This window comes from Dama dama, chromosome 20, assembly GCF_033118175.1.
Source record: "Dama dama isolate Ldn47 chromosome 20, ASM3311817v1, whole genome shotgun sequence".
NCBI classification, from domain to species: domain Eukaryota; kingdom Metazoa; phylum Chordata; class Mammalia; order Artiodactyla; family Cervidae; genus Dama; species Dama dama.
Window position 1 is genome coordinate 88,723,150 of NC_083700.1, and position 142,157 is coordinate 88,865,306.

The window sequence follows — 142,157 nt, forward strand, 5'->3', positions numbered from 1 at the left end:
CTTGAGTAACCAGGGGCTCTACTGGATTTTTCTATGCACCTCTGTAAGCCCCAAACCCCATGCACATGACAGGTACTTCTTGCACAGATTTAAATTCCAGGGTCCCTGAAACAGGGACAATCTCTAACTGCCTTCCTATACCAGGGACCGTATGTAGGACACCCTCTGTGCCAGGCAATGGCCAGTCCCTCCCCTATGGACTCAGGAGTGGCCTGCAGCAACCCAGGCCAGCATGCCAGTCTTATCAATTTCAACTCCAGGTAGATAATCTATCTGGGATGGAAGGAAAATTCATGTTCCCTGGGCGGATCTAATCTGTTCCTGTCACTCACCCTTGCCTGAACTTCGTGACTCTCTGGAATAGGGCAGAAAGAAGGAAGGACCAACTAGGTGCCTCCTTTTATGCAGGGGAAGAAAACCTCCTCGTCTTCAGGAAAGCAAGGTCAAGCTGGGTCCAGATCCCTAGGTGCCCAACTCTCAGGCTGGAGCAGACAGGCAGCAGGTTGCTGGGGGGGAGGGCGGTGGTGGGCTCCATCTAACATCTGCTGCTGCCTCTTACTATGCTCAAAGGTCATTTTGGAGGTGGCAGGATTTTCTGCTTGACCTGTTAAGATCCTGGGGGAGAGAGAGGAGGAGGAGCACAGGAAGGTAGGCGGGGCCTCCAAAGCTGTCTTTTGGACATTCCAGGCCTGCAGGAGCTGTCCTGCCAGGGGAAGAATTAGGTGCTGCTAAGGCTCCTACCTCCCACCCAATCCCAGCTCTCAGAGCCTCAGGAGACACTACCCTTCAAGGGGTATTCTCCCCAGAGGGTCATCATGGCCAACAAGAAGGGGTGCTGGAAGTGGGCGATTGTCGGCGGGGTCAGTGCAGCTGTGGTGTTCGCCATCGCGATGGTCCTGGGCTTCTCGCTGCAGAAGCATACCGTCCTGCCAGGTAGGAGCACCCATCATGCCATCTGCTTGGCTCCCTCCATCCCTCACTCTTTGCCCCCAGAAGGTTCTGTCCCCATCGACAGCCCTGATGGCCTCCGCTCTCCTCCCTGTTGTTGTTCAGTTGCTAAGTCGTGTCCAACTCTTTGTGACGTGCATGGACTGCAGCACACCAGGCTTTCCTGTCCTTCGCCATCACCATGTCCATTGAGTCGGTGATGCCATCCAACCATCTCATCCTCTGTTGCCCCTTCTCTTCCTGCCCTCAACCTTTCCCAGCATCAGAATCTTTTGTAGTGAGTCAGCTCTTCTCATCAGGTGGCCAAAATATTGGAGTTTCACCTTCAGCATCAGTCCTTCCAATGAGTATTCAAGGTTGGTTTCCTTCAGGATTGACTTATCCTCCATCCATAGCTCTACTTGCCCCTCCCATCACCAACCCCACCAAGTTTTGATCTCCAACAAACAGTCTCATTAACTTTGTTTCCCTTCCTCCTTTACCAGGCTTCAGCTATCCTTCCATGCTCCCAGATGAACACTTCTTGTTGGAGGGTCACTCAGGCATCACACTCAGCAGACTGGGCTGAACTTACCCTCACCCCCCTGCGCCCTCTCCTGATGAAGGGTCCTCCATCTACATGAGGACCTGGGAGCAGCCTCCTCTCCTGCCTCATGCCTGTATCTTCAGTCCTGTGCCTCGAGGCTTCTTCCTTCCCATCCTCTTTCTCCATTCCCTGCTCACCCTAACCTCTCAGCTCCCCCTCTCCTGCTGGACCCCTGCCTCAGCCCGCCCCTTCCCACACAGTCTCTGCCGCCAGCCTGCTCTTGCCCATCCATTCTTGCCCTGACACTAAGGAGCACTTTCTAAACACAAACCTGTTTGCTATCTCCAGCATATACCCCACGTTTTTTTTTGCTGGAACCCAGGGAATACCAGACCACCTTACCTGCCTCCTGGGAAATCTGTATGCAGGTCAAGTAGCAACAGTTAGAACTGGACATGGAACAACAGACTGGTTCCAAATCAGGAAAGGAGTCCGTCAAGGCTGTATATTGTCACCCTGCTTATCTAACTTATATGCAGAGTACATCTTGTGAAATGCTGGGCTGGATGAAGCACAACCTGGAATCAAGATTGCCAGGAGAAATATCAATAACCTCAGACACACAGACGACACCACCCTTATGGCAGAAAGCCAAGAACTAAGGAGCCTCTTGATGAAAGTGAAAGAGGAGAGTAAAAAATTTGGCTTAAAACTCAACATTCAGAAAACTAAGATCATGGCATCTGGCCCCATCACTTCATGGCAAACAGATGCGGAAACAATGGAAACAGTGAGGGACTTTATTTCTTTGGGCTCCAAAATCACTGCAGATGGTGACTGTGGCCATAAAATTAAAAAATGCTTGCTCCTTGGAAGAAAAGCTATGACCAACTGAGACAGCATATTAAAAAGCAGAGACATTACTTTGCCAACAAAGGTCCGTCTAGTCAATGCTCTGGCTTTTCCAGTAGTCATGTATGGATGTGAGAGTTGGACTATAAGGAAAGCTGAGTGCCAAAGAATTGATGCTTTTGAACTGTGGTGTTGGAGAAGATTCTTTGATCTCCTTGGACTGCAAGGAGATCAAACCAGTCAATCCTAAAGCTCCAATACTTTGGGCACCTGATGTGAAGAAGTGACTCATTTGAAAAGACCCTTATGCTGGGAAAGATTGAAGGCAGGAAGAGAAGGGGACGACAGAGGATGAGATGGTTGGATGGCATCACCGATTTGATAGACATGAGTTTGAGCAAGTTCCAGGAGTTGGTGATGGACAAAGAAGCCTGGCATGCTGCAGTCCATGCGGTCTCAAAGAGTCAGACATGACTGAGCGACTGACTGAACTGAGGGTCACTTACGACTGGATCATAGGCCTCTTTCCCAATCTTGTCCTATTCCATTTCTCTGTATCTGTACCAAAGCAATGACCATTCTTTTATGCAACCACAAATTTCCTATGACCATACCTTTACTTATACTTTCTCTCTGTCTGGAATAACCTAGATCCCCTCTTTTGGTCAAATTTACACAGCCATCCTTCTAGGCCTCCCTTAAATGTTCCCTTATCAATGAACTTTCCAATGTCCCCAGGCTGGTCCAGAGCATCCTTGTGCTCAGGATCCCACATGTTTCTCTCTCACAGCACTGATGACTCTGGGGTACACTGTCTATGCTAGATGGCAGGCTGAACATGGCCCTAGGGCCCAGAGAGGGTTACTAGGATGTACAGACAAGATTCTTGGGCTGGGGCAAGAATTGATGCTAACAGCCTCCTTGTCCTTGATTCCAGACTGTGAACAAGATGGGACCTGCCGCTCTGATGCAGACATGCTGGACTACCTGCTGAGCTTGGGTCAGATCAGCCAAAGGGACGGCCTGCTCGTCACCTGGTACCACCGTGCCAACAGCCAGGAGCAGATGAAGGCTGCCCTCAGCAGTAAGTCCAGTTGCCAGGATGGCGCAGGCTGGGGCAGAGGTGGAGAAGATGCAGGGAGAGTGGAGGCAGGGCTAAGACAGCATTACCTATGAGGTAGCATTAGGATGGGTGTGGCCGCGTTCTTGCCATCATCCACTTGAGAAAGTGAGGGCTCACTGGTTATGTGACTGGCTCAGGTTGTAGGGAGATGTTTGGGCCCAAGGTCACATCTTGCTCTCCCTCCCAGGCCTTGCCAGGAGACAACTTGCCTGCTAAGGAGGCCTTTGCTCTCAAATCTGAGGAGCCAGAAAATGTGTTTGAGTTCTAGTACTACCAAAACGAGTGTAAAAGTCTGGGCGAGTTGTTTCAATATAACTCCTGAGCCTCCGATCCACAATGATGATGGCAACCAGTCAGCCACGCTGCCTGCGGGGACACACTCACTCAGTCATGCTGGGGCTCCTGGAACCACAAGCAGCCTGTTTTGTCAGTGCCGTCCCACAGAAGGAAAATGGGGGCTCAGAAAAGCTAAGTGACTTACCGAACTTCACACTAAGGTCACACTGTTTGCAAGTGGCTAAGCCAACATCGTGGGTTTCCATGGTGGTTCGGTGGTAAAGAATCCGCCTGCCAACGCAAGAGACGCAGGTTAACCTGGGAAATCCCACAGACAGAAGAGCCTGGTGGGCTACAGCCCATGGAGTACCAAGAGTCAGACAGGATTTAGTGACTAAACAATAATAGCAAGCCAGCATCGGAACCCCCAGGGGTTGGCCCCCATACTCTGAATCACTGCATTATGCCTGGCCCAGTTCAACAGAGACCACTTTTTCAGCACCGTGGGAAAGTGCGTTAAATCATGTTCATGAATGTGCTTGTTAATTCTAAAGCAGTGACTATTTGAGATGAAAAGAAGGGTCCCCACTTTGAGCATGCTTCAGAAGAGAGTTTCAGACTCAGTGGCTCTGGGGTGGGGCCTGAGAGTTTGCATCGCTAGTAAGTTTCCAGGTGGCGCTGATGTTGCTGACCCCGAGATCATACCTTGAGAACCACTGCTCTACCCAAACCCCTCAGTTTTAGAAAAGTGAGATCCTGAGTGGGAGAGGGTCTTGTCTAAGGTCACACAGTAGGTCTGAAGCAGAATAAGACCCAGGTTCAAGGCCTCTGACTCTTACCTCCTTCAGAGTCACCAGGGCCTGGGAGTAAGTGACTGGAAAAGGTTTGCTGAGTGAATGAATGAGTCCTTAGAAAAACTTCCTGGAGGAGGCAGGCTTGGTGGTCAGCAGAGGGGAGGGCATCGCAGGCTGGGTGGAGCCAGTTTGCTGCTGCTTCAGGACTAGGAGGCTAATGGTCAGTCTTGGGTGAGAAGGAGGAGAGAGAATTCCCTGGCAAGATGAGGACTCTTATCTGGGAGATAAGGCCTGAGGGAAGGCAAAGAGGCTCTGCCAGCTCCAGGCTCATCTCAGGTAAGTCCTGGGGCAGCAGAGAGGGATCAAGCCCCACCAAGTTGTGACCTTGGCCTAGAAGAAACCTAAGGGCCCCAACTAGGTGGTGCCCAACAGCTTGGAGCATGCAGAACAACCAGTCAGTACAGCCACAGGGGTGGGAAGGACCTGAGGCCTTCCACAGGTCTATGTGAGGAGGGTGGCTCCACAGCTCCTGAGGGATCCTGAGGGGAAGCAATGGTAGGCCAGAGTTAGGCTGGTGAAGTCACACCAGACATCTTAGTGGATGGGAGGGGCCAGAGCAAAGGCCTGGGAGGCAGACAGAAGTGGGCTCCAATTCTACATTTTACCATTTACCAAAGGAGTGGTTTGGGACAAGTGACTCCACCTATCTGCAGTTCAAACCACTTCCTCTGCCAAATGTGGACAGGTAGGATGAGGCCAGGGCACTTTTGGTCATGAAAGAGGTCATTATTAATAATTATGCTGAAACAACAGGAATACAGGAATACACCAGATTACCCCAAGCAAATAGGGACATGTGATCACCCTAGTTAAGTGAGTTGCTTGTTGAGAGCTGCAAGTGTTCAAGTCCTATTTTGGTCACCACAACTGTTAATGAAAAAGATGCACAATTTAAGAGTTATGAGTTAAGTTTTATCTGGAGCAAAATGAGAACTGCAGCCTGGGAGGCATCACCTCACATAGCTCTGAGAGACTGCTCCAAAGAGGTAGTGGGGGAAGGTCGACATAAAAGATTTGGTGAAGGGGGAATTCAGTGCAACCAAATGCTTACTTTACAAGAGGTTTTCTCCCAGTCACGAGGATCTGATGTCATCATGAAGGGATTTAGTGCTTTTATTGATATGAGGAGATGAAAGGATGGGGATCACAAAATCAGTTCCTAAAAATACCGACCTATCTAAAGATCTGTCAAACCAGGTTCCCTGGAGCACAGAGTAGCTCACTCCACCCTGAACTCCCTCAGCGGGTGTTGAAAGGTCACCAGCTGCAGCAGCACCAGGTTCAATCTCCACAGAAGCAGAGGGCAAATGCCCTTGTTCAGTCAACGTCAGTGCTCTTGGCAAGTGCCAATTTAGAGTTGACAGCGCCCCCTTGTGGCCATAAACCAGCCATACTTGGTGATAGTCTCCTCGCTAAGTCGTGTCCAACTCTTGCGACCCCATGGAGGGTAGCCTGCTAGGCTCCTCTCCTCTGTCCATGGGATTCTTTAGGCAGGAATACTGGAGAGTGGGTTGCCATTTCCTTCTCCAGGGGATCTTCCTGACCCAGAGTTGGAACCCAGGTCTCCTGCATTGCAAGCAGATTCTTTACTGACTGAGCTATGAGGAAACTTGGGAAGGCATTTCATGATCATTTTGTCCCATATCTAGGATGGCTCATTCCCAGTTCTGAAGGTTTTTGTTGATAGGCCACTCAATGCACTATTACTCGACTAGGTCTTAATAGTCAAAGATCTCTGGACACCTGTCTTCTACTTATGGTCCAAAAATGTAAGATTCCCTCTCGTATCTTCCCATATCTAGAGTTACACTATTATAATCATTGATCACATATCAAGCTACACATTTGATCAACTGCTTCAAGCTTAGTCAACATTATTTTCGTTGGAGGCTCAGTCATACACTTGGTAATACAAGAAACAATAATCTTGTAAAACAGGCAAAATACAAATAATACAACTAACAACATTAGCAGAATTATAAACAAATATTTCAGCCATGAGCCTCCTGCACCAAACCAGTTTCTTTTCTTTTTTTTTCCAAACCAGTTTTTTAAAAGATCATCAAGAACAGGGAATGGACCACTTAAGGCAGAAATCTGATTTTTCATGTGGTTCATCAAATGTGTTACCTTAAAGGATTCATCAGGTATGAAAACACAGCATTCAGTTTGAATTATGGCACAGGTACCTCCCTGAGATGCTGCAATGATGTCAACAGCTGTGGGTTTTGTAGTGCCACCTTTCTCATCGTTGAGACCTCAGAGTTCAATAGGCTAATAGCCTGGTTACTATCATTTGAAGTTTGTTGAGTGAAAGTTGTTAAGGCTTCAATATGATCAATTACACCCTCCAATCCCACTGAAGTCACAAAAAATAGCTGCTAAATGATCATACCAGTAGAATACAGATGTCTTGACTCATTGAGCTTGCATCAGTGTTAGATTGGCTTGAATTGGCTCTAACTTGTTATGTATATGACCTTGAGTTCATGGTAATCCCAGGCTACACCTTCCTATCCGTTCCAGATGCCAAGGCCATTAATTAGAACCACAAATCTACCGAGTTCCATATCAGTCACTCTCTCTAAGGGTAATAGTAGGCATAATTCATAAGGCACCCAGCCTAGTTTCATAATATTACTAGGTTGATTATTCTTAGAGGAGCTTTTAAACTTAAGTGACCATAGCTTGGTGTTAACCATATAGATCCATCCCATAATTATGTGAGTTTTCCTTTTAGTAGACAAGAGGTTACAATTTTTGATTGAGACTTAGCTTGCCATTCTAATTGGAGTTTGAGTAACCCTAAGAGAAAACCTAAATCTATGGCCAGGGTCAGAGCAGGTAGTATTAACTGGCTAGGTGAGAGGATCCCATTTAGTAATATCATGAATAGACAGAACAGGACTAAATTATTTTCTAAAATAAATTTGCTAAGCGCTATCCAGTCAGAGCCCTGGAGGGGAAAAATCCACCAAGGTAATCCAGAAGTATTAGACACAGGTAATTGGCCACAAACCCAACAGTTGGATTTAGTTTTAAACTAGCATAGAATCATGTCCATGATAGAAAACATTTAATTTATAGGCAAAGGTCCAAGAATTCAAGAAAACATTATAACTGATCATACGAATCAGGTCCAGCATCTTGGGCAAGCTGTCTACTTCTGGTGTCATTTTCGTTTTGTCCTAGCGTACTGCAGCTTCCTTTGGAAAAATAAAAAAAAAAGTCCTTCCATCCAGGTAGGAGACAGTTCCTTAAATTATGTCTTTTTCTGGTCTTGGTTGCAAGTCGTGAGGCATCTGATCTTCATTCAAAGACAGATTACTGAGATAAGCTTCAGAAACGAATTTAGAGTGTCCTTTAAAAATTCAGTTAAGTTTTACATTGTGGTGGTGGTTTAGTTGCTAAGTCGTGTCCAACTCTTGTGACCCCATGGACTGTAGCCCACCAGGCTCCTCTGCCCATGGGATTCTCCAGGCAAGAATACTGGAGTGAGTTGCCATTCTCTTCTCCAGGGGATCTTCCCGACCCAGGAAACAAACCCGGGTCTCCTGCATTGCAGACAGATTCTTTACCAACTGAGTTATGAAGGAAGCCCAAAATTTTACATTAATACAGCATAATAGCAAAGAACTACCAGGAAATGAGTCTTAGTAGATACAGACCTCCATTAACAAATTGGGATTTAACAATCATTGAAACATCTTTTTCTCCCTAAATTTACCCTTGTTTTTACCAAATATAACCAAATTAAGATTAGTTTATTTGTGAAATAGGTGTGGTATCGATAAATTTGGCCTGATGATTTATGTAACCATAATTGATCATAGGCTTTTTTGCTTTGCCGAAGCTTTTGTAGCATCTCAGACTGAACTTTTAAAATAAAACCTTTCAGAGCTAGGAAAGTCACACCAAAAGCTGATCACAGATTTCACCTTTTACTTAACAGATCTAGGTGGATTCCTCCCTTCTCAAGGTCTTCAAAATTCCTTGAGATTTCTGTAGCTGTTAGTGATATAGCTTTCCTAACTTATCTGATAAAGTTACTAGAAGCAGGGTTTCCAATTTCTGGAGGGGTCAGATAGAGAAAAAAGATAAATGTTTCAATTTGTTTCTAAAGTATAATTTTACCAAATTATTGTCATAACTAATTTGAAGGGAAGGTTTTTCTTACACCTGGAAAACACAGGTTCAAACCAGTAACTTTTCATATAGAAACCATAAAAGTTATTAGCATGTTCGCCAGTTCATTCAGTCCTTTTGCTAACCTTTGTGAAGTCACCAGGTTAGAATCCTTTAATTACTTACCCAGTTCAGAAACTTGTATTTATCCAAAAGTCTTTTTTATAAATCTTCCTGAAGAGGAAGCATTTTTGCAAAACTTGGTTAAGTGCTGTGACAACACTTTAAGATAGTAGCTAGAATTATGACTGATAACATTTACCAAGATATATCAGAACTTTAGGAACTCCATATAGTTTCTAATATATCTAAATTAGTAACATTTACCATACAATATAACCTGAGATTTATTACTCACTTAGTACTTCCCATGTGATTCTACACTCAATATGAATCTAGTGTAACATTTCTCTTTGGGATGTTTCAGGGGCCCTCTGAAGCATCCCAAAGTTAGCTAGACACCAAAAGTACATCACTAGAATTATTTAGGAAGTTTTGTCAACAAATATCAAAAAGGCTTAGAACATTCAGTCAGGTAGGATTATAGGTCACTGTGAAAAAATAACTATTCTATAATGAAGGATTTCAGAACAGATCATTTAAGAGATAAAGAAACTTAAATCTATTACCAAGGCAATTCAACATCTGAAGATAGAGAAAAGTCAAATTCAAGCTTTTGTACCAGCTTACTTTTAACTTCATTTAAAAGTAAACTTAATTAAATGTATTTTAAACTTAGTCCTAACCACGCACAAAATTCTTTTCTCAGGGTCTGCTTTCCACAAATCTTCTTATCACTTTCTGTACCCAATACTTTGTTCTCCCATTCTGAAACAGCCACCTGTAAGTCAGACCTACTTGCTTTTCCCTTCATAAAATGCAATTCCATTCCTCATAACTTCTTTGCTGAAAATACACATCCTACTTTCCTTAAGCAACCAAGAACTGACCTTTATATTAGCATTCTGTAGATCAGTGAGCATAAATACCAGTGATAATTTCCAAAAACCTTTTCTTTCTTAGAACATTTTAGGAAAGCACCAAACATTATTCATTAATAGTCCCAAATCTCTTGAGTTTTTCTGTAGGGGGAAATTAGTGTTCGGTGATAAATGCTTCAAAATCTTATTTTATTTGGAAATGACCTAGCTATTCAATAGACTCCCATCACTTAGTTTAGTATAGCCCTTAGAATTTCATGCTACCCCAATCTAGAGGGTATTTTAGACAGACATTCCTAAAGCATAATTATTCTTAATAGAGTTTATCTAAAAGTTCACCTTATTTACATTTTTTAGAAGTTTTTTCACTTGAGGAATTTTGCTTGCTGACAAAATTGTAACAGATATAATAATATTTAACTTACATTAAACCTAGACACAATGAAAATACTCTGCTTAATGTTAATGTTAGTGACTCTTAGAATTAGGTAGATTAACAAACAAACATTAATGCCAGGTATTTAATACTTGATATGCCAGCAAATTTGGAAAACTCAGCAGTGGCCACAGGACTAGAAAAGTTCAGTTTTCATTTCAATCCCAAAGAAAGACAATGCCAAAGAATGTTCAAACCACAACACAATTGCACTCATCTCACATGCTAGCAAAGTAATGCTCAGAAGTCTCCAAGCCAGGCTTCAACAATACGTGAACCATGAACTTCCAGATGTTCAAGTTGGATTTAGAAAAGTCAGAGGAACCAGAGATCAAATTGCCAACATCCATTGGATCACCAAAAAAGCAAGAGAGTTCCAGAAAAACATCTACTTCTGCTTTGTTGACTACACCAAAGCCTTTGACTGTGTGGATCACAACAAACTGGAAAATTCTTAAAGAGATGGGAATACCAGACCACCTGACCTGCCTCCTGAGAAATCTGTATGCAGGTCAAGAAGCAATAGTTAGAACTGGATATGGAACAACAAACTGGTTCCAAATCGGATAAGGAATATATCAAGGCTATATATTGTTACCCTGCTAATTTAACTTACTTGCAGAGTACATCTTGTGAAATGCCAGGCTGAATGAAGCACAAGCTGGAATCAAGATTGCTGGGAGGAATATCAATAACCTCAGATATGCAGACGATACCACCCTTGTGGCAGAGAGTGAAAAACTAAAGAGCCTCTTGATGAAAGTGAAAGAGGAGAGTGAAAAAGTTGGCTTAAAACTCAACATTCAGAAAACTAAGATCATGGCATCCGGTCCCATCACTTCATGGCAAATAAATGGGGAAACAGTGGAAACAGTGGCTGACTTTATTTTTTGGGCTTCAAAATCATTGCAGATGGTGACTGCAGCCATAAAATTAAAAGACACTTGCTCCTTGGAAGAAAAGCTATGACTAACTAGACAGCATATTAAAAAGCAGAGACATTACTTTGTCAACAAAGGTCCATCTAGTCAAAGCTATGGTTTTTCCAGTAGTCATGTATGAATGTGAGAGTTGGACTATAAAGAAAGCTGAGTGCCAGAAAATTGATGCTTTTGAACTGTGGTGTTGGAGAAGACTCTTGAGAGTTCCTTGGACTACAAGGAGATCCAACTAGTCAATCCTAAAGGAAATAAGTCCTGAATATTCACTGGAAGGACTGATGCTGAAGCTGAAACTCCAATACTTCGGCCACCTGATGCAAAGAACTGACTCATTGGAAAGACCCTGATACTGGGAAAGATTGAAGGCAGGAGGAGAAGGGGACAACAGAGGATGAGATGGTTGGATGGCATCACCGACTTGATGGACATGAGTTTGAGTGAGCTCCGGGAGTTGGTGATGGACAGGGAGGCCTGGTGTGCTGCAGTCCTTGGGGTCGAAAAGACTGAGCGACTGAATTGAACTGTACTGATTTAATATTGAATATTTCCCAGTTCACATGAACTTGAAATTCTTTTAGGTTGATTTATATTTTATTTAGAATTGCTTGATTTGTAAGCACTTACTTTTTTTTAAGTTATGACAAACCTAGACAGTGTATTGAAAAGCAGAGACATTACTCTGCTGTTAAAGGTTCTTATAGTCAGGGCTGTGGTCTTCCCAGTGGTCACATAGGCTTGTGAGAGCTGGACCATAAAGACGGCAGAGTGCCAAGGAATTGATGCCTTCAGACTGTGGTGCTGGAAAAGACTCCTGAGAGTCCCTTGGACAGCAAGGAGATCAAACCAGTCAATCGTAAGGGAAATCAACCCTGAATACTCACTGAACCATGGGGTCGCAAAGACTTGGACATGACTGAGGGACTGAAAAACAAAAATGGTTTTTCTAGTAGTCATGTATGGATATGAGAGTTGGATCATAAAGAAGGTCAAAAGCCAAAGAATTGATGCTTTTGAACTATGGTGTTGGAGAAGACTCTTGAGAGTCCCTTGGACTGCAAGGAGATCAAGCCAGTCAATCCTAAAGGAAATCAATCCTGAATATTCATTGGAAGGATGATGCTGAAGCTGAAGCTCCAAAACTTTGGCCACCTGATGTGAAGAGCCAACTCATTAGAAAAGACCCTGATGCTAGGAAAGACTGGAGGCAGGAGGAGAAGGGGACGACAGAAGACAAGATGGTTGGATGGCATCACTGACTCAATGGACATGAGTTTGAGCAAGCTTTGGGAGATGGTGAAGGACAGGGAAGCCTGGCATGCTGCAGTCCTTGGGGTTGCAAAGAGTCAGACACTAATGAGCAACTGAACAATAAGAGATAAGTTATCTAGAGAACTCTGGTCTCAGGGCATAGGAGGAGTTATTTCCTCAGGGCAAGAATTCTTAAAGAGAATTTAAAACATACCAATTTTGGAATATCGAAAGAGCCCCAGTTTGGCCATTTTAGGTTGAGAACTCTTTTAGTATAATTTCCCCAATTAACTAGGTCCTTGCAAATACCAGCTCCGTACATATTGTACGTGAATCTGGTGGAATGTTAGTCAAAGGTTGGCTTTCTGACACCCCTCTGTGTCTGAGATTCTGTTTCCCACTTTAAGCTGAATTTTTCAGGGATAAAAATCACCAGTGAAATTGTGTGGTGGGCCTGTGTGCTGTTTGTGAGCAGAACTCCTCCAGGAGTCACCTCAGAGTCATTTTAGCTCCTCTTATGTGCCTTAGATTTTCCCTCCAGCACTCTAAGATGGCTGCTCAGGTTGCTGAATGGCCAGTTCTTACGTGCGACCCCCAGATGAGCAAGCATTTTAATTAATAAGTGAGTTTCCCTATGGGACCACTGTGCCGTACGAGGACAAGGCCTTCACCACTCCCATAAATTTCTCAGTCACCTGAGAAAACCATAACTGGCCAGTAGAAGCCTTGAACCTTTTCTTCAGAGCGAAGCTCTCATATATTCTCACTTTTAGCCCAACAAATTCTATAAAGGCAGTCTAATTGAGGTAAAGTGTCAGATCAGTCTCTTACCTAACCACTCAGCCAAGACCACTCAGTTCCCTACAACGGAACAACCTGGCATCTTTCTGCTGAGCCCTGGGTATTCCTCAATTTTTTTTCAATCAAGGCCCTCTCTCTCCCCCAGGACCTTTTCACTGGATGAGTATTCTCTGACATCTTTCAGCCAGTCTTTCCACTGTGTGGAAATTTCTTGGTATTTTTCAGCTGAACCCCAGTCAGTGTCTAGATCATGAGTGGGTATACCCCGGATATTTCACTGGGACCCCCTCCAGTATCTTTCCAACTGGAAGTGGGCAGGTAACATGCTCCACAACCAAATAAAACTCAGAATCTCAACCAATACAGGAGATTTGAAAACCAGGAGCGGCTTACCCAAATTTGTCTGCACTCCCTGAGGAGGCAGATGGGCTCAAGGGGCCACTGCTGGTACCAAGGCTCTGGTCCCACGTGGAGTTCAGGCGAGGAGGGACGTCCACTCTGGGTCCTTTGTCAGTCATCATAATTGTCAGCTAAAAAAGATGCACAGCTTGAGAGTTGTGAGTTAAGTTTTATTTGGGGCAAAATGACAACTGCAGCCCAGAAAGCAGCACCTCAGATAACTCTGAGAGACTGCTCCAAAGAGGTAGTGGTGGAAGGTCAATATATAAAATTTTGTTGAAGGTGGAGTTCAGTGCTATCAAGTGCTTACTTTGCGAGGGGTTTTCTCCTAGTCACAAGGATCTCTTGTCATTGTGAAGGGATATAGTGCTTTTCTAGATATGTGAAAGTGTTAGTCATTCAGTAGTGTCCGACTCTTTGTAGCCCCTCGGACTGTAGCCCACCAGGCTTCTCTGTCCACGGGATTCTCCAGGCAAGAGCACTGGAGTGGGTTGCCATTCCCTTCTCTAGGGGATTTACCCAACCCAGGGATCAAACCCCGGTCTCTTGCATTGCAGGAGGATTCTTTATCACCCAAGCCACCAGGGAAGCATGTCAAATTCCCCTATATGCAAGGATTGGGAACATAAAATCTGTTCCTGAAAATATTTCCCTGATAGCTCAGCCGGTAAAGAATCCACCTGGAATGCGGGAGACCTGGGTTCAATCCATGGGTTGGAAAGCTCCCCTGGAGAAGGGAAAGACTACCCTCTCCAGTACTCTGGCCTGGAGAATTCCGTGGACTGTATAGTCCACGGAGTCGCAAAGAGTCGGACATGACTAGGAGACTTTCACTTCACTTCAAAGACTTGTCCTGCCAGCTTCCCTGCAGCAGAGTGCCTCGCTCCACATGAACTCCTTCAGGGGGTGTTGAAGGTCAACAGCTGAGCAGCACACTAGCAGTCTTGGGTTCAGGGTCTGCACACTCAGCCATGGCACCCCTCTGCAGGATGTGATGTGTAGAGCTCCTGGTATGTGAGGGAGAGGAGGGAGGGCCTGGGAACGTGCTGTGAGCCCCCTGTGGAGAGCAGCACTCTTCACCTGACTGCTCCTCTGAGGACCAGGGCTCCTATTGTGGAAGCAGGCACCTGCTCCTTTCCTCATCTCCTCTTCCCTCATTTCCCACCCCCCACCACTCCACCCCAAGTTGACTCCCAGATTCAGGATCTGGAAAGCCCCGAACAGGTGTGAATGGCCGTGCAGGAGGAAGCTGGATCCAGGAGCTGATCACAAGGAGGCAGATTAGGTCCATCCATCTTTAGTCCCCCTCACTGAGCATCGGCTGGGCCCGTGCTCTGCACCCAGCTTGAGAGGAGGTGTAGAAACGAGTGAGACGTGGTCCTGAGTTCAGGGGCTGCCAGCATCTCAAGGGAGGCAGCTGGTGCAGGCCAAGCAAGGCAGCAGCTTCAGACAGTCATCAGGACTGAGACCTGGGTTCCAGCCCTGGCTCCCTCCCAGTGTACCGCCGCCTTCCCCAGACCGGACCTGGCCCCTGTTAGAGACCCCTCAGCATCCATTCTCCTTAGCTACCCTCTTATCTGCCCAGCTACCTGCTTCAGGCCTGACTTTTCTGGGCCTTGCAGGGCCTCAAACCCCTCTGGATCCCTCTCTCAGCATTTCTGGGTAACCAAGTTAAGACAAGAAAACCATAGAAATAAAGGTTACCTTCATATAGCCCTTCACAGTTTACAACCTGTTTTTTTTTTTTTTTTTCAGTTCAGTTCATTTCAGTTGCTCAGTCGTGTTAGACTCTTTGCGACCCCATGGACTGCAGCATGACAGGCCTCCCTGTCCAACACCAATTCCCGGAATTTACCCAAACTCATATCCATTGAGTCGGTGATGCCATCCAACCATCTCATCCTCTGTCGTCCCCTTCTCCCCCTGTCTTCAATCTTTCCCAGCATCAGGGTCTTTTCAAGGTCTTCACATCAGGTGGCCAAAGTATTAGAGTTTCAGCTTCAACATCAGTCCTTTCAATGAACATTCCAATGAACATTCAGTGAAAAACAAGTTTTTTAAATTTTTATTTTTTAATATAACATAATTTATGTCCATGTGCTGTTAAAGCCCAGAGAGATTCATCCCTATCTTGCCAGTGAGGATACCAGGGAGTCCGGAGCACTGGGCCAGAGATATAAATGAGGATGAAATGAGACAGTGTAAAGTGCCTGAATCAGTGCTGGGGACAGCCTGGCACTCAGCTTCCTCTCCCTTCTGGAAATCCAGACACCTAGGCTTTAGAGAATTTTGCAAAAATCCTCTGCAACTTTGTGCAAGCTCTTTTACTTTTCTGGACCTGGGTTGGTTGAACTTAACTTTTTTCTCTTTTGGCTGCACTGTGAGGCCTGTGGGATCTTAGTTCCTCAACCAGGAATCAAACCTATGCCATCTGCACTGGGAAGACAGAGTCTTAGCCACTGGACTGCCAGGGAAGTCCCTGATCTCAGCTTTTTCTATCATTCATTTATTCAGTCTTTTCAGTTCAGTTCAGTTCAGTTCAGTCACTCAGTCATGTCCAACTCTTTACAACCCCATGAACCGCAGCACCCCAGGCCTCCCTGTCCATCACCAACTCCCGGAGTTTACCCAAACTCAGGTCCATCGAGTCGGTGATGCCATCCAACCATCTCATCCTCTGTCATTTCTTTCTCCTTCTGCCCCCAATCTCTCCCAGCATCAGGGCCTTTTCAAATGAGTCAGCTCTTCACATCAGGTGGCCAAAGTATTGGAGCTTCATCTTCAGCATCAGTCCTTCCAATGAACACCCAGGACTGATCTCCTTTAGGATGGACTGGTTGGATCTCCTTGCAGTCCAAGGGACTCTCAAGAGCCTTCTCCAACACCACAGTTCAAAAGCATCCATTCTTTGGCACTCAGCTTTCTTTATAATCCAACTCTCACATCCATACATGACTACTGGAAAAACCATAGCCTTGACTAGACGGAACTTTGTTGACAAAGTAATGCCTCTGCTTTTTAATATGCTGTATAGGTTGGTCATAACTTTCCTGCCAAGGAGTAAGTGTCTTTTACTTTCATGGCTGTAGTCACCATCTGCAGTGATTTTGGAGCCCCCAAAAAACAAAAGTCAGCCACTGTTTCCACTGTTTCCCCATTTATTTGCCATGAAGTGATGGGACCAGATGCCGTGATCTTAGTTTTCTGAATGTTGATTTTTAAGCCAACTTTTTCACTCTCCTCTTTCACTTTCATCAGGAGGCTCTTTAGTTCCTCTTCACTTTCTGCCATAAGGGTGGTGTCATCTGCATATCTGAGGTTATTGATATTTCTCCCAGCAATCTTGATTCCAGCTTGTGCTTCCTCCAGCCAAGCATTCCTCATGATGTACTCTTCATATAAGTTAAATAAGCAGGGTGACAATATACAGCCTTGACATACTCCTTTTCCTATTTGGAACCTGTCTGTTGTTCCATGTCCAGTTCTAATTGTTGCTTCCTGACCTGCAGAATGTGGTCCACTGGAGAAGGGAATGGCAAACCACTTCAATATTCTTGCCTTGAGAACCCCATGAACAGTATGAAAAGGCAAAAAGAGAGGACACTTAAAGAGGAACTCCCCAGGTCGGTAGGTGCCCAATATGCTACTGGAGATCAGTGGACAAATAACTTCAGAAAGAAGGAAGGGATGGAACCAAAGCAAAAACAACACCCAGTTGTGGATGTGACTGGTGATAGAAGCAAGATCCGATGCTGTAAAGAGCAACATTGCATAGGAACCTGGAATGTTAGGTCCATGAGTCAAGGCAAACTGGAAGTGGTCAAACAGGAGATGGCAAGAGTGAATGTAGACATTCTAGGAATCAGTGAACTAAAATGGACTGGAATGGGTGAATTTAACTCAGATGACCATTATATCTACTACTGTGGGCAGGAATCCCTTAGAAGAAATGGAGTAACCATCATAGTCAACAAGAGTCCAAAATGCAGTACTTGGATGCAATCTCAAAAATGACAGAATGATCTCTTTTCATTTCCAAGGCAAACCATTCAATATCATGGTAATCCAAGCCTATGCCGCAATCAGTAACACTGAAGAAGCTGAAGTTGAACGGTTCTATGAAGACCTACAAGACCTTATAGAACTAACACTCAAAAAAAGATGTCCTTTTCATTATAGGGGACTGGAATGCAAAAGTAGGAAGTCAAGAAACAACTGGAGTAACAGCAAATTTGGCCTTGGAGTATGGAATGAAGCAGGGCAAAGGCTAATAGAGTTTTGCCAAGAGAATGCACTGCTCATGGCAAACACCCTCTTCCAATAACACAAGAGAAGACTCTACACATGGACATTACCAGATGGCCGACACCAAAATCAGATTGATTATATTCTTTGTAGCCAAAGATGGAGAAGCTCTATACAGTCAGCAAAAACAAGATCAGGAATGGACTATGGCTCAGATTGTGAACTCCTTATAGCCAAAATCAGACTTAAATTGAAGAAAGTTGGGAAAACCACAAAACTATTCAGGTATGACCTAAATCAAATCCCTTACGATTACACAGTGGAAGTGAGAAATAGATTTAAGGGACTAGATCTGATAGACAGAGTACCTGATGAACTATGGACAGAGGTTCGTGACATTGTACAGAAGACAGGGATCAAGACCATCCCCAAGGAAAAAAAGAAGAAATTCAGTCTTTTACCATCCAACAAACATTTCTGAAGCTCCTTTCTTAGGCCTGGTACCACCTTAGCACTGGAAATCCAAATGATGGGCCGCATAGAGCTGGAGCCTGCTCCTAGCCCTCAGGCTCAGGAAGGATGGTGCTAAATGAGTAGTTAATGGGGGCTGAGTGCTCAAAGGATAAGCTGTCAGCCTGACTTTGACTGCGTGTGTGGTTTAGGGATGGCCTCCTTGATATTTTAAGCCAACACCCACAAATGAGCTGGAGGTGGCCTAGTAAAACTGTGGAGGGAAGAGTGTTGCCATGGCAACAGCCAGGTGTAGGAGCCCAGAGATGGGAGACAAGATATTTGAGCTTCGAGGCTCAAAGTGTGTTCTGTGGACCAGCAGTCTGGGCATCACTGGGGAGCTTGGTAGATGTCTTGGGCCCCACCCCAGATCTGCTGAGCAGAACTTGCATTAGGACAGTTCCTGGCTGGTTTGTGTGCACACTGATGTTGGAGAAACAGGAGTGGATGGAAGCTAGATATTGAGGGAGAGAGGGACTTGAGGTGAGATGGCAAAGTTTGCCAGGCCTGGTCCTACAGGACCTCACAGACTATGGGCAGGCATTCGGATTGGATTCTCAGGGCTAAGGGCAGGGCTGTTTTGATTTTTTAGCAGAAGTGACAGGGTCAGGTATGTAGAACACTCACTCTATCGACTATATGCTGAATGGACAAGGAGGGGAGCAGGGCTGCAAGTATAAAACAGAAGAGACCCCTCTGATGCCAACTGTCTTCGATGGAGCAGGCGCTCTTAGCAACCCCACCCACCCTCCACTTCACTCCTTGATCAGAGAGCCTGGCCTGCTCTTCCCAGTCTGCGTCTCATTCAAAGTCCTTGACTCCCTTCTGGGCCAAACTCTCCCAATGGGCATCACACGGCCAATGGAGGTGTTAACTGTGTACATTTAAAAGACAAAAATAACAATTCTCAGTACTGTATGGGTGCCTGGAGATGGACCAGCTTATGTATTTCTGGCAGGAGTATGAGTTAGATGAATTTTTCTAACAGTACTTTGATAATGTGGGCTCTAAAAATGACCCTGCAGACTTCCCTGGTGATACGGTGATTAAGAATCTACCTGCCAATGCAGGGGACATGGGTTCCATCCCCAGCTCAGGACTAAGCTGATGAGCCACACTGAGCCTGCGTGCTGGGACAACTGAAGCCCGTGCATCTAGGGCCTGTGCTCCACAACAAGAGACGCACTGCAGTGAGAAGCCCACACACAGCGATGGAGAGGAGCCCCTGCTTGCCACAACTAGAGAAAGCCCGCGCAGTGAAGAGCCAGAGCAACCAAAAATAATGAATTAATTTCTTTTTTCAAAAAAAGACCCAGCATGGCCCTGACTCAGATTCCTCAAGTCATGGTAAAAAAAAATAACCAGAAAGTCAGAATAAAATATACACCATTATCTGTTAGTAATAAAAATTCAGAGACTACTGAGTCTTCCTAAAAACTGAGCATCTCAGGAATGGCAGAGGAGTGGCTAACTGAAACGGGATGACTGCCCTCAATCAGGGCTTTTGCAGCTTTTTCCTTTTTTCATGAAACAGAAAAGACTGCGAAAATGTGTCCAAATCGAAAGAAAAAGATTAAAACTATAAATGCTGAGTGGTCTCAACTGTGGAAAAACTATGCATAGATAAAAAATAGAAGAAAATACATCAAAAAGTGAACTATGATGGAAATGTAGGTGAATATTTCCCTTTCTGCTTTTCTGTATGTTCCAAATACTCTATAATAATTGTGTAATACCTTGATGATGAGAAAAATTGCTTTAAAAAGTTTGTCTGTCCAATGCAACAGGTGACGTCATGGTCCTGGAGGCAGACATCACAATAGAAGGGCTCGGCACAGTCAACGAGACAGGAGTTCCCATCATGGCGCACCCCCCAGCCATCTACAGTGACAACACTCTGGAGCAGTGGCTGGATGCTGTGCTGGCCTCTTCCCAGAAGGGTAAGGACTTATCTCAGCCCCTCGCCAGCTGCCCACCCCTCTGGTCCTCAGGCCACATGTGCAGGGGTCCCTCTACTAGGAGACAAGTCCAATGACTATCAGGAGTTGCTCTTGCCTCAGCTTTCCACTCTAGAGACCTGGGCTCAGGGAAGATGGGTGAAACAAGGGATGTAAAAGTGCAGGGTAAGCTGCAAGGGCCAAACATAAGCATTCAGGCTCTGAATCCATGGAAATGGATACAACATGCTCAAAGCCAATTCCACCTTCCCCTCCCATGTCTTTGCCGGTTACAGTCAGAATCCAGGCATCACCCTAATGCCTCTCCCTCATCCCCTGCATCTACCCAGCTGCTGCTTCTGCCAATTCTAACCCTGAAGACTTCTCCCGACCCAGTCCCACTTACATCATCTTTCTCCTGGACCTCCTTCCTCACTGGCTTCTTGCCTCCAAACTCAGCCCCTACCTGGGTGAGCTTTCCAAAATGCTGTCATGTCACTCCCCTGCTTTAACCCTCCATGGCTCCCCATGTTGTCAACATATTATGATCTCCTTGGCCTGGCTTTCAAAATTCTTCTCTAATTCTTCAGCCTGACTTTGTGCTATTCAGGATCGGGTGGCTTAGGACCCTCTGAGCCTGCCTGTTCAAAAATCACAGTCTCTTTTTATCAGATGCTTGACAACATCTGCACCAGCCCGAAGTCCCAAGCCCTTAGCCATCATTTGCTTCCTCCCCTTGGGGATGAGGGATGGAAGATCACTCCTACATGGGCAAGCCCTTTCTCTCCAGGAGAGCTCCACCTGTTTGAAGCCTTCTTCACACCCACCCAGAATTCCATCCCTGTCTTCCCTCCCATCCCTGACACACACAGCATACCTGCTCTCTCTGTCCCAAGAAGTCATGTCTTCTGTTTCCTTCTTCCTTGAGCACAAGGGACCAATTTCCCAAGCCCTTGGCCCTCTCCCCACAGGCATCAAACTAGACTTCAAGAGCATCAAGGCTGTGGGCCCCTCCCTGGACCTGCTTCGGCGGCTGACAGAGGAGGGGAAAGTTCGAAGGCCTGTGTGGATCAATGCCGACATCCAGAAGGGTCCCAATGTGGGCATCTCAATAGAGATCAATGCCACACAGTGAGTGTTTGCCTCTCTGCTCCAGCTGTGTCCAGTCTGTTTCCTTCAACGTCTGGTACAGCAGGTGCTCAGGGGACCTGTGCTGAGTTTGCCTCCAGCCACACCAGGTCGTCTGACCTCTGAGCCTTCACACATGCTGTTCCCTCTGCCCTGAGTGCCCTTCCACCATTTCCTGGTGAACCAGCCATTACCTGCCCCAGAAACGTCCCTGACATCCAAGGCTGCTGAGGACCCTCCCTCACACTTTCTCCTAACAGTCCTGATTTCACTGGGCTCTCACTGTCAGATTATGGATTTGTGCCCTACTGGAGTGTTTATTCCTGGATGGCAAACAGTGACCAGGGCAACCCTTGGCCTGCTAGAAAAGTCTGAAGCACTAACTCCTTCCCCAGCCTCCCCCTCCCACTCCACAAACAACCCCCAGATCCCAACACTGCCAACAACAGCACTTACATAGCACCAGCTGCGTGTTGCACTCAAGTTTACAGAGGGCCACATGAAAGGAGAGAATATATTTGAGTTCATCTTCCCATAGAAATGCCAGGTTAGGAGCATTTTTTTTCCCATTTTGCAGATAAGAAAGCTGACAATAATTGAGGCTCAGTCTGTTGAATGTTTATTATCTGTCACACACACTGTTTTAAGTAGTCTAGTTGTAGAATACCATTTAACTCTTAGAATGATAATGAGGTAGGTACTATTATTTTCATTTTAGAAATACAGCATATCCTACTGAGGTTAAATGACCTGCCTAAGTCTAATAATTGGCAGAGAAAACATACAAAGCCAGGTCTTTCTGACTCTAACCTCCAGCTCTTCACTGTCCATCTCCATTCATCCATCCACCCATCCATCCATCTTTCCAACCAGTCAGCTAACAATCCATCCATCCAATATTTATCAAGTCCCAAACTGAGGTGCATTTGGTAAGCAGCAATTTGAAACTGTAGTCAGTGGCCCAAGATTAAAAAAAAAAAAAAAGGTTGATCTTCTTATAGTGAGGTTACTCAATAATCTGGGGAAGGGGAGAGGGTAACATTATTTGCCTATTAACATTTGTAAGAGTTCAAAATCTGAATGAAATTTTTAAATAATATCTGAAAGTTCAGAGACTCTCATAGCTGAAAAAGCCCAGATCCCACACCCAAGGCTTTGAATTGCATCTCCACATCCACATGAGGATGTTTGAGAAGCCCTGTCCTGCCTGAAAGGATGCCATTTTTAAGAATCAAAGAGGTTGGGTGAACTGTCCAAGATCATAAAGTCAAGATTCAAATCCAGGCCTCCCCAATTCCAAAGTCCATGCCCTAACATGGGACTTGAAGCAACTCGTAACCCACCCTGTTCTTCAGGACTGTACTCTAATATCTAGATGCGATAGACCCTGCCTCTTCCTAGAACTCTGATGAGAACCCAGGAGATGAGGAAGGGGCTCTAAAAGACCAGCATCTCTGATTCTCTGCAGGTTCCTGGCCTTGGTCCAGGAGAAGTATCCTGAGGCAACCCTGTCTCCAGGCTGGACCACTTTCTACCTGCCCCTTTTCCCAAATGTGACGTACACACGGGCCATGGTGGAGAAGATGCAGGAGCTGGTGGGAGCACTGCCACAGAAAGTGACCTTCCCTGTGCTGGCTGTCATGGCGAGGGCTGCCTGGCCCCACTTCAGCTGGCTGCTGGCCCAATCTGACAGGTGAGAACTCCCAGGCCCCTGCCCTGTCCCCCACTCCCTCCAAACCCACTCCCAGTCCTGATGCCCCAGCAAGATCCCAGATGCTGATGGTTAGAAGGGTCTTCATGATCATCTGGCCCAACCTCTTCTGGTGCTCACATCCTCTACAATATCCCTGCTTTCTGCTTGTGCACCTCTGGGACAGGCAGGTCACTATCACCTGATGCAGCCTTCCATTGGAAAGTATTGCTTTTTTATTATTATTATTTTCTGTTTATTTATTTTGACCGCACTGTATAGCATGCGGGATCTTAGTTCTCCAACCAGGGATAAACAGGCGTCCCCTGCAATGGAAGCACAGTCTTATCCACTGGACCACCAGGGAAGTTTTAGAAAGAGTTTATATTGAGACTCAATTTGCCTCCTACAGCCTGCTCCCTTGGGAACCACCTATTCCCTGAGGTTACACAAACTGCACCTAGAGACTCTGCCCCAGTAGCTCTGTGAGACTGAGGAAGCCCACTCTCCCCCTGGCTCTTCACTGCCCGCAGCGGCCCAGCACCACCTTTCTCAGACTTTCCCCACTGGAGGCCACTCCCTTTCCTCTTCATACCTGACCTCTAATCCACCCCCACCACTCCCAGCCCCATGCCCATCTCTTCTGTCCTTGTCTCTTTCCTAAGAGAGGACCCACAAATAGACACTCCAAGTGAAGAGGCAGGCCAGTCCATCTCTCCTCCTTCTCAGCCTCTGCTCTCGGTTACCCAAGGCCTCTGTGGCTTCTTCTGCCCCCAGGAAGGGGGTAGTGCCCACCACTCTCCCCCCAGCTCAGATTCACTTCTGAGCCTGGGAGAGGGGCTGAGGGCTGCTGGGCCCAGGCAGGCCCTAAGCTGACTCTCTGGACCCCAGGTACACCCTCACAATGTGGCAGTCCGCCTCGGACCCCGTGTCAGTGGACGACCTCCTCTACATCCGGGACAACACCGCCACCCACCAAGTCTACTATGACATCTTTGAGCCTTTCCTGTCGCAGTTCAAGCAGCTTGCCAGTAGGGAGGGGTCTGGGGAGGGTGGGAAAAGGTCTATGTTTATGCATGCTCAGTTGTGTCTGACTCTTTGCGATCCCATGGACTGTAGTCCACCAGGCTCCTCTGGCCATGGGATTTTCCAGGCAAGAATACTGGAGTGGGTTGCCATTTCCTCCTCCAGGGGAAAGAAAAGGTGGTTTGGTGGAGTGGATTCTGCCCACAAAAGCACTGAGCTAGGTGGGGCAGATCATTGGAAAGGGAAAATCCCATATGAGATAAGAGGAAAGAATCATTTGAAGCATGCATTGTATGCCAGACCTTGGGATGGAATGCGAAGCTCATAGATCTGAGAAGCAGGAATTCCATTTTACAGATAGATAAACTGAGGTTCAGAACAGTTATGTAATTTATACGAAGTCGTTCAGCTTGAACATGGCACAGCTCCTACTGGAAACAGCAAATTCCAAACCCCAGATGCTTCCCCTTGCAGTACTGTTCTCTGAGGGTTGCTCTAGCATTTCAGAGAACAGTTCCTCCACTGTACCTGCTAATCAGTGATGCTTGTTCCTTTGTCCAAAGCCCCTGTTCCCTCGACTCCAAACCTAGGAGAGCCTGCCATCAGGCCATCTCAAGGGGACCCATCAGACCCAACATTCCTGTTCTGGGAGCCATCTAGGTGAGGGGGAGGAATACCAGCTTTGGGGCCTGACTGACTTGGCTCCATCAGGCTTCAATCCCAGAAACCCTGCCCACTGGCTGTAGGACCTTGGGCAAGTCACCCAGCATCTACAAAACAGGGAACTCCAGCTCCCTGGAAGTTCACTGTGAGGCTTAGAGAGGACTCATGGTGTACAGAAGGCCTCGTGACTGGTGGCCTCTTCATCTTGGCAATCTGACCCACAGTGAATACTTCACGGAAGCAAAGCTACTACACCGGGGGCAGCCTGATCCCTGCTCTCCAGCACCCTGGGGACGAGGGTCTGAGCGTGGAGTGGCTGGTTCCTGACATCCAGGGCAATGGAAGCGCAGCAACAGTGCAGATCTCAGGTAAGGTCTGCGTCCAGCCCCTGTGCTACTAGCTCAACTGCAAGGGTTACCTCGGGGAAGCTACCTCAGGTCTCTGTTACCATAGCAACGTGGCAGCAAGGTAGAGGAGCAGTGTTGTCAAAGGTGCGGGGGCTCCTGGCATTCAAACTTGTGAGGCTTCAGTCACAAGAGAGGTGGGCACAGGCCCAGAGCTGAGCCAGCGGCTTATTGGGCCATTCTGATGAGCCCCAGGCACATCACAAAGTAGCCCTTCCACCTGGAACCCAGATCCAATCAGCAGACCCCATTACCTCCTGCTGTCCCTTCTAACTTCAGCAAGGGCCTCTGACACCCCATGATAACCCTAACGCCAGACACTGTTGCCTCCACTGCCTCTTCCAGACCAAGAAGGCATGATCCTGCTGGACGTGGGCCTCCAGAAGCCTGCAGCTGGAGACCCCGTGCCCATCGTCCGCACCCCAGATGGCCGTGCCCTGACGCTGGAGTCCTGCCTGCAGCAGCTGGCCACGCACCCCGGACGCTGGGGGGTCCACGTGCACATAGCAGAGCCCGCCGCCCTCCGGCCGTCCCTGGCCACGCTGGCCATCCTCTCCACCCTTGGCCGCCTGTCTAGGCCCGTGTGGGTCGGGGCCACAGTCTCCCACGGGAGTTTCATGGTCCCTGGCTACATGACTGGCAGGGAGTTGCTTACAGCTGTGGCCGAGGTGTTCCCCCACGTGACAGTGGCCCCAGGCTGGCCTGAGGAAGTGCTGGGCAGTGGCTACAGGGAACAGCTGCTCACAGATATGCTGGAGCTGTGCCAGGGCCTCTGGCAACCCGTGTCCTTCCAGCTGCAGGCTGGACCTCTGGGCCAGAGCCCCGCTGGAGTCGTGGCCCGCCTGCTGGCAGCCTCCCCCCGGGCCACGGTCACGGTGGAACACAGCCCTGGCCGGGGCCACGATGCATCTGTGCGGGCAGTGCTGCTGGCAGCCAGGGCCGTGGAGAAGACCCGAGTCTACTACAGGCTACCCCAGAGCTACCGCCAAGAATTGCAGGCAGATATTGGCAGACGCTGAGCACCCAGGGGTGCTGGCCCGGTGGACCCCAGCTTCCCACGGGGGAGGCAGGAAGGAATAAATGCCTCTGCTTCCTCAGTGCACTGCACGCATGTCCTTGGGGCAGGATGGAGTGGGAGTGGACGTGAGGTGGCCAGGGAGGATGCTTAAAGGGTCTGGAGGCTGGGGGCCCGGTCATTCTGGTTGTCCAAGAGGAACTGTTCACAAGCCTAGAAGATGGTGTAGAACTCAGAGGAGAGGTCGGTCACATTGGTGGTCATGTACTTGAGAAGGCTGGGGTGGCCTGGTTATAGTAGGACACTGCAGGACAGGGAGCCACAACCAGGGAGGGTGGGGAGGGGTGGGGGGGGCACCGAGTGAGCATGAGGCAGGGGGACGGCACCCTTGTTGCCTGCTAGGAAGGCAGCAAATACCAGTCAGCACCTGGGCCACACAGGACTGCGTTATTGGCAGGCGTGACCAGCTGGACTCCCCTGACCCCTCCTCTGGGTGCTGACAACCCTGGCTTCCCTCTGTCACCACACACTATACTCTCATCATGTGTCTCCCCTCTCAGCTGGGAGGCTGTCCCCGAACTGAGACCCAGAGTGGAGGTGACTTACCCATGGTCACATAGTTAATTGGGCCAGGTGCCTAACTCCAATTCCAGGCTCAGTCCCTTTCCTAGGGCTCAGAATATCCTTGACTCAGATACTCACCTATCACACGACCACAGTACCTCCCTTCCCATCCCCCACTCCTAGCTAAAAGCAGGGGCCCAGTGTAGGGGGATAGCTCAGCAGAAGGAGAAACCTCAGCGGCTCCTTCCCCACCCCCACCCCCCGGGACCCCCACCCTCACCAGCAGTGCTTGTCCCACTCAGGCCTCCGGTGGAGATCAGAGAGCAGCAGGAAGGCCTGGGCTGTGTCCACATGCACCAGCATCTCCATGTGGAAGGAGAGGAACTTGTCCTCCTCTAGAGTGTACAAGTGGACCTGCATGGGACAGAGGGCAGCCTCGTTCCCTCGTCTCCTCCTCAGACTATGCTGGGCACCCGGGCTGGAAGTCAGGGCCTCACTGATTGCTGTGTGTCTGTGAACAAGCGACTCAACCTCTCTGAGCCTCAGTGGCAGCCCCGTGAAAAACGGGAGATTCAGCGCAAAGTGGATAGTCTGAAGAAGCAGGGACTGCATGGATAAACACTAGTCAGATGGAATGGTACTCGGCATGAAAGGAGCACACACATCACTTCCCACAAGTGAATGCACTGTGCCTAAGGAAATTCGTCAAAGGTTACATACTGTATGACTCCCTTTACTGGACATTCTCAAATAGACCAAATGAAAGGCATAGGAAACTGGTTTGTGGTTTCCAGGGATTGGGGTGGGAAGAGGCTTGAACACAAAGGAGACAGAAAAATTGGGGTTATTATGGAAATGCTCGTATTTTGATTACTGTAGTGATGAGGTAACTTCATGTGTTTTCCACACTAGTAGGATTACACACTAAAAATGGGAAGTTTTACTGTATGTAAATTATACCTCAATTTTTTAAATGTTGAAAATTTTCTTTTAAAAAGAAAAAGATAAAGCAGCAGTAACTAATGCGGAACCAGAATGGATCCTGAGAGCCAGGCATCCAGCCAGCCACGGTGTCACTGTGGGGAGGTGACCCATCCCAGGACACAGGCAGAAGCGGCAGAGCTCAGCCCACCCTCAGCCCACCCCTGCCCCCAGCCCCCATCCGAGCCACGCCAGGCCTCGAGGGGACAGGTGGGCTTCTATAAGTGGGTTGGTTTCATGACTCACCCAGGGCCTCTTAGGGAATCCCCCTCTGACTTATGTGGGTCGAGAGGGTTTCACAGCTCACAGTCAACACCTCTGGCTGCTCAGAGGAGGAAGGAGAGCTGGGAGGGTGGGGTCTGCTACCTTGTTGCTCTCCGAGGACAGCACCCAATTGTCCTTGGCCACGAGCATCTTCAGGGAGGAGACATTGTTGTAGCTCAGGTACACCTGCACAGACACACAGCAGCCTCAGCACCCCCTTCCTCGGGGCTCCGTGCCAGGCCCACTCTGATGTGTGGAGAGGAAACTGCACGTGAAGGAAGGAGCCCTGGGCTTTGGGAAAGGAGGCCGGGCTGGGCCAGACTCCTCCTCCCCTTGGGGCCTCAGCTCTCTCCTGCCAAGCAGGGGGACACAGGAAAGCCCTTGGCTCACTGAGCCAGTCCTGACGCAGAGTATCCTGTCCCCTTTGGGCCTCCTGCAAGAAGGGAGGATTGGGGGTCCCAGACAGGTCTGAGGACTGTCCACACAGAGCAGAAGGCCTTACCTGGTTGCTAGGATCCCAGGGGACAGAGAGGGGCATCTCCGCCTGCTTACAGGACACGATGTACTTCCTGGGAGAGAGGGAAGATGACAAGCTTGGTCCCTCTGGGGCCCACCTCTTCTCAGCAAGCTTACTGTTTGCCAGGGTTCAATCCCTGGGTTGGGAAGATCCCCTGGAGGAGGAAGGCAACCCACTACAGTACTCTTGTCTGGAAAATCCCATGGATGGAGGGGTCTGGTAGGCTACAGTCCATGAGGTCGCAAAGAATCGGAGAGGACTGAGTGACTTCACTTTCTTTTCTTTTTTTCTAAAGAGTCAGAGAGGACTTATCAACTCAACAACAACAACAATTAGATATCACTGTATCATGCAATCAGTTTTTGTTTAGATTTAACCACTATCTCACAAATGAATATTTTGTCTGATCATGTAACTGAGCAGGACTCTACGGGGCTTTCCCGCGAAAGAATCACCTCCTCCTTTTCCTCCACCTTCTCTTGTTTATAGGAAAACTTTAGACTCCTAGGCATTCCTCAAGTTCCAAAGGGTAAATTTAATCAGAAAAGTGAGAAAATGTAGAAGCAAAGGAAAAGAGTCAAACAAGACAAAATAATAAGTTTAGCCATTAAACAAAGTCATAGACCTTTTGTTCCTCCTCAAGGGCTATAGATAACATCCTGAGCCATGTCCTTTGAGCTTTTTTGCAGAGAATGAAACCTCCACCAGGTGGAAGAAGTTAACTGTGTGCTGCCCACAAGCATGTAGACCCTAGTCCACTTGGAACCAGAAGGTTGGTGATGTTGACTCCCAATTACCTCACCATCAACGTATCAGAAGAATGTCTACCAGCTGATCACACACCCCACAACCTCCCTCCCTCCCTCCCTCCCTAACCCTGTCTTTAAAATCCTTTCCCTAAAGCCACTGGGAGTTTGGGTCTTCTAAGCACTAGCTGCCTAAAGCCCTTGCACTTTTAAGCACTAGCTGCCTAAAGTCCTTGCTTGATGCTGCACTTTCCTTCACCGCAACCAGTGTCAGGAGATTGGCTTTATTGCACACAAGGGGGCAAGTGGACCCAAGTTTGGTTCAGTAGTGATCATTTTTAAAATTCAATCACAGACCTTCCATCTGGGATCAATTTCCTTCTGCCTGAAGAATAGCCTTCATAAATTCCTCATAAGAATTTATTAGTGATGGGGCTTCCTGTGGTTGAGAGTCTGCCTGCCAATACAGGGGACTCGGGTTCGATCCCTGGTCCAGGAATATCCTGCATGCTGCGGAGCAACTAAACCTCTGCACACCAGCTCCTGAGCCTGCGCTCTAGAGCCTGAAAAGTGCAACTGCTGAGCCCAAGAGCTGCAGCTACTGAAGCCTGTGGGCCCTGGAGCCCCTGGAGCCCCTGCTCAGTGACAAGAGAAGAGCAGCCCGTGCACTGCAACAAAGAGCAGCCTCCACTCGCTGCAACTAGAGAAATCCTGTGTGCAGCAACAAAGTCCCAGAACAGCCAAAAATAAAATAAACAAATAAAATTTTTAGCAAATAATTTATTAGTGATACTCAGTTCTTGTTTACAAAAAAAATATTTTATCCTCATTCTTGAAAATACTGTCACTGCACGTAGGATTCCAGGGTGTCTGTTTTAGCACATCAAAGTGAATCTCCCACTGCCTTCTTGTTCCCATTGACATATCTAGTTCATTATTCCACTGGAATCATTTCCCAGTCTCATCTCCTACCATTTCCTTCTACAGTTTCTGCTTTGCCAGCACAGTGGTCTCCCCAAACTCACAGTAACATTTCTTACCTTTATGCCCTTTCTCAGGCTGTTCCTTCCATCCAGAATGTTTTTTTCCTCCCTTTCATCCCCATTTCATCTGCATGACTCCTACTTATCTGTCAAAACCCAGGGGTACCTTCTCTAGGAAGTCGTCCTTGAGCCCCTTCCCACAGCTCAGTAGGACTTTCTCTCTGCTCTTGTGGCATAGATCAGAACCGTATTACAGTGTGCTATAAATCTCCAGAAACTTGACTGTTTCCCTCTCTGCACTGAGAATGCTTTAAGAACGGAGACCATGACTTATTCATCTTTGCACACTAGGTACCCTAGGCCTGGTACTTTACCATACATAGTACTAAATATACTTGGCAAGTATTTCAATACTTCAGTAAGTATTTCCTGAAGAAATGTTTTACTCTCCCTTTGGCCTCCCAAACCTCACTCCTTGCCCTGTTCTTTAACACTTAATCTGTTCTCTGCCACCTCCTCTCCATTGAGGCTCTGCCTCTGAGGACATCGCTGAGTTAAAAGTCTTGTCCTCTACCTTCATTCTCTGCCTTCTCTGGAGCATCTGCTGTTTACAATGCTCGAAACTTAGGAATTCTCCTTCCTTGATCTCTGGAGCACTTCACTCTGCTTGTTCTCTGCCTGCCCCAGATTTTTTTTCTCTTGTGTTGTTTTCAGTGTCCCCATTCCCTAGCCAGCCCCACCAAAAAAAAAAAAACTCCTTACATCTGTGTCCCCTGGGATTCTGGGCTTGGGTCTCGCCTCTCTCACTTGGGACCTTGTCCATGCACCTTGCTTTAATTATGGTATCCATGCCCGGGGCTCCTGAATAAGTCAGGGTCCAAGGTGGAAAGCAAGAAACCACACTACGTATTTCTTCCCAACCCAGGGGTTGACCCGGGTCTCCTGCACTGCAAACAGATTCTTTACCATTCTTTACCAGGAGGGAAGCCTCATTTAAAACAGAGGAAGCAGGGACTTCCCTGGCAGTCCAGTGGTTAAGACGCTTCCATTGCAGGGGACACAGGTTCAATTCCTGGTCAGAAGCGAATCTCGCATGCCTTGCAGCCAAAAAAAAAATGTAAAAAAGAAAATAGTTTCATGATGATAGTGAGGAGCCAAATGGGCAAGATTCAGGGATATCAGAGTGGGAGTAGGAGCCTTTTATTGCTAGACACATTCCCTGAAGCAGAGGGAAAGAGATGACAAAACACACTGCCTGTCTGCCTCGCCCACCCTCTTACCCCAGCCAGTGCCTCCGATTGGCCGACGCAGCTGGAAGGCAGAGACAAGGGGGCAGGGTTTAACTCAGTGCAGGGCCAGGGAAGAGCCAGGAGTGGATCTGCAGATACCCTGGGCTGAGATTAACATAGCCCCATCCCTGTGCTTCCTGCCCCAGCATGTTCACCATCTACATACCCCACCTGAAACTCAGCACGTGTTAGTTAAATCTCCTTCCCACAAAACATGTTCCTCCTCCCAGCTTTCTTATTTCTATTAGTGGTCCCTGATTCTCCAAGAAACAGGCTGAAACCATCTAGAAAATCCTCTGACTTCTCCCTCCCTCTCTCCTTCCTCCATGTGGTGTCAGTTTCCAGGTCTAAAAGATTCTTAGATGAAAATACGCATATGTCCTCCCCTTTCCTCACACCCAATTCAGATCTCCTCTTCTCTCGCTTTTTTTTTTTTTCTTTTACTTTGCAGCATGTGGGCTTTCTCTAGGTGTGGCACACAGGTGTACTTGCCCCACAGCATGTGGGAGTTTAGTACCCAGACCAGGGATCAAACCTGTGTTCCCTGCATTGGGAGGTGGATTCGCAACCATTGGACCACCAGGGAAGTCCCTTGTCTGGCTTCTAACAAGAGCTTCTTCGTTGGGTTCCCTGCTTCCGTTAACCTTTTTCTGAGTCATCTACACCACAGCCTGCCCATCACCAGTGAATCAAATATGGCTTTTTCCACCCTGCAGCCTTGTTGCCCCACCACAGGCTCACTCAAACCTCATGACTTAACAGCCTTCTCCCAGTTCCCCTAGGGGGTCCTCTGCTCTCTCCTTCTGAGCCTTGGGTCATCCTGCCGGTTATCTGGAAAGGCACTTGCTCTTTGCCTCTCCCCCAGTGGAAACCCCACCCAACCCTGCAGCTCCACACTGATGTAAATCTTAGGGAATGAAATTTTAACAGCAGTTTCCAAAAGCCTTAAAAATGTGCAATTCTACTTCTGAGAATCAGGCCTAGAACATCATCAGGAATATGGCCAGAGAGGCTCATTGGAGCATTTGCTTATTAATAAAAGACTGTAAACAATCCAGGTATCCAACATGGAAGGTAATGGTTCCATAAACTAGGGAAAGAGCCATTGAATGAGATTTTATGCATCTATTAAAAAAGAAAATTGCAATCATATGGGGAAATGCTCATATTATATATGCGAGGGAAAAGCAGATTACAAACTCATATTTTATAAATTATATACATACATGAACAGCAACACATCATCTTTATCAAGCATTTGGTAGGTACCAGGTACTGTCACAAATGATTTACATGTGTTTTTTCATTTAATCCTCACAACAACCCTACAAGGTAATAAGTGAGGAAACTGAGGTACCGAAAGGTGAAGTGACTGCCATAGGTCACACAGCTAGTGAGTGTCAGGGCTAGAAGGGAGGACAGCAGCCCAGAGCCTATGCATTTAGACATGCTGTCCCCCACAAGCAGTGGAAACCCAACCATTTTTTTAAACAGGCAAATATAAATATTCCACAGGCCAGATTATACGACTTTAAAACCTAACAAGTACAATAAATGGTGGGATGTGGTACAGAGCAATATCACAAGACAATTCTTTTTAAAGGTTGTTTTTTACATATGCATAGAAAAAAATGTAGAACAATATACATCACAACTTTAATAATAACTTTCTCAGGACAATATTATTATTTTTTTCTTTTCTTTTTTACTACCTCTGATTTTTTTTTCAAAATCTGCAATATGTATACATTACCAGTTTCCTGGTTTTTGGTTTTAAAAACAATGTATTATCCAATCAGGGCAGCAGCTGTGCCATATTGGTGTCTCTGTCCTCGACATCTAACACAGTAAGTGGCACAGAATAGGTACTCGGTAAAAGTGAAACGAACGTCCTTTAGTTATAGATCCTGCCTCCTGGATGGTCACTCTAGAAAGGGATTGCAGGACAATGTGAATCCACAAAGCTCAAGGATATGAAACAACAGCAGGCAATTTTCACAGAAAAGAGGCTACTAAGTATAGGAAATCATTTCAGTGCTGCATTCTTAGGACTCGGTAACCACTTTTCTCTTTGAAACTAAGTATTTTGAGTGGTTTATTATAAATATACAATGACAGTTGTGAACATCAGTTGATTTTGGGGGGGCAGGCAGCGGAAGCTTGAGAACTGAGTATGTTGATTGCCTTGCTGCTTAAAATAAAATGAGCTTCCCTGGTAGCTCAGCTGGTAAACCATTCCTGAGTCAGGAAGATCCGCTGGAGAAGGGATAGTCTACCCATTTCAATATTCTTGGGCTTCCTTGGTGGCTCAGCTGGTAAACCATTCCTGAGTCAGGAAGATCCGCTGGAGAAGGGATAGTCTACCCACTCCAATATTCTTGGGCTTCCTTGGTGGCTCAGCTGGTAAAGAATCCACCTGCAATATGGGAGACCTGGGTTGGAGCCCTGGGTTGGGAAGATCCCCTGGAGAAGGGAATCTGTACCAGTAATCTGGCCTGGAGAATTCCATGGAGTCGCAAAGAGTCAGACAGGACTGAGTGACTTTCACTTCATACTTCCTTAAATAAAATGGCCACAGTGCTTGCCCTTGAACAGGTCTCAGTTATCAACAATCTTAAGGGAAGTAAGGAAGTGTAGGAACAAAGGAAAAGCCCTCAAGAAACAATAGTTCAGATAAAACAGAGTCCTAGTTCTTCCTTAAGGGATATGTGTAAACAATCTGACAGGGAGTTCTGCCAGAACTAAAAGGCTTCCAGCCAGGTGGAGGATGGGATGTTGACCTTTCCTGATCTTCATGATTTCAATCAACTAAAACTTGGACTCCATCATCATTTGCCTCAATTCTACGGGGAATTCTGCCCTGTTCAAGCCCCTTCCTAAATATACATGTACCCTTACAACTTCTCCTATTTTGCAGTTCCTGGAGACGCTGCTTTGGGAAAGTAATAAATCCTTCTCTGGATCTTTGGCTTGGTTGTGTCTTTTGACTTGGCACCAACATGACGGTGAACCCAGTTTTCAGGTAAGGGGTTGGGTAATTGAAGTAACCCAGGAAAGAGAGGCTGGGTCTTGGTGGACCTGTGGTTGTTCTGAGTGGAATGGCCTGAGAGGTCAAGTGGCTCTGTGGCAAGGAATGGGGAGATAAGAGGTGTAGGGGGGCCCCCTCCAGCCATTCCTCAATAGCAGCTTCCAGAATCATTCTCCAAAATGCGAAGCTGAGCATGTCCCTCTCCTGCTTATCCCACAGATACAGGCTCCCTATGCCCTCCTGGTTGGAGTCAAGCTCTTTATCAGGGTGACCCAGCCCTGCTAGCCTCCCCAGCCTTCTGCCCTGAGCACCCCTGTCTCCCACCTGTCAGGGTCCAGCCCCACGGCTCTGCTGCCCTCCCGAGCAAGCCCTTCTCCCACATGCTCTGTTTGCTCCACACACGCTGCCCCCTCGTCTAGAACAACCTTTCCTAGCCCTGGTCCCACATGGCTCTCCAAGTCCTCCACGTCTCCCCTGAAAGCCACATGGTCCGCTCAGGAGGCTGGGGTTCCCAGTTCCCCTGTGCTCATCAGGGATGCATCAGGTCCTACCTCGGAGGCCATGCTATTAGCCCATCTTTACAGGCTGTAACCCCACTCCCACAGCATCAGCCCTAGAACAGCGGCTCCACCTAAGAGATGCTGGAGTCCCTGACAACCCCCATGTTCTCCTCTCCTACCATATGTCACAGGGGGCTGGTGGGTCCCCACAGCTAGCGTGGTACTGGGCACAGAGTGGGGCTCAGTACCGTCATCAATTATCTGTCTCATGAGGAGTGTCATAGGCAATGGGGTCCTTTGTGGCCTGAAGATCAACCCAGAAGTCTTCCTCCTGCCAAAAGCCAGAGCTGAATAAAGTCCCTCTTCCTCAAAGAGAGCCTGCAGAGGCCACAGAGCTGAGAGAGGCTGCTATGCTGAGTGCCTCAGAACCCGTCAGCATCCTTCCCAGGGGTGGATAACACACAGTCTGCTGGGTGGAAAGACCCAGGCTTATACCTCAGCTCTGCTGCTGACCAAATCCCACTCCCTTATCTGAGATGCAGGAGTGATACTTCCCCTACAAGACTGTCACAAAGACTAAATAAGCACACAATTCTAAAGCCGATGCCAAGCAGGGCCCTGTGGGGTACCTGGGCACTGAGATCTCTTTGTCTGTCATTTCTTATAGGCCAATCTCCAGGCTCCATAACCTCTTGGTTCCAACTGGCAGAACAGTTGCTAATCAAGGGAGGAACAGCAGCATAATCACCTGAGGCAAGATTAAAGGGACCATAGAGGCTCATCAAGATAAGAGACTAGATCACCTGAGACCCTGCAAACCCTCATTTGCCAGCAACCCCACCCTTTAGAAACTTTGCAGAAGAAGGAATGAAGACTGTTACTGCCTTGATCCTTATCACATACTCCTGCCTGACTAGGTAACCTCTCCCTAGTCACCAGGGAGGGGGGCACACTTCTTGAGCAGCTTGCCTGCTGTGTTCCTCCTTTGCCTGGCAAAGTAACAAAGCCACTTTTTCCTTCCCCTCCATAACTCTGTCTCCATATTTCTGTTTGAAATTGGTGCACAGACAGCCAAGATTTTGGCAACAAAACAAGGGCTGTTTGTATGTGGAAAGCCTAGGCAATTGTAAGAGCTCAGTTTTAGACTGTCTCCAACATCACCTTTACTCTTATTGTCAAGTCTGGCAGCACCTTGCTGTCCTTATGGGCCTCCATCTCCAGGCACAGATGACCACCCTTTTTTCCTCTAAGTGACCCTTCTATTGGCTCCGTGGACCTTCCCCACCTCTTGTCATTCTATCCCACAACACTTAACCGATTTCTCTTCCCCTACCTTCCCTAAAGTCTGCAGTCCCCAAAAGTCTGCCTCCACCCCCTTCTCTCTTTGCCTTGAGCAGGAAAAGATGCTCACAGCTTCATGTTTGGTCCAGAGTCCCAGACTTCTACATCCAATTCCTTCCTGGGCAGCTCTTCAGGGACACCCAGAGTCCCCATGACCCGAGGACACCTGAACCAAACTCCCTCCCAACCTTCTCCTTACTTCCCAGATTCCCTGGATCTGCCCACCTGGGCATCCTTCTAATCACGCCTACACACACACAAACACACACACACACACACACACACACACACACTCGAGTAACCAAGGCCCCTGCTGGATTTCTCTGTACACTTCTGTAAGCCCCAATTCTCCGTGCACATGACAGTTGGCTCTTGGACTGACTTAAACTCCAGGGTCTCTGAAATAGGGACAGTCTCTGTTTTCCCACACCGGGAAGCATAGGACACCCTCTGTGACTCAGAAGTGGCCTGCAGCAGACCAGGTCAGCATACCAGTTCTATCTATTTCAATCCCAGGTAGATAATCTATCTGAAAGTGAAGTCGCTCAGTCATGTCTGACTCTTTGCAACCCCAAGGACTGTAGACCACTAGGCTCCTCCGTCCATGGGATTTTCCAGGCAAGAACACTGGAGTGGGTTGCCATTTCCTTCTCCAGAGGATCTTTCCAACCCAGGGATCGAACCCGTGTCTCCTGCATTGCAGGCGTGTCTCCTGCATTGGGCTCAATCTAACATCTGCTGCTGTCTCTTACTGTGCTCAAAGGTCATTTTGGAGGTGGCAGGATTTTCTGCTTGACCTGTTAAGATCCTGGAAGAGAGAGGGGAGGAGGAGGAGGGTGGGAGGTAGGCGGGGCCTCCAAAGCTGTCTTTTGGGACATTCCAGGACTGCAGGAGCTGTTCTGCCAGGAGGAGATTTAAGCGCTGTCAAGGCTCCTTCCTCCCTCTGAGGAGGAAGACTCAGGAGACTCTGCCCTTTGAGGGGTATTCCCCTCAGAGGATCATCATGGCAAACAAGATGGGGTGCTGGAAGTGGGCCATTGTCGGTGGTGTCAGTGTGGCTCTGGTGTTCACCATCGCGATAATCGTGGGCTTCTCGCTGCAGAAACGCACCATCCTGCCAGGTAGGAGCATCCAGCTGTGCTATCTGGCTGTCTTCCCCATCCCTCACTCTTTGCCCCCAGAAGGTCTTGTCCCCACCGACAGCCCTGTTGGCCTCTGCTCTCCTCCCCTCCCCGTTGCTGCTGCTGTTCAGTCGCTAAGTCGTCTCTGACTCTTTGCGACCCCATGGACTGCAGCACACCAGGCTTCTGTCCTTTCCTCTCTCTCGGAGCTTGGTAAAAGTCATGTCCTTTGAGTCCATGATTCTATCCAACCAACTCATTCTGTCATCCCCTTCTCCTCCTGCCTTCCATCTTTTCCCCTCATCAGAGTCTTTTGCAGTGAGTCCCTCTTCTCATCAGGTGGCCAAAGGATAGGAGTTTCAGCTTCAGCATCAGTCCTTCCAATGAGTGTTCAGAGTTGGTTTCCTTTCAAATTGACTACCAAGACTTATCCTCCATCCACAGCTCTACTTGCCCCTCCCATCACCAACCCCACCAAGTTTTGATCTCCAACAAAGAGTCTCATTAACTTTGTTTCCCTTCCTCCTTTACCAGGCTTCAGCTATCCTTCCATGCTCCCAGATGAACACTTCTTGTTGGAGGGTCACTCAGGCATCACACTCAGCAGACTGGGCTGAACTTACCCTCACCCCCCTGCGCCCTCTCCTGATGAAGGGTCCTCCATCTACATGGGGACCTGGGAGCAGCCTCCTCTCCTGCCTCATGCCTGTATCTTCAGTCCTGTGCCTCGAGGCTTCTTCCTTCCCATCCTCATCTCCATTCCCTGCTCACCCTAACCTCTCAGCTCTCCCTCTCCTGCTGGACCCCTGCCTCAGCCCTCCCCTTCCCACACAGTCTCTGCCACCAGCCTGCTCTCGCCCATCCATTCTCGCCTTGCCACTAAGGAGCACTTTCTAAACACAAACTTGTTTGCCATCTCCAGCACATAACCCCCCCCCCCTTTTTTTTTTTTGCTGGCATCCAGGGTCCTTTACAACCAGATCACAGCCCTCTTTTCCAATCTTGTCCTATCTCATTTCTCTGTATCTGTACCAGAGCAGTGGCCATTCTTTTAAGCAACCACATTTCCTATGGCCAACCGTTTTTCTTATACTGTCTGGAATAACCTAGTCCCCTCTTTTGGCTAAATTTACACACCCATCCTTCTATGTCTCACTCAAATATTCCCTTATCAGTGAACTTTCCAATGTCCCCAGGCTGGTCTGAAGCATCCTTGTGCTTAGGACCCCACATGTTTCTCTCTCACAGCACTGATGACTCTGGGGTCCACTATTTCTCTGCTAGATGGCAGGCTGAATGTGGCCCTGGGACCCAGAGAGGGTTAGTAGGATGTACAGATAAAGAGTCTTGGGCTTGGGCAAGAACTGATGCTAACAGCCTCCTTGGCCTTTATTCCAGGCTGTAAACAGAATGGGACCTGCCGCTCTGATGCAGACATGCTGGACTACCTGCTGAGCTTGGGTCAGATCAGCCAAAGGGACGGCCTGCTCGTCACCTGGTACCACGCTGCCAACAGCAAGGAGCAAATGAAGGCTGCCCTCAGCAGTAAGTCCAATTGCCAGGATGGCGCAGGCTGGGGCAGAGGCGGAGAAGATGGAGGGAGGGTGGCAGCAGGGCTAAGACAGCATTACCTGTGAAGTAGCATTAGGATGGGCATGGCTGCGTTCTTGCCATCATCCACTTGAGAAAGTGAGGGCTCACTGGTTGTGTGAGTGGCTCAGGTTGTAGGGAGATGTCTGGGTCCAAGGTCATATCCTGCTGTCACTCTTCAGAAGTGAGTTTCAGATTCAGTGGCTCTGGGGTGGGACCTGAGAATTTGCACTGCTAGTAAGTTTCCAGGTGGCGCTAACGTGGTGAGCTCGGGACCACACTTTGAGAACCACTGCTCTACCAAAAACCCTCAATTTTAGGAAAGTTAGATCCTGAGTGGGAAAGGGGCTTGTTCATGGTCACGCAGTAGGTCTGAAGCAGAACAAGACCCAGGCTCAAGGCCTCTGGCTTTTACCTCCTGCAGAGTCACCAGCAGAGGGCCTTGGGAGTAAGAGACAGGGAAAGGTTTGCTGAATGAATGAATGAGTCCTTACAGAGACTTCTTGGAGGAGGCAGGCTTGGTGGTCAGCAGAGGGGAGGGCTTCTGCAGGCTGGGTGGAGCCAGTCTGCTGCTGCTTCAGGATTGGGAGGCTAATGGTCAGACTTGGGTGAAAAGGAGCTAGAAAACCCCTTGGCAGGAGGGAGAACTCTCATCTGGGAGATAAGGCCTGAGGGAAGGCAAAGGGACTCTGCTAGCCCCAGGCTCATCTCAGGTAAGTCCTGGGGCAGCAGAGAGGGATCAAGCCCCACCAAGTTGTGACCCTGGCCTAGAAGAAACCTAAGGGCCCCAACTAGGTGGTGCCCAACAGCTTGGAGCATGCAGAACAACCAGTCAGTATAGCCACAGGGGTGGGAAGGACCTGAGGCCTTCCACAGGTCTATGCGAGGAGGGTGGCTCCACAGCTCCTGAGGGATCCTGAGGGGAAGCAATGGTAGGCCAGAGTTAGGCTGGTGAAGTCACACCAGACATCTTAGTGGATGGGAGGGGCCAGAGCAAAGGCCTGGGAGGCAGACAGAAGTGGGCTCCAATTCTACATTTTACCATTTACCAAAGGAGTGGTTTGGGACAAGTGACTCCACCTATCTGCAGTTCAAACCACTTCCTCTGCCAAATGTGGACAGGTAGGATGAGGCCAGGGCACTTTTGGTCATGAAAGAGGTCATTTTTAGTAATTATGCTGCAACAATAGGAATATCCCAGACTGAGTAATTTACTCCATGTAGATGATAATTAAAACACAGTGAATGCAACACAAAGGATATTTTATTATTTACCTCTAGTAAATGAGGGAAAGGAGGCACAGAGAAGTCAAGTAACCTGCCCAAGGTCACACAGCTTGCACGTGTTAAAGCGGGGGACTGGAAGCTAGCAGTCTTGGGTTCAGGGTCGGCCATGGTGCTCCTCCTCCCAGATGTGATGTGTAGAGCTCCTGGGTGGGCGGGGAGGGGTGGGGGGTGAAGGGGAGGGAGGGCCTGGGAATTTCCTGTGGGCTCCTTGTGGAGAGCAGCACTCTTCACCTGTCTGCACCCCTTAGGACCAGGGCTACTACTGCAGCTGCAGGAACATGAATCTTCCCTCATTTCCTCTTCCCTCATACCCATCCCCCACCCCCTAAACAAGTTAGCTCTCAGATTCAGGATCTGGAAAGCCCCGTGTGAATGGCCGTGCAGGAGGAAGCTGGATCCAGGAGCTGATCACAAGGAGATAAGTTAGGTCCATCCATCTTTAGTCCCCCTCACTGAGCATTGGCTGGCCCGTGCTCTGCACCCAGCTTGAGAGGCGGTGGAGAAACGAGACGTGGTCCAGAGTTCAGGGGCTGCCAGCATCTCAAGGGAGGCAGCTGGTGCAGGCCAAGCAAGGCAGCAGCTTCAGACAGTCATCAGGACTGAGACCTGGGTTCCAGCCCTGGCTCCCTCCCAGGGTACCTCCACCTTCCCCAGACTGGACCTGGCCCCTGTTAGATGGGGGAGGAGACCCCTCAGCATCCATTCTCCTTAGCTACCCTCTTTTCTGCCCAGCTACCCGCCTGGGGCCTGGCCTCTCTGGGCCTTGCTGGGCCCCAAGCCCCTCCGCATGCCTCTCTTAGCATCCCCAGGTAACGAAGTTAAGACAAGAAAGCCAAAGAAATAAAGGCTACCTTCATATAGCCCTTCACAATTTACAACCTGTTGGTTTTTTGTTTTTTTTAATTTTTATTTTTTACTACAACTTTTATTTCCATGTTTTGTAGTTTAAAACCTAGAGCGATTCATCCCCATCTTGCCAGTGAGGACACCAGGGAGTCCGGAGCGCTGGGTCAGAGATATGAGGATGAAATGAGACAGTGCAAAGTGCCTGAATCAGTGCTGGGGACAGCCTGGCACTCAGCTTCCTCTCCCTTCTGGAAATCCAGACACCTAGGCTTTAGAGAAATTTGCAAAAATTCTCTGCAACTTTGTGCAAGCTCTTTTACTTTTTTGGACCTGGGCTGGTTGAACTTAACTTTTTTCTCTTTTGGCTGCACTGTGAGGCCTGTGGGATCTTAGTTCCTCAACCAGAAACCAAACCTATGCCATCTGCACTGGGAAGGAAGGTGGTCCACTGGACCACCAAGGAAGTCACTGATCTCAGATTTTTCTATCATTCATTTATCCAGTCTTTTACCATCCAACAAACATTTCTGAAGCTCCTTTCTTAGGCCTGGTACCACCTTAGCACTGGAAATCCAAATGATGGGCCGCATAGAGCTGGAGCCTGCTCCTAGCCCTCAGGCTCAGGAAGGATGGTGCTAAATGAGTAGTTAATGGGGGCTGAGTGCTCAAAGGATAAGCTGTCAGCCTGACTTTGACTGAGTGTGTGGTTTAGGGATGGCCTCCTTGATATTTTAAGCCAACACCCACAAATGAGCTGGAGGTGGCCTAGTAAAACTGTGGAGGGAAGAGTGTTGCCATGGCAACAGCCAGGTGTAGGAGCCCAGAGATGGGAGACAAGATATTTGAGCTTCGAGGCTCAAAGTGTGTTCTGTGGACCAGCAGTCTGGGCATCACTGGGGAGCTTGGTAGGTGTCTTGGGCCCCACCCCAGATCTGCTGAGCAGAACTTGCATTAGGACAGTTCCTGGCTGGTTTGTGTGCACACTGATGTTGGAGAAACAGGAGTGGATGGAAGCTAGATATTGAGGGAGAGAGGGACTCCAGCTGAGATGGCAAAGTTTGCTGGGCCTGGTCCTACAAGACCTCACAGACTATGGGCAGGCATTTGGTTTGGATTCTCAGGACTAAAGCCAGGGATATTTTGAATTTTTAATAGAGGTAAGTAACACAATCAGGTATAGATGAATGGACTTGGAGGGGAGCAGGGCTGCAAGTATAAAACAGAAGAGATCCCTCTGATGCCAAATATCTGATGGATCAGGCGCTCATAGCAACTCCACCCAGGCTTTTTACTCCACTCCTTGGTCAGACAGCCTGGCCTGCTCTTGCCAGCCTGCTTCTCACTCAAAGTCCTTGACTCCCTCCTGGACTGAACTCTCCCAAAAGGTATCACATAGTCACCTGAGGAGTTAACCGTATGCATTTAAAAGACAAAAATAATCACAATGCTCAGTGCTCTTAAGGGTGCCCAGAGATGGACCAGCTTATGTACTTCTGGCAGGCATATGAGTCACAAGAATTTTTCTAGACAGTAATTTGATAATATGGGCTTTAAAAATGATACTGCAAAAAATAAATAAATAAATAAATAAATAAAAACGATACTGCAGCCTTCCCTGGTGGTATAATGAAGGCTGAAGGTAGAAGAACTTATGCTTTCAAACTGTGGTGCTGGAGAAGACTCTTGAGAAACCCTTGGACTGCAGGGAGATCAAACCAGACAATCCTAAAGGAAATCAACCCTGAATATTCACTGGAAGGACTGAAGCTGAAGCTCCAATACTTTGGCCACTGGATGAGAGAGCCTGCTTATTGGAAACGACCCTGATGCTAGGAAAGATTGAGGGCCAGAGGAGAAAGAGGCAACAGAGGATGAGATGGTTAGACGGCATCACTGACTCAATGGACATGAGTTTAAGCAAACTCTGGGAGATACTGACGGAGACAAAATCTTGGCATGCTGCAGTCCATGGAGTCACAAAGGTCGACACATGACTTAGCAACTGAACAACGAGAGTGGATAAGAATCCATTGGATCCAGGGTTTAGGAAGGAAGATCCCACATGCTTTGGGGCAACTAGGCCCATGTGCTACAACCACCGAGCCTGTGAGCTTTTGGACTCGCAAGTTGGGACTCACTGCTCCACAAGAGAAGCTGCTGCAATGAGAACCCTGGGCACAGCAATGAAGAGTACCCCTGCTTGCCAGAACTAGAGAAAACCTGCTCCCAGCAACCAGAAATAAATAATTAAAAAACAAACAAAAAAACGACCTTGCATGGCCCTGACTAAAGTTCCTCAAGTCAGGATAGAAAATAATCAGAAAAATCAGAAAAAAAATATGGATCCTTATTTGTTAGTAGCAAAAGTTTAGAGACTACTGAAATGTCTCAGGAAAGGTCGGGGAGTAGCTAACCGCAACAGGGTGACCACCCTCAATCAGGGCTTTTGTAGCTTTTTTAGTGAAACAGAAAAGATTATAAATACTGAGTGGCTTCAACTGTGTAAAAATTATACATAAAAATGAGTGGAAATGTGGGTGAATATTTCCCTTTCTGCTTTTCTGTATTTTCCAAATACTCTATAATAAGTGTGTAATACCTTGATGATGAGAAAAATTGCTTTAAAAAGTTTGTCTGTCCAATGCAACAGGTGACGTCATGGTCCTGGAGGTAGACATCACAATAGAAGGGCTCGGCACAGTCAATGAGACCGGAGTCCCCATCATGGCGCACCCCCCAGCCATCTACAGCGACAACACCCTGGAGCAGTGGTTGGATGCTGTGCTGGCCTCTTCCCAGAAGGGTAAGGACTTATCTCAGCCCCTCGCCAGCTGCCCACCCCTCTGGTCCTCAGGCCACATGTGCAGGGGTCCCTCTACTAGGAGACAAGTCCAATGACTATCAGGAGTTGCTCTTGCCTCAGCTTTCCACTCTAGAGACCTGGGCTCAGGGAAGATGGGTGAAACAAGGGATGTAAAAGTGCAGGGTAAGCTGCAAGGGCCAAACATGAGCATTCAGGCTCTGAATCCATGGAACGGATACAACATGCTCAAAGCCAATTCCACCTTCCCCTCCCATGTCTTTGCCGGTTACAGTCAGAATCCAGGCATCACCCTAATGCCTCTCCCTCATCCCCTGCATCTACCCAGCTGCTGCTTCTGCCAATTCTAACCCTGAAGACTTCTCCCGACCCAGTCCCACTTACATCATCTTTCTCCTGGACCTCCTTCCTCACTGGCTTCCTGCCTCCAAACTCAGCCCCCACCCGGGTGAGCTTTGCAAAATGCCAACTGTCAAGTCACTCCCCTGCTTTAACCCTCCATAGCTCCCCACTCTCCTCAGGACAAATTATGATCTCCTTGGCCTGGCTTTCAACATCCTTCTCTAACTGGTGAAGAATCTGCCTGAAATGCAGGAGACCTGAGTTGAATCCTTGGGTGGGGAAGATCCCTGGAGAAAGTAACAGCAACCCACTCCAGTATTCTTGCCTGGGAAATCCCATGGACAGAGGAATCTGGGCTACAGTCCATGGGGTTGCAAAGAGTCAAATACGACTGAGCAACTGACTCTTTCTAATTCCTCAGCCTCATCTGCTATTTAGGTTTGTGTGGCTTTGGACCCTCTCAGTCTGCCTGTCCAAGAAATCACAGTCCGTTTTCATCAGATGCTTGACAACATCTGCACCAGCCCGAAGTCCCAAGCCCTTAGCCATCATTTGCTTCCTCCCCTTGGGGATGAGGGATGGAAGATCACTCCTACATGGGCAAGCCCTTTCTCTCCAGGAGAGCTCCACCTGTTTGAAGCCTTCTTCACACCCACCCAGAATTCCATCCCTGTCTTCCCTCCCATCCCTGACACACACAGCATACCTGCTCTCTCTGTCCCAAGAAGTCATGTCTTCTGTTTCCTTCTTCCTTGAGCACAAGGGACCAATTTCCCAAGCCCTTGGCCCTCTCCCCACAGGCATCAAACTAGACTTCAAGAGCATCAAGGCTGTGGGCCCCTCCCTGGACCTGCTTCGGCGGCTGACAGAGGAGGGGAAAGTTCAAAGGCCTGTGTGGATCAATGCCGACATCCTGAGGGGTCCCAACATGGTCAGATCAACAGAGGTCAATGCCACACAGTAAGTGTTTGCTCCAGCTGTGTCCAGTCTGTTTCCTTCAACGTCTGGTACAGCAGGTGCTCAGGGGACCTGTGCTGAGTTTGCCTCCAGCCACACCATATCCTCTGACCTCAACTTTCACACATCCTGTTCCCTCTGCCTTGAATGCCCTTCCACCATTTCCTGGTGAACCAGCCATTACCTGTCCCAGAAACGTCCCTGATGTCCAAGGGTGCTGAGGATCGTCCCTCACACTTTCTCCTAACAGTCCTGATTTCACAAGGCTGTCACTGTTGGATTACGGGTTTGTCTCCTTACTATAATGTTTATTCCTGGATGGCAAATGGTGACCAGAGCAACCCTTGGCCTGCTAGAAAAGTCTAAAACACTAACTCCTTCCCCAGCCTCCCCCCACACCGACCCCCAGATCCCAGCACTGCCAACAACAGAACTTATATAGCACCAGCTACATGGTGCAAGTTTACAGTTTACAGAGGGCCGCATAAAAGGAGAGAATATATCTGAGTTCATAGAAATGCCAGGTTAGGAGCATTTTTTCTCACCATTTTGCAGATAAGAAAGCAGACAATAATTGAGGCTCAGTCTGTTGAATGTTTATTGTCTGTCACACGCATTGTTTTAAGTAGTCTAGTTGTGGAGTACCATTTAACTCTCACAATGAGAATGAGGTAGGTACTATTATTTTCATTTTGTAATATAGGAATTATCTCACTGAGGTTAAATGACCTGCCTACATCTAATAATTGGCAGAGCAAACATACAAAGCCAGGACTTTCTGACTCTAACTTCTAGCTCTCTATTGTCCATTTCCATCCATCCTTTCTCCCATCCATCCATTAAACCATCTTTTCAACCAGTCAGCTAACAATACATCCACCCAGTATTTATCTAGTCTTTAACTCAGGTGCATTTGGAAAGCAGCAGCTTGAAAATGTAGTCAGTGGCCCAAGATTGAAAAAAATGGTTGATCTTGGAGTGAACGTCACTCAGTAATCTGGGATGGGGAGAGGGTAACATTTGCCTATTCAAATTTGTAAGAGTTCAAACTTTGAATGACATTTTTAAATATCTGAAAATTCAGAGACTCTCACAGGTGACAGCACAGGTCCCACACCTTGGGATTGGATGCATCTCTGCATCCACCTGGGGATGTTTCAGAAGCCCTATCCTGCCTGAAACGATGCCATTTTAAAGAATCAACGAGGTTGGGTGAGCTGCCCAAGGTCATAGTCAGGACTCAAACCCAGGCCTCCCCGGCTCCAAAGTTCATGCCCTAACATGGGACTTTGAGCAAGCCAACAAGTGCTTCAGGACTGTGCTCTAATATCTAGATGTGATAGATCCTGCCTCTTCCTAGAACTCTGATGGGAACCCAGGAGATGAGGAAGGGGCTCTAAAAGACAAGCATCTCTGATTGTCTGCAGGTTCCTGGCCTTGGTCCAGGAGAAGTATCCCAAGACAACCCTGTCTCCAGGCTGGACTACCCTATACCTGCCCTTGTTCCCAAATGGGACATATACCCAGACCATGATGGAGAAGATGCAGGAGCTGGTGGGAGCACTGCCCCAGAAGGTGACCTTCCCCGTGCGGGCTGTCATGGTCAGGGCTGCCTGGCCCCAATTCAGCTGGCTGCTTGGCCAATCTGACAGGTGAGAACGCCCAGGCCCTTGCCTTGGCCCCTTCTCCCTCCAAACTCACTCCCGGTGCTTGAATCCGTAGCAAGATCCCAGATGCTGATGGTTAGAAGGGTCTTCATGATCAACTGGCCCAAACTCTGCTGGTACTCACAGTGTCTACAGTATCCCTGCTTTCTTCTTGTACACCTCTGGTAATGGGCAGCTATCACTTGAGGCAGCCTGTCCAGTGGAAAGTGTTTATTTTTTTCTGCTTATTTGTTTTGGGCCCCACTACACACCAGGCGGTCTCTTAGTTCCCCACCAGGGATCAAACCAGCAACCCCTGCAGTGGAAGCACAGTCTTTCCCACTGGACCACTAGGGAAGTTCCAGAAAGTGTTTATTCTAAGAGGCAATTTGCCTCCCACTGCTTCCTCCCTGGGGAACCAGCTATTCTCTGAGGCTGTACAGACTGCACCTATAGCCTCTGCCCCAATAGCTCTGTGGGATTGGGGGAGCCCACCCTCCTACCATCTCTGCACTGGTCCCAGCTGCACAGCACCACCTTCCTCAGCCTCTCCCCACTGGGGGCCACTCCCTTCCCTCTTCATCAGTTCAGTTCAGTTCAGTTCAGTCGCTCAGTCGTGTCCAGCTCTTTGCGACCCCATGAATGGCAGCACGCCAGGCCTCCCTGTCCATCACCAACTCCCAGAGTTTACTCAAACTCATGCCCATCGAGTCAGTGATGCCATCCAGCCATCTCATCCTCTGTCGTCCCCTTCTCCTGCTGCCCCTAATCCCTCCCAGCATCAGGGTCTTTTCCAATGAGTCAACTCTTCGCATAAGGTGGCCAAAGTATTGGAGTTTCAGCTTCAGCATCAGTCCTTCCAATGAACACCCAGGACTGATCTCCTTTAGGATGGACTGGTTGGATCTCCTTGCAGTCCAAGGGACTCTCAACAGTCTTCTCCAACACCACAGTTCAAAAGCATCAATTTTTCGGCACTCAGCTTTCTTCACAGTCCAACTCTCACATCCATACATGAATGACTACTGGAAAAACCATAGCCTTGAACAGACGGACCTTTGTTGGCAAAGTAATGTCTCTGCTTTTTAATATGCTATCTAGGTTGGTCATAACTTTCCTTCCAAGGAGTAAGTGTCTTTTAATTTCATGGCTGCAGTCACCATCCGCAGTGATTTTGGAGCCCCAAAAAATAAAGTCTGACACTGTTTCTACTGTCTCCCCATCTATTTCCCATGAGGTGACAGGACCAGATGCCATGATCTTAGTTTTCTGAATGTTAAGCTTTAAGCCAACTTTTTCACTCTCTTCTTTCACTTTCATCAAGAGGCTTTTCAGTTCCTCTTCACTTTCTGCCATAAGGGTGGTGTCATCTGCATATCTGAGGTTACTGATATTTCTCCCAGCAATCTCGATTCCAGCTTGTGCTTCTTCCAGCCCAGCGTGTCTCATGATGTACTCTGCATATGAGTTAAATAAGCAGGGTGACAATATACAGCCTTGATGTACTCCTTTTCCTCCAACCACCCCTCCCGTGCCCATCTCTTCTGTCCTTATCTCTTTCCTAAATTTTTCAGTCACTAAGTCCTGTCTGATTCTTTGTGATCCTATGAACTGCACCATGCTAGGCTTCCCTGTCCTTCACCATCTCCCAAAGCTTGCTCAAACTCATGTCCATTCAGTCATTGATGCCCTCCAACCATCTCGTCGTCTGTTGTCCCCTCTTCCTCTGTCTTCAATCTTTCCCACTATCAGGGTCTTCTCCAATGAGCTCTTCACATCAGGTGGCCAAAGCATTGGAATTTCAGCTTTTCAGCATCAGTCCTTCCAATGAATATTCAGGACTGATTTCCTTTAGGATTGACTGATTGGATCTCCTTGCTGTCCACGGGACTCTCAAGAGTCCAACATCCCAGTTCAAAAGCATCCATTCTTCAGTACTCAGCCTTCTTTATGGTCCAACTCTCACATCCGTACATGACTAGTGGCAAAACCATAGCTTTGACTATCCAGACTTCTGTCAACAAAGTAACGTCTCTGCCTTTTAATGTACTCTATAGGTTTGTCAAAGCTTTTCTTCCAAGGAGCAAGTGTTTTTTTAATTTCATGGTTGCATTGCCCTTCTTTGGGACTTGAATGAAAACTGACCTTTTCCAGTCCTGTGGCTATTGCTGAGTTTTCCAATTTTGTTGGTATACTGAGTGCACCATTTTAACAGCATTTTTTAGGATTTAAAATTGCTCAGCTGGAATTGCATCACATCACCTTCATTAGCTTTGTTCATAGTGATGCTTCCTAAGGCCCACTTGACTTCACACTCCAGGATGTCTGGATCTAGGTGAGTGATCACACGATCATGGTTATCCAGGTCATTAAGTTTTTGTGTTTTTTTTTTTTGTAGTTTTTCTATATTCTTTTTTTTCTCTCTGTATTCTTGCCACCTCTTTTTAATATTTTCTGCTTCTGTTAGGTCCATACCATTCCTGTCCTCAATTGTGCCCAATTGCATGAAATGGTCCCTTGGTGTCTCTAATTTTCTTGATCTCTAGTCTTTCCTATTCTATTGTTTTCCTCTATTTCTTTGCATTATTCACTTAGAAAGGTTTTATTTCTTGTTATTTTCTGGAGCTCTGCATTCAAATGGGATTCTCAGCTATTTGTAAGGTCTCCTCAAACAACCACTTTGCCTTTTTTGCATTTTTCTTGGGGATGGTTTTGACCACTGCCTACTGTACAATTCTACAAACCTCCATATTTCTTCAGGCACTCTATCAGATCTAATCCCTTGAATCTATTTGTCATTTTCACTGGATAATCATAAGGGATTTGATTTAAGTCTTAACCTGAATGGCCTAGTCGTTTTCCCTACTTTCTTTGATTTAAGTCTGAATTTGGCAATGAGTTCATGATCTGAGCGACAGTCAGCTTGTTTTTGTTGACTGTATAGAGCTTCTTCATCTTTGGCTGCAAAGAATATGATCAATCTGATTTAGGTATTGACCATCTGGTGATGTCTGTGTGTAGAGTATCTCTTGTGTTGTTGGAAGATGATGTTTGCTATGACCACTGCATACTCTTGGCAAAACTGTTAGCCTTTGCCTGTCTCACTTTGTAACTGCCTGTTATTCCAGGTATTTCTTGACTTCCTACTTTTGTATCCAGTCCCATATGATGAAAAGGACATCTTGTTTTTCGTTCAATTTCAGCTTTTTCAGCACTAGTGCTTGGGGCATAGACTTGGATTACTGTGATATTGAGCGGCTTGCCCTAGAAACAAACCGAGACTGCACCCAAGTACTGCATTTTGGACTCTTTCGTTGACTATTAGGGCTACTCCATTTCTTCTCAGGGATTCTTGCCCACAGTGTAGATATAATGGTCATCTGAATTAAATTCGCCATTCCCATCCATTTTAGTTCACTGATTCCTAAAATGTGTCTTTGTGGGTCCTCTCTCCTAACAGAGGGCCCACAAATAGACACTCCAAGTTGGGGACAGGCCAGTCCATCTCCCCTCCTTCTTAGGGGAGATGTCCTCTCCTAACTTCTGCCCTCAGTCAGGGTTCCCAAGGTCTCTCCCCAGCTCAGGTTCACTTCTGAGCATGGAAGAGGGGCTGAGGGCTGCTGGGCCCAGGCAGGCTCTGAGCTGGCTCTCTGGACCCCAGGTATAGCCTGACAATGTGGCAGTCCACCTCGGACCCCGTGTCAGTGGACGACCTCCTCTACATCCGGGACAACACCGCCACCCACCAAGTCTACTATGACCTCTTTGAACCTCTCCTGTCGCAGTTCAAGCAGCTCGCCAGTAAGGAGGGGTCTCGGGAGGGTTGGAAAGGGTGGTGGAGTGGATTCTGTACAAGACAGCACCTAGTAGATGTGGGAGCAGAGCTCGGGGGGGCAGGCCAAAGAAAGGGGAAAATCCTGTGTGAGATAGGAAGGAATCATTTGAGGCATCCATTGTATGCCAGACCCTGGGATGAAATATTAAGCTCCACAGATCCATGAAGCAAGGATTCCATTTTACAGATAGATAAACTGAGGTTCAGAACAGTTATGTAATTTATACAAAGTCGTTCAGCTTGAACATGGCACAGCTCCTACTGGAAACAGCAAATTCCAAACCCCAGATGCTTCCCCTTGCAGTATTGTTCTCTGAGGGTTGCTCTAGCATTTCAGAGAACAGCTTCTCCACTGTACCTGCTAATCAGTGATGCTTGTTCCTTTGTCCAAAGCCCCTGTTCCCTCGACTCCAAACCTAGGAGAGCCTGCCATCAGGCCATCTCAAGGGGACCCATCAGACCCAACATTCCTGTTCTGGGAGCCATCTAGGTGAGGGGGAGGAATACCAGCTTTGGGGCCTGACTGACTTGGCTCCATCAGGCTTCAATCCCAGAAACCCTGCCCACTGGCTGTAGGACCTTGGGCAAGTCACCCGGCATCTACAAAATAGGGAACTCCAGCTCCCTGGAAGTTTGCTGTAAGGCTTAGAGAGGACTCATGGTGTACAGAAGGCCTCGTGACTGGTGGCCTCTTCATCTTGGCAATCTGACCCACAGTGAATACTTCACGGAAGCAAAGCTACTACACCGGGGGCAGCCTGATCCCTGCTCTCCAGCACCCTGGGGACGAGGGTCTGAGCGTGGAGTGGCTGGTTCCTGACATCCAGGGCAATGGAAGCACAGCAACAGTGCGGCTCCCAGGTAAGGTCTGCGTCCAGCCCCTGTGCTACTAGCTCAACTGCAAGGGTTACCTCGGGGAAGCTACCTCAGGTCTCTGTTACCATAGCAACACGGCTGCAAGGTAGAGGAGCAGTGTTGTCAAAGTGCGGGGCTCCTGGCCTTTGGACCAGCACTTGTGAGGCTTCAGCCACATGGTGCTGCAAGAGAGGCAGGCACAGGCCCAGAGCTGAGCCAGCGGCTTATTGGGCCATTCTGATGAGCCCCAGGCACATCACAAAGTAGCCCTTCCACCTGGAACCCAGATCCAATCAGCAGACCCCATTACCTCCTGCTGTCCCTTCTAACTTCAGCAAGGGCCTCTGACACCCCATGATAACCCTAACCCCAGACACTGTTGCCTCCACTGCCTCTTCCAGACCAAGAAGGCATGATCCTGCTGAACGTGGGCCTCCAGAAGCCTGCAGCTGGAGACCCCGTGCCCATCGTCCGCACCCCAGATGGCCGTGCCCTGACGCTGGAGTCCTGCCTGCAGCAGCTGGCCACGCACCCCGGACGCTGGGGGGTCCACGTGCACATAGCAGAGCCCGCCGCCCTCCGGCCGTCCCTGGCCACGCTGGCCATCCTCTCCACCCTTGGCCGCCTGTCTAGGCCCGTGTGGGTCGGGGCCACAGTCTCCCACGGGAGTTTCATGGTCCCTGGCTACATGACTGGCAGGGAGTTGCTTACAGCTGTGGCCAAGGTGTTCCCCCACGTGACAGTGGCCCCAGGCTGGCCCGAGGAAGTGCTGGGCAGTGGCTACAGGGAACAGCTGCTCACAGATATGCTGGAGCTGTGCCAGGGCCTCTGGCAACCCGTGTCCTTCCAGCTGCAGGCTGGACCTCTGGGCCAGAGCCCCGCTGGAGTCGTGGCCCGCCTGCTGGCAGCCTCCCCCCGGGCCACGGTCACGGTGGAACACAGCCCTGGCCGGGGCCACGATGCATCTGTGCGGGCAGTGCTGCTGGCAGCCAGGGCCGTGGAGAAGACCCGAGTCTACTACAGGCTACCCCAGAGCTACCGCCAAGAATTGCAGGCAGATATTGGCAGACACTGAGCACCCAGGGGTGCTGGCCCGGTGGACCCCAGCTTCCCTCGGGGGAGGCAGGAAGGAATAAATGCCTCTGCTTCCTCAGTGCACTGCACGCATGTACTTGGGGCAGGATGGAGTGGGAATGGACGTGAGGTGGCCAGGGAGGATGCTTAGAGGGTCTGGAGGCTGGGGGCCAGGTCGTTCCGGTTGTCCAAGAGGAACTGTTCACAAGCCTTGAAGGTGGTGTAGAACTCAGAGGAGAGGCCGGTCACATTGGTGGTCACATACTTGAGAACGCCCGGGGTGGCCTGGTTGTAGTAAGACACCTGCAGGACAGGGAGCCACAACCAGGGAGGGTGGGAAGGGGGTGGGGTGGGCACTGAGTGAACATGAAACAGGCAGGTGGCATCCTTGTGCGTTAGTCCCTCAGTCGTGTCCAACTCTTTGGGACCACGTGAACTCGTAGTCCTCCAGGCTCCTTTGTCCATGGCCTTCTCCAGGCAAGAATACTGGAGTGGTTTGCCATTTCCTCTCTGGAGGATCATCCTGACCCAGGGATAGAACTGGGGTTTCCGCATTGCAGATAGATTACTTACTGTCTTTAGCCACCATGGAAGCCCAGTCACCTGCTAGGAGGGCAGCAAATACCAGCAGCACCTGGGGCCTTTGAGGACTGCATGATTGGTGGGCATGACCTCCTATATAGCTGGACTCCCCTGACCCCTCCTCTGGGTGCTGACAACCCTGGCTTCCCTCTGTCACCACACATACTGTCATCATGTGTCTCCTGTCTCAGCCCAGAAGCTCTGGAGGATTGGGTCTCCAGAGTCAAGCATAAAACCCCTTTAAATGAAGGTGCTACTGTTAGAATATGGCTTCCCAGGTGGTAATAGTGGTAAAGAATCTACCTGCCAATGCAGCAGACACAAGAGACCAGGGTGATACCTGGGCTGTGAAGATCCCCTAGAGAAGGAAATGGCAACCCACTCCAATATTCTTGCTTGGAAAATCCCATGGACAGAGAAGCCTGGCAGGCTACAGTCCATGGTGTGGCAAAGTAGGACACGACTAAGCCCTTGTCAGCAAATCTGCAGCAAGCAGTTAGAATAACCCCAGGGAACACTAAGTTAGCAAATGTCCAAGTCTCTACATGGGGTGTCTCAGGGCCCTAACAGCTGTGATCTGAGGAAGGTGCCCTGAGTTTCCCAGCTAGCCCACTTTCATCCAGCCAGGTAACAGTGACTGCCCTGATGAGGCCCCTGAGGGCCTTCCTAGACATGAAAGGGGTACATAAGAAGATGGAGTTTTAGAGACTTTCCTGTAGCTCAAATAGTAAAGAATCTGCCCACAATGCAGGAGACCAGGGTTCGACCCCTGGGTTGGGAAGATCCTCTGGAGAAGGGAATGGCAATCCACTCCAGTATTCTTGCCTGGAGAATCCCACAGACAGAGGAGCCTGGTGGGGTACAGTTCATGGGATTGCAAAAAGTTGGACACGAGTGAGCAACTAACACAGGCCTGGTTCAACTGTGGCCTTGGACTTGTCTTTGCACAGATTAGGTCTTATTGAAGGCTCCTTTCTAGGCCCTGACACTCTTAGGCTCTCTACAGCTGGAAGAGAGAGCTTACTGGCCAGTGGGAGTGCTGAGGTCTGGACAGCACTGAGCTCTGGACACAAGTGTGGCTTTGGGGTGAATCCGGGTGGGAAGGGAAAGGAGACACTAGGCCTCACCTTGGTTAACTGGTCCCCCTCGCGCCAGAAGCAGAAGCCTGAGCAGACAGTCTCCCCACGCCGGTACTCTGGGGTCTCACGGTGCGTGGGCAGTGTAACTGACCTCAGCGCAATGACATAGGGTTCCCTGTATGGAAGAAGTGTGCAGGAGGAGCACAGGAAAGAATGAGGGCCAGCTTCCAGAAACCCCCTCCAGAACTGACCAGGGCCCTGCTGCAGTGATGCCCTCACCAGAGTCTAAGGCCCACAGCCTGGCTCCAGGTCAAGCTGGAAAGGAGGTTCTAGACAGGACGTGCCTGTGGGTGAGCAGTTCTGGACTCACCAGGTACCAGGGTGACTGCACTGTGGACCTTCTGGAAACATTCCCGGCCTCCCCCTCCCCACCCCAGGGAAGCAGTGCTACACTTTGGGTTTTTGTGCTTCATCTTTTTGACTGTCTGTAGCATAAGTGATATGCTAGGGCTTCCCTGGTGGCTCAGAAGTTAAAGCGTCTGCCTGCAATGTGGGGGACATGGGTTCGATCCCTGGGTTGGGAAGATCCCTTGGAGAAGGAAATGGCAACCCACTCCAGTATTCTTGCCTGGAGAATCCCATGGATGGAGGAGCCTGGTGGGCTGCAGTCCACAGGGTCTCAAAGAGTTGGACACGACTGAGCAACTTAACTAGCATAAGTGATGCCATTTCTCCAGCATTCTCACCATGGTGCAGCTGGGAGCCTTACCACCCTTCAGGCAACATGGGGCTTTGAGAGGCTGGAGGCCAAGGAGTGGGCCATGTGAGAGTTGGCCTGTCTGTGACCTGGGGCACGGCACCCTCACTACACCAGGGATAGAAACCACCCTGCTTTAGAGGATGAGTGACTGGAAAGGGCAGTATGTCCTCTTATTCTCCATTCTACCCCCAGTAAGACCATGGCCACTGATTTTACACTGAGGTCCTGAGGCCATAGGAATGAGGGCTGACTCTACACAGATGTCCCCTCCCTGGGGAGAAAGATGAACCTGCCCACCTCCCACCCCAGCAGGCAGGCACGAACCCGATGTCACAAGGCTTCCGTCGAGAGGCCAGGATGATGAAGTCCTGGGGCTTGGGGTCACCACCGAGGGCGGGGCTGATGACATGGTAGATGGCATCATCCTCGTCCACCTGCTGCACTAGCTCCACGCTCCTGTGCAGAGTCCACAGGGGTCACAGGCGCCGCGTGTGACAGCAGGGTTGACCCAGCTGCACCCCACTCCACACGCTTCAGCCATCCTGAGCACATGCTTGGGGGACATTACCCCCAGACTGCTCAGCAGGGACCACAGGAGGGCAGAAAAGCCTGGCCAAAGTGGACATACACACCAGGGCTCACAGACTCGCACACAAGCAGATAAACCCCAGCTGTGGGCACACATGAACAAACACATGGACACCCACTGATGCACATACAGAACTACAGATGTCTGTCCATGTGTGTGCAAACGCATATACACAGACGTGTGATGATTTAGTAGCCGTGCTGAGTATTCAGTGAGTGCCCACCGTGTGGCAGGCACTGTTCTAAGAGCTTATGGGTATCATCTCATTTAATGCCACATCAGCCCATGCAGCTGGACTCTGAGTATCCCCATTTAATAGATGAAGGGGCTGGGACTCAGAGAAATAACTCACCCACAGCCACAGAGCTAATAAGGAAGCAGGTCTGGGATGTGCACAGGTTGGGTGCCAGAGCTGTGCCCTCAGACGCGGGTATGCTACACACATGTGCCCAGGTAGACACACCCAGGCTTATACCAACACACACTCAAAAGGACATCCTCGCAGAGACAAAACCCTGTCCAAACCTGCCACCTTTCCCTTCACATATCTGTATGAAGAACTGGCAAACTTGGTAAATTGAGCAAACTGGACATTCTCTGAGTTACCCTAAGTCTGGGAGGAGTTCCCACCCACCCCTCCACTTCCCAACCACCTCTCTAAGCAGTCCCCAAGCCCCCTCTCAGAAGGCAGAACTCAGTTTGAAAATCACTGAGATACCCCTATGCAAATACACACCCACACCTCAAATATCCAATTTAAGAGGGGGGAAACTGAGGCCCAGAAAGGACATGACTGGCCCATGGTCACACAGTTAGTTGGGCCAGGCCCCCACCTCCAATTCCAGGCTCAGTCTCTTCCCTGAGGGCTTGGAATACCCATAACTCAGATACTCACCTAACACATAACCATAGCACCTCCCCTCCCATAACCCACCCTTAGATAAAAGCCAGCAAGGGGCCCAGAGCAGTGGCGGATGGCTCAGCAGGAGGAGACACCTCAGGGCCCCCTTCCCCACCCCCACCCCCCGGGACCCCCACCCTCTGGCACCTACCGGCAGTGCTTGTCCCACTCAGGCCTCCGGTGGAGGTCAGAGAGCAGCAGGAAGGCCTGGGCTGTGTCCACGTGCACCAGCATCTCCATGTGGAAGGAGAGGAACTTGTCCTCCTCTAGAGTGTACAGGCGGACCTGCATGGGACAGAGGGCGGCCTCGTTCCCTCGTCTCCTCCTCAGACTATGCTGGGCACCCGGGCTGGAAGTCAGGGCCTCACTGATTGCTGTGTGTCTATGAACAAGTGACTCAACCTCTCTGAGCCTCGGTGGCAGCCCCGTGAAAAACGGGAGATTCAGCACAAAGTGGATAGTCTGAAGAAGCAGGGACTGCATGGATAAACACTAGTCAGATGGAATGGTACTCGATGTGAAACAGAACATACACATCACTTCCCACAAGTGAATGCACTGTGCCTAAGGAAATTCGTCAAAGGTTACATACTGTATGACTCCCTTTACTGGACATTCTCAAATAGACCAAACGAAAGGCATAGTAAACTGGCTTGTGGTTTCCAGGGATTGGGGTGGGAAGAAGCTTAATCACAAAGGAGACAGAAAAATTAGAGGTATTATGGTAATGTTCTATATCTTGATTACTGTGGTGATGATACAACTTTATGTGTTTTCCAAACTAGCAGGATTATACACTAAAAAGGGGAAGTTTTACTGTATGTAAATTATACCTCAATTTTTAAATGTCAAAAAAAATTTTCTTAAAGAAAAAGATAAAGCAGCAGTAACTAATGCGGAACCAGAATGGATCCTGAGAGCCAGGCGTCCAGCCAGCCACGGTGTCACTGTGGGGAGGTGACCCATCCCAGGACACAGGCAGAAGCGGCAGAGCTCAGCCCACCCTCAGCCCACCCCTGCCCCCAGCCCCCATCCGAGCCACGCCAGGCCTCGAGGGGACAGGTGGGCTTCTGTAAGTGGGTTGGTTTCATGACTCACCCAGGGCCTCTTAGGGAATCCCCCTCTGACTTATGTGGTTCGAGAGGGTTTCACAGCTCACAGTCAACACCTCTGGCTGCTCAGAGGAGGAAGGAGAGCTGGGAGGGTGGGGTCTGCTACCTTGTTGCTCTCCGAGGACAGCACCCAATTGTCCTTGGCCACGAGCATCTTCAGGGAGGAGACATTGTTGTAGCTCAGGTACACCTGCACAGACACACAGCAGCCTCAGCACCCCCTTCCTCGGGGCTCCGTGCCAGGCCCACTCTGATGTGTGGAGAGGAAACTGCACGTGAAGGAAGGAGCCCTGGGCTTTGGGAAAGGAGGCCGGGCTGGGCCAGACTCCTCCTCCCCTTGGGGCCTCAGCTCTCTCCTGCCAAGCAGGGGGACACAGGAAAGCCCTTGGCTCACTGAGCCAGTCCTGACGCAGAGTATCCTGCCCTCTTTGGGCCTCCTGCAAGAAGGGGGACTGGGGGTCCCCGACAGGTCTGAGGACTGTCCACACAGAGCAGAAGGCCTTACCTGGTTGCTAGGATCCCAGGGGACAGAGAGGGGCATCTCCGCCTGCTTACAGGACACGATGTACTTCCTGGGAGAGAGGGAAGACGACAACCTTGGTCCCTCTGGGGCCCACCTCTTCTCAGCAGGCTTACTGTGTGCCAGGCCCTCTGCTCAGCCCAGCAGGGTGGGAGGCACCCCTATGTGGCCAGGGAGACTGGGTGGGCACACAGAAGGCAGCAGCTGAGGACACGCACACTCAGAGGTGGGGACTCCCGGGGAAAGGCATAGACCCCTAACCCTTGCCGAGTGACTTCACCCTTATGCTCAGTGTCCTCACCTGTAAGATGGGATCAGTAGTCACACCTGATCCCTCACGGGGTCAATCAGGAGGAGAACAGCATTTGGCATATGGTGTGTTATTCGCTCAGTCATGTCTGACTCTTTGCAACCCTATGGACTGTAGCCCACCAGGCTCCTCTGTCCATGGGATTCTCCAGGCAAGAATACTGAAGTGGGTTGCTAAACCCCTCCCTAAATGCACATTTTTCTTATTAATATTAGATGGTAAACCCTGGTGCATTTACAGCACTTTTCGGCATGTAAAGTGCTTTGGTAGCAATCATTCACACCTGGATTTGCATCACAAGCAATTGCTCACCTCCTCTCAGAGTCTTTCTTTGTTCATCTCCAAATGGGCATCACCGGAATCAACGGGAGGGACACAAGATGTAAAATTGGCCACACTTGCCCAGGTTCAAATTCTCATTCTGCCAATCATTCCTATCTGTGTGCCCGTGGACACCTAATCCCTCTGTCCCCAGCATCCTCACCTGTACAGTGAGGGGCCAGTAAGACCGCTGTGTCATGAGGCCAAGACCAGAGACTGCCCAGATGTAAAGGCCCAGCCCAGGGGCAGCTCCAAAGACAGGCAAGTTCCCAGAGGCAGGGAGCAGACAGGGAGCTGAGACAGAATTGACGCCGTGTCCCCTCCCGCCACCCGGCCTCCACTTGCCTGTCCAGGCGGATCTTCTTCCTGGCACTGGCTTCTCGGTACCGCCGCTCGCCATCCTGGGGAGAGGAGCCCAGACAGACTGTGGTGGGCACAGGACAACCAGCTCGCCCAGCCCCCACTGCCGCCAGCCCTCCTCCCCCAAAGGGCCCAAGGAGACCCTCCCTGCAAGTCCTGAAGCGGACTTCAGGTCACACAGGGGCAGCCTGGACAGCACAGTGCCCGGTCCCTGAGTTCCAGCCCCAGCTTCCCCTCACACCCCTGAGTGACTTTGGGAACACCACCTGCCCTCACTAAACCTTGCGATGGGCAGGCATGCTTCTAAAGTGGTTTCCACACAAAACTGCCTCTAAATCTTATGAGAACCCTCTGTGTTTGGCACTAGTACTACACCCATTTTATTTTATTTTGGCCACACCACGCAGCTTGCAGCTACTCAGTTCCCCCACCAGGGATTGAACCTGCGTCATGGAAATACTTTGGCCACCTGATGTGAAGAGTCGACTCACTGGAAAAGACCCTGAAGCTGGGAAAGACCGAAGGTAAAAGAAGAAGAGGGTGCCAGAGGATAGATGGTTAGATGGCACTTCCAACTCAATGGACATGACCCTGAGCAAACTCCAGGAGAAAGTGGAGGACAGGGAAGCCTGGTGTGCTACAGTCCATGGGGTCACAAAGAGTCAGACACGACTCAGCAACTGAGCAACAGCATGGCAATGAAATCCTGGGATTCTAAACACGAGGCCATCAGGGAACTCCCAGTACTATCCTCATTTTACAGAGGAGGAAACTGAGGCACAGAAAGGCTAAGTGGCTCATCCAAGGTCACAGGGCTAAGAAGTGTGGCCAGGAACAGAATCTAGATGGCCTAGCCCGGGGCCCACCTCTGAACCAGTACCTCTAATGTCTCCTCGCTCGTGGACATTAATTGGCAAAGACCTTAAAGGACATCACAGACTGTCTCCTGTCCCACTGTCTTCAGGCTCCCCACTCCTTTGCCCACCACCCGTCTTGACTGCCCAACGCCGGGCTCTAGAGCAGAGGTTTCACAGTCTGTGCTCGGCCTTGTGAGGCGAGGCAGGCCAAGGGACCTTCTGGGAGAGAAGAGGCAACCTCACCAAGGTCAATCCCCAGCCCCTGGAAGCAAGCCCTAGCCTGGCCCTCAGGAGGCACAAGGGAACATTTTTTAGGGTCAGCCTGGACCCCTGGTCCCTGAGTCTCATCCCTACTCTTTTTACTCCTCTGTAACCATGGTCAGAGCAGCTGCCACTTAGTCAGGCACAGGATCAGTGTCTCCCCAACAGTCCTATAAGGCAGGAACTGCAGATATTCCCTCTTAAAAGATGGGACTGAAGCTCAAAGAGGACACCCGTCAGAACGTGGCCAAGGTGGGGTCCAACCCACCTCTGACCCCAAAGCCAGTGCTTTTACAGCTCTGCAGGCTCAGGAGTGCTGGTTAACACCCAGCAACGAGGGAGGCCCACACACATGGTTCAAGTTCTTCCAAAAAGCACAAGGGGCACCCCTGGGGGTCACAGCAGGGCACTCAAGGCCAAGCTGAGCCCCAGCAGAAGGAAAGAGCTGGGTCCATGCTCCCCAGTCCTGCCACCCCTGGGCAGAGGGGGAAGGGGGCTGGTAGCAGGGCACTCACCCCAGGCTGGGGCCGAATCCAGGGCAGCATCTGAGGCTGGTCATCTGCCCCCAGGACCACGAAGGTCATGAAGGCGCTGTTGATGTGCCGCCGATGGGTCTCGGCCTCCTGGCGGTAGGCCTCCACGCACACGCCCACCTCCATGCTAAGGGGGAGGGAGGGATGCTGTCAGCTGGACAGACCTTCCCGAGGCCACCCCTCCCCAACACACATGTGTGCACACGAACACACACACACGCACGCGTGCGCGCACACACACACGTACTCCTGCCTTCCCGAGGCCACCCCTCCCCAACACACATGTGTGCACACGAACACACACACACACATGTACTCCTGCCGTTCCTTCCACAGCCTGGATCAGAGACTGCTGGGCGGGAAACTCAGAAGCGTTCCCTTTCAACAATGTTTACACAGCACCTGCTGCACCCCTGGCCCATGCTCATCTCTGGGGGTCACAGAAATGGATAAACCTGTGCAGTCCAGGTTCTCATGCGCTAACAGCGAGGGGATGGGGAAACAAACGTCTATATAAAATATGTTTATGTAAAAATAAAGGGTTATGGAAAGACATAAGAAAGGAAGTGGAGGGGCAGGGCCTAATCAGAGAAAATGCTCATTATAAACATATTCACCAGTGCTCTAACAGCCGTGCTCCCGACAGCTCAGTTGCAGCCGTCTCTGTATCTCCAACTGTCTGATGAATTATAAAATAGCAGCCGCCTCCATTCCCCTCACTTAGGAATGCAGACTTCATGCAGATGGGGAAATCAATGCCTAGAACAGGGCACTAACTTGCCCAAGGTCACACAACAGTCAGGAAGAGAATCTGCACTAGAAACCAGGCCTCACAGATCCTAGCTCAGGACTTTTTGCTCTGCACAACAGCAGAATGTGTGCTTATCAGACGAATAGTAAAATGATAATGATGATAATAATAATAAAAATAATAGCAGCAGCAATGGCTGACCTTCAGTGAACGTTCTCTCTGTCATTATACTATTAAACAGTAACTTCTCATTGAATCCTCACAATTATGAGGTAGCTGTGGTGAGCCCTGGTTCTCTAAGGTGAAAGAACTGAGGCTCAGAGGGTTAAGTAACTTGCCCAAAGTCACACAGATGCTAAGAGGTAAGCCAAATTTGAACCCAGGCAGCCTGGCTCCTGATCCCTCACTGTTAATGACTACATATTACTGAAAATCACCACATCTCTGAAATCATCAAAAGAGATGCATACTTTAAGTAAGCTTTCGTTGGGTATCAGAATCCATTACAAAGATAAGGGTTCTGGGAACTATTTGCGGTTTTAGGAAAAGGGTGGGGAAGGGTTCGATAAACAACAGAACACTGGCAAGAGGTGCCCCGTGACCGAAGCATCCACAGTGTGGCAGGATCAGAGGCAGGAGCCAGGGAGAGAGACCAAGACATAGGGCACGTGGTGTGACACAGGATGGGGAGCCCCGAGGAAGAACATCAGAGTGAATCCTAGTGATGGTGCAGGGACCCAGCAGCCAGAGTTCAGACCCCACAGACCTCGTCTACAGGGGAAACAGCTTCTGACACTTTGAGGAATGTCCCTTCTCAGGTCAGGAAGAGCCCTCAGTCCCAGGGGCCCCGTCTCATCCACCCCAGCCCCTCACCTGTGCTTGAAGGCGTTGTTCACGATGGCCTTGAGCACCAGACGGTCCCCAACCTGGGATGGGCCCCGGAAGTGGAACATCTCAATGGCCTTCAGGGTAGGGTGGGCACGGCAGAGCCGGCTGGAAGAGGCCGGGGGTCAGGGGATAGGACAAAGCACCCTCCAGTGCTTCAGCCACTGGCTTGGGCAAGCCAGCCTTCTCTCCCTGCCCCCATCCCCAGACCCTGCCCAGAGACACATGCACCACCCTCTGGCCCACCCACTCCCACCCAACCCAGTGACAGCTCTACTCAGAGGAAGAGAACTAAAGTCCCACCCCACAGCTTAGAATACTGAGATCCATGTATAGCTGGAAAAAAGCTGAATTTGAGGTGACACACAGGAGGGCTTGCAATAAACCTTTTCCATTCAATGTTTATATCCTAGCACCTGCTGTTCCTACTACCTAGAAGCCCTCCTCTTACCCAAAAATACTTGTCATTCAAGGCCCAGCTGACATACTCCTCCTCTAGGAAGCCCTCCCTGACTATCCACACTCTGACCCTCCTCTGAGATCGTATTGCACTCATAGTTTAGGCTGCCCAAAATGGCATTGCTTATGCACTATGTCCACAGGGTAAACACAGAGGAAGGGCCACTGGAGCTGGGCTCCAAAGGGTGGAAGAATTCGCCTGGCTGAGGAGGATAAGGGTTAGGGAAGGCACTCCTATCAGAGGGAACAGCAAGTACAAAGTCGTGGAGGTATGACAGTGTCAGTTAATAAATGTTGGTCATCATAACTATAAAAATATGCTCCAATACTTGGAGCAGAATAAGTCCCAGACAGGTACAGAGGTTATAGGAGAGGGAAGGAATTCTTTCCACCTTTAGGGAGAAGGGGACAGTTAAAGAGGCTTCTTAGAGGATAGACAGGATTTTAGCAAAGAATAGTGGGACTACAAGGTGGAAGGTCAGCCAGGAGGGGAGACAAGAGCTGGGAGCATGGTGGGGTGGGTGGGAAGGAGAAGGGCAAATGGCTTGCTTTGCAAAGAGTATAAAATCCAGGAAGTGAGTGGGCAGGGCCAGGGCAAGGGGAGGCCCTGGTGCCAGCTGAGGGCTTGACATTTCCCCTGGCGAGCTCACAGAAAATCATTCCTCTCTGGCTCCCTGGGTCTGAAGGCCCCAGCTTACCCTATAAGAACAGTCAAGCTTCTGAAGACTTGAATGCCAGCACAATGCAAGCACAATGCCTGCACAATGCAAGTCAGGGTTTCTGCCCCAGAGGGAGCTGGCCAAGGGAAGGAGGGGAAGAAAGAAGAGGAGGCACCTGGCTGCAATGGTGGCCACGTTCTCCATCCAGGCCATGATCTGGCCCCCAAAAGTATTGCCCTGGTGATTGGCGTGGGGGGGCAGGACCAGCTCCACACTCTCCACCCGCGTCTTCTCGGCCGGCACCATGTGGCTACAGTCTCTGCTCTCCAGATCTGACCAAGGAGGGATAGAGCGAGGGAGGTGAGAAGATTCCCGAGGGCAGACCCTGCCACGGGCAGCCCAGGACACCCCCCTGCTCCATACAGCTTCTCTTATTCACTCAGCACCAAGGAGGTGCCACGTATCTCCCAGGGGGAGAGAGCTCAACGGGGGAGGCCTGTGAAAGAGGAGGTCTTTCGCTTGGTGTACAGGCTACTCAGGGATGCCACAGGCAGGGAGGAGAGCAGTTGAAGCCCCGAGCCAAGGTCTGGAAACCAGACAGGCAGGACAGTCATAGGGAGCAACAAGACTCTGGCTTAGCTGCAGCTGAGGACAACTAAAGGGACAGCATAACATAAGGCTCAGATAAGGGCCCAGACGCCAGGCTAAGGCATCTAGACTGACCCTTGGGTAGAAGGACTGTCACGACAGGAGGAATCCACAGCGGCTGCAGTGGGATGGATGCTGCCAGGGGCCTTGACAACTATAGGAAGAGCTGGGCCTGCCATGGCCTCCAGGCCCCACATAAATAGGGCACATGGAATCTAGAGCATAACTCACTGCCTTCACTGGGGTTCACTACTACTGCCTGCTCTCTCTCCACTCTGAGTGGCTGAACTATCCTTGATGGGTCCTAAAATTGCCTCCTTTAGGTTTCCAGGAAGACTCTGCATTCTCATTTTCTGGAGATCAGAGAACAAAACCAAGGTCACCCCTCTAGACCTTTGCCCTCAGCCTGTGTCCTCTGTCAGAAAAACCTTGCTTCATCTCTCCACCTGTCAAAATCCTCCCAGTCCAAAGTAGATCTTGTGTGCTGGTATAGGACAATCTGTAGGATATGCTTTTAAGGGGAAAGGAGAAAGATATAGGACAGTAGGTACCATTCCCCTATGGGGTAAAAAGGGAGGGTTGAAATGATAGGTAGTATGCATTAATATGGCTTCCTGGGTGGCTCAGACAGTAAAGAATCTGCCTGCAATGCAGGAGACCCAGGTTTGATCCCTGGGTCAGGAAGATCCCCTGGAGAGGGGAATGGCTACCCACTCCAGTATTCTTGTCTGGAGAATTTCATGGACAGAGGAGCCTACAGGTGGGCTACAAACCATGGGGTTGCAAAGAGTCGGACACAACTGAGTGACCAACACTTTCACTTTGTTTTTTATGCATAAATATGCAGGGAATACTTCTGGAAAGATGCCCCCAAATGAGTAATAGTAGCTGCCTTTTTGGAGGGGCAGAAGCGAGTAGAAGCAAGTCTTGCTTTTTATTCTATCCCTAGATAGAATATTATTTTTTATCCCTAGAGCTATCTCAATCTATCTACCTATCTAGCTACCTGTCTCCTGAGTTGGCCCAAAGAAGGAACATCTTACAGAAAAACCTAAATGAACTTCTTGGCCAACCCAATATATGCTTTTCTTTTTTAAAGTCCTAGGGTCCTCAAAGCCAAGCTCAATACTACCTTCCCAAATACCTTGACTCCTAGAGACCCAAATGCATTTAGTGGATGACAAAGTGTTTTCCATGTGTCCCAGCTTCATCTTCACAGCCCCTGGGAGCTGGGCGAGAGGTCCAAATGCTCCCTTTTCCCCTAAGGAGCCTTGAGGCAAGAGGGTTATCCAGGCCTGAGGCCATCATTAGGTGGATACCCCAGGGAGACTTCCTTCCTCTCTCTCCCCCAGACAGAGGGGAGCACGTAGGACACGAGCTGCCCTCCCCACCCATGACACTCACCGTCCTGAATGACGCAGTTGGCAAGGAGGTCCTTGATGGTGTCGGCGTAGACCAGCCGCATGCGCCGGCGCTCGGCCGCCACACTGTGCTCCGTCTTCTCCTCTTCGGTCCGTGGCAGGGTTGGCTTCAGCTTCACCTGTGGCAGGGGTGGAGTGGGGGGTTTCAGGACAAATTCCCTGAAATCATGAGGGCCTGTCCCCCCAGGATTGCAAGGAGATCAAACCAGTCAATCCTACAAGAAATCAACCCTGAATATTCATTGGAAGGACTGATGCTGAAGCTGAAGCTCCAATACTTTGGCCACCTGATGCAAAGAGCCGACTCATTGGAAAAGACCCTGATGCTGGCAAAGATTGAGGGCAGGAGGAGAAGAGGACGGCAGAGGATGAGATGGTTGGACAGCATCATCGACTCAATGGACATGAATCTGAGCAAACTCCAGGAGACAGTGAAGGACAGGGGAGCCTGGCGTGCTGTGGTTCATGGGGTCACAAAGAGTTGGACGTGACTTAGTGACTCAACAACAACTGCCCCCCTAGTAATCATCTCACACCTGGGGCTCCTGGATGGTCACAAGTCTTGTCCCCTCTTTCTCCCCATCTTCCATCTCCATGTTGACTGACACATCACTTTCATCCTCCAGGGTCCCCCCCCGCCCCCCCAAACTTGAGCAAAGGAACTGTGGATGAGGAATGTCCAGGCAGGACATGGAAGGCAATGGAAAGACCTGAAGAATCCTGGAGTGAGGTGCACGGGAAGAGCAGGGGAAAAGCAGAGCAGGGAGGCACTTGGGGTTCAACCGCAGTGGGGGATAGGCCTTCTTCTGGAAGCTGTGGATTTCCTGCTGCGCCCCCATCTCTACCACTCCACCAACCCCCCAGAATCACCACCCGGGAAAGGCACCCAGGTGGCTTGGCAGCATAGAGCGGTCAGGTATAGCCACCTACCTTGGAGAGCTCCCTGTGGGCCACAAAGGTGGCTAAGGCCTTGCACACACACCACTGCTTCTCAGAGCACAGGTCCTCAGAGGCCACCTGGATGCCCACCTGGAAAGGAAGAGCAAGGTGCACAAGAGAGGCGGGAGGAACGAGAATCCTACAGCTTGAGATGGGACGCGTCACCAGGCCTGGCCTCTGGTATTTCTGTATCACCAAGTCCAGGGGGCTAGAGACCTGGGATAGGCTCTGATGCTGGCCCTGGCTCCCTGGGGAACCTTGGGCATGTCAGTTCCTTTCTCTGGGCCTCAGTTTCCTCACCTGTAAAATGGGGATGATTGTACCTACCCTCACAGGGTTATTGAGAGGATCAAAATGAGACTGTGTTATGAAACGGCTTGAAGTAAGTTAATATAAGTGTTGGCTAAATTGGAAGGACAGACAGCTTGGGGGTCCATAGGGAGACCTTGAGCACTTATGGGGTGTCCAGAGCTACAGTCAAGATTCTGCTATCCAAGCCTCAGTGATGCCTCAGTAACCACTGGCCCAGCTGGGTAAAATTGCCTGGGCCTGACATCCGTAAGTGGGAAATAGAGGCCCTCCACTAGAGCTCACAGAGCCCTGTGCATCACCAAAGAGTCCTTTCATTAAACCTTCCACAATCTGGCAGCATAGGAATCATGTTCCCATTTTACAGATGTGAAGACAGAGGCTGTGGGAGGTAAGCTAATGGACCAAATTCTAGTGCTCTCACTGCTTCAGCCCACTGACATCAGGGCTAAGCACAGTGGCTGTCCTCCCTGCATTCACCTGGCTGCTGAACAGAGGGTCTGACATTAGGTATGAAGACCCAGGAAGCTGGAAGTCAAGGCCCACAGTGGAATCACCATCAAGGACCTCCTTGCCACATGGCTCGGCCACCTGAGGCACGTCCCTTCCCCTCCCTGGCCTCAGTTTCCCCTTCTGTGTTATGGCCATTGGACAGTTAGATCCCTAGGATCCTCCCAAACTTGTCAGCTATTTCAGAACTCTGTATCCTCAGCCAGGGCACTGTGAGTGTGAGCATGAGTACTCCCAGGCTGGGGGCTGAGAACAAAGAGAAAGTGGAAACCACCCACCCAGTGGCTTACCTCCATGCTGGAGTTGAAGGCCCGGTTCACCTTGGCCTTGATATTCACCACTTGTCCAACACTGAGGAGGGAAAAGCAAGAGATTGAGCCATCCAGAGGGACAGATGGAGAGAACCAGGGCCTCAGATACTTGTGGGGCCTCTGCCAAGGGGAACTGGCCAAAGAACGTTATGGCATACAGAGCATATTCACATCTATGATGCTACCAAAGTAAGTTGGCAAGACAGTGTTAGCACCCCCATTTTACAGGTGGGGAAGCTGAGGCAAGAGGAGTGGCATGATGTCATTCATCTCCCCCTTTCCCCTGCTCCCCCTAGTCCAATGAACGCTCAAGATTCTCTTTGCTCTCAACTCAACAGTCCCTCCTAAGGAAAGCTCCCCCACCCCCCACCTTCTTGTAGCCCCCAAAGTTTTACCCTCCTAATACAGATCACCATAAAAAATATAATAATGAAAAAGTTTAAAATATTTCAAGAATTACTAAAATGTGACACAGAGACACTAAATGAGCCAATGTTGGAAAAAATGAGGTCGATAGATTTGCTCAATGCAGGGTTGCTACAAAATTTCAAGTTGTAAAAAATGCAATATCTGCAAAGTGCAATAATTGCAGTCAAGAAATTAAAAGACACTTACTCCTCAGAAGGAAAGTTATGACCAACCTAGACAGCATATTAAAAAGTAGAGACATTACTTTGTCAACAAAGGTCTGTCTAGTCAAGGCTATGGTTTTTCCAGTGGTCATGTACGGATGTGAGTTGGACTATAAGGAAAGCTGAGCGCTGAATTGATGCTTTTGAACTGTGGTGTTGAAGAAGACTCAAGAGTCCTTTGGACTGCAAGGAGATCCAACCAGTCCATCGTAAAGGAGATCAGTCCTGGGTGTTCATTGGTAGGACTGATGTTAAAGCTGAAACTCCAATACTTAGGCCACCTGATGCGAAGAGATGACTCATTTGAAAAGACCCTGATGCTGGAAAAGATTGAGAGCAGGAGAAGAGGACGACAGAGGATGAGATGGTTGGATGGCATCACAGACTCAATGAACATGGGTTTGGGTGGACTTCAGGAGTTGGTGATGGACAGGGAGGCCTGGTGTGCTGCGGTTCATGGGGGTCGCAAAAAGTCGGACACGATTGAGCGACTGAACTGAACTGAATGCCTGTATTTATCCACAGACAGATAAAGCAAATTTAGAAAAGTGTTAATTACTGACTCTCAGTGGTAATGATCACACCACTACTCAACTTTTCTATAATTTTGAAAGTTTTCATGATAAAATATTAGAAAAAGAACTTTCCTGACTCACCAATTTAAAAAAAAATCTACTTTTTGCAATGCTAAAATATGACCCTTCCCCTTCCTCCTCCTCCCCTCTCCACTTCCTCTCTAGCCTCCCCTAAAGCCAAGCAGTCACCCATTTGGACTCTCAAGCTTCTCTTCCTTCCTGACTGTCTTCCAGCTCAGGTCAAAATTGGCTCCATCCCCAGAGTCACTGCCCAGCCTCCTTGGGGGCCCCTTAAAGCCCCTATTTTCCCAAAACCCCTCCAGAGGCAGTGCCTATAGACAAAACTGACCTTTTCAGCCAGTTGTAATAGAGCCCTTCCCCAGGACCAATACTCTTGGAAGACAGAGGAACATGTTAAATGACACCACAGTGATGCTAACAGTAAAACCCAGATGATGGAGAATCCTAGGGAGCAAATGACCAAGGTTCTTCAACAAACAAACTTCAAGGAAAAACAGAGAGAGACAGGGAGTGGGAGGAAGGAGGAGAGGGTGTGGGGAGAGGGTGATGGGGGAAATGTAGGGCCTACAGGTTAAAAAAAAGACTTGAGGGAATTCCCCAGCAGTCCAGTAGTTAGGACTCAGTGATTTTACTGCTGGGGACCAGGTTCCATCCCTGGTCAAGGAACTAGGATCCCATGAGCCATGAAGCATGGCCAAAGGGGGAAAAAAAAGACTTAAGAGACCAAGTAACCAAATGCAACCTTATTTGCATCATGACTTGAACAAAATAAAGCAAAAAACTGTAAAGCAAAACAAAATAAAACAAATTCAAGAGACACTGTGGGCAACTGAACGCTGACTAGATATTTAATGTTGGTGAGAAATTGTCCATTTTGTTTAGAGGTAGTAGTGGTATTGAAGTTATGTTTTTTAAAAATTCTTATTCCTTAGAGATGCATTTTGAGACATTTTTAAATGGCTAAAGCAAAAACAAAAAAACCTTTCCCAGCTTTCCTCGGGTGTGGCCAGGACTTTCCAGGTCACCAACCATGCTCCAGGCCCCTCTCCAGCTTTCCCCACACACCCACACCCTCCTCTGCCCAGACTCACCTCCACTCTACTGGGTCCTATGGCAGGCCCATCCATCACTACATGCCCCACCCCAGCCTTCTCTATCATTGCTCCTCAGGTGTCAGATCCCGTTTTGGCAGCAGAGACTCAGAGTGGACCCAGACACAGCTCCACTGGCCTACAAATTCTCACTACATACAGTACTGGAGCCAGCTCAAATACCTCCTCCAGGAAGCCACCCATGACTACCTTCCGTGGCACTACGGCTGTGCTCAGTCACTCAGTTGTGTCCAGCTCTTTGTGACCCCGTGAACCGTAGCCCACCAGGCTCCTTATCCATGGAATTCTCCAGGCAAGAATACTGAAGTGGGTAGCCTATCCCTTCTTCAGGGGAACTTCCCGACCCAGGAATCGAACCAGGGCCTCCTGCATTGCAGGCAGATTCTTTACCAGCTGAGCTACCAGGGAAGCCCCTGTGCCACTATGCATGCATGCTTTCAGTCGTGTCCAACTCTTTGCAACCCTATGGACTATAACCCACCAGGCCTCTCTGTCCATGGGGATTCTCCAGGCAAGAATACTAAAGGGGGTTGTCACTTCCTTTTCCAGTGCCTCTATCAGTTCGGTCCCTCAGTCGTGTCCAACTCTTCACAACACCATGGACTGCAGCATACCAGGCCTCCCTGTCCATCACCAACTTCCGGAGTTTATTCAAACTCGTGTCCACTGAGTTGGTGATGCCATCCAACCATCTCATCCTCTGTTGTTCCCTGCTCCTCCTGCCTTCAATCTTTCCCAGCATCAGGGTCTTTTCAAATGAGTCTGTTCTTCATATCGGGTATCCAAAGTATTGGAGTTTCAGCTTCAACGTCAGTACTTCCAGTGAATATTCAGGACTGATTTCCTTTAGGATGGACTGGTTGGATCTCCTTGCTGTCCAAGGGACTCTCAAGAGTCTTATTCAACACCACACAGTGCCTTTATACCCACCCTCAAAAACAGAGGCAATGTAGCTCATTGGTTGGGCTTCCCAGGTGCCTCAGTGGAAAAAGAATCCACCTGCAATGCAGAAGACACAGGAGACAGGGGTTTGATCCCTGAGTCGGGAAGATCCTTGGAGAAGGGCATGGCAACCCACTCCAGTATTCTTGCCTGGAAAATTCCATGGACAGAGGAGCAAGGTGGGTAACAGTCCTTAGGGTCACAAAGAGTTGGACACAACTGAAGCAACTGATCATGCATGCACGCAGAGCCAATTGGTTAAGAGCAAGCTGCCTGGGGCCAGACTGCCTTGCTTGTAGTATACCCTGAGTTCTCCACCAGCTGTAAGACCTAAAGTAAGTTACTTTACTTCTCTGTGCCTCAGTTTCCTCATCTGTAAAAAGGAGGACACTAATAGCCAGGATCTCATGGTGTTGTTCTGAGAACTTAGTAAGTTAATTACCAATAGTAAAAAGACATTACAGTTATTATAAAATATTGAATATAGTTCCTCGTGTTATACAGTAGGGCCTCCCCCCCCCCCTTTTTTTTAACTGGAGTATAATTGCTTTACAATGCCTGAAACTAACAGAACACTGTAAATCAACCACACTCCATGTAAAAAATTGTTTACATGTTTTTAAAAAGGCTTACAAATAACTCATCAGTATGGGTTCATTAGGGCTTCCCTGGTAGTTCAGCTGGTAAAGAATCTGCCTGCAATGCAGGAGACCTGGGTTTGATCCCTGGGTTGGGAAGATCCCTCAAAGATTGGCATGGCAACCCACTCCAGTATTCTTGCCTGGAGAATCCACATGGACAGAGGAGCCTGGTGGACTGTAGTCCATGGGGTCACACCGAGTTGGACACGACTGAGCAACTACGCACAACACATGGGTTCATTAACTGTGACAAAGGTACCATATGAATGTAAGATGTTATAGAAACTCTGTACCATTTACAGTGTTTTTGTAAATCAAAAACTATTCTAAAATAAGATATTCAAAAATAAGTACTACAAAGCACCCATATGTCAAAGATCATTATTTGTCTGGAATTTACCCCTTTGAATTGAAATTATGTTTCTATATTTGCCTCCCTGCAGACTGGGAGCTCCTGGGGCACAGAGACTACGTTCCAGCTGACTTTGTGGACTCCAAACCCAGCATGGGCCCTGGTCCAGAAAAGGCACAGGTAGTGATGAATGACTGAATAAGTAAGTACAGGGACTGGCCAAACTTCCTCATTAACCACGACTCATGGCGCACCAGGAAGTCCTGGATAAGTCCTTGGCACTTGATGTCCCGGGCACTGATAGTTCAGAAGCAGGCCTGGAGGCCATAGCACTGCATGCAGCCCCTGCAGCCTGCCCTGGGCTGAGGGCTTGGCATGCTTCTTGGGTCCTAGCAAAACTGTAAAGACCAAGCTCAGAATAGTGTAATGAAAACCCTTCTAAACAGGACAGACATCAAACAAACAAAACTAGTAGGTAATGAGCTCCCCATTCCTGGAGGTATGTGAGCAGAGGCTGAATGGTCCAAACTTCTGGCTCAGGCTCTGCCAAGGCACCTTGTCTAGGGGCCTCCCTACAGTCTAATGACCAATGACCCACAGAGAAGAGTCAAGCCCCAAAAGGCATTCACTGATTAAGTCTAACCAGCAATCCTGAATATTCATTGGAAAGACTGATGCTGATGCTGAAACTCCAATAATTTGGCCACCAGATTCGAAGAGTTGACTCATTGGAAAAGATCTTGATGCTGGGAAAGCTTGAGGGCAGGAGGAAAAGGGGGTGACAGAGGATGAGATGTTTGGATGGCATCACCAACTCAATGGATGAATTTGAGCAAACTCCGGGAGATAGTGAAGGACAGAGAAGCCTGGCATGCTGCTGTCCATGGGGTTGCAAAGAGTTGGACATGACTTAGTGACTGAACAACTTCCATTTTGAAGATAAGAAAATTGAGGACCAGAGAAAGAGATTGATTTCCCCAAAGTCACACAGCACCCTATGCTGCAGCTTGAGCAACATCCAAGTCCAAAGCTGGCTGAGGAAGCCCACCCCATGGCACCTGGCCACAGGGGCAGCTCCTAGCCCACTGCTGTCCCAGACACCTTGCAGATGGGTCATGGCTCCAGAAAGGCTGGCCCCATCCATCTGCAAAGGGCCTCAGCTGAGGCATGTGCCAGGCAGCACACAGGCTGATGAGGCGGGAGATGGGGGAAAGGCTCTGGGCTCTGATGGGGAGACCAGAAAGAGAGGCAGGAGGCCACTTACCTAATGGTATGCTCAAAATAGATGTCATCCATGGAGGCTGTGACACAGGGGCACCCTGCATGCCTCTCCGCTGGCATCAGGAGAAGAAAGCCATCCGTTAGCAGCCTCCCCGTGGCCCAGGCCTCTGATCAAATACCAGACCTTCCTAGCTAAGGCCTGCCTCCTCGCCCGCACCCCCACTCTTCTTTACTTTCCTCACCATGATTACGACACCCTGACCCTGTCTTACTTATCTGGGTTTTGTCTGTCTAGTGCCTCTCCCTTCTGCTAGACCGCAAGTCACTTGAGGGCAAGGAATTTTGCCCATCTTACTCACTGCTGTGCCCAGTCCTAGAGCAGTGCCTGGCACACAGTACTCAATAAGCAGCCGCCGAATGAATGATCATGCCATGCTCATTCCACTTCCTGACCTACTCAAGTGCCCAGGCAGCCTCACCCACCTTTGTCTGCTTGCCTGAGTCACTCTCATCCTGAGGACTCTGCTCCCAGGCCTGAGTTCTTCTAGAATTCCTTCTCTACTTCCAGGGATGGGTCAGGGTCGCCTCAGGTCTGTTCTCCTAGAGCCCCAGTTCTACCTCCCTTTCCCAACCCCTATCAGACAGTGCAGGGGACAGTTAGGTCTCCTGTCTGCCCCCCACCCCCACCCCATCAGACTGTGAACTCCCTGTGGGCTGGAGAATACTGGGGCATGGAAAGCAACAAAATGAGCTCCATCCAAGCTCCACTCAACTCTGCTCAATGCCACGGGTTTTGCTACTGCCAGCCTCGGAGCAGCCACGTCTAATGCTATGCTGCATCAGAGCAGGGACCCTAGGGTCCAGGACCAGCACTCAGAGCCCTGGGGGTTTGCGGACAAGAGGTGGGGCCCAAGCTGAGCATGTGGAACTTGAAGAGGGCATCACAGGCAGGTGGAGCGGCCTGAGTGAAGGCCGGGAGGAGAGAAGAGGGCGGCGCTCAGGGACAGCCTCTCCCCTGGTGTGTGTGGCCAGGGCTGGGAGGGCGGCCATGCCGGGCTCGGCCTCACCCGACAGGCAGGCGGTGGCGTCGATCCACTTGAGCAGCTGCCCGACGCTCAGCTCCCCACGCTGGTTGGTGTGGCAGGGAAGCACCAGCTGGCTCATCTGCACCTCCGTGGGGTTCCGGTAGCCCTCGCCGTCGGCCATGTTGTCGCTGTCCGAGCGTGAGGCCGACTTCCGGGATGTGCGGTTGGAGAACACGGAGGCCAGGCCCTGGGGAGCAGGCGGACGGTCAGCCCACAGCAGAGTCTCCAGGTCTGCCAGCCCCTGAGATCCCCAAGACCACCTGCCAAGAGAACCCAACTCCAAGAGTGGCCAGCACCCTCCAGCCCAGGGTCTCAGACCCCAGGGGCTCTCTGGATGCCCTTATTATGCCCAGCTTCCTTTTGGTCACAAATTCCATGGTAACATATCCTTGCACCTGAGGGAGGGGGGTGGGGAGAAAGGGATGGAGCAGAGTATTAATTCAGCTGTAGGCCAGCTTTTTCAAGTTTTGCCTCAGATTCCCCAAGGAGCCTGGCAGGCTAGTCCATGGGGTCACAAAGAGTCTGACACGACTGGACAACTAAGCCCAGCACAGCACAGTGAGCCCTACGGTAGTCAAGCCCAGGGATTTGCTCCTGTTTCATCCCATTAGGACCCTTTCCTCGGGCTCTTCATGTTTCAGATGACATCGGAAGCAGCACCTCGGCTGGTGCTCACCCGTTGTCAACACTTGGCCCTACTGACAGGGAGGGCTCCAGGCAGTCACTGACCAGCTGTCTGATCCAGACCAGGGCTGGAACAGCTGCCAGCTGGAGAACCAGCAGAGAAAATCCTAGAACTCATGAATAAGAGGAGGAGTCTCTGCCCAGGGCCCAGCTTGGGAGTCTCACTTGCCAGGCAACAGGGGTAGGCGTGCCTGATAGTCCCCTGGATGGGGTGGGATGAGGAAGGGGAACTGACCTGCCATCCTGTCTCTCTGGCCAGCTTTCCCTCATCACACTGTGAACAGAGCTGGGGACACCTGCCTGTGTGAGAAAAATGACAAATAGGGATAGGCACAGGGGTTCCAATTTTCATGCGTGCGTGCGTGCTAAGTCGCTTCAGTCGTATCTGACTCCTTGCAGCCACCAGGCTCCTCTGTCCATGGGATTCTCCAGGCAAGAATACTGGAATGGATTGCCATGCCCCCCTCCAGGGGATATTCCCAACCCAGGAATCAAACCTGCAACTCTTACATCTCCTGCTTTGGCAAGAGAGTTCTTTACCACCAGCGCCAAATGAGAAGTCCTCCCATTTTCATGGCCATTGCCAGTTGTGGTGATAAGTCCCCGCTAATATTCATAAAGTGCTTATGAAGTTATTAGATACTCTTCTAAGCACTCTACAAGTCCTAATTCAAATTTTATCCATACAACAAACCTCTGAAAGAGGTACATTATTATATTCATTTTAAAGATTAAGAAACTGAAGCCCAAGTAAGTACCCAGCCCAGCTGTGATCCCAGAGGTCTAGCCGCTGAGACTGAGGTCCTACTCACCACACTGCACTGCCTGCAGGGCCTCCAGAGGCCCAAGATGAGGAATCCAGGACCCTGGATGTGGATTCAGCAGCAAAAACGTGCTATGACCTATGTTGACCCTGCTACTGCTACAGGATGGGGGTGGTGATGGCTCAGGGAAAGGATGGGTCTCATTCTGGGGGGCTATACTCTTTGGATAGCTCCCCTCACAAGAATTCCATAGCTAATTCAATAAAGTCAAAACACACCAAGTTGACTTGCTTAAGGTCACTGACCCCTAAGAGGTAGCCCTGGGATTTAAACCAAGCTAGTCTGACCCAGAACAGCTTGTGGGTTCTTTGGAGAGGCAGCTCCTTGCCAAGGGCCCCTGGATACCAAGTGCAGTGCTGAGGACCAAAATGAGCGAGAACAGGGCAGCTGCCCCAGGAGCTCGCAGCCTGGGTGGGCACCTGCGGGCACCAGGCTGCCAGACTGTTGCAAGCAGCTTCCAGACCACTGCGGTCCAAGCAGCAGGAGCCGTCACCATGGTAACCACTGCCAAGGCATTTCCAGCCTGGTATGTGCTGGGGGCTGCCTGGATGTGGATGCGGGTGGCTGACTTTCTAGGTGTGGGAGACGGTAGAGGGAGGAGGCAGGCAGACTGTGTTTACTGACACTCTTCCCAAGTCCCTCCCACAGCTAGTTCTGGGACAAACATTCCAGAAAGAAGTCCTGGAGAAAGCAAGGTGGAAGCAAGATGCAGAGAATAAGGGGGAAGAAGAAAAGCAGAGTATGTGGAGTTTCTGGGCAGTTCTAGATGTGCACACAGAGAAGACCCCCCACACACAGCCCAACACAATGTCCCTGCCGTTCAAGCCTGTTCTCACCCACTGCCTCACTGAATCGTCACGAGGCAGGCAGAGGGTAAAGACCATTTACCCCATTTTACAGATGAGGAAAGTGAGGATGGCAAAAAAGCCATAGACCAGCAGTCAGGACACCTGAGTTCTAATCCTCTCTGCTTCCCACCTAGCCAGTCCCCACTCATCAGTTCAGTTCAGTCGCTTAGCCAGGTCTGACTCTTTGCGCCCCATGGACTGCAGCACGCCAGGCTTCCCTGTCCATCACCAACTCCCAGAGCTTACTCAAACTTATGTCCCTTGAGTTGGTGATGCCATCCAACCATCTCATCCTCTGTCATCCCCACTCCTACCAGCCTCCTATTTCCTGCTCTGTGAAACAGAAGTCCCATCCATTGACATCTACATGCCTAGAGGCAGGATCTTTGCCTTGTCATTCTGTTCATTCATTTGCTCACTCATTCATTCTCCAAGCACCTCTTCTGTATTAAAGTGAAAGTCACTCAGTTGTATCTGACTCTTTGCAACTCCATGGACTACATAGTCCATGGAGTTCTTCAGACCAGAATACTGGAGTGGGTAGCCTTTCCCTTCTCCAGGGGATCTTCCCAACCCAGGAATCAAACCGGAAAGTCTCCTGCATTGCAGGCGGCTTCTTTACCAGCTGAACTACCAGAGAAGTCCCTCCCTCTGTATTGGACCCTCTCAAACACTGAGCTTATAAGAAAAATTGGGCCAGTCCTTTGAGAAGCTCCTACTCTAGTTCTCATGCTTAGAGGTACCTGGCACCCAGTAGGACCGCATCAAAGATTTATAAGAGGATGTCTAGAGGCAGACTTGAGTTCAAATCCTAGCCCTGCCCCTCGGAGCGCTATGTGATCCTGAGTAAGTCCCCTCTCCTCTGAGCCTCATCTGTCACTTGCCAGGTAGGGGCCAGGAGAGACTGCCAGTCTTCAAGGTACCTCAGCCCTGGTTCCAGGATTCTGGGGTCTAATCTTGCAGGGCTCTGGCATGGCCAGCTGAGCTTCCTAACAAGGAAGCTAAGGAGCTCTGTCACTTGTCAGGCAGGAAATACTGTGCACTGAGAAGGGCGGGTCTCCCACCCTGGGGCCGGCAGAGGAACAAGCCCCACTGTGCTGGGGCCCCACCTCCCTCAAAGAGAGGAGTGCTGAGCCCCTGGAGCATGGGCCGAGGGGAAAAGCACCACGACCTCGCAGACTCCAACTGCTTCCTGGGGCTCCAAGGCAGTCTGCTACAAGAGGGCAGGCCAGGTCAGGCCGCCTCCCAACCCCTTGGTGGGCAGGCAGCCAGCCAGGGAGGACGGGGCGTGTATGGACCCAGCAGCATTTGGCCAATGAGGCCCCAGAGCCCAGCCACTCCTCTCAGGGCCAGTCACGGGGAAAGCAGAGGCCCTGGACAGAATCAGGGCCTGGGGAAGCCAGGCAGACTGAGCCAGGACAGCTGACAGGGAGGACAGAGCCTGCATGAAGGTGGGGAGGGCATCTAAGGGTCAAAGACGTGTGCTCTCAGACAGCAGCCATGCCAGGCATTGGCGCCCAGCCGCAACAGTCCTGGCCAGATTGAGTAATCCCAGACGAGGCCCCAGCCGGCTACACTGTGGGCTCTGTGTCCCTTCTCCTCAGCCAGAGTCATGTGACAGACCAGCTGGGTCAGAGCAAGAAAGGCCACCTTGTAGAACCCTTTCATGGCTGGGGACACTGGGGGACACTGGGGGAAAGGCTAAAGTAAAGGGTAAAGCCTCTTAGGCTTTACCTAAGGCTCCTTCTGAGCACTGGACAACAGGCCCACACAACAGACTTAACCTGGACTTCTGTCCCCCAAGTAACCACGTTCCAGGGATCCAGCCTCCTTAAACTCTTGGTCTACCCCCCATCCCTCACCCCCCACACTCCGGTGCGCTCAGGCCCCTGCACTGCTCACTCACTGGGTGGTTCTCACAGCCAGTTCACAGGCCTCCAGTCTCTCCACCTCCTTCCAGGCCTCTATACAACACTGAAGGTGTCTTTCCAAAACCCAAATCCACCAACTTAACAACCACAACCTACTGCATCCTGCCTTCCAGGGAAGCTAGACCCAGTCCGCACAACTGGGACCTTGTTCTGACCTGTAGGGCCACACAGACTTTTCTGAAGAGCAAGCCTGAAAAGGCACCTCTCCTGCTCAAGGTTTCTCAGTGGCTCGCTATGGCTCTTAGGATCAAGGCCCTACTCTGTAGTTCCTGCCACTGCCCCAGCTGCTCTCCCAGCTCCAGACCACATTTGGTTTCCCAGAGCACACTCTCACTACCTCTGCCTAGGACCCCTTCATCTGTTCTACCTGCCAAGTGAGTCCTTCCTCCTCCTCCCTCTTCAGCACCCCTTCCCCATGCCTGCCTCCTCCCCAGGGAGAGTTAGGGCCTCCCCGGACCCCGCAGCCTCACTGTCTCCATCACAGCACTGACCAAGGCGTGCAGTCACTGCTTTCACAGCCGCCTGCCCCAGCAGACAGGCATCCCACAGGACATGGATGGACGTAGGCCTGGCACAGAGCAGGTGCCAAATTAACACCTGCTGCTGCTGCTGAGTCGCTCAGTCGTGTCCGACTCTGTGCGTCCCCATAGACGGCAGCCTACCAGGCTCCTCTGTCCCTGGGATTCTCCAGGCAAGAATACAGGAGTGGGTGGCCATTTCCTTCTCCAAAATTAACACCTACAGGAGAGGAAAAGAGCAGTGACAAGGGTAGGCTTGGAGCTGAGACTTGAGGAAGAGGATAGTCTGAGGTACAGGAGGGACTGGAGGACAACAGAAAACAAAAGCAGGAACAGCAGGGGCTCTGCTGACAGGAGTGGCTGGGGCAAAGGGAAACAGGTGGGAAAGTACTAGGCACCTGTGTGGGTGGGGACAGAGGCGGGGGTGGGGGGTGAGGCAGAGTCCCCAGAAACCAAAGAAGACCCCTGGAGAAGGGTGTGCCCTGCAGTGATCAGCAGGGAAATGTGGAGACCAGCCAGCAGAGAGAACATCTCAGGGACTTCCCTGCCAATCCAGTAGTTAAGACTCTGCATTCCCAATGCAGGGGACATAGGTTCAATCCTTGGTCAAGGAACTATGGTTTCACATGTCACTAACCCCCACATGTCACAACTAGGAGCCCATGCTCCACAAGAGCAGCTCACATGCACCACAACTAGAGAAAAAGCCCACGTGCCACAGAGAAGACCCAGCCCAGCCAAAAATATAAATAAACCAAAGAACCACCTCAAAGAGCAGGCCTGGAACAGAGGAGGCCCACCAGCCCTGGAGGGGAGGAGCTGGCCTGGGTCACCTCTCAGCTCACTCACCATGACCCAGGGGCTGTGCACAGCCCCTGGAGATCAGCCTGGCCTGGACTCAAGTCAACTAACTCAGGTGACTTCAGGCAGGCTGCTCAGCCTACCTCTGTGGGCCTCAGTTTCCGTAACTGCAAGAAATGGGATCATAATACCTACATCCAGGGTCATCATGGGGATGAAATTAAACAAGATGAAGTGTTCACAGCTCCTAGTACACACCTGCCACGTGGCTAACATTTACTGAGCACTGAGGTTAGCATTATAAAGCTGAGTTTGGGCTTCCTACCAAAATATAGCTGGGAGACTCCTAAACAGAGTTCAAACCAGACTGTTTACATAGTACTTTCTCATGCATGACTTCACCAGAACCTCGTGGCAACCCCGTGAGGAGGCAAGACTGGTAGCCAGTTTGAGAGGTTCTGTGAGAATTCAAAGAACCAATGATAGAGTAACAGGGATTCAACTGCAGGGCACGAGACCCCACATGGCCCTGCTCCTCCCACTCTCCCTCCCAGGCCTCCCTCCAAGGGGTGGGGACTGGAAGGCGTGCCTGGGGGGCTGGGGGGTGGGGAGAAGCACCTTGGCCCACTGCCAGCCAAGCCTCAGGAGAACCAGGCCCTCCTAGAGTGTGAGGGAGCTGCCCAAGTTGGTTCCCTGTCCCCACAAAGGTGGCTCCAGGCTCTCAGAGCCACCAGTCGCCTCCCAGCAGTTTTCCCACCAGCAACACAGAAGTCTCTGTCAACCTACTAAATACCCCTTCAATCCTATTCCCTGTCTTCTTCCCCCAAAAGGCTCTGAGGCAGCCTGCACAGGCATACACACTGAGTATGTACAGAGGCCCAAAATGTAAACAGAGCTAAGGAGCCAAATAAGGGAGGAGCGATTACCTTAGGAATGCGTGTGTTGTGCTAAGTCACTTCAGTCGTGTTCAACTCTTTGCGACCCCATGGACTGCAGAGTGCCAGGCTCCTCTGTCCACGGGATTCTCCAGCCAAGAATACTGGAATGGATTGCCATTTCCTTCTCCAGGGGATCTTCCTGACCTAGGGATCGAACCCAGGTCTTCTGCATTGCAGGCAGATTCTTTACCCCCTGACCCACTGGGGAAGCCACGTGAGGAAACCAGTTGCACAAAGATGCTACCATAAAGAATTTCATTTGGCCTTGAGATTCCCAGTAGACAAGGGTAAAAAGGGTAGTAGTGGGTACCAAACTCTGAGATGAAAAGTGGGTGCACTTGTCTGTGAAGCCAGCATGAGGGCTGGGAGGACATTGGTGTTCCATAGGCTTCTGATGGCCACACATCATCAGATGACACCTTCATTCTAGAAGATAAATAATGGTCTCCAGTGCCCTATATGCACATCCTCATTTTGCTTCTAGCTACAGGGTGTATTGGCACTTGACATTTTTCAAGATTTGGGGGTGAGGGAGGTAGGGAAACCATTATTTCTTACTAAGAACCTCCTAGATGCCATTCATTTGGTTAGCACTTATTGAACACCTACTATGTACCAAGTTGTATGCTAGGAGCTTTCACATGTATTCTTTCAGTAATTCTCATATATATCCCACAACACACTATTATTCTACCCATTTTACTATGAACAAACCAAGGCTGTGAGAGACTGTGTATTGCTTCTGAGCACCTGAGAAGTGACAGACAGAATTTAAGACAGTCCCAGAAGATGGGACTTCCCTGGGGATCCAGTGGTTAAGACTCCATGCTTTCACTGCAGGGGGCGTAGGTTTGATCCCTGGTGAGAGAACTAAGATCCTGCATGCTGTACAGCAAAAAAAAATAAAATAAAATAAAATAAAAAATTTTATTTTACAATTCCAGGGCAGTTCCCTGGTGGCCTAGTGTTAGGATTCTAGGCTTTCACTGTTGTTACTTCGGTTCAGTCCCTGGTGGGGGGAACTGAGATCCTGTAAGCTGTGTGGTGTGGCCAAAAAAAAAGGCAAACCCAGACCTACCAGCTAAAGCCCACACTTGTATCTCCACAGGCCTTGGAGATGAAGAGATTCTTCCATCTGAAACTCAACAGAGGGGAGGCAAACTAACCCATGTCACACAGCCAGTCAGTGACCAAGGAGAGAAGGGAGGCCAGTACCCTGAGCCCCTGCCCAGAGCCCACAACCTAGGGCAGGCTGGTCAGCTTTTGTGCTCTCCCAGTGAGGACAGAGGGGGATGGGAGGGTCTTCAACCTGTTCATCCTGCCCTGACCCTAAATCTGACAAGAAAGGAAGTGGGGTAGTGGGCATAATTGAAATTGTGAGCTAAGCCCATGTCTTTTGGAGGTAGAGCTTCATGAGGCATTTCCGGTTTAGTGCCTTCCTATAAAACTGAATATAAGTGGAACTTATATCCATAAGCTTATCATCCTCAGGAGACCTTGGATAGGTTATTTTGCCTCTCTGTGCCTCAGTTTCCTCATCTGTCAAGTGGAGCATTTAACTAGAGAGTCTCCAAGAACTCTTTTCAAACCATGAAATTGTTTGGCTTATGGGAGGACCTCCTTGACAAGACTCAATACTTAGGCCACCTGATGCAAACAGCCAACTCATTGGAAAAGACCCTGATGATGGGAAAGATAGAAGGCAGGAGGAGAAGGGGACCACAGATGACAAGATGGTTGGATGGCGTCACCAACTCAATGGACATGAGTTTGAGCAAGTTCCGGGAGTTGGTGAAGGACAGGGAAGCCTGGTGTGCTGCAGTCCATGGGGTCACAAAGAGGCGGACATGACTGAGTGGCTGAACAACAAAGGACTTCCTTGACAAGACCCACAAGGCCCTCCAGCCACACCACCAGTCTTGCTCACACCATGTACCCCCAGACAACTGACCGTCTCTCGGTTCCTCATACCCCTCAGGCCGCTGCTTACCCCCCATCTGGAGCACTCATCCTCTCCTCTCCACCTCCATATTGACTACCCGTCCCTCAGCTCCATCATCTCTCCCCTTATCCTCAGGCTCCTGGCCCCAGAAACCTCCACTCTGTAATGCTCTCCATTGTGACAACATTCATTTAACTGTGGGAGTATTTGGTGGACACTGGACACAAAGATCCATCGGCAGGAGCCCTCTTTACTCCTGGTGTCCACGGGGCCCAGCACAGAGCCTGGCTCACTGTGGACCAAATGAATGAGTTGGTTCAGAGGGCCTCCAGTTCTCAATGTCGCCCCATGTGGCAGAGAGAATGTAGGCCATGAAGTCAAGAGAAGTTCCCCACTACAAGTGCTGACCTTTCACCCCATCCTAGAACAGTCGGAACGTCACCTGTCTGCCTCCACCCCCAAGGGTAAAAATAGCTTCTCTGTAATCTGACACCTGAGTCATCTGGAGAGTTCCTCCTGCCTCATTAAGGAGTCAGCCAGGGGCCAGAGAGGGTAGGGAGGGCATTTCCTGAATGCTTAGCCATTCCTATCTCATCCGATTCACAGGAAACATTTGAGGTGTTATCACTAGCGAGGTACACAGGCGATCCAGAGAAGTCCCAAATCCAAGGTCGCCCAGCGCTGAACCACAGAGCAGGGGTTAAGTGAGGCCCCCTGCCTCTGTCTACAGGGCAACCCTCGCCTCTGCACCAAGAGTGAAAAGGGTTTGGGGATAGAGAATGACTGCCTGCTGGTATGAATGGGGAAATTGAGGCTCATGGGCTGTCTGCCCAACATCTTAGGCAAAAGGGCCTGAACTCTGGCAGACCTCAGGTTAATTAATGAGAAGTAGAGGACAATCCCCACCCCATTTTCATCCAAGACTAGTAAGGGTTAAAGGAGATGCCAGGGATTTCCCTGGTGGTCCAGTGGTCAAGAATCTACCTTCCAATGCAGGGGACATGAATTCGATCCTAGTTTGGGGAACTAAGATCCCACATGCCACAGGGCAACGAAACCCCCATGTCATAAATACTGAGCCTACACAGCACAACTAAGACCCGACAGAGCCAAATAAATAAATGTTTTCAAAAACAAAGGCACCCAGTTAGTTGTGAAGTGTGGTACACATGTGAGGGAGGCTGGAGAAGATGGAGCAGCTGGGCAGGACCAGACTTGTCCTTCCTCCAGCAGGCTTATCACTGCTGGGAAACAAAATGCAGAGATGGGAGGGAACGTATGGAAGGTGCCTTGTAAACCTCAGTGGCTCAGCCCTCCTTTCATTTCAGCACTTCTTGAGTCTGAGTAGGGCCTGCCCACAGGGACAGGACAGCCCGCACAGAGCAAGACAGGGGTTACTTGGGAAATGCTGCTATACGGAGGGGTAGCAGGGGCCCGGCAACCAGGCAGAATCTGCAGGGACTGGCTGTGTGGGGCCAGGATTCAAATTAGCCTCAGCCAACATCCTCAGTTCTGCTTCTCTACACTGTTTGGGCACGGTTCCTGCCGCATTTTGCAGAACAATGGATGGCACGTGAACAAGTTTTTAAATCTCTCTGGCCCCAACTTTCTTGTTTATAAAATTGAAAGGTATGCAGGGGAGACTGACAACAATCACGCTCCCTTATTTAATTACTTGATATGTGCAGGTGGGGCGCTAGGCATTTTCTGCGCCTTCTCTCTCAATCCCCACACAGCCATAATAGTTAAATGTTGTTCTTATTCCTATCTTACAGATGGGAAAACAGAGGCTCAAAAAGGGTTAGTGTCATGCACATACACACACACACACACACACACACAATCGTTACAGCCAGTAAAAGGGCAGAGTCAGGGCTTGGACCCAAGTCTGTTTAACTCAAGGGCTAAGGCTGGCTGGGCGCTTTGCTTTACCTGCCTCTCCCTTGTCTGACACAGCAGAATGTTCACTGCTGTGTCCCAGGCATTCAGGCCCTTTCTCACCCACACATGCCAGGCGGAACCCTCAGGGAAGCTTCCTCCCCATGGACCCTCACATCCTCTGCAGGAAACAGTGATGGTTTCATGACCTCCTCCCAGCACAGCCCAGCATCCAGGCACTTGTCCTACTAGATGCTCAAAGTCAGCAGCCTGTGAAGGAGAGAGGCGGCTACCTCCAGAGTGGAAACTGCAAGCTGTCAGTCAAAAACTCCTTTGTAAATCCTCAGCTCTCTGGAGTAGGAGAAAACCTCATGGTCAGCTACATATACCCCTCTCAGACACAGACATCTCAGTTACCACCACCACCACCACCCTGCCCAGTGACTATCCAGCATGAGCTTGCTTGCTCTCTGAGACAGGAGGCTCACTCCCTGATGATATAGACACTTCCCCTGTGTCTACATCCCCTTCTGCCTGACAGCAGGTCTGCCTGTCAGAGTTCTTCTATCTACCCCTCCCCAATTGACAGCTGCCTCCCCGCAGCTTTCTTCCTTGAGCTGTTTGCCACCTCTACCCCTTACCTCCAGCAGACTCCAGAAAGGTGCAGGAGGGATCAGCACACAGGCAGTCTGACCTCAAGTGTGACTGGTCCCCACTTTGTGGCCTCTCAGGCAACCCTCTCCAATACTACCCAGCTTGGAACCCACATTCACAGGCAATACCCCTCCATGGGAGCCCCTGGCAGTGGGGTGGGCCCTTCAGGGTGGTGAAGAGCAGGGCCAGCCTCTATCCTTCATCAGAGCCCTTCATGCTCCCCCTACTAGACAGCCAAGACTCCTGCCTGACACTGCCTCCAAGTCACCATGGTAACTAACGGGTAGCCAGGCGATGGGCCAGGTCCAGCCATCCTGCAAACAAGCCCGTTTACCTTGGAGCTGGAAACACCGGTTACAGGGACCACAAGTCCTCTCCAGAAGGACAAAGTAGGGAGGGAGAGAGAAGAAGAGGGATGGAGGGGAGGAGAGACGGGTTACAAAGAGAAAAGAGGGAAAGAAGGGAAAGAAAGAGAGGAAATAGAAAAAACATGAGGTCAAAGAATGGAGGCTGGTAGGGAACAGAGCAAGTAGAAGACACACACACACACACACACACCAGAGACAGAAGTGAGGAAGGCAGGAAAGGGGCCCCCTCCCGACCTCCCCCACTGCTCACATTCCTCAAGCCTGAGCTGCTCTCAGCCCTTTGGGATTCTGGCCACAGCTGGGACTTCCTGCCCCAGGAAGCTAACAGCCCCATGGCCCCTTGGAGGCCCCGGCTGCTGCTCTGGCCCCTGCAGCCCCCTCCACTGAGGGACAGTGTCTGCCCTCTCCAGCAGGTGGGGCCCCTGTCCCAACCCCAGGCAGCACTTACAGGCTCAGTCCCCTGCTTGGGTCCCCATATTTCCCCTGAGGCCCAGCGGGTCTCCGGTCACCAGATCTCCTGCCCCTCCCCTCATATTCTGACTCTGACCTCTTTCCCCCAGAGTGTCCAAGAAATCAGTCCCAAGCAGAGCAGAGTGGCGATAATAGGTGTGACTTCATCCACAGAACACATTTTCTTATACTGTGAGAGGAATGGGTCACAGAAGATCTACCAAGAGGACACCAACCCTCCAGGGGCTGCTTCTAAGGTCCCACGTCTGGAGGTGGAAGGGTGGGAGTGAGAACTGGGCCTGGCCTGCTCCCTGGTGGGTCTGCTGAGCTGAAGCAGATGGCCCAGTGGTTCTCTGCTGGGCACTTACCATGTTCCAGGGCCTTCCTCAGCCTCAAGCTCTTTGGCTGTAAGACGACCTCATCATTCTTGGCCTAGTCTCACTCCCACCCCCATGTGCCCTGAACTGTCTCAGAGGAATCTGAGCCCACAGGAAAGGCTTGTTGAAGAGGGATGATCAGGGCAGAGAGAGAAAAAGGAAAAACAGGAAGGCACAGGGGGCTGGCAAGAGGAAAATAGACTGTGCTAGAATCCTGGCCCAGCCTCTGTCTCCCTGGATAATTAATTAAGCCACTCTAAACCTCACTTTGCACATCTGTAAAGTGGGAATAATAATATCATAGTGAGGATTCAATGAGATTATACACAAAATGCTTGGACCAGGATCTGACCTGAAGAGGTGCTTAAAAAGTACCAGCTCTCCATATTGTTAAAAAGTCAAGGCATTTGTATCAATTTTTTTTAGATTCCATACAAAACAGAAATAGACCCATAGTCATAGAAAACAAATTTATGGTTACCAAAGGGGAAAGGGCGGGGGAAGAGGGTAAATTAGAAATTTGGGGTGAACGAATATACACTAATATTAATATAGAGTCCCTTAGACAGCAAGGAGATCAAACCAGTCAATCCTAAAGGAAATTAACCCTGAATATTCATTGGAAGGACTGATGCTGAAGCTGAAGTCTGGTATGAAGAGCCGACTCACTGGAAAAGACCCTAAGGCTGGGAAAGGTTGAAAGCAAAAGGAGAAGGAAATGACAGAGGATGAGATAGTTGGATGGCATCACCGATTCAATGGACATGAGTTTGAGCAAACTCTGGGAGACAGTGAAGGACAGGGAAGCCTGGCGTGCTACAGTCCATGGGGTTACAAACAGACACAAGTTAGCGACTGAGCAGCAACAATTAATATATGTAAAATGGATTAACAACAGGGACTTACTATATAGCACAGGGAACTATATTCAATATCTTATACTAGCCTATAATGGAAAAGAATCTAAAAGTATAGAGGCACTGTTGAAGGACACAGGAAATCATCCTAACTGAAGGGCCTGCACTGGTCTGGGGTAAGTGATGCCCACTCTAAGTGGCCAGGCAGCCTTGGCAGAGCCCACAGAAAGCTTCAGGGCAAGGACCCAGGCTTTAGGTGGAGTGGAGAGCTGCAGGAAGCTCCCGGCAACGGTGGGGATCAGATGGGCCTTTCAGCCCCACCCCGGGACAGTCACTTCCAAATAAACACGCCGTCTGTCTACTATCAGGGCTTCATTTCAGCCATGGATCAAGATATTGAACAGGATGGCATCTGTGGCACTCCATGGGGGCCTCCCCCAGATGACCACTCACAGTTTAACCAGACTCAACAAATTCTCATCTCCCAGGCCCCTGAAAGGCTCAAGATGCCTCACTAAGGAAATGGTTTCTTGGAATAGAAGGCAGTGATCACTAGAAACCAGCTTGGGTTTACAGGGAACGAGGCATTCTAGGCACAAGGGAAGAGTTCACCAGGGCAGGAACAGACATATTTTTGTGTCTGCAAAGACCGAGAATGTTGTGAGTGTTCAGTAGACATGAGTTAAATCGAACCTGGGAGCCATCTCCCACATTTGTGTGCTCTGTTCAACATTTGGTTAAAGGACTCGAATGAAGACACACTTGGTCACACATGGCCACCTGAAAGGTTATAACTTTTAGACAGAAAACCAAATAGATGAATAAGAGTCATGCTATCAACCTGTACTTAAGTTTTTCTGTTGCTGTCACTTTGCTCTAAGATATATGTGTGCCTGAGCCAACCACAGGTGGCTCAGTGGTAAAGAATCCACCTGCCAATGCAGGAGATGCAAGAGATGCAGATTCGGTCCCTGAGTCAGGAAGATCCCCTGGAGCAGAAAATGGCAACCCTCTCCACTATTTTTGCCTAGAAAATTCTGTGGACAGAGGAGCCTGGGGGGCTACAGTCCATAGGGGGTCGCAGAGAGTCAGACACAACTGAGCACAGATCACATATATGTGTGCTGGGGTGGCTCTAGCTTAATGGTTGTTTCTGCAAAAATGGCCTCATGGTTTCCTCCATCCACAAGCTCAACAGTGACAAGTCCTTCTGCATCCAAGTGGGGCCCTGTGGCTGCTGGAGGCCTCTTTGGAGGTGAGAGGTGGGAACGTGTTCAAGACAGGAGTGACTGGGTGGCAGGGAAGAGACAGCCTCTAGCTGGGGTACGGCAGGCAGTGTGAGGCCCAGCCCAGTGAGGGGGGGACAGAGGGGACAGCGGGTGGCACGGGGTGGACAGTCAGGCAATAGGAGGGACCGTGAGGGGGCCGGGCTACATATGGCCCGGGTGACAGGCCTCTGGCTACAAATGTGAGGGCTGGCTGAGTCAGGACAGGAGGGTCCTGGTAAGGAATAAAACCCAGACCAAACAGGAGTGGACAAGGTTAAAAAGAGGTTAATTCTGGCTGGGAATCAACAGCAACCTTTTTTAAAACTCCACTCCTTCCTTCAGGAAGATACTGGGAGTACAGCACTGAACACCAACCCAGACTCTCCACTCACGAACAGACAATAAACAAAGGAACAAGATCATTTTAGAGTGAAAAGTGATTTAAGAAGGAAAACAGCGAGCAGCACTATTTACAATAGCCAAGTCATGGAAGCAACTAAACGTTCATCAACAGAGGAATGGATAAAGAAGATGTGGAACATACATACATGGAATATGAGTCATAAAAAGGAATGAAATAATGCCATTTTCAGCAACATGGACAGACCTAGAGATTATACTAAGTGAAGTCAGGCAGAGAAAGACAACTATCACATATCATTTATATGTGGAATCTAAAAAAGTGATACGAAGGAACTTATGTACAAAACAAATAGACTCACAGACATAAAAACAAACCTAAAGTTACCAAAGGGGATGGGGGTAGGGTGGGGATAAACTAGGAGTTTGGGATTAACAAATACACACTACTATATATGAACTAGATAAATAAACAAGGCCCTACTGTATAGCACAGAGAACTACACTCCTTGTCTTGTAATAACATAATTAGAAAAGAATCTGAAAAAGAATATATATGTATAACCAAATCACTTTGCTATACACCTGATATTAACACAACATTATATATAAACTATATTTCAATTCTTTTTTTTTTTTTCATATTTCCATTTTTGAAAAGAAGAAGAGGACTTCCCTGGTGGTGCACCTGTCAAGGGACATGGGCTTGATCCCTAGTCCGGGAGGATTCCACACACCACATGCAGAGCACCTAAGCCCGTACTCCACAGCTGCTGAGTCCTCACTCTAGAACCCGCAAGCTACAACTACTGAGCTCACGTGCCTAGATCCCATGCTCTGCAACAAGAGAAGCCACTACAGTGAAAAGCCCACACACAGCAAGGAAGAGTAGCCCCTGCTCACTGCAGCTAGAGAAAGCCCACACAAAGCAAGGAAGACCCAGTGTAGCCAAATACATAAATAAAAATTTTAATGATAACTAAAAAGAAGAAGAAAAACAGTGGATGTGAAAGAGAGACAAGGTGGTGAACTGGAAGGGGCTAATTTAGATTGAGTAATCAAGGCGGGTCAAGGCCAAAATCTGAATGAGACAAGCAAGAGTGATTGGGCAAGGCTCTGGGGGCACAGGGTCCCAGGCAGGGGAGCAGAGAGTGTAAAGAGCCCAAAGAGGAACACAGACAAGCTTGGCTGCCGGAGGAGCAGTATGGTGGGCAGTGAAGCTGGAGCAGTGTCAGGGAGAAGGGAACAAACTAGTCCCACATTGCCCAAAGCCTAAAGTTCCAGTGGAATTTGGATTCTACTCCACATGTGATGGGAAGAACTAGAGGCTGTGAATGGGGAGAGAGATGATCTGACCTGCATTTTAAAATCACTTTGCTGTTGTATGGGGCTTCCCACGTGGCTCAGTGGTAAAAACCCACCTGCCAATGCAGGAGACATTGGTTCGATCCCTGGGTCAGGAAAATCCCCTAGAGGAGGAAACGCACTCCAGTAGTCTTGCCTGGAAAAATCCCATGGACAGAAGAGCTTGGCAGGCTACAGTCCATGGGGTCAAAGAGCACAGCTGAGCACCCACGCATGCTGCTGAGTGGGGGCAGATTGCAGGGTGAGAAAAGCATCAGGGAGACTCCTCCGTGGGCAACTGCAGTCCAAAGAGAGATGACAGACCAGGTGTACTTGGGAGGTGGAATCATCATGACTTGCTGATAGCTTCCATGTGTGAGAGGGACAGAACAGGAGGATGCAGGGAGGACATGACTGAGTGACTGAACAGCAAGGACAAAGCTGGTAAGAGAGGGGTCTCCATGTGCCAGAGAGCCACCTGTGGATAGCCCAGGGGCTGCCCCAAAATTGCTTTCCCAGAAGCTCAAAGACCACTGTTAAGAATCTATGGCTGATACTTACTGTGCACCTTCTGTGTGCCAGGCCTAGTCCTCGGAGGTCCTTTAATTCTCAAGTGCACCTTAAATCAGGAGTCCTTTTACCGTCGAGAAAAGGAAACTCAGGGAATGTGGAAAGATCCACACAAAGACACATGACCAGTAAAAGGCAGAGCAGAGACCACTGGACATGGGTTCTTCTGAATCCAGAGCCTGGCAGGGGTGCTGCCCCGGGGGATGCCAGCCCTGGAGGGGGTTGGATCACTCAGCCCGCAGGACTTTTCTGACAGAGCCTGGCACTTGGGAGACCCTCCATAGGTTGCCTCCTGGCTCTCCTGCCTTCCAGGTGATATGGAGAAAGCTGGAGAGGGAGTGGTCCCTGGCCAGTCCATCCCCCCTGGGTTGTGGGAATCACCATTTCCCCCCACCATGGCCTCATCAGTGGGCCTACCGGGCTCAGAAGTCCCTCCCAGTCTCGCTGAGAATCAGTCGGAGGAGGAGTAAGACACACCTGCTCTTAGTCTGGCAGCCTGGATGCTCCACTTTTATCTTCCAAAGCCAGGGCAGGTGGGTGGGGACCAGCTATTCTCAGCCTCAGGGTGTGGGCGGAGGAAGCAGTGCTGTGCTGGCCCTCTCCCTTGACCCAGAGTTATTCATTCTTTGAGTCCCTTCCTTTCCCTGGGCCCATGTGTCCCACATACCCCACCGCTCTCAAAGCCTGTAGGCAGGCCATCCAGCCTCTATGCATCATGGAGCTACCCTCCATGACACAAAGCAAGCTCAAATGACAGGGACCATTATTACCTCCAAGTCCACGTGTTACTGATGAGAACACTGAGGCTGGGAAAAGGTAGCCACTAGCTGCTAGAACCAGCCAGAGCCTTCTGACTCCAGACCACCATCCCTCCCACAGCTCTGAGGGGCAGTATCACCAGAGAAGGAGAGGAGATGGATCTCTCCACAGCCCCTCCAAGAGATCAATTGGAAATTGAGACCCACCTGGTTTGGCTCAGCCCTGAAGTGTGCTATAAATCTGAGGCTGCTTTAGGAAGACTTGAAAGCCACTCCCCTTCCTGACCTCTGACCTGAATTCCAGGCCTGGGAGCAGGGCCACACCCCAGGGCGGATCAGAGCCAGTTTTAGAGATGGAGAGGCCAGGGTTCACATCCCGAAGGATGGGCCTCCAGGGGCCACATCAAGGGTGCTGCCAGCCAGTCTGCTGACTTTGCACTTTTGAACAACCAGACCAGGTAAAACACATACAGTCACTTTCTAAACTGTAAAGTGAGCGTACGTATGAGGAGATAAACTCCTTGAGAATAGGAACCAGGTCCCATGTCTCTCTAGAGTCCCAGGGCCTCCCTATAATTTTTTCCCCCAACTCTAGTGAGACACGGTTGACAAATAAAAGTTGTACACATTCAGGTTGCAAAACGCGATGTTTGGATGTATGTATATATTGTGGAATGACCATCACAATCAAGCTAATCAAGACATCCATCACATCAGTTTCCCTTTCTGGGGTGAGGAGCAAGGACATTTATGATCCACATTCTTAGCAAATTTCCAGTACATAAGACATTATTATTATTAACTACAGTCACCATGCTGTACTTCAGGTCTCCAGAACTTATTCATCTTACAGCTGAAAATTTGTACCCTCTGACCAACATTTTCCCTCCCCACCCACCCCCCCCACCACCACTCTACTATACCTTTTTTTTTTTTTGGCTGCATGGTGAAGCATACAGGATCTTAGTTCCCTGACCAGGGATCAAACCCACAGCCCCTGCAGTGGAAGCTCAGAGTCTTAACTACTGGACCACACCAAGGAAGTCATCTACTATACTTTTTTGAGCACCTACCATGTTCCAGGAATTTATATACCTTATATAATGGCTTTGTATCCACAAGCCATTTAATGCTAGAGATGGTGAAAGACAAGGAGGCCTGGCGTGCTGTAGTCCTTGCGGTCGCAAAGAGCTGCACAAGACTGACCGGCTGAACAACAACAACACCTGAATTAAGTGAGGGCCAACACTCCCTCTTGCACAGACGAGGGAACTGAAGCCAGGCTACCTGAGGCCACTCCGCTCTGGGTGGTGGAGCTGGGACTTTGCTTTTCTCACTAACAGAGCTCTTTCTACTCATGCACTAGGCTTCCTCTCCAGAAGAGAGGCTTAACACTTAATGTCTACTCACATTAATTACTATTAATTACTGTCTGATTTGCTGACAGCAGATTATTACTACCAGAGAAGGCCCAGGCAGGATACATATTATATAGGCAAGGGGGCCAGGGAGGGAGGGACTCAAGGGGTCAGTGCCAAATGCTCTCCCTATTCCTTTGGAAAGACTTTTTTTCCCACATCTTATAAACCTCTGCCTGGACCATGCTTTCTAACCTGGAAAAGTTTTCAAAGCTGAGCTACCCCATCATCCTCTGCAGGGAGACCGCCTGTCCTATAGGCTGTGAGAGACAGGGCGCTTCCCTCTGTCACAGCCCAGCCACACCGTGGTGTCATCGTAGGTTTGAACCTCAGTCTTTCTATCAGTTAGGGGGCACCCGAGGACAGGTCCAGTCTGACTCAGCCCTGTGTCCCCCAAATGCTGGACTCTGGTCCTTTCCATCACTGCCCGATGCCACCTCCTACCCACAAGGAGGCTGCTTCTGGGAACACCAGGAACATGCAGGCCCGCAGCCAGGGAGCTGGCAGAGGACCCAGCCAGCAGCACCATCTGTCCCTGGAGCCACAGGACACAAGGCAGAGGTCTCAGTCCCTCGGCTCAGCCAGGTCAGCCTGGGACAAGGAGAAGAGCCACAACACCAGGGCCCCTGCCCAGCTGCAGCTCAGCATCAGACAAGACTTCGAATTCTCTAACACACTCATAGTGACTCGGCGCCAGAGCTTTGGTTTTCTCAGCTGTAAAGCTAGATGAAAACCAGCAGCCTTGCAGAGCTGTTGGGAAGTTTAACTAAGCTTGACACTCAGTAGGTGTTCAACAGAAGGCAGCATGTACCATATCACCCAACCCACTGACCCTGTCATTGACCCACTAAGGAAACTGAAGTCCAGAGGAGACAGAAAGAAAAGAACCAATATTTACTATAGTCAATTATGTGCCAAGTTCTACACTCCTCCAATTATGTGCCAGCGATCTAACAAGATCTGCAGGAACAGACCTGCTTCACGGGAAGAGGCCTACAAAGATGACGTGAGTGAGCATCTCAAAGGCAGTTAGCACTTAGAGCACTGTCCAGTTTGGCCCCAGGCTCCTGGACCAGACACAGGGCAGAGGTGCAGCCTCTCCAGGCCATGGTGTGTATGAGGTTAAAGCAGGAGGTCAGCTCTGGATCTGCATTGTCAGTGTGTGAAGGTAGGCAGAGGAGGTTGGCATGGGTGAATCTGGGTGTGAGAGTGAGGCTACTTACTGAGTGGCCAAGTCAAAGGCTGGGAAAGGGGTCCCACTTAGCAGGTAGGGGTTCTGAGTCTCTTGCCAGTGATACAAGCCCCGCACATCCCCTTACTTCTCTGTGCCTTGCCTGCATCAGGGTGCTGATCCCACAGTCCACCTCCCAACTGTGAGTGGTCGGGGTGGATGGGAAGCAGTGGGGACCTTCACAGCACTGGCCATTCAGAGGAGAGGAACTCCTGTGATGTGTCTCCCTGGACTGAGCTCAGCGTGCAGGGACTACACACCTTGGCACCAAGCCTGGGGTCTAGAGAGCCCCAAGGAGCACACAGCCTGGTGGGCAGGGCAACAGGACTCACAGCACTCCAAACCCCAAACCCTGCTCACGGGACCCAGGCCCCCAGCCTGCAGCTCATCGTAGCCTTGTCTCAGACCCTTCCAGCTGCTCTGCCCTCACTCACTCCACTCCCAGCCACGCCAGCCTCCCTTCAGCAGCTTGCCAAGTTCCCCGCACCTTGGAGCCTGCAAATGAACGCTATTCCTTCTGCCTGGACCGCTCTCCCGCCAACTCCTCCATGCCTCAGCAGTCACCTGGTCAGAGAACTCTCTTCTGACCTCTCTCATTATTCTCTAACAGTTCTCTGTTCCCCAGAAAACCTGAGTTTAATCTTGGCAGCACACTTACTAGCTGTGTGACCTTGGGCAAGTTACTTAACCTCTCTGTCTCAGTTTCATCTTTAATATGGGCACAGCACCACAATCTACTTCACAGAATTATTATATGGAATATACGAACTAATGCAAGCTTGTCACCTAGCTCGCATTTGTGACATTTATTATTACTATTCACAGCTCTTATCACAGATTTTCATTGAATATTTCTTTGACTACCTTTTCACTGTGTCTCCCTCATTAGCTGTCAGCTCACAACAGCCTGGGTTCATCACAGAATACTCAACCCTGACACAGGCTAATCGCTATAGAGGAAACACCCGAGGCAAACACAACATCGCAAGGAAACACCATTAATCCTGGGAGCAGCAGGATGGAGATTTGAAGGGGAATGACGGCTAAGCCGTGTTTTGAAGGATGAAGACGAGTCCTCCAAGCAGACTGAGAACACCAAGGCTATCCACCCATGGCTGAGGCGGAGGTCCAAATGTGGCTCCCAAATAGGCGGAAGCTAAGTGTCCGCATTTCATCTCCTCTGGGAAGACTTCTGGGAACCCTTCAGCCCGCTCTGAGCCGTCACGGCCGCCCATTTGTTCACAAGTTTTTGTGTTCCTGCTACATGAAATGAACATTATTTTATGTCTAGGGTTTCCTCTTCCCCCACCACTCAGTGGGGTAGTTGAGGAAGCCAGGCCCCTGCTTTGCACTGTCAGGACCAATCTCAAAGTGGGGCACAAACCCTTCGCAAACATCCAGACCCCCAGAATGTCAAGGCTGATGGAGACCTCAGAGAACAACCAGAACAGGGGAGCACCTGGCTTAAGGTTAAACGTGAACAATGGGTTGAAGATGAGATGTTAATCCAGAGGTGGCCAAATACTGTGTCCTAAACCTCCCCACACTTTGAACTAGACCCCAGTTGAGGCTGGGGGTGGGGGTGGGAAGCGGTTCCAACAGCTGTCCTCAGGTTCAAGGTGAAGCAGAGGGTTACCACGGGGGGTCGGAAGCAGCAGGCAGGTCTGTGGGCTCGTGAACACATGCACAGATGCCCACAGCTGTATCTGGTCTCCCACCACCCCGTCAGCAGCACCACCAGGGGCAGGGCTCCTCTGGGGGAACTGGGACAAACAACCCCATCCTCATCCCCAGGGTAAGTGAAGTCCTGGGCCCCGGGGGGAATTGCCTAGACAGGGCTAGAACCCAGGTTCAATAGAGGTTCACAGCCTCCCACGGAGTGCCCACAGGTGCCTGCCAGCCCAGGAGGGCGGGACTCAGTACCCAGTACAGACTGGCCGCTTGCATGGGGAAGAAGGGTCTCCACTGAGAGAAACAGGACAAGCAACCCTTTCAGCACCACCATAAGGGCATCAGTGCTCCTCCAGCCTCGTCCCCCCAGGCTGGCAGCAGACTTGCAACCTCACTCACTCACTCACTCACACGTGCCGAGTGCTCACTGGGTACCCAGTAACAGGTGAGAGCCAGGACCGACTCCAACATGGTCACTGTTGGCAGTGCCATGTGATACTGACAAGGGCCCTGAAACCCTGTGAAGCAGAGCTTGTGGGTTATCTGAGGGCTCCATTTAACCCAGTTCTCTTTGTCCCCAGGGAAGAGTGTGGTGGGGTTTTTTAGTTTGCTTGCTTTTCATTGAAAACCGCTCTGGTAACAAACTCAGAAAATGATCTCCTCCTGTATTCCAGGAGAACTTGGAGAACTCAGGAGGAAACAAGGGGAGTCCAAGGAGATCTGCCATTCAGGCAGCAATCCAAAGGTGGTTGGTGATCAAGGGCAGAGTGTTCTCAGCCAGGATGAGGTCACCCATGTCACCCTGCGAGCCCAACTTCCATGCCCCACCCCCACCTCTACTCCCAGACTCAGGGTGCCAGCGGGGGCAAATGTGGGGAAGCAGAATGCCAGCTGGGCTCTGAGTTGGGACACGTGGGTGGGAATCCCATTCTGGGATTTCATTGCGCCTAGCCTTAAGTCCTCTAAGAGCTCAAACTCTAGAGCCAGACTGCCCAAGTTCAAATCTCCGCTCTGCCACTTTCTTCCAGTGTGATACTGGGCAAGTCTTCAACCTCTCTGAGCCTCAGTTTCCTCATGGGGAACGTGGAGATGATAACTGCACCTATCTCACAAAGAACTGCAGGAGTTATAAACACAAAGCATCTGATATGGTGCCAGCATGGTCAGCCGTAAAGGATTTGCTACTACTGACATCTCTGTGATAAACACACCTTGCTCCTCCCCTGCCTTCTCCCCAGTTACTGATGAGGATCAACGGGAAAAGAGTCATGAAGGGTTAACGACAACAGGGCACAAGAGAAGACACAGACAGCCCTATCCACCTGCAAGAGGCTCTCTGCCCTGCACTCAGCGATGGGACCAAGAGGCCCTGACGCTCAGATCCCATCCTTGGTCTCACTGAGACGCTGCCTGTGCCCACTGGTTCACTAAGCCTTCCCTCAGGCTGGGCCATGCCCATCCCAGTGCTGGGCACACCAAGAGCAGCCTCGGGTGGTGGGAAAGATGGACATGCAAATTCAACACACAATCCCGGGTGGGAAGGAGCTAGCACAGGGGCTTGTCATGTCAAGAGAAATCTGGGAAAGCTTTCCAGAAGAGGCAGCATCTGAGCAGAGATCCGAGGGCTCAGAAGAAACTTATCATGGAGACAAGTTCGCAGGAAGCTGGTGGGGAGTCTGGCAGTGGCGGGGTAGGGGCCACTTAGCAGAGAGCACTCTAGCAGAGGAGGGAACAAGAGTGGTGCACTGAGGCAGTGGCAAACTGTTTGGTATGGTTGCCATACTAAATGCAGAGGCGTGGGGAAGGGGGAATGAGGAGGGAAAGGGGGCAGAGGCAGATGACCGAGATCCTTTTGTATCAGGTAAAGAATGTGAGCTTGATACCGAAGGCAGCCTTCTGAACAGGTGAGGAATAATTACATTTACCTTTTAGAAGCATCTCTGTAGTGGAGGGTGAGTAGGAGGGGGTGAACCTGTGACCGGGAAGCAAGGAAGGAAAGGTGCTGGGCCAGTTGAGGATCATGAGTGGGCTGAGTGGTGGTCGTGCAGATAGAGGAAGGGAGTGGAGAATGGAGATGTGGAGAGTGGAGATGTCTTTATTTACCCCTTTTTTAAGGCTTTCCCCCAAAATGTCTTCAGAGGACACTCACTCTACACCCAGCATAGCACGTCTGCCAGTCTGTCCTGAACCTTTTTCCATTTACCAGATAAAAGGCCCCCACCAGGGACCGCTGAGCACTTGGTTCTGTCTGGTGCCTCAGCATCCAATCTCAGCTCCAAAGTCCCTGTTAAGAGGTTCAGGGAAACGTTCTCTGCAAGGTTGCCTTGCAGAACACCTTCCCAACAGCCCTCACTTGGTCCTTAACATGCTCTCCCAAAGAGGTCATTGTCCCCAAGAACCCTTTGGTTTCAGTCAGCCATACTTACTCACCCACACGCACACCCCTAGCCTGTAACTTCTAGCAGCTCCGAGCCCTTCAAGTCCTGCACCCTGAGAGTTAAACACCACAGAACCACAGAGCTCAGTCATCCGGCAGAAACCAGCACGGAACTCCGTGGGGAGGCACACACACCCCCAGAATAGAATCCCAGATGCAAAGAACTTGCAGAAGATGATTCTACTCAACCTGGCTACTCGGCTTAACAGCCCCTGGGGCTCGTTTGGTGATTGTTGCTTATAATGAACCAGCCCAGGAGTTCTGAAATTTCTCCTTGCAGAGAGAGCTAGAAAATGGCCCGTGGAAAGGGAGAGAGAAGATGTAGGACTTCTAACTTCAAATGGAAACTTCAGTTCTCTTTGGGGATCCCCAGACTCCAGTCCCCTCCCTTCTGCCTCCAAGCCTCCCTCCCCCGCCCACCCTCCATACCCTTCGCAGGTGATTTCCGACAGTCTGGATCATTGCTGTGGAGGCCCGCTAGCTGGTCGCACCCTCCTCGGAGAGACACTGGTCAGAGAGACTCTGACAGCCGGCTCCAACTCCGAACGAACGAACGAACGAACGCAGCAGATCGCCTCGCCTCCCACTCCTCCTCTCCCTCCGCGCTCTGGCCCTCCTGAGCCAGCCCTTATCACCGAGCCCGGGCCCTTTCTCAGATTGCCCCCCTCCCCTAGAGCTCCGCACAGAGGCTCCTGTGCCCGCCCGCTCAGCGCAGAGGAAAGAAAGAGGCTGCCAGCTGGGCCACAGCCACGTCAGGGGCCCTGTGCCCGCCCACTGGGCACCCAGCCGGACACTCACTACACCCCAGCCACCGCCAAACTTGGCCACCCCCACTCCTAGCCCCTGACGTCCTCCCACAGGGTCTCTGGCTCTGGGATCACTCCCGGTCCCAGTCAGGAAGACTGACAGAACGGGCACCAGGTTTCCATCCATCCACTAAGGGTCAGGCCAGAAGGTGGCAGGAGACCAGGGAGCTGCCAGCAGCCTCCCAGAGAGATACCAGATCCACCTGCTAGGACTCTTCACCCTTGGGGTGCCGCCTCACACTCCAGCCTGCCAGCATCAAGCAGCTGCTGGCCGGGGACAGGGCACACCCCATCACTTCCTTAAAATAGGCAGTGTGACTTTTCTAAAAGTGACACCTACCAAATTCCACCCACAGGCACCATAGAGTTCAGCCCCCGGGCACCCACCCCAGCCCCTCTGTAGCCACTGCTGACTAAAAGACCACCAGGATCTTCTCTTCTCCCTCTCACTTCTGCAAGAGACATGGTGAGGCAGACTTGACACACACGGGATTTCTCACGACAGGCCAACAGAATCAAGTGCTTGGAGCTTAGGGAAAGAAGGAGGGGAGCGGAATGCAGGCAGGGGAGCTGGGGTGGACAAGGGCATGGTGCACAACAAGGAGCGCCTCGCAGCCGCCTAGCCCCACTGTGTGCTGGGCCTCACCATGTCCTCATTTCAACCCCCACGCGGTCACTTGGGGAGGGTAGGTCAGGTGTCCCAGGCGTCCCAGCTATTGAGTGCAGAGCTGTACTGGAACAGAGGTCAGCCTGATTCTGAGGCCTCTGCCCCTCATCACCTCTAGTTCACTTACCACGTTGCCTAATGTCTCCCCCTGGGCCTAAGACAACTGGGTTCTGGCCTGTTTTCTTTTTTTTCCACTAATGTGCTGTGTGACTCTGGGCAAGTTACTGGCTTTCTCTGGGCCCTCTTGTTCTAGGAGTCAAGGACTCTAACGTCCATCACTATGAGCTCAGGCCTTCCCTTCAAAGAGTTTATGTCTGTCAGTAGGCTTCAGTGTCAACAAATGAAAAATTAAAGTCAAGCCTTAAAAATGGCAAGATGGTCCAGTGGCTAAGACTGAGCTTAATGCGGGGAACCTGGGTTCGATCCCTGGTCAGGAAACTAGATCCCACATACTGAGACTAAGGTCAGGGGCAGCCAAACAAATAAATTTTTTTTTTTTTTTTAATTGCAAGATGGTCTAAGGATGGCACTGAGGGTTGGGGTAACCTAGGAGGCTTCGTGGAGGAGGTAGCACTAGAGCTGGACTGGAGATGGAATCAGCTGAGAAGAGGGATGATGTGGGAGGACTAAAGGGAACAGGACAGGATGCAGTCATAGGCAGTAACGATCCTCATCTTGTAGGAAAAAGCTGGAAATCTATCATCAAGGACCCTGAATGCCAGGAAACAGGGTTCAGGCATCGAGGAGCCTCTGAGTTGAAGTGTGTGCTCAACATGATAAAAAGCCATGTGAGGTGAAGAGGACAGGTGTCATGAGAACTTTCTGGACAGGTAAGAACAACAGCTCAGAAAGAGGACAGTTCATCTCACTAGATAAAGCAGGCAAGAGGACAATTTCAGGGTCTTCCTTATGCAGATGAGGTGAAGGAAATCCAGAAATCCTCTGGTCCCCAACCCTACCCTCTCTCCAGAGATGTCTGGACTCAGACTCACTGGACTCAGTCTAGTGCCCTCATCTTACAGATGAGCACATTGAGACCCAGGGATGAAAAGTGAGCCAACCAGAGTCATACAGTTAGGAAGCTGTCTAGAATCACCACCACTCCTGACCTCAAACCTAGAGTCCTGGCCACCACACCGCCACAAGGCATAAAATATGAAAGGCTTCGTTCAGTTAGACTTATGAGAAGACTTCCAGCAAGGCTGAATCAACGTACTATCAAGAACTAGATCTTTCTGCAGAGGCCCCGGCAGCCCACGAAGGTCTCCCTCCCCTTTGCTATTTATTACAGAACTGACCCATATGTCTCTTTAGCAGCTCTGTTTGGGCTATTACTCCAATGAATATTTCCATGGGTGTCTGTCTACCCTATCCAAATTGGGAGCCCCCTGATGACCGAGATCCCATCTTACTGATCTGTGTGCCTCTCCCACAAGCCCCCAGACCAGGGCCCTCAATGCAGAAGGCATGAGACACGCCAGATGAATCATAGTCCTGGAAAGGCGAATTGAGAAGAGATCTTCAGTGATAGCCAGTCAATGGTTCTCCAACCTCAGCCTGCATCAGAATCAGCCAGAGGACTTTTTTATTTTTGGCCACAATGAGAGGCATGTGGAATCTTAGTTCCCTAACCAGGGTTTGAACCTGCACTCACTGGCTATTCAGGAAACTCAGGTTCAGGAAGATCCCCTGGAGAAGGAAATGGCAACCTGCTCCAGTTTTCTTGCTTGGGAAATCCCATGGACAGAGGAGCCTGGCAGGCTACAGTTTATGGGGTTGCAAACAGTTGGATAAGACTTACATGATAGAGAACTGAGCATGCATGCACTGCAGTGGAAGCGCAAAGTCTTAACCGCTGGACCACCAGGGAAGTCCCCAGAGAGCTTACTGAAATACAGATCACTGGGACCCACCTTCAGCAGAGCTGCAACAGAGCCCAAGAATTTGCATGTCTAACAAAATCCCAGATAACCCCTATGGTGTGATCACTCACCTAGAGCCAGACATCCTGGAATGTGAAGTCAAGTGGGCCTTAGGAAGCATCACTACGAAAAAAACTAGTGGAGGTGATGGAATTCCAGTTGAGCTATTTCAAATCCTAAAAGATGATGCTGTGAAAGTGTTGTACTCAATATGCCAGCAAATGTGGAAAAATCAGCAGTGGCCACAGTGGAAAAGGTCAATTTTCATTCCAATCCCAAAGAAAGGCAATGCCAAAGAATGTTCAAACTACCACACAATTGCACTCATCTCATACGCTAGCAAAGTAATGCTCAAAATTCTCCAAGTCATGTTTCAACAGTACGTGAACCGTGAACTTGGAGATGTTCAAGCTGGATTTAGAAAAGGCAGAGGAACCAGAGATCCAATTGCCAACATCCACTGGATCATCAAAAAAGTAAGAGAGTTCCAGAAAAATATCTACTTCTGCTTTTGACTATGCCAAAGCCTTTGACTGTGTGGATCACAACAAATTGTGGAAAATTCTTAAAGACATAGGAATACCAGACCACCTGACCTGCCTCCTGAGAAGGTGGATATGCAGAAGAATCTGTATGCAGGTCAGGAAGCAACAGTTAGAACTGGACATGGAACAACAGACTGGTTCCAAATAGGAAAAGGAGTACATCAAGGCTGTATATTGTCACCCTGCTCATTTAACTTATATGCAGTGTACATCATGCGAAATGCTGGGCTGGATGAAGCACAAGCTGGAATCAAGATTGCTGGGAGGAATATCAATAACCTCAGATATGCAGATGACACCACCCATATGGCAGAAAGTGAAGAAGAACTAAAGAGCCTCTTGAAAGTGAAAGAGAATGAAAAAGTTGGCTTAAAGCTCAACATCCAGAAAACTAAGATCATAGCATCCGGTCCTATCACTTCATGGCAAACAGATAAGGAAACAACAGAAACAGTGACAGACTTTATTTTCTTGGGCTCCAAAATCACCGCAGATGGTGACTGCAGCCATGAAATTAAAAGACACTTGCTCCTTGGAAGAAAAGCTATGACCAACCTAGAGAGCATATTAAAAAGCAGAGACATTACTTTGCCAACAAAGGTCCGTCTAGTCAAAGCTATGGTTTTTCCAGTAGTCATGTACAGATGTGAGAGGTGGACTATAAAGAAAGCCGAGCGCCAAAGAATTGATGCTTTTGAGCTGTGATGTTGAAGAAGACTCTTGAGAGTCCCTTGGACTGCAAGGAGATCAAACCAGTCAATCCTAAAGGAAATCAGTCCTGAATATTCACTGGAAGGACTGATGCTGAAGCTGAAGCTCCAATACTTTGGTCACCTGATGTAAAGAACTGACACACTGGAAAAGACCCTGATGCTGGGAAAGATTGAAGGGAAGAGGAGAAGGGGTCGACAGAAGATGAGATGGTTGGACGGCATCACCGACTCAATGGATGTGAGTTGAGGTAAGCTCCAGGAGTTGGTGTTGGACAGGGAAGCCTGGTGTGCTGCAGTCCATGGGGTCGCAAAGAGTCAAACACAACTGAGCGACTGAACTGAACTGAATTGAACACTTGATCCCAAGTGAGGCTGATGCTACTGGTCCAGGGACCTCATTTGAGAGCCAGTGAGTGATGTCAGTCTTCCCATTTTAAGCTGGGAAAAATGAGGCCCTGAGGTTTTAAAGGCAAACACTGACAGTATATCACTGTCGTCATCATCATAATCATCATTGGCATCATCACCATCATTTAAGCCCTTGATTATAGCCCTTCTCACCTGCCCAGCGCTGGGTAAACACTTCATGTTTGCTACCATCTCTGGGCCTCACCTTAACAGGAAGGTACTATGATTATTTCTCTCCTGCAGATGAAATGACAGAGGCAGAGTCTAAAGTCACACAGTTGGTAATAGCCAGCACCACTTGCACACTGATCTAGGTCCAGAGCCCAGAAGTTTAACCCCCACTCTACACAACCTGCTTACAGCTTATGCTGACCAGGAATTCTCTGCTGCTGCTGCTGCTGCTGCTGCTAAATCGCTTCAGTCATGTCTGACTCTGTGCAACCCCATAGATGGAAGCCCACCAGGCTCCCCTGTCCCTGGGATTCTCCAGGTAAGAACACTGGAGTGGGTTGCCATTTCCTTCTCCAATGCCTGAAAGTGAAAAGTGAAAGGGAAGTTGCTCAGTCGTGTCCGACTCTTAGCGACCCCATGGACTGCAGCCTACCAGGCTCCTCCATCCATGGGATTTTCCAGGCAAGAATACTGGAGTAGGGTGCCATTGCCTTCTCCAAGGAATTCTCTAGAGGCTCCCAAATCCAGTGGGCTCATTTCCGGTGAGGGATGAGCTTGTGGCACCCTCAGCCCAAAGGCTTGGTCCTCAAGTGGTCCATGTCTAGAGGAAGACTGCCTCTTAAGTCTCTCGAACCCAGAGTGTTTTCTACCTCAAACACTTCTTTTCCCACCATTACATCCTTCTGGCCCCACCGATGGGGGCTTCCTGGCTGGAGGATGAAAGTCTGCATTAATTCTTCAGGTCCAAGTATCAGCTCTACCCCCACTCAGTGACAAAGTAAATGAAACAGTCTCTATTCCTACTCCATGACGACACTGGGTTGTCACTGTCAGTCATGGGTCTGCTCCCCCATCAGACTGGGAGCTCATCTGTGTCAGCTGAGTCCTCAGTACAGGATCTGCCCAGACCAGGATTTAGTAACTAAGTGATGAATTAATGAATGAGTGATTGGGTGCAGAGGCAAATGAGGGAATGAATGAGTGAATAAATGACCAAACTCCCAGGAAGCCCCTCTGCTGGACCCTCTGGCCTTCCCAGATAGGGGACTCTTTAGGTGGGAGGGGACCTCTGACATCATCACTCCAACTCATTTTCAGCATTGTCCTAGCCGAACCCCACCAGGGGCCAGAGCCTGAAGCTCTCCTCTCCCCACACAGACATCTAGTGTCCTAGCCTCCATTTACACACCCCCAAGATTGAAGAACTCACTCCATCTAAGGCTGCCTATAATACTAAAGAGCTCTAGTATCAACAAGGATGTTACTATTACTCTTAGCCATGAGGAAAAGGCCACTACCTCTTCACCAAGGCTCTATATCACCCAGAACAAGGTTGCTCCCATGGCCTGTGACAGCTGGCAAAGACAAGGGAGCACGTGACTTGTCCTCTGGCTACCCTAGTCTACCTGTCCAGACTTCTTTCTTTTTGGCTGTGCCAAGCAGCATGTGGGATCTTAATTCTCTGACCAGGGATCAAACCTGCACTCCCAACAGTGGAAGCATGGAGTCTTAACTACTGGACCACCAGGGGAATCCCAGACTTATCTCTTCTAACTCTCTCAAGCCATGAACAGAGCTTCCCACTGTTCCCTTACATACCTGGGCCTTCCTTTGTTCCTGCTGTTCCATCTACCCTGATGCCCTCTAATAACAACACCCAAACCCTCCCCTCACAGTCAAGGCCTGGCTCAAATGGCACCACCTCCAGGAAGACTTCTGGGCTCTTCCTAAGTGGAAATTACATTTTCCCAGTCCTCTGTATCTTCACTGCCCACATATAAACACACAGCCACACTTCAATCCTTTATTTCTCTCTTACGCTGCTTTTTCTCTTAAATTGGGCTGATTTGTGTTCATTTCTCCTTCTTCACCTTGAACAAACAGGTAGAAGCAACGATGTTGATTCATCAGACTACCCTTCCCCCCTCCCACCAAACACGCAGGTACTTGAATACAGTAGATGCTCAGTAAGTGTCTAAAGAATGGGGGAGTAAGTGATGGAATGGGAAAGAAAAGGGATTGAGTGAACGGAAGTAAGTGCATGTGTGAATGAATGATCAAATGAGTGAGTGAAAGAATATCCTGTTCTCAGAGCTAAGACTCCCAGTTCTTTCTGGGGACCCATTGGACTTGGCATGGCAGAATAAAGGAAGTTGTGAAATAACTGCAGAGAGGGCAAGAGAGGGGAACAAAGGACGGCGGTAGTGACAGCAGCAAGAGAGGAAGTGGAGGTGACCACGTTGTTGCTTCAAGACCAGGCCCCCCTTAGAACCACGGCCATTGTGGAGAAGCTGGGCCAGGAGAGCAGCTGAGAAGCCCACTGAAAGGGGAGAAGATACAGCATGGTGGGGATGGAGGGGAGGGAATGCCTACAAGTTCTGAAGGCCAGATCCAGTTATGTGTGAGCAGAGTACGGGACCTGCCCAGCCAACCCTGAAATCTCTCCTGCCCAGCGGCTCAAACATGCTCTCTCTCTCATCACCTCCTCCTACTTGGCCCAGCTGCTGGCGGTCCGGGCCCAACTGCCGGGGGTCCGGACCCAGCCTGACTTCCAGGATTGAGCCCTTGCCAGTGACAGGCTCCCCTACCCCACCCCGGGGCCCCAGTGAGCAGCAGTGGCTGCACCCTGTGAATTGAGTTTTGCGCCCTCCAAGGACCAGGCTACCTCTGCTTAGTGAGAGGCCCCGCCCATCCAGACTCAAGTCCCGCCCATCCCAGCTCGCATCCCAGAATGCCTGGTGCCCCAGCCTGCCCAAGCGAGAGTGCTACCAGGCACCACCTGCCTTATCTGGAGCGCTCCCGTAGGGCAGAGGCAGACAGGCCTGGAGAGGGTGCTGGAGTCGAGGAGGCGCCAGCAACAGAAGGATCCCAGGGAAAGCGACCCTTCCGGAGAGAGGGGGTGGGGGAGGGGCTATGGGCGGCCGGGGTCTTACCCAAGTGGTGGAACACTGGGGACCCAACACCTCGCAGGGCGGAGGCCCGGGAGTCTCCTGGGGACGTCGGAGATGTGGGGACGTGGGGGAGGCCCCAGAGCAGACTCCGCTGGGAGAGGCTGCGGGAGGCTGGAGGGGGGCGCAGGAAGCGGGTAGAGGCACAGGCAGGGGCGGCCCAGACCGGTTCCTGGAGGAGTCTGGTCCCCTCCCCTCCCCTCACCACCGCCGGCGAGGTGGCCCCGGGGCCGCCGAGCCTGCGGATCATAAAGGGCCAAGGCACCCGGACTGGAGCCAGACACTCCGCCCCTCGAGGCGTCAATCCCTGGGCGCCAGGCAGAGGCGGAAACGCTGGGGACCTGGCGGGGTCGAGGTGGAGCCTGGCGGCCTGTGGGATCCAAACACGTCCTCCCCGTCATTGTTAAACCAGCCCCTCACAGCCTTGGAAAGTAATACCTGCTAGTCATTCACACCTTATTGGTCACCTATCGGGTGCTAAACGCGGCGCTGGGTGCTGGGATGCAGGTTTGAGCAGGACACACTGGCCTTGCCCTTATGGGTATTGATAGAAAAAAATTTTTAATGGGCAGTTCAGAAGAGAACAAAGAAAATAAATACCACCCAGGAATCTCTTCACTGAGAGAGAATCACTTACAGTTTTCCTGGTATGTGCTTCCAGCTCCACTAGAGCTGAAAGAGGTAAGCATGCTGACCAGGAGAGATGGAGGCTTCCCTCTCCCTCCACCAAGTAAGTATATATGTTATGTTATATAGTATGAAATGTGTGATGTGATCATAGACATGAAGGAGCTGCCTAGAAGAATCTCCATCAGTGTTCACGTTTGGGATACAGGCTCATTTGGCAATTTGGAAGAGACTTGACAGAGGTGTCGTGGTCCGGGCGCAGGTTGGAAAACAATTTCCAGACATGAGACAGAATGAGAGGGAAATAAAGTTTATTTAGAGTAGGAGACGCTGTTAGAACAGCAGGCCAGCTCAAGGGAGAACCAACGTTGAACAGGAGTCCTTAGTCCACTTTTACACCCAGGGTACAAGGAGTGGGATAGGGGTCTTGCAGGTCATTTGCAGATTGGATGAGGCACATATACTGGGTGGGGGAAGAGTAAGGCAAATACCTTCTCCCTATGGGGTAAAAGGGGAGACAGGTTATACTGCTCAAGAGGACCTGAAATCCATTAATAGTTACAACATGGGGGAGGGAAGGACAATAAGGGTCTGGTTTTTCCGTTCCTGCATTCCAAGACCCTCCTGGGTTTTATCTGCTCTTTCGTCCTTGGGTCACCACAAGAGGATGTTGGTGGTGCCTGAAAGATAACTAACAGGAAGAGGAGCTTGGCAGTGGGAGTGCATTCCATACCAGGGCCAGAGAGGGGGAGGGATCATCATTCCAAACACTTCACAGGGGCTGGTGGTTGAACTCACCTGCCCAGACCCTCTCAGTGAATAAAGAGTTGCCATGCTGAACTCACCATACTTGGAGCCCAAGCAGCCCTCCTATGGGGACCCTTGGCTGGGTAACAAGAAGTGGGACTTCCCTCACCCCATGCGTGGGCTGTGGCAGCAGCCTAGGTGATAACATAGGCCAACCTCTGGCACAGACAGTGGCATTAATGCAGGAGCCTCAGCTCAGCAGAGGCCCCAGGTATCTGCAACAGCAAATGACATCCAACACTGCTTTCCAAGTACAGTGAGACACATTTGGGAACACCCAGAAACATATGGGACAGGTGGTCTTTGCAGAGAAAGGGAATTCTCACACAGGGGATGGCACTGGGCTGACATAACTATGGCTTAATTTTAATGAGACGTTGTTCACAATCAAATTGTGACTCCTAGAGATAGGTTATCCAAAGAAAAGTGGCCATATTGGATATACTGTTTTGTAATCTGCTTTTTTTCCTTTCAACCATTATCATAAATACCTTTCCATAATTTTTATTGCTACATAGCATTTCTTTCCATATAGATCTACTCAAATGTATTTAATCTCTTTCTGCTTGCTTTTGTAAGCTTTAATAAAATATCATTATGTACAATAAACTGCACATATTTAAAGTATACAACTTAATGAGTTTTGTCATATATACATATATATTCATGACCGCATGACTACAATCAAGGTAATGAACATATTCTTCACCCCCAAAGTTTCCTGATGGCCCTTTATAATCTCTCCTTTCTGTCTTCCACTGCTCCCTGCCCCACATTCCCAGGCACAGAATAAGCTGCCTCTGTCTCTCCAGATTAGTTTGCATTTTCTAGAATTCTGCATAGATGGAAACATACACTATGTATTGTTTTTTGTCTGGCTCCATTCACTGGGCAGAATTATTTTGCAGTTCATATACACTATTGAACACATCAGTAATTTGGTTTTTTTTAATTGTTGAGTAGAATGTCATCTTATGGATATATCACACTTTGGTTATTCATTTACTTATTGATGGACTTTGAGTTGTCTCTAAGTACTATTATACAAATAAAGGTGGTATGGACATTTATGCTCAAATCTATGTGTGCACATATACTTTCATTTCTCTTAGGTAAATACCTAGGAATGGATTTGCTGGGTCACATGATAGATGTAGGTTTAACATTTCTTTTTTAGTATTTATTTATTTGGCTGCACCAGGTCTTAGTTGTAGCATGCAGGATTTTTAGTTGTAGCATGCGACCTCTTAGTTGAGGCATGTGGGATCCAGTTCCCTGACCAAGGATCGAGCCCGGGCCCTCTGCATTGGGAGTTCCAAGTCTTAGCCACCAGACTACCAGGGAAGTCCCTTAACATTTTTCACAGTATCAAAAATTTTCCAAAAAGCTGGTATCATTTCACATTCCTACCAGGAGTGTATGAGAATTCTAGTTCCTTCGTACCTTCACCAGCACTTATTTGGTCAATCAGTTTAATCTTAGTCATTTCAGTGAATTCATAGCAGTATATCCCTGTGGGTTTGAATTCTAGTCTCCTGTTCATTGATGTTGTTAAGCATCTTTTGTATCCATATTTGCCACAATCTGTGTATCTTCTTTGGTTTTAAAAAATTGGATTGACTTATTATTGAGTTATAAGAGTTGTTTGTATGTCCAAAAGAATTGGAAGCAGACTCTCCAAAAGATATTTGTACACCTATGTTCACAGCAGCATTATTCACAATGAGCAAAATGGGGAAGCAACCCAAACATCCATCAACTGATGAATGGATAAACAAGAAGTGGTATATACATACAATGAAATATTAATCGGCCTTAAAAATGAAGGAAATTCTGACACATGCTACAACATGGATGAATCTTGAAGACATTATGATAAGTAAATGTCAGACAGACAAATACTGTGTGATTCCACTGTATAAGGTATTTAGAGTAGTCAAATCCATAGGAACAAAGTAGAATGGTAATTGCCAAGGGCTGGGGGAGAGGGAAATGAGGAGTTGTTCTAATGAATGTTCTGTTTAAGTTCTGGAGATTGGTTGCAAAATAATGTGAATATACTTAACACTACCAAACTGAATGGTTAAAAATTGGGAAGTTGAGGAATTCCATGACATTCCAGTAGTTAGGGCTCTGCACTTTTCACTGCTGAGGGTGTGGGTTCAATCCCTGGTCTGGGAATTAAGATTCCACAAACAGCATGGTGCAGCTGGAAAAAAAAAAATCATGAGTTTGGTAAATTTTGTTATGTATATTTTACCACAATTTTTTAAAAAATTAAATAAAAAAGTTCTTGACATATCTAAATACAGTCAGCTGCTCCATATCTGCAAATTTTGCACCCAAAGACTCAACCAACTTCAGATAAAAAATATTCAAAAAAAAAAAAAAAATGGGGACTTGCCTGGTGGTCCCGTGACTAGGACTCTGTGCTCCCAATGCAGGGGGCCCAGGTTCAATCCCTGGGCAAGGAACTAGATCCCACATGCCACAATCAAGACCGAAAATTCCACGTGCCATAGCTAAGGCCTGGCACAGCCAAATAAATAAAAACAAATAAATTTAAAAAATAAAAATAAAAAAAAAAAAAAGAAAAAAAAATATTCAAAAAAAAAAAAATTCCAGAAAGTTCCAAAAAAACAAAGCTTGAATTTATTGCCTGCTGGCAACTATTTACATAGCATTTATATCATATTAGGCATTATAAGTAATCTAGAGATGATTTAAAGTATACAAGGGGATGTGCCAAAGGCACATACAATATATACAAATATTACACCATTTTATATACATATATATATATATATAAAGGACTTCAGGATCCACCAATCTTGGTATCCTCAGGAGTCCTGGAGCCAATCTTTGGAGGATACTGAGAAAGACTCTATTGTCAATTGTCTTTTATACTGGTCTATTGCTAAAATTTCATGGAGAAGGCAATGGCAACCCACTCCAGTACTCTTGCCTGGGAAATCCCATGGACGAAGGAGCCTGGTAGGCTGCAGTCCAATGGAGACGCTAAGAATCAGACACGACTGAGCAACTTCACTTTCACTTTTCACTTTCATGCACTGGAGGAGGAAATGGCAACCCACTCCAGTGTTCTTGCCTGGAGAATCCCAGGGATGGCGGAGCCTGGTGGGCTGCCTTCAATGGGGTCACACATAGTCAGACACGACTGACGCGACTTACCAGCTGCATTGCTAAAATTTCATAAGTGCTGTGCCCCTCCTTTCTAGTTTCTTCATTATTGGGAGTTTGTACCTTTTTATTTCCTTTACTGTCATTTTAATGGATTCTTGTTAATGAGCAGACATTTTTAAAAAATAAATAAAAATGGTCAGTCTACCATCTCAAACCCTGAGTTAGTAATAACTATTAAAGCATCCTAAGATAATGTTTTTTGTTATCTTAAAAAAATGGCATTACACTTTTGTGCCTTTTCTAGGATGCCATATAGTTGGAACTCAGCCTTTGCAGATTGGCTTCTTTCACTTAGTAATATGCATTTTAGTTTCCTCTATGTCTCTCATGACTTGATAGCTCATTTCTTTCTTTTGCTGTGCCCAGTTTTCATTGTGGTATGCAGGATCTAGTTCCCTAACCTAGGATCAAACCTAGGCCTACTGCATTGGAAGCGGGGAGTCTTAACTGCTGGATTACCAGGGAAGTCTTACTAACTCATTTCCTTTTAGTGCTAAATGATATTCCATTGTCTGGATGTACCACAGTTTATCTCTTTGCCTACTGAAGGGCATCTTGGTTTATTCCAAGTTTCAGCAATTATGAATAAAGCTGCTATAAACATCAATGTGCAGGTTTTTGTGTGAAGATGAGTTTTCCACTCCTTTGAGTCAATACCAGGAAGCATGACTGCTGCATCATACAGTCGGAGTATGTTTAGCATGGTAAGAAACCAAACTGTCCTGCACAGTGGCTGTACCATTTTACATTCCCACAAGCAATGGATGAGAGTCTCTATTGCTCCTCATCCACCCCAATATTTGGTGGTGTCAGTGTTTTGGATTTTGCCAAATCCAAGAAAGTTTTTGGATTTTCCCTTCTAATGGGCATGCGGTAGCACCTTGCTGTTTTAATTTGCATTTCCTTGATGACATATGATGTGGAGGTTCTTTTCATGTGCTTATTTGCCATCTGTCTGTCTTCTTTGGTGAGGTCTCCGTTTTCTCCCCGTCTGTGGCTTGTCTTCTAATTCTCATCAACCTATTTTTTCTTACTTTTAAAACCGCATTTATTTATGGCTGTGCTGGGTCTTCATTGCGGCACACTGGCTTTTTCTGGTTGCAGCGAGCAGGGGCTACTCTCTAGATGTGTGGGGCTTCTCATTGAGGGGCTTCTCTTGTTGCACCTCTCGGGCTCTAGAGCACAAGCTCAGTAGTTTCGGTGCACGGGCTTAGTTGACTGGTGACACGTGGGGTCTTCTCAAGCCAGAGATTGAACCTACATCCCCTGCACTGGCAGGCAGATTCTCAACCACTGAAGCACTGGGCAACTCCCTCATCAGTTTATTTTTGATAATATAATGAAGACCTGTGAACTACCCAAATTTTAGAGTATTCGTGGTAACTTTCATCTACCTATATTGTCCTCATCATTCTGTGTCCCTCCCCGACTCAGGGAATCATCATCTTGACCTTTGTATTTACCATTCCTTTGCCTGAAGGAGGAGGTTTGTCATTGCTTTTCTAATACAAATTGCTGTTATGAACATTCTCCTATCTGATTCCTGTTGCGGTACAAGGAGTATATACCTAGGAGTGGGGGCTTTCCTGATGGCTCAGCAGCAAAGGATCAATGCAGGAGATAAGGGTTCGATCCTCGGATCGGGAAGATCCCCAAGAGTAGGAAAAGAGTTGGACATAACTTAGCGACCGAGCACACACATACCTAGGAGTGGGTATATACCTAGTAAAATTGCAGGGTATAGTGTATGAAAATGTCCAACATTACAAAATAATAACTTGTTTTTCAAAGTGGTCGTATCAGTTTGGACACCCACAAACCACATGTAAGCAGTCCCTTGAGTCACACTCACTCCAATTGTCAGGCTTCTGATTTGGGACACTCAAATGTAAAATGACATTTGATTTTTGTCTTAACTTTTGTTTCCATGATTACTAATAAGTTGAACGTCTCTTCAGATGTTTATTGACCACATATGTTTCCTTCTCTAAGAAATGCTGCTGCTGTTTATTTTCCAAAGTTGTGTCCAACTCTTTGTGACCCCACGGACTCTAACCCTCCAAGGTCCTCTGTCCATGGAATTCTCCAGGCAAAAATACTGGAGTAGGTTGCCATGTCCTTCTCCAGGGGATCTTCCCAACCCCAAGATCTAACCCACATCTCCTGCTTGGCAGGCGAATTCTTTACCACTGAGTCCCCAGGGAAGCCCTCTCTTAAGAAATACCTGGCCATATATTTATTTCCTATTTTTAGTTTGGGCTTATTTTCCTTATTAACCAGTTTTGCATGTTCTTGATATTTATCTCTTAGCTACTATATGCATTGAAAATATGTTCTTGTATTTGTAGTACTTTACTTTCTTTAAGATTTCTTTTGAGGAAAAGGAGTTCTGGGTTTTAATATGGTCAAAGTTTTATGGTTAGTACTTTTAGGTCTTTTTAAAGAACTACCCCAAAATCAGAATGGTGTTCACTTACATTTTATTCTCAAAATTTCAGAGTGTTGCCTTGGACATTTAAGTACTTAGCCCATTTGAAATTGCTTTTGGTAAGAAGTTGGATGTAAATTCAACTTCATTTTTCCATATCTACAACTAAGTTGTCCACTTCTATTTATTGAATAGCCCTTCTTTCCCCCTGGGGAAACTGAGACCAGAGATTCAGCAACTTGCCCAAGATCACACAGTTTTGTTATTGTTCAGTCGCTAAGTTGTGTCCGACTTTTTGTGACCCCCATGTACTGCAGCATGCCAGGCTTCCCTGTCTTTCACTGTTTCCTGGAGTTTGCTCAGATCCATGTCCACTGAGTCAGTGATGCTAACTAACCATCTTATCCTCTGCTGCCCCCTTTTCCTTTTGCCTTCAATCTTTCCCAGTATAAGTCTTTTCCAATCACACAGTTAATAAGTGTCAAAGCCAGATTCAAGCCAGGGTTCAGAGCTCTGGAATCTGCCATAGCTTGAACCACTCTGGTACCTGCCTTTTGCTTCTGTCATGCAAATTAAATGCAGCGTTCTGTGCCAGGCTCTCAATTCTATTTCACTGGTCAATTTGTCCATTCCTGAGCCAAACCACACTGTTTTAACTATTGGGGTTTTATAATAAATACTGATATCTGGTAGGGAAAATCTACCCTATTCTACAGAAAGGGCTTGGCTATTTTTTTATCTTTTTTCTTCAGTATATATATATATATATATATATATATATATATATATATATATATATATCAGAATCAATACATCAAATTTCATAGAAATGCTTGTTAGAATATTAGATTGGAGTTACATCAAATGTATTTATGTATTAATATATTATTCAGGGACAATTTATACCTTATCAATGTTAAGTCTTTGCATTTAAGTTTTCTTTAATATCCCTTGATTAAATGTTAAAATTTTTTCTATGCTAGTCTTATACATCTTTTGTTCTTTAGACACTTTATTCCTTAAATATTTCTTTTGCTGCTGGGGTCTTTCTTATTACATTTTCTTAACTTGGGGTCCATGGTCACCAAGGCATCCCTGACTGAGCTCCAGGAGTTCTGCAAACCTTCTGAAACTGTATACACATTTTGTGGAATCCGTGAATAACTTCTATTAGATTCCCAAACTATTGCCAAGAGTACTGAATGTTTCTTATGTGCCAGGCACTCTCCCTGAGCGCTTTATAAGTCCCACAACCACCTTGGGAAATAGATGCAGTTATTCCCCCATTTTATGGATAAGGACACTGCTTTTCAGAGAGGTTAAGTGCTTTGCCTGAAGTCACAGAGCTAAGAAATGAACAGCCAGCATTCAAACTCAGCCTGTCTGACCCCAAAGCTAACACTGAACTTCCGTGACCTGTTACCTCCAAAGAGGTTGGCACCTGGCCCCCTGTACTACTACTGTCCACTCATCTGTAAAATGGGTGGATGAAGGTTACTGCTCCACCCCCCTCTCTGGCTGTTTGTGGAGACAACCGAGGCGATGGGTAGGAAAGAGACTCCGCAAACTGCCAAGTGCGGCACATGAGGCAGGGGTGGCGGAGGAAGCAGGGGCTCAGGCATCTCTCCCACCACCGCCGTCAGCTTCCCAAGCAGCCTCTTCCTAGGAGATAGAGGACATGCCGGCTGAGCTGGGGAGGAGCTGTCCTGCCCAATCACCCACTCTGCAGCAGGCCCTATGTGAGGTGGGGACGCAGAATCAGACGTGATTCTGTGATGATGAGGTCTGACCGTGATAGGTGGTGACAAGGGGTGATAGTGCCGTGTCAGTTACGGCTGGGGGGTGGCATAATCACAGAGAGGTTCCTGGTCTAGCTTGGGGAGCCATGAGCTCTCCTTGCACCATGCTAGCCAGGTGCCCTCCTCTAGGTGACCAGTTTCAGGCTTCCCTTAGGATCCCCTCCACTGGCCCTTCAGAGCATCCATGCAGCGTTGAAGATGTTTGTTCATGGTACCACACCTCTACTGAGGCCCCCTCAGTCACCTCCACCACTCTTACCACAAATCCACAGTCCTCCCCTTGGCCTCTCCATCAGGCCCCTGCCCCTCACTTCCTGGCCTCACCCTAACACTTAACCACACCCAACTCAGAAGACTCACCAGCTCTTGCCAGCCTCCTGACCTCGGTGCCTAGAGCACCCCTCCCCCACTCTCTTTCTGAAGGGCTCATTCTCCCTTGGGTCTCAGCTTGAATGACACCTCTTTAGAAACACCTTTTGTGGTGGCTCAGATGGTAAAGAATCTGCCTGAAATGTGGGAGACCCAAGTTCGATCCCTGGGTCGGGAAGATCTCCTGGAGGAGGAAATGGCTACCCACTCCAGTATTCTTGCCTGGAAAATCCCATGGACAGAGGATCCCAGCAGTCCACAGTCCCTGGGGTCCACGGGGTCTCAAAGAGTCAGACACGACTGCACGACTAACACTCATCTAAAGAAAGTCTTCCCTGGGCTTTTTATTCTGTCTCAGCCCCTCGTTGGTTTCTTTTATAGCTCTTATTTCTTCCAACGATTTGTGCATTCATTTTTCTCTCTTTTCTCCCTCCTATCCTCTCCCGTTACAAATGCTTCATGGAGGCAGGGGTCACACCTGCCTATTCTTGGTGGTCTCTTAGCCACAGAGGGCACTCAATAAATATTTGTTTGATGAATGAATGAATTAGTAAACAAATAAATGAATGAACTGGATCTTAAAGAATCTAGAGCTATGCTGTCCAATAGCCACAAACTATAGGTGGCTATTTAAATGTAAAGAAATTAGAAGTAAATAAATTTAGCTTTTCCGGTAAGCGGCCTGAGCTGACCCTTAAAAATGGTGCGCTATTCACTAGACCCAGAAAACCCCACAAAATCATGCAAATCAAGAGGTTCAAATCTTCGTGTTCACTTTAAGAACACTCGTGAGACTGCCCAGGCCATAAAGGGTATGCATATCCGAAAAGCCACCAAGTATCTGAAGGATGTCACTTTAAAGAAGCAATGTGTGCCATTCCGTCGTTACAATGGTGGAGTTGGTAGGTGTGCACAGGCCAAACAGTGGGGCTGGACGCAGGGTCGGTGGCCCAAAAAGAGTGCTGAATTTTTACTACACATGCTCAAAAATGCAGAGAGTAATGCTGAACTTAAGGGCTTAGATGTAGATTCTCTGGTCATTGAGCACATCCAAGTGAACAAAGCCCCCAAGATGAGGCGCAGGACTTACAGAGCTCACGGTCGGATCAACCCCTACATGAGCTCTCCCTGCCACATTGAGATGATCCTTACTGAAAAAGAACAGATTGTTCCTAAACCAGAAGAGGAGGTTGCACAGAAGAAAAAGATATCCCAGAAGAAACTGAAGAAACAAAAACTTATGGCCCGGGAATAAATGCCGCAGAAAATAAATGCAAATAAAAGTAAAAAAAAAAAAAGAAGTAAATAAATTTAAAATCCAATTCCTCAATTGCAGTAGTCACATTTCAATCTCTGTATGTAGTTAGTGGCTACTGCATGGGGCATTTCCATCATTTCAGAAAGTTTTATTGGGTGTGCTGCTCTGGATGACCTTAAAGGCCAAGAAGGTGGACAAGCGCATTTGGAGCAGAGGGTCCAGCATGTACCCAAAGCTGCAGGTGTGAAAGAGCAGCATGGTGATGCTATGCTTTGGAACAAGGAAGGGGACACATCGCTGTACCTTTGCACAGGCCTGTTTGCATTAGAAAGTTTGGCTTAAGGTCAGGAAGAATGTCAGAACAGGGAGACTTCTAAGAGACAGCTGGTTCCACCCATCTCCACTCTTGGAAGTGGAGAACATGGCCCAGAGAAGACACCTAAGATCAAAGAGAAAGTTACATGAATGGGGCAGGAACCCAGGCCTCCTGACTCCCAGTTCCTTAGGAGTCAGTTTCTCCCAACCAGGTTCATGGATACTTCTTCCCTCCTTCCTGGCCCCTCTCCCCACCCACAGCCAGGCCACCAAGCCTGGCGAGGCACCCAGGCCCATCCTCGTCCTCGACACTCACACTGGCCACTTTTATTTACTCCTTAGAGTGTCACAAACCCTCCCTCCCCAGTGTCTGACCCCTAGAAATTTTAGACATCCCAAGGAGAATAGCTGCTTATAACCATTTGCTAATTACACGTATGGATGTCAATTAATTCATTTAGCTAATTACCCACTCGATGAGCACCACGCACCAAAGAACTGTAAAAGACAGACATATGGTGAGAGAGGGGGGTATCCGGGTGCTCAAGCAGCATGCAGGGGTGGGGGAGGGAGGGCACCACGGCTGCAGCAACTCCCTACCACCGGATGAGTGGAGGGAGGCAGCTTAATGGCTGGGGGGCAGAGCTGCTGCTGCTGCTGCCATAAAGCATAATTACGGCTTTCCACTAATAGTGCTGGGAAAACACAGAGGCACTCATGCGTGCAGATAACCGCACATATGTATATGCACATCTCTGTTTATACACACACTCATGTGCTTACAGACACAGCATGCACATACCCATAAGCATGGTACACGTGCACACACGTGGACACACACACACATGAACACATGAGGTCATGTGGCATCAATGCACAGACATTTTCTTCAAGTCCTACCTTCCGTGGAGGCTGAAGGGTGGGAATTCTCTCTTTTTGCACCCAACTTTATGCCAAGTACTGTGCTCAGCCCTTCCACATAAGTTATTTCATTAAATCTTCACATAACCCCACGAAGAATGAGTTATCTACGCTTCACTGATCAGGAAACTGAGGCTCAGAGAAGCCAAGACACTTGTCCAAGGCCACACAGCTGGTAAGTTGCAGAGGTGGGGCTAATCCCTGCACCTCCATAACCACAAGCAGCAAGGGGCAGGGGAAGGGAAAGGGGGTTTTCATCTGCTTGCAACTGGTGGGATCTTGGGAAAATAACCTTTCTTAGGGGAGACTCTACCACAAATGTCATTCTCCCTGGAAAAGGGATCGGGATCTCCTGTCAGCTTCAGCCGCATCCCATGAATCTGCTCTGAGGCCACCTCTGTGCTAGGCCTGGCACTCAGGACACAGCATAAAGATCTGAACTCACACCTGGTAAGGCAGATGGAGAACATAGGCTGTCATCAGAAAAGCAAGCATTTGATCTGGCTGTCTGTGTTGAGAGCCCAAGTTTTTCCCACGTTCCATGCTTCCTCTTTCTTCCTATCCTGGAGGGGCTGGGTCCAGAAACCTAAGATGAACCCCTTGAGCTCCCTTCAAATGACTCTTACCTCCTCTCTGAGGGCTTCTGCCTGGGGTCCTGCCCTGGCCCTTCACACCCTTCCTCATCTTCATAAGGACAACAGCTTTGGTCTACCCCACCAAACAAAAATGAAAGTTTCTCCAGTTTCACAGAAAAACAAGAAAACTCTCCAACACCCGTCTTCCAGCCTCTCCATTTACCAATCCTCATGTCCATTCACCAAAGTAAAGAGGAAGCCACAGTTAGGTGATTCATTTATCCATCTGTTCAATAAAATACTCCAGAGAATTCCTCTGGTCTAAGAATGGATGGTCTCAAACATTCTTTCAGGCCAGCAAACAAGCAAAAAGTAGCGGCTCTGCAGCTTCTATCAGTTAAAAATCTTTCTGTTGCAAGTGACAGAAAATCCAACACAAATATGTTTCAACAGAGGGAGTATACTGGCTCAGATACAGAGATGACAAGGGGTATGGCAGCTTCAGGAACAGTTTGATTCAGGGGTTCAAGCATAGTCATTTAGGACTTGCCTCTGTCTGCCTCTTATTGTTACTCTCTCCCATGCATTGGCTTCATTCTAAAGCTCCACTTGGTAATAAGCTTCTCTTGCTCTCAGACTCTGGCCCACCAGAGACAGGAGCTTTTCCAAGAGCTCCTACACAAGCCCTGGGATTCGCTGTGGTAGGATGGGCTCCAGCACATGCCCACCTCTGAGCCAGTCTCCACAGCCAGTGGGATGCCATGCTCAGATTGGCTGGATCCAAGGGTGGAGTTCCAGCCAAACCTCCTGAACAGAGTGGGGACAGTTGGGGCCCCAGATGTTGTCAGAAGAAGGGGGAATTGATAAAGGACTAGGAGGCAAGGTACCAATAGCCACTACAATGTTCTTTTTTAAAATTTCATTTATTTTATTAATTTTTGGCCATGCGGGGTCTTCGTTGCTGCATGCGGGCTTTTCTCTATTTGCGGCAAGTGGGGGCTACTCCCAAGTTGTGCTGCATGATCTTCTGTTGTTGTGAAACAACGGGTTCTAGGGCATGTGCTCCGTAATTGTGGTACATGGAGTTAGCTGCCCTGCAGCATGTGGGATCTTCCCAAACCAGGGATCAAATCCACGTCCCCTGCATTGGCAGGCGGAGTCTTAACCACTGGACCACCAGGAAAGTCCTACAGTGCTCTAAGCATTCTAGGTCAGAAGGGTAGGGAGTATCAGCCCCGTCTTGGATCTAAGGAAACCGAGGCTGAGAAAGGAGATAAGCCTAATAAAAATTATCCAGTGAGTAAGGGGCTGAGTCAGAATTTGAACCAATTTCCTCTCACTTCCTCCTTGAGCCCTTCCCCCACAAACAGGCTCCCAGGAGCACTCTCCAGGCATCCAAGCTGCAATGAATCACTTTCCTCAGTTCTGCTGTCCACTGCAGATCAGAAGTCTGGGCCAGCAGGGCCTCCTGGGAAAGGCCTCCCAAGCTGGGAACTCTGTGAGGGCCAGCCTGCTCCATCCACGGGTGTCCCACTCCTACCCCTCTGAGCTCACTGCAGGGCAGGTGGAAAGCCTGCCACGCCACTCTCCCAGACTTCTCTCTGGCCAGGTGTGGTGAAGGACAGTCCAGGAGGGCTTGGGAGCAGCCCCAGGCAAGGACCAATGGGAGCTGGAGGATAAATGCCAGCTCCCTGGCCTCATGGTGGCATGACAAGGTGGGGCCTGTTCCACCCAGGTGCCCACAGCAGTGACTGGCCTGATAACACACCCTTTCCCAGCTGCCTTCCCTGCCCTGTCTCATTCTCCCACTCCCCTCCCTGATTCCCGCAGTCAGTTCTCATACAGGCTTGCCTTCCAACTACTCTCTCAGGATCTGTTTATGGGAAAACACAACTTAAGGTACCTCCCATTCTCCTATAAAATTAGGGTACGGGAAGCCTGAGGGCGGTTCAGCTAAATCAATGATTGTCAAATATTTTTTTAGTAGAATGCGTTTACAAATGCTTTTCTTTCTGTCTGGTTTTCACCCCCTCCTTCCTAAAATCCAGCCCTCTCCCCTCCCTGCCCTGCCCCGTGCCCCACTGAATCTCAGGTGTCCCACAACCCTTTCTTTTTACATGGGATCTTAGTTCCCAGACCAGGGATCAACCATGCCCCACCCCATCCCCACTCCCCCAAGCCCCATGCCTCAGCCCCCTGCAGTGGAAGGGCAGAGTCCTAACCAGTGGACCACCAGAAAAGCCTCTCTCAAAACCCTTCTGGAGTCTTGTGCATTCCTCAGCCCCTGGCATCTTCTCAGTCAAGGGCATTTTCTTCCCTGCCAGGTCCTGTGCTGAGGGGAGGCAGGAACTTTGGATCCCTTGGTGAGGAAGGGCAGGAGGGAGGTCATAGAAATTGTTACAATTCACTCCCTCCCAGAAGAGCTAAAAAAATCACACAGATTGCACACCTCAAAAACTAGCTTCCTGTTCAGTTCAGCTCAGTCGTTCAGTCGTGTCTGACTCTTTTCTACCTCATTAACTGCAGCACGCCAGGCCTCCCTGTCCATCACCAACTCCTGAAGTCCACCCAAACCCATGTCCATCGAGTCAGTGATGCCATCCAACCATCTCATCCTCTGTCGTCCCCTTCTCCTCCTGCCCCCAATCCCTCCCATCATCAGGGTCTTTTCAAATGAGTCAGCTCTTCGCATCAGGTGGCCAAAGTATTGGAGTTTCAGCTTCCTTTAGAAAACCCTTACTGTGTCTGTATATTCTTTCTGATAACATAACTCTGGCATAAGTACACTACAAGAACTCTAGCCCCACTCACTGTGGAAAACTGTACAAAACCCTCTTATATTAACCTGATATTAGAGAGTGCCAGGTCGCAGGGTCCAGATTGGTCTCTCCCCCAGCTTCCTGAGGGGATGGGAGAGCTGTGTCCATCTTTCTGTCTGCTTTTATCTGCCTCCCACTCTCTTTCAAGGACCGTCTTCCTGTCCTCCTCTGGAACATATGAGGTAGAAGGTAACCGTTATCAGATGCTGTGTGTAGCAAATCACATCAAACTTAGTGACCCTACACAATAACCTATTATGCTCCCAAATTCTCTGGGTTAAGATTTCAGGATGCTGGGCCATTCTCACTTGGGTTTCCCACGCAGCTGCAGACACGTGAAGACGGGGCCCAAGGACCCAGCTCAGAGGTGACCCACTCCCTTGGCTTGCGACAGTGCTGGCTGTTGGTCCAGGCCCTCAGCTCCGCCCCGTGTGGGCTACTCCAGGCTGCTAAGTGTTCCCACCGCCTGGCAGCTGGCTTCCCTGGAGCAGGAGAACCAAGAACCCAAGGCAGACGCTGCAGTGCCTGTTTTGAACCAGTCCCTGGAGCCACATCGTCACTTTCATCTTATTCTGTTGGTCACGTAGGGCCAGCCAGCCCTGATCTGGCACAGAGAGAACCACATCGGAGGTGCGGGTCAGTGGGCCATCTTGGAAGCTGCCTACCATGGGAAGTTTAACTGGAGCCCTGGCCACCCCCAGACAGTCTGTGCTGCCTGCTCCCTGAGTTCATGTCCGCCCTGACACACCCCACCCTGAGCCCCCCACGCCATGAGATCGAGGTGTCGAGCAGTGCATACAAGAATCAGGCAGCAGAGGCAGCCAGAGCAGGAAGTGTCTCAAAGCCCTAATCAGCCATCGCCGTCTTGAAGTTCATCAGTCACTGCCCTCTCAGGCCAAGCTCCTCTTACAAGCCCACCAGGCTCCTGAGGGCACGGAGGGGAGCCCTCATCACCTGGGGGACCAGGAGCTCCAGGAGGGCCCGAGGGAAGACTCAGTTTATTGCTGGTGAGGTGAGACTGAGGAATGGGGTTGGAAGTGGGGGGTGTCTTCTACCTACCTCTACTTGTTGGCAAGATGATACTCCCCATTCCTGCCAAAAAAAAAGAGAGAGAATCTGCCCCAGATTGTCACCCTGCACTCCACTGAGGAGACCCCGAACAAGAAGTGCCCAGAATGTGATCCACAAAATCTCTAAGTGGAATACAGGATTGCTTTATGCCACTTAGTTATGGGACAATTTGATATAGAGCATTAAACAACCCAACACCCTCTGTCTCCAAAGACATAGAGGTCTTGCCCCAGGCTAACCTGGTCCATGGATATCAGGCTCCATGTGGTCCCATCAGTCAGATGGGTCACTCCCCCAGCCCTGGAGGCCAAGAGTATTCATTCCAACACACTGCAGACAAGAGGAGACCCTCCTGCAGCTCACATCCACACACCTGGGCCTTGTTTTTCTCCACCCTTGTGTCCAGATGCCCATGCACAACCCCAATTCCTATTGCTTTTTCTAACAGCTTAGCTCTTCGTCCTCTCCCCTCCCCACCGAGGCCTCAAGCCAGCTTCTGTACAGATGCAGAGCCTGGCTAAACAGGAGCCTTCTAGGCAGCTTCTTTCCTTGGCAACACAAGGAACCAGCAGAAGCTGGGACATTACAGCTTGTTCCTAAGTTTATTGAATGAAAGTGACCAGCTACCCTAGGAACCAGCCTGGCTGTGGGAGAGTGAGAGGGATAGCTTGGGGGAGGGCAGGTTGGCAGGGAGGGAGTGGGAATTTTCTATTCCTTGAGTTTGCCCACACCTGGAAGGAATAGCATCAGACTACTTTTAAGTCAAAACAGGGATTTCTTGGGAGGTCACCGGGGTAGCCCACGGAGCAGGTGGAATCTTGGCAGAGAACTTGAGAACCAGAAGAGAAACCAAACTTCTAACGATGATGTCTAGGGAGGGCTTCCCAGGTGGTGCTAGTGGTAAAGAACCTGCCTGTCATTGCAGGAGACGTAAGACTAAGCAGGTTCTGATCCCTGGTTCGAGAAGCTCCCCTGGAGGAGGGCATGGCAGCCCACTCCAATATTCTTGCCTGTAGAATCCCATGGACAGAGGAGCCTGGTGGGGTACAGTCCATGGGGTCGCAAAGAGTCAGACACAACTGAAGCAATTTAGCACCCATGCGCACAAGATATATAGGGAATGGGATCATGGAGAACATGCTTCCTCCACACTGTTAGAATTTCTTTCTCAATAATCATGTATAATCAACAACAACAAAAAAACCCATTTCCTTTTGGAGCAAGAAAAGGTCTGAAGCAAGGTGGGGGATGCCCAGAACCCCACAACCTCTGTCCCCACTCAGCCCCCACCACAGGGCCTTGGGCACCTCTACTGGTTGACTGCTCAAGATCCCCCAGCTCAGACCTACTGTCAAACACTAGAGTCCAAACAAGGTCAGGGTCTGGCCCGGCCTCACCTGCCCTAATCCGGCCCAGGATGGCAGCCAGCACCTCAGAGGCCCAGCAGCACCTCATGTGTACAGACCTGGGCCCCCACTGCTGATCTTCTGCCTGCTGACAAATGATCCTGCCTTCCCCACGAGCTGTGACTCCCGGGCCCATCCATCAGCTGCCCAGCCAGTGCAATCGGAGTTTAATGATGTCATGACAGCAGTGATTACAATTGTTAATTACCTTCCAGCCATCAGCAGCTTCTGCAGGTCTTCAGCCATGTGGCAGCTGCCACGGCCACCCTGTGCTTGCACAAACCTCTCCTGGCCTCATCGACCACCCTGCTGTACTCCCAAAGGCCCTGGGATATGGGGGTGGGCATTTCAAAGGAGGATTTCTAGGCACCAGTATGTCCTCCAGATCCTGGTACTCTGAAAGTCTGAGTGCCTTTCTCCCTGGTTTAATTTATAGAACCCACACTATCAGGGTCCTGAAGGAAAACACCAACCACATCACTATCTGCTCACAGTCAGTGGTGTGGAGTCCCATGCCAAGGTCACACATGCAAGGCCTTGTACCAAGGCCATAGATATGGAGCCCAGGACCAAGGTCACCTCTGGAACTGACTGAGCCTCATTGAGAACCATTGCCAAAAGCCCCTCTGATCCTTACAGGCCAGCTCCCTGACCCCATATCAGGTAAAAATGACCCCCGGTACTCACCCTATCTTGCCCTAACCAATCACTTAATGCCACCCTTGCAGCAGGAATTCTCAGTTAAAACTGGCTTCTAACTCACAAAGACTCTCCCTGGTCTGTCAGGAGGTCAGCCCACTGTGCTCACAGCACTCAAATTATCTCTATTCTCTGTTCTTAATAAACTCTCCCTTTAATGCAATGCTCTGTGTCTGGAAATTCTTTCTCAACCCATATTTGGAGTGGACTTCCACAAGTGGATCCTCCCTGCCACAGCATAAAATCTAAATCTCTTAGCTTGGCACTTAAGATGTTCCACGAAGGACAGTGCCTGCCTTTCTCTAGTTGCACCTCCCACTACTCAGCTCCACACACCTCGCTGATAACAGAACTTCCAGCCACGCCTCCTACTTTCCCAACCACAGGCCTTTGCCCACACCGTCCCTCCCACCCAGAAAGCCCTTCACCCATGGCTCCATACATTCAACTTCTACCTATGCTTCCATGCCTGCCTCATGCTAACTCTGTAGGATATGGCCTAGAGCCTCCCTCCTGCCCCAGGCTCCAATCCCAAGTAATTCTGGCCTCCCAGGATCTTCAGAAGCCCTTCACCTGACCCTCCTTCCTCACACATCAACTCCCTGGTTTAACAGGTTTGTGCCCATGTCCTCTCCCTCCCACAGCACTGAACTCCTAAGGGTAGGGCCTTAGCACATAGCACAGGGCCTGGAATGGAGTAAGGGGTCAGAATCAATGGACAAGTCTTGAGCTGGCCCAGGAGGGAGGAAGTAAAAGTGGCCCTGAGAAGGAGACAGCATGTGCCACTGCTTCCTTCTCAGGGGACTGTGCCCACATCCAGGTCCTCACCAGCTATGCAGGAGTAATGAGCTCCCCACTGGTCTCCCTGCAACCCACCTCCACCTCCAGCAGCCAAAGCAAGCCTTCAATTGTGAATCAGATTCTGCTACTCCTTGGCTTAAAACCCTTAAATTCCCCCGGAGGTAAGTCCATTAGTTTAGCCTTCAAGGATCACCATGGCCACAAGCCTTCAAGAATCACCATGGCCACAACAGGTACTTTTACCGCACAGTTCACTGCCACCCCCTCCTCTGAAGGCTACACCTCCGCACACAGGCCAAGGCCATGACCCCCATGTTTGCACCTCATACCCTCTCCCAGTCACAGGTGACAGGGCCTCACTCGACCCACCTGGTATAAGCTCAGTCAACTAGATTTTCTCTCTTCCCTGGGAACTGGAAGGTATATAAGTGCTTCGGAGCCATGAGGAGGTTATTGTCCACTTGGAGCCCAGAGAGGATGAATGAAGAGGAGGAATATGAAGAAGGGCTCAGAGACACAAAAAGACACCAGGAGACTTTGGGGTCACACCCGTCCCTCCCCGAGACACAGTTTTATTGGGTTCCAGGAGAGGCTCCCATCTCTTTATAAACATTGTCCTTTTTTTCACAGTGGTTTCTGTCAAATGTGTAAAAGACGGAGGAAAGTTTGCTCGTCCAGACATGTACAGTTTAAAACAAACATCGTATATGTTTGAATGAAATACTCTGAAAAGCTGTCTGGGGAGCAGTAGGGATGCGGGGGTGCAAGTTCCAAGAACCTGTCCACATTTCAGAAGGTGGTGGGGAGGCTGCCCCCCGAACGGCAGGTGAGAGCATCATGCTGCTTCTAGAAGCAGTAGGGCTTCCAGAGAACCAACCGTCTCCATTTAACCCCAGCCCTGCCACCCATTCACGGAGTAAGACGGGACCAGTTCTCTCTGGCCTCAGTTTCCTCATCTGTTAAAACAGCCCTGCTCATAATAACAGTGCCGACCTCAAGGGGGTTTTTTGTGTGTGGGTGGGTTTTTTTCTTTTTCTTTTTTTTTAGGATTAAACAAGTTAATACGCGAAAAGCACACGGTAGTGTCTGTTAAGGGCAAACACCGAGTATTAGCAAAAGTGGGAAAAGCTAAGGCTATAAAGGGCCTGGAAGTTGTGAGATAAACTCTGGTATGCAAATTTAAGCCAGGATCTGGGGCACAGATGAGTTTAAGAAAAAAAAGAACTTAAAGTAGATTAATCACCACTGCGTTCCCAGGAGAGTCCTGGACACAAAGCAGCCCAAGTGCCTCCTCTCACAGAGCTTCCATTCTAGAAAGAGACAGGCAATCAACAAGGTCCCTACAGATGCCAGCTACAAAGACAAGAGAAGTACAGTAAGAGGAGCGGGGTGACTAGAGGGCTTCTCCGGACCAGGCAGGGACTGAGAAAGGCCCAACCGCTCCAGGCACCAGCCCCGCAGAGGGAAGCCAGCAAGGAGGGACAGCAGTACCGAGGCTGGCGAAGGTGAGCAAGCTGTCCGTGAGAGGGCAGGAAGGGCAGATCCCCAGGCAGGCTGCTTTGAGCACGGATTCTGTCAGGCTCTCTGCTATAAAGCATGAATAGAAACAGTCTCTGAATAGATGAATAGAAATAGCCCATCTCTGCCTTACTCTTCAGTCCCTCCCACGTGCTCATGAACACCTTTGGGTGGTTCAGTTCTCTTTCAGGGAATAGGGGAGGTTCTGAATTCAGCGAGGGACAAATACTGAGACAACAGGGGTAGGTACTCCATGGGGCAGGCCCCTTCAAGACTCTTCCTCAAAACTTAACCTTTCCTAAAAAGAGTCCACAAAACCCCATCTTTACCCAGAGCACAAATCTGGCTAACCTGCTGCAGGGAGGAAGCTGAGCGAACTCACCTTGGTCCTGGCTTCAGCAGGTCTGCTCCCTCAGTGACCTCTAGTGAGGGGTGGCAGGAGCACTGGTCTGGGAGTCCAGCAGACTAGGTGTCACTCTTTGCTCTGTCGCTTGTGCACTAGAAGCCTGGGCAAGTCTCAACCACCCTGCTCCGTAAAATCGGGGAGACAGTTCCTGGGGAAGATGAGCAGGCCTTCCACATGTTACCAGAAGGTATCAATCTCAAGAGATCCATGCTAGTCGTCCCATTTTCCGTCCAAGGGGACAGGGTCAATGGAACAGCATCTTCTCCAATGTGAAGACCAATGTTAGCTATGCCTTGATGAGTGCCTTCTGGGGGCCAGGCACATAAAAGAAAAAAACAGCAATAAAGACTTTAAAAAAAAAAAAAAAAGAACACCTAGTGGAACAGTTTTACCACTGAGCAGGTCACAAATCTGGCACAGGCTCTGGGGAACTGCAACTTTGAAGAGACAGACGGGAATTTGACTTTTTAAAGCCAAATACCAAGCACTGTAGGCTTCCCAGGTGGCGCTAGTGGTAAAGAACCCACCTGTCAATACAGGAGACACTGGAGACACAGGTTTGATCCCTGGCTTGAGAAGATCCCCTGGAGAAGAGAATAGCTACCCACTCCAGTATTCTTGCCTGGAGAATTCCATGGACAGAGGAGACTGGCAGGCTACAGTCCACGGGGTCGCAAAGAGTCGGACATGACTGAGCAACTAACACACACCCAAACCAAGTATTGCCTGCTCCGAGTGAGGAAAGCAAAGCTTCTGACCTGCCGGGGTCGTCAGCCGGCATTTGCTGCCTGTGAGGGCCGGTCTCAGGAGCCTGGCGTCTGCCATGCACGTAGCATGCCGGGTCTGGGTCACGTGGCCTAACAGGTCTGCCCCAGCGTCAGCGGGCCAGGTGGTCGAGGCAGGGTGTGCTGGTACCCAGCTCTTCCTCCATTACCACTGCTCCAAGTGACCCCACAAAATACAGCTCCTTATCCCCGTTTTAAAATGAGAAACTGAGGCCCAGAGAGGCTAGGGATTCCCCTGCCAAGGTCATTCAAGTCCAGCTGAGATTGGAACCTAGATCTGTCTGGTTGCAAAGGATGTAACTGTCACATCAAACCACGGAAATGCCAGCTGGGGCATAACGAGCAGACTGTAGTCAGACTAAGCTCAGAATCCTCAGAACTTGGAGGAACAGGGGCAGGCCAGAGGAACAAGGCCAGAATGCTGGAGCCGGGGTTCCCTCCCAGGTCCCTGGGGTTGCAGAGAAGCTGGGCCAGGGTGGTCCACGGAGAAGTGTGGGATTGCTCCCAGGCTGCACCGGCCTCCCGCCTCCCTGCAGCACGTCCCCCACCAGGGGGTGATTTTTCAAACCAGACTTTCCAACATCACCCTTCCCTGGGCTGCTAGACACCCGGCCCCCCACAGCCCACCGCCAGCCAGCCCTGCCTCCCTCCTGGAGCGGCAGGAAGCCCGCAGCCGTTCTGCATACACCCCCTGGTGGAAACAGCTCATTACGAGATGGGGGAAATGTGCTAGAACATTAGCTTAATAAATCAAGAGCTCCACGGAGCCCTGCAGCCGCTGAGGCTCTGCAAGGCGGGGCCACGGCACCCACCCCCGAGCTGGGTCTGGGGGTAGGGGGCGGGGCCATCGTGGGGCCGTCACCCGGCTGCCGCCTCCCCTGCGGAGCCGAGAAGCCGGTGTGTGCAGCGGGCTTGGGAGCCCAGGCCGCCGGAGGTTTGAATCCCGGGGCTGCCACTTGCTAACCTGCAACCCAGAACCAGGGAGGGCCTCCTGGAGCCTCTGTCTTCATCTAAACAATGAGGCAGTGACGAGCCCTATCGATGCAGGGCCTCTCAGAGCGGTGCCCTCCACAACTCACTGTAGCTGCGTGAGATCCAAGAGGCCATTTCATTTTTCAGAATGGTGAGATTCAGAGCCTGTGGCTGGTTTATGTCCAGTCCTCTGCCCAAGGTCACTCCCAACCCCCTGACGCCCACCTCTGCACAGAGCGGGTACTCTACAGTGAGGAGACTTGCAAGGTAGCCAGGTCCTACAGGGTGGCTGGGCTGCAGAGCAGCAGGCTTCACCTGCTGGGTGCCCAGCAGGCCAGCCACCTCCCAGCTCCTCCCGATCCCAGACAAGGAAACTCCAACCAGTGGTGTAGGGACCACCACAGACCGGAAGCCCCAGATATTTCCCTGCAGCCTGCCACCCCTGTGTCCCTGATACACGACAGAGCCTTCTCTGCTGACCCCCCACCATCTTGGCTGGCTCCAGCTAACTTCCCTCCCAGTCCTAGCCCAGATGTTAACCCACTTAGGGCCTGCAGAGAATCCCTCCCCTCCCTGGGCCTCAGTTTCCTTCTCTGTGTGAGACTTAGCCTAGAGGATCCTAAGAAGGCTCGTGCTTGCCACCCTGCCTCTCCTCCCCGCTGGTCTAGGCAGGAAAGGGGCTGCAACACCAGAGCTCCTTAGCAGAGAAAACCACTGTCTAGAGAGCTAATCCCTCCTGCTCTCTGGGGGGGTGGAGAGAAGGCTAGAGAAAAAAAAAAAAAAAAAATTCAATTACTAGACCATCTATTTGTCAACTCCTCCCTCCCCATTGACTTAATTTTCTCCAGCCAGACTTAGAGTCAGAGGAGGCAGAAGTGAGTCTGCAGCCCAACCAGAGAGGGAGAAAGGGAAACTGCAACAGGGAGTGGGAAGAAGCAGCCCCAAATGGACACAAGGATGGACCTGTTGGATGCACATCAAGCCAGGAAGCCTCATCTGGGCCAAGAGCAAACACCAAAAATGAGGAATAGATATTCCTCTGTGCCTAGCCCTGCCCAGGGACTCGGAGCAGCATCACTTCCTCCAGGAAACCTTCCCAGATCTCCCAGTATGGGTTAGGAGCCTTCTCTGGGTTCCCACAACCTCTTTGGTTCCCCCATAACACCATGCCAATATGGTGTGTTCACTTTCATTCATTTATACAATGAATATCTCTGGAGCATAGTATGTTCCAAGCTAACTGCTGAGGATAGAACTAAAAACAAAAACTGTAGTCTACCAGGAAAGACTGATAAGAAGTATAAACCCATTTGGATTATCTACTGCTGTGTAACAAATCATATCAAACCTTCCTGGCTTAAAATAACAGCAATCATTATCTTCCCTCTTGTAATTTCTGTGGACAAGGAATTTGGAAAGGGTACAGCTGGGCCATTCTGGCTCAGGGTCCCCAGTGTGCTATATTTAGACAGCAGCTGGAGATGGAACAGCAGAGGGCTGAACAGCTGGGGGGTGGCCAAGCAACCTCTCATTTAGTCTCAGGACTTCACATGGTCTCGCCACATAGAGAGTTTGGGCTTCCTCACAGCATGGCAGTTTTAGGGCAGTCATGGCAGTTGGCTTGCACCACAATGAATTCTCCAAGAGAACCAAGCAGAGATGTTTTGCATTTTTTTAACCTAGCCTTAGTCATAAACATAGTGTCACTTCTGTCACACTCTTGGTCAAGGCAGTCATCAAGGTCCACCAAGTTTCAAAAAAAGGACACAGAGACCCTTTCTCTTGATTTGGTAGAAGGAGAGTCAAAGTCATATTAAAAGAGGAGCATATGGGAAGGGGTTATGTTAGTGGGGCCACTTTTGGAAAACACAATCTGCTACAAAACCCAATTTGATTTAAATAAGATCACCTCACACCCTCCATTGGGCTTCCCAGATGGTGCAGTAGTAAAAAATCTGTCTGCCAATGCAGAAGACATGGGTTCGATCCCCGGGTTGGGAAGATCCCCTGGAGTAGGAAATGGCAACCCACTCCTGTATTCTTGCCTGGAGAATTCCATGAACAAGGGAGCCTGGCAGGCTATGGTCCGTGAGGTCACAAAGAGTCAGATACGACTGAGCGACTGAGCTGAGGTGACACCCTCCAACCCCCTGGGAAGTTAACCCCTCCACATCTCACATTTTTGCATGTTCCCCAGAGGCTGACTTACATTTCCATTATCACCTCTGACTCCAAACTCCTGCTTCCGCTATATTTGCTCAATTTTCAGACTATCTCACTGGTCTGTGGGTGCAGACGTTGCCCATAAGCATGAGATTTGGACAGGATCTCAATCCCCTGCCTCCAATTCCACAAAACACTCAGCTAATGGCAAATGAGGATGTGGTGGGCTCTGCTAAGGATTTAAGGAGACGGAGGAACAGCTCCAGTGACTTGAAATTGAATATTAGACATCCCTGCTCATAACGGAGATTTATGCTTGGGCCTCCTCACTCTACAGACCTCACCCTATCTCTTATCTCCTCTCCCCTCTTCACTCCCCCCCCACCCTGCACCAACCACCGCACTGAGCTGCTTCTGGGATCTTAGTTCCCCAAGCAGGGATTGAACCCGGGTCACAGCAGTGAAAGTCCTGAACCCTAACTAGGCCACCAGGGAACTCCCATCTCCTCTCCCCTCTTTCACTCTTCTCTCTCTTTCCCAACCCTTTCTCACAACTCTACCCTCTTCCCAAAGTTTCCCCAGGTAAGCCAAGCAGTTTTCCAAGACTCCTTGCCCTAAACTTGGCCCCCGGCATCCTTTTGGAGGCTCAAAGGGCCTTCCAATTTCAGAGACATCTTCCCTAGAAGGTAGGTGTGGATTCCATGATGTAATGATGAATTTTTCCTCCATTACCCAAGCCAGGACCATTAAGTGGGACAGGGTCTCTAGTGGGGAGGGACTTTGTGTGGACCATCACATGTAATCTTTGGAATAACTCTCTTCTGCCTAGTCTGCCTCCCTCGCTGCACCATGAGCCTTAGAAATCAGAGCAACACGAGTCGTCTGGGTCCTTGGAGACCACACAGGATAAGCGCTCAGGAAAGACTTGTGAAGTGACAGCAGTTCAAAGGCGATGCCATCAGGGACCGAGGGCAATGGTGTGCCAGAGCTCAGACCCCTGAAGCCAACCTGCCTTCCCCATCCCCAGAGGTCAGACCTGCTCTGAGGCAGGTGCTGTAGGTTTTCCTCAGTGCTGTTTGTGGAGCACTCGACAGGCAGGCAGACCAGGAAACCCAGCAGAAAAATGTGCGAAGGCCACAAGCAATTCCCAGAAGGAGAAGCCCCAGATGGCCAACAAGCGCAAGTGTGTGCAGAGCTGCTTATATTCACTAACAATCTAAGAAACACAAATTAAAGAGTTGGCACCTTACATTCATCACAGTGGCAAAAATTAGAACAATGGGTAATACCAAGTGCTGGCAGGCACGCAGGAGGTAAATGCTCTCACATGCTGCTGGTGGGTGCAAAGTAGTTCAGTAATCCTAGAAAGCAGGCTGACGAGAGTTAGTAAAATTAAGTAGGTGTGTGTCCCATAAGGTAGCAGGAGTATCCTGGTGCACCCCTGGATATGACAGGGAAATTCTCACACAAGCACACAAGGGGACCTGTCCATGATGTGTACAAGAGTGCATGTCAAGAAATTATTTGTAGGAGGAAGAAATTCAAGGCAGGAAACTTCCCTGGTGGTCCAGTGGGTAAGAACCTCCCTTTCAAGTCAGGGGACACAGGCTTGATCCCTGGTCAGGAAACTAAGACCTCACATGCTGTGAGGCAACTAAATCTGCGCTTCACAATGAACACCTGTGCAGGTGTGCCGTATTGTTTCAGTCGTGTCCGACTCTGTGCAACCCTATGGACCATAGCCTGCCAGGCTCCTCCGTCCATGGGGACTCTTCAGGCAAGAATACTGGAGTGGGTTGCGATGCCCCCTTCCAAGGGATCTTCCTGACTCAGGGATTAAACCTGCATCTCTTATGTCTCCTGCATTAGCCGGTGGGTTCTTTACCACTAGCGCCATCTGGGAAGCCCAGTGAAGACCCAGCATAGCCAAAAAAAATAATAATAATAATAATAAAAATTTTTTTAAACTAACAACTCACTACAAAAAAAAATTCAAGGCAGTGTAGGTGTCCATCACTGGGGGAATAAATGAGCAAAATGGGGTGGACTGCGCTCAGAAATCTATAGCGTAAGAAGAGGAAACAAAGAGGCCTTCAAACATGTAGTGCTGAGTTTGTGTGGTGGTGCGGGAGCAGGCGGAAATGAAAGATACAGAGTGAGATCTCTAGCACCCAAAACACCTCTACAAACTTTACAAGGATACATGCATATTTAGCGTCATATATGGAATTTACTGGAGTGGGTCCTCATGGAAAGAGACTAGGAAAGGGGACTAAAAATAGGTGGGTGGTAAGAAGGGAAAAACCCGACACATGTGACCCAGGCCTGATATTCAGAGCTGTGTATGTATCATCTCATTTCATCTTTGGAATATTCTATGAGGTAGATACTATAAATAGCACCATTTTTTTCAGATGAGAAAACCAAGGCTTAGATCACTCTGTCCATGGGATTCTCCAGGCAAGAATACTGGAGTGGGTTGCCATGCCCTCCTCCAGATCTTTCTGACCCAGGAATTGAACCCATATCTCTTATGTCCCCCAGCTCTGGCCCCTCCAAATCCAGCCTCACATGAACCAGCAACAAACACCACTCACCCTCTTCCCCCAAGAATGGATTCATTCCTCCAAGAGAAGCTCATCTAGCATTCTCTAGAAGCCAATGGCTCCCAATGCCCGTACACTGAGTCCAGCTCTATCCAGGTATTTGAAGCTCTCCACAATTGGACTCTGCTCACCTAGGAGTCTCATCCACCATTATTTCCCTATGTGCTTCTGATGCTGGCTCCACATCAGACCAAGCTTCTAGCGTTGGACGTACCGTGGCCTTCCACGCCCACCTTGAGTACCTTCCCTCAGCTATTTTCAGTCTATTCAGACATACGCAGTATATGATCTAGTAACTTTCCAGTCTTTTTTATTTTTAAAAATTGATGTATAACTTACATGTACAGATCTTAACTTCAAAAAATTCACTGAGTTTTGACAAATGCCTTCATCAGTTTGATAGTCATTTCCCCTCCCTGAGTCACAGTTTCCCATCCACAAAATGAGGTAATGTCAACCTTATAGGGCTGTTGTAGGAGGTAAAATAATATAACAAGTGGCCAGCACACTGCCTGGCACACAGCAGGGAAGCAGTTAACTATTCTTCACAAGTAGCCTGTATCCAGTTTTCAATCACAAAAACTTAAATGAGCATCTACTCTGTACCCTGTGTATGTATGACCTGGAGACTCAGGGGAAACCAAAAACAGAGGCTGCTTGCTTCCTACTGGGGCTTTCCAGGCAGCTCAGTGGTAAAGAATCCAATCCTGCCAATGCAGGAGATGCAGGTTCCATCCCTGGGTTGGGAAGATCCCCTGGAGGAGGAAATGGCAACACACTCCAGTATTCTTGCCTGGAGAATCCCCATGAACAGAGAAGCCTGGCATGCGCAGTCCAGGGGTTACAAAGAGTTGGACACGACTGAGGACTCACACACACAACCTCCTGTGGATTTTTTTTTTTTTTTTTTGGCTGCATGCATATAGGATCTTAGTTCCTCAACCAGAGATTGAACCTGCATTGGAAGTATGGAGTCTTAACCACTGGACCACCGCGGAAGTCCCTCTCCTAAGAATTATCAAACTATACTGAGACAGGTGCTGTGACAAAAGAAAGCACAAGGAACAAAGGAGTTTGAAAGGAGGAACCCAGGTCAGCTTTGGGGATGAAAGAGGGCTTCCCAGAGGGAGTAATGCCCGACAGGCATCTTGAAAAAGTTGGCAGTTAGACTTCCCTGGTGGTAGTAGTTAAGACTCCACATTTCCACTGCATGGACACAGGTTCGATACCTGATCAGGGAACTAGAATCCCAAATGCACCGCAGTCAAAACAAAAGAAAAAAATTTAACAGGTGAATGACAATAGGATTCCAGGCAGAGCAAATGGTATGGGTACTGCTCTGACGGTTGGTGGGAACACAGTGTATCGGGGGAACTGCAGATAACTCAGTTGGCTGGAGTAATGGGAGTATGAGGGTTCTGCTGAGGTGAGTTGGAGAGGCCAGCAAGGGCCTTGAATGGCATGCAAAGGAGAGGGCTTGCCCTCTTATACCACTATGCTTTCTGCGGGGAAGGCTGGTCCTACTCACCTCAGTATCTCCAAGCCCTGGCAGGACCTGACAGTGACAGCCTGTGCAAGTCTAAGGAGCCAATGAAGAGGTTGAGAGCAGGAATTAACAGATGTGTATTTTAGAACGTCCTCACTGGGACTTCTTCACTCTGCTTTGACCCGGTTTATTCTTTATCTACCTTAGTCTGCAAGCTCCTTGCAGTCCAGCCCAGGGCTCAGAAACCTCCCCAGGCTACCTAGAGACTGTGACAATCACAGCTCCTTTAGACCAGCACACAAGGACCACCTGGATCTGACTCACTCTCCAGCCACATCTCTTCCCACTGTCCTCTCCCCTTACATTTCAGCTACACCATCTTCGGTTTCATTAAAGGTCATGCTCTCTCATGTCTTGTTCTTGCCCATGCTGTTGCCTATTCCTGTCATTTCCTCTCCCTGAATGAACTGTTTTCCCTTTACCTCTGTTTATCTGGCTAATTCCTACTTCTCCCTTGGAACTCAGCACAAGCATCACCTCCTTCAGGGAGCCTTCCCTGATTTTTCCCCAGGCTGGGTGACAGTTCTCTTAAGACTCCATTCTGCCAACCATCATTATACCGCTATGTTTTCTGCAGGGAAGGCTGGTCCTGCTCACCTCAGCATCTCCAAGCCCTGGCAGGACCTGACAGTGACAGCCTGTGCAAGTCTAAGGAGCAGGACAGGCTCCAGAGGCCACATGTAGTATTGTCTGACCCTTTGTGACCCCAAGGACTCCTCTGTCCATGGGGATTCTCCAGGCAAGAATACTGGAGTAGGTTGCCATGCCCTTCTCCAGGGGATCTTCCCAACCCTGGGATCGAACCCAGGTCTCCCGCATTGCAGGTGGATTCTTTACCATCTGAGCCAGCAGGGAAGCCCACATGCATGTATCACTAAGACACAAAAGATGCATCCGAGAGGAATAAAATGAGACTGTCACGGCGGGAAGGCCTAGACCATGGAGGGTCTCACCAGCCTGCCGTTGATCCACAGGGCAGGGAAAGGCAGGGCGCGGACAGGAGAAGCGGGGAGTATGTGCTTTGTGGTTCAGAAGGCTTGGTGGGGGGACAGTGTGGAGGAAGACTCAGAGGGGCCAGTTTCGAGCCCCCTGGATACCAGCAGGCTGGCAGATTAAGATGGTGGCTGAGAGATGTGGAGAAGGGAACGACTGGCAAGAGATTTAAGGGGAGAAAGGACTAGACTTGGTGCCTGATTGTTCGTGGGCGGCAAGGGAGAGGGAGGAGTGGAAACGACTCCCTGTGCAGCTCCTCAAATCTCTAGGGAGAGAGGAAGGAGGCCAGCAGCCAGCTCGGACACCAGTCACCTTGGGCACAAATAACCTCTAGGGACTCTGCCCCTGCTGAGCCGAGCTGCTACCTCTGACAGTGCCTCCCGAACACACACACACACACACACACACACACACACACACACCCTGTTTTCCCAAGGGGTTGACTGGACGCTCTGCTGGCTCCTTGCCCACTGCTCCCTCCCGCAGTCTGCTCTGCGCCAGCCAGGAGGAGAGGGAAGGGGAGGGGCAGCAGCAGAAGCCCTGCCGGAAGGGAGGAAGGGCGGGCTCAAGAAGCCAGCCCAGCCGACCCCCACCTGAGGAGCAAGGGAGAGCCGGGGAGAGAGGGATGAGTCAGACAGAAAACAAGGAGTACAGCAGCACTGAACACTGGAGATACAAGATGCCTTCCTGTTCCTCTTGGTTGCCCACTCCCCATTTTAGAGATAGGAAAACTGAGGCCCAGACATGGCAACAGTTTAGGAGCCTACAACTCAGGTTTCAGCAGACCCACACTCATCTGTTGGAGCCCCTCGGCCTGGAGCAGCCACTTCCACACTGGTCTGGTAGGAATGGGTGTTGAGCACCACAGCCATCCCCCTAAAGAAGGGCTGGCCAGCTAGTTGAGTCTATGGTTCAAATTCCTCCAAGTCCCCATAGTATAGAGGGCTGGACTGAAAGACAGGGAACTTGAGTTCTCACCCCGCTGTAGGGCTGATTTTTCATCTGTAAAATGTCCTATCCTGCCTCTGATAAACCTCTCTACAAGGTTTACAGGAGCCACTAGGGGATGAAGGAAGACTTTGTGAATTCAAAAACGCCACAGGACCCCAGAAGGATTGGGTGCAAAGCCATGTCCCTGAGCAAATCGTTCCTCTCTCTGGGACTCAGTTTCCTCAACTGCACAAAAAGAGTACCAGATTCATTGATCTTAAAAGGTCCATTCCACCACTGGAAGCCGGTAGGATGCACCCAGTCTGCCAAAGTTTTAGATTCTAGAGCAAACACAAAACCTCACCATCGCATCCTCCCCGCCCCCAGAACGGACACTTGGAAGCCCTCTTCAGGCCTGTCACCGGTCACCGGGGGAGTTATTGCCACCCCTGCCCAGGTACCACTGGCTCCGTCCTTAAGGCCCCTCGCCGCCCCGGCTGCAAACTTACTGCGGTGGCCCCTAGGGGGCAGTGTTGCCCCGAACTTGGGCCGCCGTAGCTGCTGCCCCCGCCCCAACGGGCGCCGGGAGAATACTTGAGTTCTGGGAATGTTTGACACCCCCAGGCGCACACACCGCCCCCCGCGGCCAGCCCCAGTCCCGGGGGCTCCCGCGCTGCTCACAGCCCGGGTGCGGACTTACTGCTAGCCCCCCCACCCCCCACCTCTCCCAGCAAAATGTATTTCGCAAGGACAAGGCTTTTATTTTTGTTTTTTCGCAGGAGTGGGGAGCAGGTATTGGTCTCAGGCTGCTCGCGCGGACTAGGATGTCTCTGAGAGATCCGAGGGAGAAATCTGAGGGGAGAGGAGGCTTGTTTTCCCAAGAACCTGTCAGCTGCTTCCCCCGTCACTCCCGCATCCCTTTGATAAGGGGTTGGCGGGCATGCACCCCCGCACCCCCTCCTCCACGGGTCCCCTAACCCGGCCAGGAAGCGCCCCGGGGAAGAGGGTGTGGGCTACAGGGTCCGACCTCGCCTTCTCCAGCTCAAGCCCAGGCCCAGGGACTGGGACATAGCCCGAGTTTGAGGGACTGGGTTTGGGGGGTGACTTCTGCTGATGTCTCCCCACCCTCAGATGTGAGCAGCAAAGTCAGGGTGAAGACGGTAAAGGGGAAACGGAGGGAAAATCCCATTCAAGTTTGGTCCAACGGTTTAATGGAAGTGGGGGGAGTAGGAAGAATTTAAAAGCCCCGAACCCACAAAGCAGACTTTTTTTAAAAAATTATAATTGAAAACATCTCGGAGTAAGGGCCGCCAGGAGCGGGCCAGCTCCCCCCGCCCCATCCCCCTCTCCTGCTCCCCGGAGTCCGATGAAGTCATGATAAGTAGGCTGCAAAAAAAAAAAAAGTGGGGGGGTGGTTTGGAGGGGCTGGGGGCACAGGGGTCCCAGGCTGGGGCCCCGCGCGGACACAGTTTGGATACTATGGTTACGCGATCCGACCCAAACAGCTAAGGCGGACAACAATAGCGGCCGCCAGAGGAGGAAATTCCTTCCGGGGTGGACGGCGCGGGGGGAGGGGCGCCTGGCTGGAACGCCGAGGCGGCGGCTCGGCCAATCAGCGCGCGGCCGCCGGCGGTTTCAAGGTGCCCCGCGCCGCGCGCCCCCGCCCCCCCGCGCGCTCCGCTTGGGCGCTGGAATTGCTGAGACGTTTCCCTGCACGCGCCCGGGTAACCCTGCGGGGGCTGCTGCTCGAGCCGACCCCCTCCCTAGCCCTTCTCCCCGCCCCCCGCCGGAGCCCACCGCCTCGGGAAGGCTGAGTGTTCTGCTGCCTGAGTTGCTGGCACTTGAGGGAAATGGGGGGGAAAAAATCCCTCCAAACTACCCCTTTCTGTGGGGTTGGTTACTGCACAAGCCTGTTTTCTATTTTAAAGCATGTCTCAAGAAAAAATGAGAGAGGGAGAGAGAGAACAGGGAGAGCGAAGATCCACCCCAACTCAAGAAGCCTGGGAGGCTCTGACCCCTGCCTGCCTGGCCGCAGGGGCTGTTACATAATAAGTTGGGTTATTGATATTGGCGGCCCTGGCCGGGCATCTGGCATGCAGAGATCCAAGGGCAGAGCTGGCATTTAGAAAAGCCCCCCCCCGCCCCTTTCAGTGACCGTTACCTGCTTTATAAAGGACCCGCGGAACCAGGGGCTCACCTCAGCTGGTGTCTGGGCAATTTACGTGGTGCCCATGGTGTGACCATGCCCACTGCTACCCCCACCTACCAGGGATTCTGTGCCTAAGTCCCCCTCCTTCAGAATCCCCGGACTGGCTCTTTCCCTGTCGCCAGGCCCTCCACGGTGCCTCCTGCTCTCCTGCCAACTACCCAAAGGCGGCATCCTGGGCACTCGGAGCACCGAGCTGGTCCCATTCCTTTTTTAAGCGGAACCAGGTTTATGCTCTCTGGTGTCTCCTGAGCTCGGAGCACCACTCGGACGAGGAGTAGATACCTTCTCTTATTCGTTGCCTACTGAGAGATTCGCTTCTCTGGAAGGCTCTAACATTCAAAAAGTATTAGCCTCCCTCTCCCACTCTTTCTCCCCCTCTCTTCATATATAATGGGGATAGCCCTAATTCTCCAGTTCCTCGTGTGTCTCTATAAATAAATAATGAGATTTTATTAATTATGCACGTATAGTATCTGCAAGCAGATTGCTCTGTCTCTTGATGCTTAATAATATTTTTTTAAAAAGGAAAAAACTTCCACGCTGAAGCTGGGTATTTGGGGTTTTTTTTCCCCCCTCCCTTCAAGCAAACAAAAACTTCAAGGGGCCATATGTCCTCCAAGGAGAGGCGAGAAAGGCAGAAAGTTGGGGAGTGCAAGAAAGGGAGGGATTAAAGGAGGTCTCTCTGCAGATTTTCAAGGCAGCTGAAGGCAAATTTCGAGTAGCCTGCTTCATGTTTGTGATTGAGCTGCTGGTCTGAAAACATACCAAGGTTCATTTTGGCGTTTGTGTGTTAGGCGGGATGGGCAGCTGTTAATAGTAAACAGGAAACCAGCAAGAAGAGAGCTGGCCGCAGCCCAGTCCCTCTCTCAATTCCGCGCCCCTTCTCAGAGCCCCCAAACCCTTGAGCTCTCGAAACACACTTGGTTTCTGGGACTTGTGCATCAGTTAATTTCTGGGTGCCCAACACAACTCCTGGCACATAGTAAGGATTCAAAAAACATTTGCACGTTGAACAAATGGAGCATGGAGAACATATCCAGGGTTGGGGAGTGGTTGCACAGTGGCCAGGGGCTAGGTCTTGGGGCACTATGCCTTGAAGGCATAACAGTTGGGGCTTCAGTCCTCAGACAATGGGGGAGGGACTCACCCCTCCAATTTTGTAGTCCAGGAAGTGACAGAGCAGAGCCGAGCATTGAAAAACTAATCTGAGTGAGGGAGACCAGAGAGAGGTGCAGATACAGGAACCATCAGGCAGAGTCGGTATGGCCAGAAAGAAAAGGATATGGAGGTAGCCTCCTGCCTTTAGCATGCGGAAATGAGGGAGTGGGAGGGGTCAGAGGTGAGCTTTGATTCAAAACGTTCTGGTTCCTGATCTGAATAGCAAGTCTATGGAAATAGAGATTTAAAGGGTGCAGACATGAAATGTAAGGACTCCTATAGAACAGGCTTCCCTTGTAGCTCAGTTGGTAAAGAATCTGCCTGCAGTGCAGGACACCGGGGTTCAATTCCTGGGTTGGGAAGATCCCCTGGAGAAGGAAATGGCAACCCACTCCAGTATTCTTGCCTGGAGAATCCCATGGACAGAGAAACCTGGAGGGTTATAGTCCATGAGGTCACAAGAGTCGGATACAACTTAGCGTCTAAACCACCACCGCCAGAACAGGCACCTTAGACTGAAATTTTAAAAGCAGACAAAAAAAGAGATCCCAGAGGAGGCACATATCATTAATTGTCCATCAGATTATCCAGGGAATTATCATTTGGGACCCAGAGATCCCAAGAGGATCAGGGGCTAATCGTGGGTGGCCGGTGTGTGTGTGGGGGGGTCGGTTTCCACAGCAGGACGTTGCTAGTACACCACCCCACATCTTTTGCCTCCTTCTCAACTTATTTGCACAACACCTGCCTCGCAGGAGAGAAAGAAACAATTTTCTCACCCAGCCCAAAGCAGACCAGGCCTTCCAACAAAAGGGTTAATTAAACTGGGTATGTGTTGCGCAAGTTGAAAAATATTTTTTTTTTCAAGGGAGAAGTTCTGGATGCCATTTCTTCTGCCTGTGAGAGGTCTATATATCAGCAAGGAGTTAAAACATAAAAATAAAATTGTGCTGGCTGAGGTTACCACAAAACTATCAAGCTGGGTCTTGTTGCCAGAGTCCTCGCATCTGCTGTGTAATTTGGGGAGCACTTACTCTCCCAACCATGGGTGGGGGCAGCTGTCTGACTTCTC

The 142,157-nt window shown here is 49.7% G+C and overlaps 5 protein-coding genes across 9 annotated transcripts in view; 3 read left to right on the forward strand and 2 right to left on the reverse strand.

Annotated features, from left to right (window-relative positions):
* MROH7 (maestro heat like repeat family member 7) overlaps positions 1-4,005 on the reverse strand; it is a 66,637-nt gene extending 62,632 nt beyond the window's left edge. Inside the window, exons 1-2 of the mRNA XM_061121806.1 lie at positions 3,931-4,005; positions 1,877-2,052 (exon numbers count right to left, since the gene is read on the reverse strand). The gene's annotated coding sequence lies outside the window, so the exon portion shown is untranslated. The remainder of the gene's footprint in view (positions 1-1,876; positions 2,053-3,930) is intronic.
* LOC133041308 (protein FAM151A-like) lies at positions 351-26,209 on the forward strand. 2 transcript variants are annotated; one of them, XM_061121805.1, is made up of 9 exons: positions 351-442; positions 688-933; positions 3,264-3,410; positions 20,073-20,225; positions 21,194-21,353; positions 22,819-23,043; positions 23,932-24,071; positions 24,954-25,097; positions 25,479-26,209. In XM_061121805.1, the coding sequence occupies exons 2-9, from the start codon at positions 816-818 to the stop codon at positions 26,150-26,152; spliced, it is 1,761 nt and encodes a 586-aa protein (XP_060977788.1). In that variant the 5' UTR covers positions 351-442; positions 688-815; the 3' UTR covers positions 26,153-26,209. The 2 variants fall into 2 exon arrangements, with proteins under 2 accessions (XP_060977788.1, XP_060977787.1); XM_061121804.1 differs by lacking the exon at positions 351-442 and having other exon boundaries at positions 517-933.
* A 14,172-nt stretch (positions 26,210-40,381) lies between these two features.
* On the forward strand, positions 40,382-52,871 carry LOC133041311 (protein FAM151A-like). Its single transcript, XM_061121811.1, has 6 exons — positions 40,382-44,008; positions 45,169-45,328; positions 46,753-46,977; positions 50,633-50,772; positions 51,524-51,667; positions 52,063-52,871. The coding sequence occupies exons 1-6, from the start codon at positions 43,864-43,866 to the stop codon at positions 52,734-52,736; spliced, it is 1,488 nt and encodes a 495-aa protein (XP_060977794.1). The 5' UTR covers positions 40,382-43,863; the 3' UTR covers positions 52,737-52,871.
* Positions 52,736-106,995, reverse strand: ACOT11 (acyl-CoA thioesterase 11). 4 transcript variants are annotated; one of them, XM_061121807.1, is made up of 18 exons: positions 106,686-106,995; positions 75,313-75,377; positions 74,654-74,788; positions 74,376-74,580; positions 73,352-73,421; positions 67,792-67,852; positions 66,674-66,772; positions 65,727-65,862; positions 63,850-64,006; positions 62,545-62,664; positions 60,903-61,047; positions 59,255-59,310; positions 58,264-58,330; positions 57,865-57,948; positions 56,798-56,931; positions 55,481-55,612; positions 54,445-54,571; positions 52,736-53,038 (listed from the first exon to the last, which is right to left on the reverse strand). In XM_061121807.1, the coding sequence occupies exons 1-18, from the start codon at positions 106,948-106,950 to the stop codon at positions 52,883-52,885; spliced, it is 2,214 nt and encodes a 737-aa protein (XP_060977790.1). In that variant the 5' UTR covers positions 106,951-106,995; the 3' UTR covers positions 52,736-52,882. The 4 variants fall into 4 exon arrangements, with proteins under 4 accessions (XP_060977790.1, XP_060977791.1, XP_060977793.1 ...); XM_061121808.1 differs by lacking the exon at positions 74,654-74,788 and having other exon boundaries at positions 106,686-106,993; XM_061121810.1 differs by lacking the exons at positions 74,654-74,788; positions 75,313-75,377 and adding an exon at positions 103,735-103,818 and having other exon boundaries at positions 106,686-106,769.
* Positions 106,996-116,582: 9,587 nt separating this feature from the next.
* LOC133041313 (large ribosomal subunit protein uL22) lies at positions 116,583-117,226 on the forward strand. Its single transcript, XM_061121812.1, has one exon. The coding sequence runs from the start codon at positions 116,635-116,637 to the stop codon at positions 117,187-117,189; it is 555 nt and encodes a 184-aa protein (XP_060977795.1). The 5' UTR covers positions 116,583-116,634; the 3' UTR covers positions 117,190-117,226.
* The last annotated feature ends 24,931 nt before the right edge of the window (positions 117,227-142,157 follow it).

Coding starts and splice junctions, on each gene's coding strand:
- LOC133041308 (XM_061121805.1), top strand. CDS start 816: ATGGCCAACAAGAAGGGGTGCTGGAAGTGGGCGATTGTCGGCGGGGTC. Junction 20,226..21,193: donor GCTGGCCTCTTCCCAGAAGG/GTAAGGACTTAT, acceptor CTCTCCCCACAG/GCATCAAACTAGACTTCAAG. Junction 24,072..24,953: donor GCAGTTCAAGCAGCTTGCCA/GTAGGGAGGGGT, acceptor TCTGACCCACAG/TGAATACTTCACGGAAGCAA.
- LOC133041311 (XM_061121811.1), top strand. CDS start 43,864: ATGGTCCTGGAGGTAGACATCACAATAGAAGGGCTCGGCACAGTCAAT. Junction 44,009..45,168: donor GCTGGCCTCTTCCCAGAAGG/GTAAGGACTTAT, acceptor CTCTCCCCACAG/GCATCAAACTAGACTTCAAG. Junction 45,329..46,752: donor ACAGAGGTCAATGCCACACA/GTAAGTGTTTGC, acceptor GATTGTCTGCAG/GTTCCTGGCCTTGGTCCAGG.
- LOC133041313 (XM_061121812.1), top strand. CDS start 116,635: ATGGTGCGCTATTCACTAGACCCAGAAAACCCCACAAAATCATGCAAA.
- ACOT11 (XM_061121807.1), bottom strand. CDS start 106,950: ATGATCCGCAGGCTCGGCGGCCCCGGGGCCACCTCGCCGGCGGTGGTG. Junction 66,773..67,791: donor CCTTCAACTCCAGCATGGAG/GTAAGCCACTGG, acceptor CTTCCTTTCCAG/GTGGGCATCCAGGTGGCCTC. Junction 64,007..65,726: donor CAACTGCGTCATTCAGGACG/GTGAGTGTCATG, acceptor CTCCTTGGTCAG/ATCTGGAGAGCAGAGACTGT.